A 122,391-nucleotide genomic window follows, 5' to 3' on the forward strand; every position below is an offset into this window, starting at 1 on the left:
TCGGCAGGGATGGTAGCCTCCGGTGTTCTTCACTTGCCTTTCCCAAACATGGGAACTCCACCCTACAAATGAACCAGAGTGAGGGTGGTCAGGCCAGGTGTTCTCAGCCTGCCTCGTCTGGGCTAAATCCTCCACTCCAAAAGCATGGCTCAGTGGAGACTGGGAGCCCCCAGCCTCCGGCCACACTAACCAGCAATTTAGTCTCTGCAGCTCAGTGTTAGAGGGGATGAGAAATACTGGTGACCTGCACTTACCAGTGAGATACCTTATCTCTGCTTGGAAGATGAGGGAAAAGCAAGCCACATCTTGTTTTCCATATCCACCTGAAGTGGAGTTTTGTCAAACTGAACTGGGAATGGGGAGAGAGTGTGTCCTGGCTCAAGTGCCATAGACTCTCAGCTTTTCTCACCAGAGTTGTAGGAGATCTTCCTGAATAAATGTTCCATTATTTGATGTGTGACTTTAGGACAACTTGCAGATATTTTTTTATTTTTTATTTTTTTAGAGAGAACACATGAGTGCATTCATGAATGCACAAGTGGGGGGTGGGGCAGAGGGAGAATCTCAAGCAGGCTCCATGCTCAGTGCAGCCCTCAATGCAGGGCTCCATCTCAGGACTACAAGATCATTACTTGAGCCAAAACCAAGAATCAGGCACTTAACTCACTGAGCCACCCAGGCATCCCACAGATATTTTAAGTAGTTCAAATTATTTGACAGAAGAATGTTTCTGAAAAAGAAATAAGTTAAATGATTTTAAAGTAGCTTTAATAATGATGAAGCTAAATGTTAAAAAGGGATGGGAAGAGTTTGAATAAAATCATTTTTTAAGTATGAGTAAGAAACAATATATTTGTATTACAAATACATGTGATATGGAATTTTAAATATGTGTAATGAAATTAACAAATAACTGCTTTACATAGGTATTTTACTCTTTTTTCTATACTTCAAAAAGTTTATATATTCAAATTGGCAAAAGTTTCTCTCATAGTTGAGGTCATTTTATATTTAGTCACATAATAGCCATTGAACTTCTACTCTGTGCCAAGCCCTATTGTAGGTGAATACATGAGTTACCTGCTTTTATGAACTTGAATTTCAGGCGGTCATAAGGGAAAAAAAATCAAGGTTATGTGATGGGAGATTGGCAAAGGGCTCACAGGAGACCAGTAGAATAGGAGGGGACCAATCTTGCCAAGATTAAGGATAAGAAAGTTTCAGATCTTCAAAATTGCTGCACCCGGACCGTTAAGGCAGGAAGTAACTGGGTATGTACCAACAACGGAAAGACCCAGAGAAATCATACTTTTCAAAACAAATTGAAATGCTACTTACTCAGAGACATTTGGAAAGATAATGCAAAAAGGGACAAGAAAAGAAAGTGTCCAGTTCTATTTGTTAAATTTCTCACACTGGCTTCTAGGTGTAGAGAAATATCTGGGATCAGCAGAGAACCTGGTAAACCTCTCCCTTTCTCCTCATTCCTTTCAGAAACAATGTGGAGGAGGAGGAAAAAGCAGAGTTTAAAGGTAAAAATAGTTTAAAATTTGATTCCCACACTTGTGACTTGCATAGTGAATATGGATAGGCATATTATTTACCCTCCCTCAAGCCTCCTTGTTTTCAGGGTAAGATGAAGACAATGTCACTTATTTAATCAGGAATGAGTTAGACAAGTAACACCCATAGAAAAAATTCAAGAGATAAAGCTGTTACTTCTATTGCTATTCACTCAGAAAACCTAGAAAGTAACTTAACAAGAGGGCTTGGGGACAAGGATGATTCAGTTCAGATTACTTACAGTGCTGTGATTTGGGTTAAGACATTCAACCTTTCAGTCAGTGTCTCAGTTTCTATAAAATCATGGGGAAATGTTAGCATGAGATATAAGTTATGAAACCTCTGTAAAGCAGTTCGCATAGAGCCTAGAGCACGTGTGCAATATATGGAGACCCTTCCTAACTGCCCACTGGGGATTAGTGCCAGATGCTGTGTGTTTGTGAGTGTGTGAGGCATGTCCTTTTCCTCACTTACTGTATGTATAAGTGAGAAGCCAGGTCCACTGTAAGTGTGTTCATTACTTAAGGAATAGACCTAAAAATTAACATGATTGCTTCCTCATTCTGGGTTTCTCAAACTGAACCCCAACTCTGAGATCCATTTCACTATATTTAAACATCTGATAGACATTTGTTTAAATCAGCAAATATTCTCTAAGATCTCTTTCAAAGAAATGTGAAGTTTCTGGTTGAGAAATTGTGTTAAGCCCCTCTACCCTCCCACTGGTTAGCTTGCAAAAATTCCTTTTGTGGTCATTGGGCTTATTGCTTTGTGTTCAGTGCTTTCATTTTCATGTTACTATAAAGTCTGTTACAGTGGTTGTTTCATTTCTGTTTTGTCTTTAAAGGAAATCTGGAAAGTCCAAAGACATTGGACAGGTGAAATAAAAGATCCACGATCCAGTGAAAGACAGAGAAATAACAGAAAACACTCCACCTAACAGAGGAGGAAAAAAAGAGGTAAGAACTCCACTTTCTCATCAAAGCAGCTTTCTCTTCAGCTTAAAGAAGCTCTGCTCTGGGAAAAGGAGCTCATGATAAGGTTGGGGCAGGAATGGGAAGGGATTTATAAGGGTCTGTTTTCTTAAGGAATGACCAGCATCAGGACAGGCTGCAGGTAAGCCTGCTATGGGACACCAGGTCAGATGATGAGATACTGCTGTTACCAGGTGGTAGCATGTTCCTACCTGTTCTGCACTGTGTTTGGGCAGAATTAGGCACCAGCAGACATGGGCCTAAATGAAGTTTGACATGCATTAGGATTGTCTTTCTCTTTGCTGACTGTGTTGACTGGGGACACAATTAAATTGCCATTGTCTTTGATGGAACTTGCTCAGTACCCATCTGACTGCAGCTAAGAAACTGAAAGGCAACTGAAATATGTTATATTCATGAGAAGGAAAGAGTAGTAAATGAGGTGCAGTGTAAACAGCCACTGACACTGTTAAAGACAGAGAAAGAAAAAACTGAAACCCGGAGTGAAAGATGAAGATTTATGAAAACACCATACTTTTTATTTATTTTTTTAATTAATTAATTTTTTAAAAGATTTTATTTATTTATATGAGAGAGAGAATGAGATAGAGAGCATGAGAGGGGGGAGGGTCAGAGGGAGAAGCAGGCTCCTCGCTGAGCAGGGAGCCCGATGCGGGACTCCAGGATCATGACCTGAGCCGAAGGCAGTCGCTTAACCAACTGAGCCACCCAGGCGCCCGAAAACACCATACTTTTTAATCACATACTTGAACTTTGTTTCAAAGTGTATTTCTTCCTGTAGAAATAGTCCACGTTCAGTAGATCCAATTTCTTAGTGCCAACTTATTCCTTACCCCTTACAAGTAGAATCTGCAGCCCTATTTTACTAAAAAGTTTCCTCTTTAAAGAATCTACTGTGATGCATCACTAAAGGCAACATCTTTGTTTGCCTTGACCTCTCTGTGCTCTCAAGCAGTTCCAATCTTGCCTTCTGGAAACTCCTGCCCTGAATTCCATGGCTTGGCACGAGCTTTATTCATCATCCCCTTGTCTAACGGCACTCTCTCCTTTTCAGTTTCTCTTCCTCCCTTCCCCTCATCTCTCATTCCTCTCCCCCTCCCCTTCCCCTTCTCTTCCTGCTTCTCCTTCTCTGCAAAATGGAAGAGCAAAACAAAACAGAAAACTTAGAAGTGTATGGCTGAAAATACAAATATTTTCTTTGCACAACTTCCCCTCTGCCTCTCCTGATCTGCCTCCTGATTTTTTTTTTTTTTTTTTAGTTTCAGGTGTACAATATAATGATTCAACAATTCTGTATGTTACTCAGTGCTCATCACAATAAGCAAACCCTTAATTCCCTTCACATATTTCACCCAAACCCCCACCCACCTCGCCTCTAGCAACCTCTAGTTTGTTCTCTATATTTAAGACTCTGTTTAATTTTAGGAGACAAACTGAGGGTTGCTGGAGTGGTGGGGGTGGGAGGGATGGGGTGGCTGGGTGATAGACACTGGGGAGGGTATGTGCTATGGTGAGTGCTGTGAATTGTGTAAGACTGTTGAATCACAGACCTGTACCTCTGAAAGAAATAATACATTATATGTTTAAAAAAAAAAAAAAGAAGAAGAAGATAGTAGGAAGGGAAAAATGAAGGGGGGGAAATCGGAGGGGGAGACAAACCATGAGACTATGGACTCTGAGAAACAAACCGAGGGTTCTAGAGGGGAGGGGGTTGGGGGGATGGGTTAGCCCGGTGATGGGTATTAAAGAGGGCATGTACTGCATGGACCACTGGGTGTTATACGCAAACAATGAATCATGGAACACTACATCAAAAACTAATGATGTAATGTATGGTGATTAACATAATAAAAAAACTTACTGTGAAACATAAAAAATAAAATAAGATAAAATGTGGAATTAAAAAAAAGAGTCTGGGGGCGCCTGGGTGGCTCAGTCGTTAAGCATCTGCCTTCGGCTCAGGTCATGATCCCAGGGTCCTGGGATCGAGCCCCGCATCGGGCTCCCTGCTCAGCGGGAAGCCTGCTTCTCCCTCCCCCACTCCCCCTGCTTGTGTTCCCTCTCTTGCTGTGTCTCTCTCTGTCAAATAAATAAAATCTTTAAAAAAAAAAAAAGAGTCTGTTTTTGGTTTGTTTTTCTCTTTTTTGCTTTGTTTATTTGCTTTGTTTCTTAAATTAATCCCACATATGGGTGAAATCATATAGTATTTGTCTTTCTCTAACTGATTTATTTCACTTAGTAATACTCTCTAGATCCACGCATGTTGTTGGAAATGGCAAGCTCTTATTCTTTTTATGGCTGAGTAGTATTCCATCATATTAAAGGCATAATGTATATTATATATAGTAATATATATAATATATATAATAAAGGCAATTATTACATATATGTGTATGTGTGTGTGTATATATATATATATATATACACATACATATATATACATATATATATATACCACTTCCTCTTTATCCACTTTATCTACACATCTACAGATGGACACTTGGGTTGCTTCCATATCTTGGCTATTGGAAAATATGCTGCAGTAAATATGAGACTGCATATATCTTTTTGAATTGGTGGTTTTGTTTTCTTTGCATAAATACCCAGTAGTGGAATTACTGGATCATATGGTAGTTCTATTTTTAATTTTTGAGGAACCTCCATACTGTTTTCCACAGTGGCTACATCAGTTTGCATTCCCACCAACAGTGCACCAGGAATACCTTTCTCCACATCCTCACCAACACTTGTTTCTTGAGTTTTTTATTTTAGTCATTCTGACAGGTATACGGTGATATCTCATTGTAGTTTTGATTTGCATTTCCCTGATGATGAGTGATGTTGATGAGCATCTTTTCATGTGTCTGTTGGCCATCTGTATGTCTTCTTTGGAAAAATGTCTGTTCATGTCTTCTGTGCATTTTTAATGGGATTACTGGTTTTTTGGTGTTGAGTTATATGTTTTTTTATATATTTTGGATACTAACTCCTTATCAGATATGTCATTTGCAAATATCTTCTCCAGTTCAGTAGGTTATCTTTTTGTTTTGTTGATGGTTTCCTTCACTGTGCAAAAGCTTCTTATTTTGATGCAGTCCCAATAGTTTATTTTTGCTTTTGTTTCACTTGCCTCTGGAGAAAAATGTTTCTACGGCTGAGGGCAAAGAAATTACTGCCTATGTTTTCTCCTAGGAATTTTGTGGTTTCACATCTCACATTTAGGTCTTTAATCCATTTGAGTTTATTTTTGTGTATGGTATAAGAAAATGGTCCAGTCTCATTCTTTTGCATGTACTGTCCTGTTTTCCCAACACCACTTCTAGAAGAATCTTTTTCCCATTGCATATTCTTTTTCTTTTAAATATGTATTTATTTATTTTAGAGAGAAAGAGAGAGAGTGCATGAGCGGGGGGAAGGGCGGAGGGAGAGGCAGAAAGAGAATCCCAAGTAGGCTCCATGCTGGGCATGCAAGGCTCAATCCCACAACCCCAAGATCACAACCTGAGCCGAAATCAAGAGCTGGACACTCAACTGACTGAGTCACCCAGGCACCCCTCCCATTGCATATTCTTGCCTCCTTTGTTGTAGATCAATTGACCATAAAAGCATGACTTTATTTCTGGACTCTCTATTCTGTTCTATTGATCTATGTGTTCCTTTTTGTGCCAGTACCATACTGTTTTGATTACTACAGCTTTATAGTATATCTTGAAATCCAAGATTCTGATACCTCCAGTTTTGTTCTTCTTTTTCAAAATTGCCTTGGCACGATGGACTCTGAAAAACAAACTGAGGGTTCTAGAGGGGAGGGGGGTGGGACGATGGGTTAGCCTGGTGATGGGTATTAAAGAGGGCACATTCTGCATGGAGCACTGGGTGTTATGCACAAACAATGAATCATGGAACACTACGTCTAAAACTAATGATGTAACGTATGGTGATTAACATAACAATAAAAAATTGAAAAATTCAAAATTGCCTTGGCAATTTGTAGTTCCATACAAATTTTAGGATTATTTGTTCTAGTTCTGTGAAAAATGCTGTTGGTGTTTTGATAGAAGCTAATGAAGCTTAAGTTTAAAGGCCCCTTGCTTACTTAAGCCCATACTAAGGCTTGGAAGGGTCTCTAGTCATGTGTCTCACATGGTCATATGTTTTTATAAAATTTGCAAAAGTAAGTTATATTGGTTTCACTTTGGGAACAGCAGTGTGAGAAGCTCTGTGGGCCATCATTCCAGCAAAATAAGCATAACTATGGGGGAAAAATACTTAAAATCTCTGGGAACTATTCAAAGGGTATACATGAAATGATGTATGAAAGTCTTTATTCATAGTAAGAATTAATGAATAAGTAAATCAACATTGAATTTTTTACATATAACCAAGATGTAAAATAAATCTCTCTAAATTCTATTCTATTTTCCATTTAAAGTTTACTCTAAATTTTTAAATGCAAATCCAAAAAGAAAGTTTTCCATGGTGAATTAAATGAACGATTTTGTTTATGAGAGAGGCTGAATGTTCCTAAAATACTGTCATGCCAATATTTTTTGAGTGGACCACTTTGACAATACTTCTGTAACTTTCCAAAATGATACAGATATTACCCTCATCTATCTCAATGCTGACACCAAACTTTTGGCCATTTTGGGGAAAGTGAGGACTCTAGCTTCTAAATGTAAAATAACCTGGTGAAATATCTGATCCACTTAGACTGGAAATTTTATTTCATCTCATCTCTTCCCTTGCAGACCAGGGAACACTCTGAACATGGCCTCAGAGATCCACATGCCAGCCCCAGTGTGCCTCATTGAGAATAATGGAGAACAACTGGTGGCTAATCAGGAAGTTTTGGAGATCCTGGCAGCCAATAAGAATCCTCTTGTTGTGGTGGCTATTGTGGGCCTCTATCGCACAGGCAAATCCTACCTAATGAACAAGCTGGCTGGAAAGAACAAGGGTGAGTGGCACCAACAAAGCTCTGCCAAGTCCTTTCTGTCCACCCACACTGCCAACATGGAGCACAGTGATGCAAGAAAGTTAGAGATGCAAGAGAATACCGAAAGGTATCTTTCAATCCACAGTTATGCTCTTATCTTCACTATGGTCTGAAAAAGACAGTTCATCTCTCTTTCCACTTTGCCTTAGTTTCCCCTTTATGCTTTTAAAGCATAAATTGTTCCTTTTAAAGCATAAATTGTTCCTTTCCTAGAAAGACTAATAATGCAGTAATACAAATAATTAGTGTACAAAATAATAAACTATCAGACATTTACTAAAATGTTCATGCAGTAAAAGCAAGTTTCCACTGATTATTAAGTGGAATGTTTAAGTCTGTATTGGCTTTTTTTTACTGTTGTAAAATATACATAACATAAAATTTGCCACTGTAACCATTTTTAAGTGTACATGCAGTTCTGTGGCATTAAGTAAATTCACACTATTTTTTTTAAAGATTTTATTTATTCATTTGAGACACAGAGATACAGAGAGAGAAAGAGCATGAGCAGTGGGAGAGGCAGAGGGAGAGGAAGAAGCAGACTCCCTGCTGAGTCAGGAGCCCGATGTGGGGCTCGATCCCAGGACCCTGGGATCATGACCTGAGCCGAAGGCAGACGCTTAACCATCTGAGCCACCCAGGCGCCCCATAAATTCACACTATTATGCAACCATCACCACCATCCATCACCATAACTTTTTCATCTTCCCCAACAGAAACTCTGTACCCATTAAACAATAACTCCCCAGCCCTTGGCAGTCACCATTCTATATTCTGTCTCTATGAATTTGACTGCTCTAGGAATCTTATTTAAGAGGAATCAAACAGGGGCGCCTGGGTGGCTCAGTTGGTTAAGCGGCTGCCTTCGGCTCCGGTCATGATTCCAGGGTCCTGGGATCGAGCCCCGCATCGGGCTCCCTGCTCAGCTGGGAGTCTGCTTCTCCCTCTGCCTCTGGCTCTTCCCCTGCTTGTGCTCTCTCTCTGTCAAATAAATAAATAAAATCTTAAAAAAAAAAAAAGAGGAATCAGACATTATTTGTCCTTTTGTGATTTGCTTATTTCACTTAGCATAATGTCTTCAAAATTCATCAATGTTGTACCATGTGTCAGAATTCTCCCTGTTTATGGCTGAACAACTTCTATGTGCATATCAATTTGTTTATCCATTCATTTGTTGAAGGGCCTTTGGGTTTCTTCCACCTTTTGGCTATTATGAATAATGCCGCTAAAAACATGAGGGTACAAATATCTGTTCAAGTACCTATTTTCACTTTTTTGGGGGTATAGACCCAGAAGTGGAATTGCTGAATCATATGGTAATTCTATGTTTAGTTTTTTAAGAACTCATCATATTGTTTTCCAAAGTAACTGCACCATTTTACATTCCCACCAGAAAAACCCAAGGTTTCTAATATCCCCACAACCTCCCCAATACTTAAGACTTTCTGTTTTTTTGATAGTGGCCATCCTAATGAGTGTGAAATTCATTGTGGTTTTGATTTGTTATTTCCCTAATGACTAGTGATGTTGAGCATCTTTTCATTTGTTTATTGGTCATTTGTATATTTTCTTTGGAGAAATGTCTATTCAAGTCCTGTGCTCATTTAAAAAAAATTTTTTTTTATCAGTCTCAGAGGTAGAATTTAGTGATTCATCAGTTGCATATAATACCCAGTGCTCATTACATCATGTGTCCTCCTTAGTGCCCATCACCCATTTCTCTTTTGCCCCCCACCACCTCCCCTCCAGCAACCCTCGGTTTGTTTCCTTGAGTTCAGCATCTCTTAGGATTATTCGTGACCAAGTGGGATTTATTCCTGGGCTTTGCTCATTCTTTAATCAGGTTATTTTTTGTGTTGCACTGTAGGATTTCTAGATCCATCTGCTATTAAAACTCCACCCCCTATTATCTCCATTCCCCCTCGCAGGCTTTTCTCTGGGCGCCACAGTACAGTCTCATACCAAAGGAATCTGGATGTGGTGTGTGCCTCATCCCAAGAAGCCAAACCACACCCTAGTTCTCCTGGACACTGAGGGCCTGGGAGATGTAGAGAAGGTAAGGATTAAGGATTCACTTTTGGAATTAGACCCTCATCCCTGAATATTCTCTACAGTATTTATTTTTTTAAATAAGAGCTTTCACTTAAATGTATGCTTTTTTCATATCTGCTTCTGTGCCCTGAGGCCAAGTTTAGCAATCAGGGGTCAGGAAAATATTCATAAAGCAGAATCCTAGAAGATCATGGTGGTCAGTAGGTAGTATTCTAATTATTAACAATAGGCTGCATGCCAAGCCAGTTAACCCAGATACATAAAAGTAGTACAAATAAAATCAATGTCATGAGTTCAATCCTGCAGAGAACTTTAGTTAAGAATTTAGGTTCTGGGGCGCCTGGGTGGCTCAGTTGGTTAAGCGACTGCCTTCGGCTCAGGTCATGATCCTGGGGTCCCGGGATCGAGTCCCGCATCGGGCTCCCTGCTCGGCAGGGAGTCTGCTTCTCCCTCTGACCCTCCTCCCTCTCATGCTCTCTGTCTCTCATTCTCTCTGTCTCAAATAAAAATAAAATAAAATAAAATAAATCTTAAAAAAAAAAAAAAGAATTTAGGTTCTGGAGTGCTTAGGTGGTTCAGTCAGTTAAGCGTCTGCCTTCAGCTCAGGTCATGATTCCGGGGTCCTGGGATAAAGTCCTGCATCGGGCTCCCTGCTCAGTAGCAAGTCTGCTTCTCCTTCTTCCTCTCCCTCTGTGCTCTTTCTCACTCTCAGCCTCTCTGAAATAAATAAGTAAAATCCTAAAAAGAAAAAGATTTTAGGTTCTGAAGTCCCATACCCTTGTGTTTAAATATAAGCCCTGACACTAACTCAGAGGCCTTGGCAAATTATTTGACCTCTTTTAACCTCAGCTTTCTAAATCTGTAAAACAGATGTAATAGATATATAATTGCCTCATAGTATTGTTTTGAATAAGGTAAGTAATGGAAAATGTTAGGTGTATAATAATTGCTCAGTAAAGTAGCTACACATATTATTACTCTTATATAAGTCAATTTTGCTGTAAAAAGGAAGAGGAATCTTTAAACTTAAATTATATTTAAGGCCTTAGAATGCCCACCAACCTTGATTATTGGTTTTGGAATTATCTGCCAATGATCATAAAAGGACCTAGTAAGAATCAATGTAAACTAAAAATACTAATTATAAAATGATCCAAAATTCAAGTCCCACTAACACTTTTGTTTGGATTTGGTTTTCTCATATAGGTCATTATTCTAATTAAATGAGCATCTTTTTACTGCTGCTGATCTGGAAAGTTCCAGGAGAATGAAACATAATCTCAGCCCGAATGTGTTCTGATTTCCAGGGTAACAACCAGAATGACTCCTGGATCTTTGCCCTAGCAATACTCCTGAGCAGCACCTTTGTGTACAATAGCATGGGAACCATCAACCAGCAGGCCATGGACCAACTGCAGTATCCTTTTTGTTGTTCAAAATAGCATCAAAGTAAGAGGGGAGACCTATATTTAAAAACCAGCTGCTTGGCAGTGAATCCTGGTGAATCAAGCACAGAAAGAGAAGACTTAAGAAATAATTCAAGGGTGGGATGCCTGGGTGGCTCAGTTGGTTGGGCGACTGCCTTCGGCTCAGGTCATGATCCTGGAGTCCCGGGATCGAGTCCCGCATCGGGCTCCCTGCTCCGGGGGGGGGGGGGGGGAGTCTGCCTCTCCCTCTGACCCTCCCCCCTCTCATGTGTGCACTCCCTCTCTCATTCTCTCTCTCTCAGATAAATAAATAAATAAAATCTTAAAAAAAAAAAAAAGAAAAGAAATAATTCAAGGGTAAGGGAACGATTCTATGTACCCACTGAAGAATTGACACTTGGGTTAAAAACAAAGGTGAAATGAAGGTTTTAAATATATGGAACTAATATGGGGTGGAGGACACTTCTTTTATGCCAGTTTTCCTCATTTTGCTACTCAGCTATGTGACAGAGCTGTCAGATCGAATCAGGGCGAAATCCTCCCCTGATGCCGATGGGATTGAAGATTCGGCTGACTTTGTGAGCTTCTTTCCAGATTTTGTGTGGACACTGAGGGATTTTTCCTTAGATTTGGAAGCAAATGGACTAGCCATCACAGCAGATGAGTACCTGGAGAATTCACTCAAGCTTAAACAAGGTAAAAGGAAGGGACTTAGAAATAAATGGAGATAACAAAACACAAGAAACTATAGTTTTAGTGTTCCATTTACAGTTTTCTTACATTTATAGTTTTCTACTTATTCTTAGCTAGCTATAACTAAGAATTAATGCTTGTTTGATATATGAATTAATAAATTTGATTTTAAATTATATTCTCCTCTCTTCTAAGAATAATTTCCTTTTCTTTCATCTTTTCCTGTGCTATTATTAGTTTGATTTTATTTCCCTGCTTTGGGCTTGCGATTAGCTAACGAATATGGAATAGAATAGACATTGATTGGAAGAAAAGAGATGAAGGCATGAACAGTGCTCTAGTCCAAGGGTTGGCAAATGATGGCCCACAGTTCAAATGATGGCCAATCCAGCACACCAGCTGTCTTTGTACATAAGGTTTTATTGGAATAATGCTATACCCATTCATTTATAGATTGTTTATGGCTGCTTTCATGCTGCAACAGCAGAACTGCGTCCTTGGAAAAGAGACCCCCTGGCTTGCAAAGCCTAAAATATTTACTGTTTGGCTCTTCACAGAAAAAGTTTGCAAGACCCTATATTTGGGACATTCCTTTTTTATCTTCCTGCAGGTACCACTCAAAGTGATCAAAATTTTAATCTGCCCCGTCTCTGTATCCGGAAGTTCTTCCCAAAGAAGAAATGCTTTATATTTGATCGACCTACTCACCGGAAGAAGCTAGGCCAGCTTGAGACATTGCATGATAATGAGCTGGATCCTGAATTTGTGCAACAAGCTGCAGTCTTCTGTTCCTACATCTTTAGCAATTCCAAAATTAAAACTCTTTCAGGAGGCATCAAAGTCAATGGACCTCGTGAGTCCTCTTCCCAGTCTTTTTCTTTAATTGTTAAGACTAAAGGAGGGTAGAATTATATCCACACAGTTTCAGATTTAAAAATGCAGATCCTACTGCTATTACCATTTAAATTCTAGATGACACCAACATTTTTAATAGATTTTACTAGCCAAACTCTCTTGGGTGAGAAAAGATAGGAGAGGCCAAAGGAAAAAAAGCTCTATTTCTTAAAATTGCCCTAGTTAATTGGACTTGCACTGCCCAATATGGTAGCCACTATACAAGTGTGGCTATTTAAATTTAAGTGTAAGTTAATTAAAATTAAATAAAATTTAAAATTCCAATTACACAGCTATATTTCAAGGCCCATACCTATATGGGGTTGGTAGCTGGACAACGTACTGCACAATACACATAGAACACTTCCAACATCACAGAAAGTTCTCTTGGACAACACTATGCTAGAATAAACAAAACTGAGAACTCTTTTTGATTTATTCTACAATATTGATCAAATGTTTACCACAGACCAGGGCTGCTAATAGAGACATACATGAGAGAGCTATGATTCCTGTCCTAATGATGCTTGGGGGTAAAGTAGATGCAAGCACTCAATAAACATAGGCCCATGCTATCTATAACAGAGATTCTTGACCTTTGATGTATATACATATCACCTGGGCATCTTGCCAGAGAGGAGGGTCTAATTAAGTTGATCTGGGGCAAAGGCTGAGAATCTGCATATCTAGCAAGCTGCCAGGTGATCCTGAGGACACTGATGCTGTGAGGCAAATGGGTAGTAATAAACATGATCAGAATTACACAGAATAGAATGTTTCCTCATCCCACCTACAATAAGCATCCTTATTTGTTCTCAATTTATAGGTCTAAAGAACCTGGTGCTGACCTATGTCAATGCCATCAGCAGTGGGGATCTGCCCTGCATGGAGAATGCTGTCCTGGCCTTGGCCCAGATCGAGAATGCAGCTGCAGTGCAAAAGGCCATTGCTCACTATGACCAGGAGATGAGCCAGAGGGTGCAGCTGCCCACTGAAACCCTCCAAGAGCTGCTGGACCTGCATAGGGCCTGTGAGAAAGAGGCCATCGAACTCTTCATGAGCAGTTCCTTCAGAGATGTAGACCATTTATTTCAAAAGGGCTTAGCGGTAATTTGTTCTCAAGTTTATATGGATTAGGGCCTTGGAAAGCCAAGTACTACCAGAAAATGAAATGAGCATTTATTTTGAGAGGGATTTCCTACTAGACTTTAAAGTGGTGATAACCACTATTTGTTATTATCATAAAAAGAACAAAGTTTATTTTGATCTTCCTCAAAATTTAACTAAATGCATATAAGTAACAATCAGAGTTTCTAAGCAAATGCCCACTGTTATCAGACTGATTTGATATCCTAGTCAAAAGCAAAGAAAATTGTACTCCTGATTATCATATGCAGGCTGATATTGAGCCACATTTATTCCATACGTAATCACTGGTCCAATTTGACAAGCAGAAATCTATCTCTTAAAGGTGTAACAAAAAAAAGTTAGCACTCTGCTCTGAACTTCACCTCCAAGGAAAAAGGGCCTTTAGTAATAGTCAGGAGCAGGAGGAAGGATATGGTCCTGTTGAGGTGCCTATAACTTTTTCTAGGGTCACAGACTTATTTTTGAGAAGACTTTCCAGAATCTCCAAGGTCAAGTTAACATCTTTTCCCTGTTATTCTTTTTACTTCTTATTTTTAAATTAAAGGCCCAACTAGAAAAAAAGCGAGATGACTTTTGTAAACAGAATCTGCAAGCATCAACAGATCTTTGCTCAGATTTACTTAAGGATATTTTCAGTCCTCTAGAAGAAGCTGTGAAGCATGGGATTTATTCTAAACCAGGAGGGTATCGTCTCTTCACCCAGAAGATGCAAGAGCTAAAGAGAAAGTACCTTCAGAAACCTAGGAAGGGGATACAGGTAACCAGGATTTATCTGCTGATTCTGGAAAGCTGCTGACATGCCTTCTTAGAAGACCAACATAACCAAGTGTAATCTCACACATTGCAAGAACAACAGCATTCATGCTTTCATTTGATAAACATGTATAGGGAGCCTATTATACCAGATATGTCCTCTGTGCTCATCCAAAACAGTGCACTCAATTAATAATTGAGTTATTAATTGGATTTTCAGATTAACCACCAAGTTGTTATTGTAATTCACTATTATAGCTGGATCTTTATGCTGTCAGGGACAGAAACCCAGTGATGGTCACTTAAACAAAAATGGTAATTCATCATTTTAGGCTACATATTCTCCCTCCACCTTTCCTTTGATCTGCTTTCTCCATGGTGGCTTCCTTTTTCAGCGACTCACCCCACAGGGGACCACAGCAACAACAACTCCAAAATTAGAGCCCTTAGTCTAAAAGAACAAAGAATCTCTTTTTCCCAGTGTCTCTATCAGTCTCCTATAAAGGATTCTGCTTAGTAGGGTGCCATGATTGGCCAGCCTGGAGCAAGCGCCCATACCTGTGGCAAGGAATCTTGACCACCAAGCACACCAGGGCCAAGAGGATCAAATCCTAGAGGAAAAGATGGTGGGAAGACAATCAGGAACAAGCATTTCTAGCCATTTCCTATAACTAACCATGTGTTCTCCGGGTCCTAAGGCTGAAGAGGTTCTTCAGGAATACTTGAAGTCCAAGGAGTCTATGACTGATGCCATTCTACAGACAGACCAGACTCTCACAGAAAAGGAAAAGGAGATTGAAGGTGAGGAGCCAGTCAAGAGACTAGATAGCCTCATGAGCTCTCGAAATTTAAATAATTTGGCTGGGCAAGCCTGCAATCCTTACACTAGGGCAAAAAGAACAAAGATGCCCCTTACTTGCCGAAGTCATTTCTGAGTAGGGCATATACAGTGAGCAGCAACAAGGACAGGTAAACGTGCAGGGAAGAAAGGGACAACATGCTTACTCACATACATTTTTCTTCTTCTTTTTCCTTCTCACAGTGGAACGTGTGAAAGCCGAATCTGCACAGTCTGCAACAAAAATAATGAAAGAAATGCAAATAAAGAATCAGCAGATGATGGAACAGAAAGAAAGGAGCTATCAGGAACATGTGAGACAATTAACTGAGAAGATGGAGAGGGATAGAGTCCAGTTGCTGAAAGAACAAGAGAGAACTCTAGCTTTAAAACTTCAGGTATTTAATTGCATTACCTTGAGATTTCTGTTTGTCTCTTTTCTCACCACTGTCCCTGATCATATCTTAGTGTAGCAGTGAGAACATAATGCCTAGAAAAAGGACCTTGCTTGCCACTTGTACTTTGCAGTTTCTGTCTGCCTTCCTGACCTGGCTCCTGCCTCTGTCTAGTTGTTAAAAGATTTTATTTGCAGTTAGGTCACATCCAGTCCTTTATCTGTACATCCTCCAATCAGTGGCTGTTATCTGCTAGGCATCCGGAAAAATCACTTATTTGTATCTCTTGCTTAATACTATATGAAGCATTGGGTTGCCTGGGTGGTTCAGTGGGTTAAGTGTCCACCTTCAGCTCAGGTCATGATCCCAGGGTGTGGGATCAAGTCCCACATTGGACTCCTTGCTCATTGGGAAGCCTGCTTCTCCCTCTGCCTGCAGCTCCCCCTGCTTGTGCTCGCTCTCTGTCTCTCTCTGATAAATAAATAAATAAATAAATAAATAAATAAATAAATAAATAAATAATGAAATCTTTAAAAAAAAATACTATATGAAGTAAGAACTGCTATGCCTCTATTACTTAGGAAAAGAAACAGAAGTTCAGAAAAGTTCCAATAACTTTTATAGGGTCACACATCTTGGTATGATATCTGAACTGTCTTCACCCCTTGGTGGAAATGTAATCACAGAGCTAGGATGCCCAAGAGAAATTAATGAAAATTAAGTGTAGAGAAAATGTCAAAAAGAAATTAAATATTTAAAAAATCTATGAATGTGGAAACTAGATATAAATGAGAGATTAACTTAGTACTACACTTTACTCAGTCTCCATTTTTCCCTTTTTTAGGAACAGGCCCATCTACTAAAGGAAGGATTCCAAAATGAGAGCAAACAACTTCATAATGAGATACAAAATCTCCAGAAGAACATGGAAAAGCCAAGGAGAATATGCCTCATAAGCTGAAGACCTAAAGAATAGAGCTTTTCTGGTCACTCTTACCCAAGGCATAACTTAAGTAATTTTTGAATTTGTAAAAATATCATTACATTTGAAAGTAATCAGGTCTTGCATTTTTATAACATTAGACATTTGCAAAGACATGCAGTACTATAATTAAAATCATGTCCATCTTCCTAAAAATATTGTAAGTTGTGTAACAAAGTTCAGTTTTACCTCTCTAACAACACAGAAGGTATCTGAGCTGTACCATTCAAGAGCAGTTTATTTCTCTGGGTGACCATTAGTTGACAAATGGATACTGAGCCAAGTCTTAGGTAAAACTTTAAGAACATAGTTGGGCATCAGTTTGGCCAAGTGTTCAATGGGTTTCAGTGTCAAGGACAACCATCCTAGCTTTTTAGTGAAGACTATGCAGTTTTCTATTGTATCCCAACTGCACAGTCTGAGCAGTTAAGTGATCACTAGGCCCTAGGAATGGACAACCCTCCTTGATGGATTCTGAGCTGAAGCAAACCACCTTAGATAGAGATCTAGAATCTCTACAGAATTTTCATACGAAGATGGAAGAAACCATTAGCATGAGTAGGGGTTGGGTCACAAACAAATGGGCTAAAAAACGAAACACTCCTTTCTTGCTCGATTTACCCAGATTATAACTTTAATGAGACACTTTAGAATTTTAGATAATTGCCACTGGGCTGAACATGGTAACATGATGGCAATTATGCATTGTGTATTTATAACAATGTATAATTCACAAAGATGGACTTTAAATGATGACAGATAATGTATTAGAAACTGAACCAAATTATTAGATCGTTTATAATCCTATAAATTAGGCAATATTTTCCCAATTCTTAACAGTCTATACTTGAAAGTTTACTGATTTTCCCCAAAGAAATTATAGTTTGTTTTTTATATTTTTTGACCAACAAAATAATGCTTTTGGTATTACTTAGTATATATAGGCTTTATCCTAATTTTCTAAAATCCTAGGTAATGGTTATTTCTTAAAAATGATTAAAAATTATTTTCAAGCTGAAAATAAAATGTGCTTCACTGGGCTTTTTATTTCTGATAGTTTTTTTTTTTTCAGTTTTCACCAAAAAATAAGGCTTTACTCTTCATAGCAATGTTGGCTAACTTTTCTGCAAAAGACCAGATGATAATTATTCATGGCACTGTGGGCCCTACAGTTTCTGTATCAACTGCTCAACTCTGCCATGTAGTGTGAAAACAGTCATAAACAATAGGTAAATGCATGGCCATGGCTGTGTTCCAGTAAACCTTTATTTTAAAAAATAGGTGGCACCCATAAGCCATAGTTTCCAGATTATTGCTCTATTAAACCATTGGTCAAATACTATGTATCTGCCTTATGTTGCTTACATTTCTAAGGGAACGTGCATTAAATTGTATGTTAGGATCTTGAAAATATTACACAATGTTTCAATATATTACAAGTTGAGAGAAATATAGGGAAGCAGCTAAATGCCATTAAATCCACATTAATAAGCCTGCTTTTTCTGATTGCATGGGGACATATTATTCCATTAAACCTCCTTGCGTCCCATCAAATGGTGAATGCCTCTTTCCACAGTTGAGAACATGCTACTAAGCAGTATTTCTTCACTTGCCTGCAACTTCATAGGAGACCAGGTGAGATGCACAGCATGTGTGTAAGTATACACACAGACCCACGGTGCTTATGTAAATATGCTTTATATTTTTCTTTTCCAAGCTGCATTGCAACAAAGGAGTAAATAAAATACATTTTTATAGACTAAAGAAACTTCATGGTAAAGAAACACTTATTCTTTCTTTTATTAATGTGGTGTATCATGTTGATTGATTTGGGAATATTGAACCAGCCCTGCAGCCCAGTAATAAATCGCACTTGATCGTGGTGAATAATTCTCTTAATGTACTGTTGGATTCGATTTGCTAGTATTTTATTGAAAATTTTTGCATCCGTGTTCATCAGGGATATTGGCCTGTAATTTTCTGTTTTAGTGGGGTCTTGTCTGGTTTTGGAATCAAAGTAATGCTGGCTTCATAGAATGAGTTTGGAAGTTTTCCTTCCATTTCTATATTTTTGAACAGTTTGAGAAGAAAAGGTATTAACTCTTCTTTAAATGTCTGGTAGAATTCCCCTGGGAAGCCATCTGGCCCAGGACTTTTGTTTGTCAGGATATTTTTGACTACTGATTCAATTTCTTTGCTGATTATGGGTCTGTTCAAATATTCTATTTCTTCCTGTTTCAGTTTTGGTAGTTTACAATTTTCTGGGAATTTTGTGTACCTTCTCACAATCCCATAGATCCATGCAGGCAGCTGAGAGTTCCTACCCCTTTTCTTTGCTCTTAGTAGCCCCAAGGCAAAGTTGCCTCAGTGCTCTTGAATGAGTTGAGATAGAAGTAGATCTTTTGGGCAGCATCCTGAAAAGTGAGGCTAATGTCAGACATTTGCTTTACTCATTTTTTGCCCCTGAGGGAAAAATTGTGAGCTGAGGGGATTTCTTTAGATGCTGAGCTGTTCCAACTTGTGGGAGGGACTGACACCAGTAAAGTGAAATAGCATTCTTTTATTGGTGTTTTCGGTTAGGGATGAGGGTTAGGACTTCCTCTTCCATTATCTTGCAGATTTCACTTCAGATTTTTTTTTTTTAACTACAATCTGTAACAATGTGGACAGAGGGAAAAATATAGGGCCAAATATGGTAGGACCTAATGAGTTTTTTAATGCATGTAAAAATGCAAAAACACGATGTGTCCTCATCACTTTGAGGAATCTGTCATACCTACTTCCTAAGCATCATGCTTAATTCTAACTTTGTTCTCCATAAGCAAAAGTTAATTATCCCATCAAAATCACCAGATGTCAGCAATTTTACCTAATAATTGGTCTCTCCTATAAGAAAATACAAATGGACTTAAGCAGTCTCTTTTAAGAAGGTGATATATAGAAAAAAGTATACATATGTGCATATACATTTTGCCTTTCAAAATCTGAATTTTTATGTCTGCTGTATAAAAATGTCATTATATATATTATATTATATTTATATATATATTTATATATAATTATATATATAAATGAATCATCAGAGCCAATCTTTGTGAAAGGAGAAGGGGGCATCTAGAAGATCACAAGAAAATGTGGCTGGGTGCCTCCGGCCTAAAGAACAAATTCGAACTATGTCTGTAGCCCTGTGGGCCTAGCTGCTTAGGTTGGCGCCTGCAAGGTTTGCAGAGCAGGAGTACCAGCTTGGTACTGCCTTCTTGGAGAGGGAGGGGGGACCCATTTAAACAAACATCCATCATGGTGTCTATGGAGCTGGTCTTCCTTAGGTTAGATGGTAAATGCCATATCCGACTGGAGTCGCATAGAGTCCCACGGGCAGAATGGGAAGCACAGGTCTATGGAAAGGGTAGGACGTTCCATATATGGATGCTGCTTGCAGGAGCGAGTTGATGGGAAAAGGGAGGCCGAAGCCAGAGGACAGCATAGGTTTTACAGCCATTTTCAGCTTTTCTAGTTCTGCCTCCTGCAGTCTTTTCGCCTTGGCCCTTCGGTTCTGAAACCAGATTTTGACCTGGGTCTCTGTGAGGTTCAGAGAGCTGGAGAACTCTGCACTCTCTACAGTGGAGAGGTACTGTTTCTGGCGGAACTTGTGCTCCAGAGCGAGGAGCTGGGACGTGTGTAAGGGGTTTGTGGCTTCTGATTGGTCCTGTGCTTCCGCAGGGTGCAGGTGGTGGGGCTCGTGTGTCTTGGCGGTGGCAAGTATCTGCTGTGTTCCTGCATGCACGTGGCCCCGTTTTGTGAGTTTTCCGACTTGACAAGGCGGCCTGGAAGGGCTTGACCAGCGGCCCAGGGCAGGGTGGCCCCAGCGCTGGCGCTTTCGGCTGGCTGGCAGTGGGGACGCCGCCTTGGGCGGCTTCTTGTCCGACGTGAGCTCTGAAGGGCAGGCTGGAGACCTTGACGCGGCGCTCCTCCACTCCCCCAGGCCCTGGGCCCGGCCCAGCCACCATAGCCCAGCCACCATCGCCTGGCCCTCCTCATCAGACGAAAACAAGTCCTTGCCTTTGGACGGAGGAGCCATGACTTCTCTGCCCTACGGAGCGCGCGACTCCCTGCCCAAATGATTTTTGATCTGTGGAGGACAGCTTTCACTGAGGGAGCTCTGCTATTTTGTCTGGATCTCAGTGTTCTGTGTGTTCCCTTTCTCTAGATCAGGGGATCTTATATATCCTTTCAATAAACCTACAGAGGGGAAAGTAACATCCTGACATTTAAACAAGAGAAAATATACTTCTCTAGGTTAAAAAGAATTTTGCCACAAGAACACCATAAGGGTCAGCAAATATAGGTCCTAACATGTGGTAGCTTTGGCACACTGAAAGCTTATAGCCTTGAATTGCCTTTTTCTTGTTACTGTATCACCCAATGACTTATCTCAGATCTACTGTATCAGAAAGTCAAGGGAAGGGTAGGGGCCAGGAATCTTTATTTTTAGGAACTTGGTTTTAATTCACAGCTGGATTGAGGATCACTGGTGAAAGCAACATGCCTCCCCGGAGAGAGAGCTTTATTTTGTTCCTGGACATAGTATAGAAAAAGCCTAAACCAGACATCAGATGGTTTGAAATCTGGTATAGACTCATGCTACCAAGCTAGGGAGGAAGTTATGTAATTTTGCTTAGTTTTCAATGTTCTTATTTTTAAATGGTTTTTAAGAGACCCCTATTTGGTTTTGAAGGCATAACGATAAGTGTTGCGGAAAAATAAAAATCAGACCGGCGAGAGACCAAGTGACACTCAGAGAAGTAGGAGAACTTGGATTTATTTTATGCTTGTGGACCCAGATGAGCTCATGCTCAAAGTTCTGGGCCCCAGGCAACGGGGTTATAGGGCTTTTATAGGGTACTGCAGGCAGTCAGGTTAAAGGGCTATGCTGACTGCTGGTAAGTGGCTTTAAACTGGGGGAGTGGGGGCTTCTTTAGGCGGGAACAGTAGAGCAGGGAGCCTGTGGTGGGAAGCCTGTTTATAGAAGCAGAAATGGCTGGTTATCTCTTGCTCCCAGTAGGGCTTCTGGTTATCTCTAGCTTATTGTTAGTAACTTTCCATTTTCTGGGGCCTCCTAGCCTGGGCCTGCTCTGGGTAATTTGCCAATAGATGCAAAAAAAGCATTTGACAAAATACAGCATCCTTTCTTGCTTAAAAAACAAAACACACACACACACACACACACACAAACCTCAATAAAGTAGGGATATTTGGAACATACCCCAACATCATAAAGGCCATATGTGAAAGACCCACAGCTAACATCATCCCTCAATGGGGAAAAACTGAGAGCCTTTCCCCTGTGGTCTGGAACAAGACAAGGATGTCCACTCTCACCATTACTATTTAACATAGTACTGGAAGTCTTAGCCTCAGCAATTAGACAACAAAAAGAAATAAAAGTTACCCAAATCAGCAAGGAAGAAGTCTAACTTTCACTATTTGCAGATGACATGATACTTTATGTAGAAAACCTGAAAGACTCCACCAAAAATTTTTTAGAACTAATTCATGAATTCAGCGAAGTTTCAGGATATAAAACCAATATGCAGAAAGCTGTTGCATTTCTATGCACCAATAATGAAGCAGCAGAAAAAGAAATCAAGGAATCCATCCATTTGCAATTGCACCAAAACTGATAAGACACCTAGGAATAAACCTAATCAAAGAGGTAAAAGATCTGTATTCTGAAAACTATAGAACGCTTATGAAAGAAATTGAAGAGGATACAAAGAAATGAAAAAGCATTCCATGCTAATGGATTGGAAGAACAAACATTGTTAAAATGTCTATACTACCCAAAGCAATCTATACATTTAATGCAATCCTTATTAAAATATCACCAGCATTTTTCACAGAGCTAGAACAAACAATACTAAGATTTGTATGGAACCACAAAAGACTCCAAATAGCCAAAGCAATTCTGAAAAAGAAAAACAAAACTGGAGGCATCACTATTCCAGATTTCAAGCTATATTACAAAGCTGTGATCATCAAGACAGTATGGTACTGGCACACAAACAGACACATAGATCAATGGAACAGAACAGAAAATCCAGAAATGGACCCCCAATTATATAGTCACCTATTCTTTGACAAAGCAAGAAAGAATATCCAATGAAAAAAAAAAAAAAAAGACAGTCTCTTCAACAAATGGCATTGGGAAAACTGGACAGCAACATGCGGAAGAATGAGACTGGATCACTTTTTTACACAATACACAAAATAAATTCCAAATGGATGAGAGACCTAAATGTGAGACAGGAAGCCATCAAAATTCTAGAGGAGAATACAGGCAGAAACCTCTTTGACCTTGTCCATAACAACTTCTTTCTAGACACCTAGCCAGAGGAAAGGGAAACAAAAGCAAAAATGAACCATTGGGACTTCATCAAGATAAAAAGTTTCTGCACAGTGAAGGAAACAATCAACAAAACTAAAAGGTAGCTTACTAAATGGGAGAAGATATTTGCAAATGACATATCTGATAAAGGTTGTTATCCAAAATCTATGAAGAATGCAATACCCAAAACCAAATAATCCAGTTAAGAAATGGGCAAAAGACATGAACAGATATTTCTCCAAAGAAGACATACAAATGGCCAATAGACACACGAAAAAGTGCTCAACATCACTCATCATCAGGGGAATACAAATCAAAACCATGATGAGATATCACCTCACACCTGTCAGGATGGCTAAAATTAACAACACAAGAAACAACAGGTATTGGTGAGGATGCAGAGAAAGGTAACCCTCTTGCACTGCTGGTGGGAATGCAAACTGGTGTAGCCACTCTGGAGAACAGTATGGCAGTTCCTCAAAAAGTTAAAAATAGAACTACCTTATGATCCAGCAATTGCACTACTAGGTATTTACTCAAAGGATACAAAAATACAGATTCGAAGGGGTACATGCACCCCAGTGTTTATAGCAGCATTATCAACAATAGCCAAACTATGGAGAGTGCCCAAATGTCCATCAATGATGAATGGATAAAGAAGATGTGGGATATAGATAGATAAATAATAGATAGATAGATAGATAGATAGATAGATAGATAGATAGATGATATAGATATATGTATAGATATATATTGGATATATATATATTGGATTAGATTCAAATATATATTGGAATATTACTCAGCCATCAAAAAGAATGAAATGTCATTTGCAACAACATGGATGGAGCTAGAGTATATTATGGTAAGTGAAATAGATCAGTCAGAGAAAGACAAATAGCATATGATTTCACTCATATGTGGAATTTAAGAAAGAAAACATGAACATATTGAAAGGGGGAAAAGAAAAAAAGGAGAGAGGGAAATAAACCATGAGACTCTTAATGATAGAGAAGAAACTGAGGGTTGATAGAGGGAGGTGAGTGGAGGATGGGCTAGATGGGTGATAGGCATTAAGGAAGACACTTGCTGCGATAAGTACCAGGTGTTGTATGTAAGTGATGAATCACTGAATTCTACTCCAAGAACCAATATTGCACTGTATGTTAATTAAATAAATTTAAATTAAAATAAAAAGAGAGAGAGAGAATGTAAACAATTGTAAGAGTTAGAGGAAGGGAGAGAAGTAGAGCTTGCACCCAGTGCCATTCCAGTACATCCTGGCATTTTAGTATATTGTCATAGAGAAAAATAGAGCAGGCAGCTCTCAACAGCTGACATGGCTCTGTGGGATAGGGAGAAAACACACAATCCAGAATCTTCTCAGAAGCAAGGGAGAAAAAATGGAGCTTGAATGGAACAACTTAGCATTTCAGTACTCTAACCTAGAAAAAAGTGGCAGGAGGTTTATCGTGGCCTGCAATACTCTTTGAGATTGGAAAAAGGTCCACAACCCTGAGACTTCTCCCCTGGAAGAGAGGGAAAAGACGAGTAGTTTTCCAGTATGCTGACCTATCAGTGCTACTGCTCTAGTGAAAGTGAAAGCAAGCTTACAGAAGCCAACATGGCTCTGTAAAATTGAAAGAAGATGTACAGGCCTGAAATCTCTTTTCCAGAAGGGAGGGAGAGGACTGGGAAGTGCATGACCACAGAAAACATTTGACAGGCCTCCAGAATCTCCAGCTGGGTTGACTGGTGAATGTCTTTTCCTAACAAAACCAGCCTGTAAGACTGGAAGAGGTGAATGCTTCATCAGATGCACAGATACAAATGCAAATTTATAAGGTAAATGAGAGTCAGGGGAATATGATGCAACCAAATGAACAGAATAAATCTTTGATAATCAACCCTAAAGAAATGGAAAACTATACATTGCCTGACAAAGCATTCAAAATAATCTTCTTGGGGAGCCTGGGTGGCTCAGTCATTAAGCGTCTGCCTTTGGCTCAGGTCATGATCCCGGGGTCCTGGGATCAAGCCCTGCATCAGGCTCTCTGCTCGGCGGGAAGCCTGCTTCTCCCTCTCCCACTCCCTCTGCTTGTGTTCCCTCTCTCGCTGTGTCTCTCTCTGTCAAATAAATAAATAAAATCTTTAGAAAAAAAATCTTCTTGTTAGTCTGGTGATGGATATTAAAGAGGGCACGTATTGAATGGAGCACTGGATGTTATACGCAAACAATGAATCATGGAACACTACATCAAAAACTAATGATGTAATGTATGGTGATTAACATAACATAATAAAATAAAATTTAAAAAAAATCTTAAAGCTCTGTGAACGACAAAAGAACACAGACAAATAAAAAAAAATCAAGAAACCAATACATGAACAAAATGAGAATGTCAAGAAAGGAATAGAAACCATAAAAATAATCAAACAGAAAATCTGGAGTTGAAGAATACAGTAGCAACTGATCCAAAAACTTCAATACAGTGCTTCAACAGCAGACTCAGTTATTCAGTAGAAAGAATCAATGGCCTTTTCATGGGAATGAAAGGAATAGCATAGGAAATAATAGTTGATGGCATTTTAACAGCATTGTATGGTGAGAGATGGTAGTTACACTTGTAGTGAGCACAGTATAACGCATACATTTGTTGAATCACTATGTTGTACACCTGAAACTAAGGCAACATTGGTGTCAACTATCCATCTATACATACATACATACATAAATTCTGTCAGGAGGTTGCCATTCAAAGAAGTTATGAGTGACATTTTACATAAAGTGAAAAACTAATGGCTCAATTTATCTGTGTTAAAATTTTGACTTTTGTGCTCACTTTGGCAGCACATCTACTAAAAATTAGAATGAAAATTTTGACTTTCATATTCTACACTTGTTTTTAAGAACCGGCATGGTTGTCCTTAATTTGCTTTGCCAAATTGAAAATTTTTTTTCTCTGCCCAGCTGTTTTACATAAACAGCATGAATTCCCCAAAGGCCCGATTAATATCCAAAAATGTTCTTTAAAATATTTACAAAGTCTGAGACAGGAAAATTAAGTGTTAAATATCTAAGAGATTAATTGGAATCTTAGCTTGAATTCTAACTGCAAATACTTATGAAAATGTTAATATTAACATGAAATAACTGGCAGTGTTTCTAATTAGTATAAATTGAATTAGGAAAAAAAAAAGAATCAATGGCCTTGAAGACAGGTCATTTGAAATTAGCCAATTAAAGGAATAAAAAGAAAAAGAGTGAGGAAAGCATATGAGACCTATGGGATATCATCAAGCAGAGAAATATATGCATTATGGGAATCCAAAAAGGAGATGAGAGAGAAAGGCAGAAACTTTATTTAAAGAAATAATGGCTGAAAATTCTCCAAATCTTGGTAGGGAAGTGGACATCAAGATTCATGAAACTAAAAGGACCCCTAGCAAAATCAACTAAAGAAGATTACCCCAAGAAACATTATAGCCAAAATCTCAAAATTCAAAGACAAGAGAACTTTGAATGCAGCAAGGGAAAAGTGTTTTGTCACAAGCAAGGACATACACAGAAGGCTATCATTGAATTTATTAACAGAACATTTGCAGGGAAATGATATATTCAAAATTCCAAGAGAAAAAAAATTGCCAACCAAGAATACTATGCCCAGCAAAACTGTCTTTCAGACATGAAGAAGAGATAAAGACATTCTCAGACAAGACTTCTTTACCACAAGACCTGCCTTACAAGAAATGCTACAGGTACTTTTACAAATTGAAACAAAAGAGTACTAAATAACAAAATGAAAACATATGAAAGTATTAAGCTTATTGGTGAAGGTAGATATATAATCAACTTCAGAATATTCTAATACTGTAATGATGGTGCATAAATCACTTTTAACTCTAGCATAAAAGTAAAATGATAAAATTATTTTTTTATTTTTTTTAAATTTATTTGAGAGAGAGAGACAGATAGTGACAGAGATAGAGAGAGAGAGCACAAGGAGGAGGAGAGGGAGAAGCAGGCTCCCCACTGAGCAGGGAGCCTGACATGGGGCTCAATCCCAGGACCCTGGGACCATGACCTGAGCCAAAGGCAGACGCTTAACCGATTGAGCCACCCAGGCACCCCTAAATGATAAAATTATTAAAATAACTGGAACAACAATAATTTGTTGATGGATACACAATATAGAAAGGTGTAAAGTGTGGCATAAAGAGCATAAAATGTGGGAGGGGCAATGTAAGAGTGTAGTTTTGGTATGTGATTGAAGTTAAGTTGTTACCAGCTTAAAATAGACTTAAATGTTTTATGTATACTTCATGTTAATCACAAAGAAAAAATCCTCTAGTAGATACATAATAGATAGAAAGAAAAGAATCAAAGCATACCACTACAAAAAATCAACAAATCACAAAGGAAGATAGCAAGAGAGGAAGAAAGGAGCAAAGAAACTACAAAACAGAAAACAATTAACAAAATGGTAGGTATAAGTCCTTACCTATCTATAATTATTTTAAAAGTAAATGAATTTTTTAAAAAGTAATGAATTAAATTCGCCAATTAAAAGACAGAATAGCTGAATAGATTTTAAAAACAGGAATTAAAATTTTTAAAAATTAAAAAAAAAAAGCAGGATTCAACAATATGCTGCCTGTTAAGAGATTCCATTTAGCTTTAAGGACAAATATAGACTAAACTTTATTAGTTCTAAGAATTTTTATGGAGTTTAAGGTTTTCTACATATAGGATCATGTTATCTGCAAACACAGATAATTTTATTCTTCCTTTCTGATTTGCATTTCTTTTATTTCTTTTTTCTTGTCTAATTGTTTTAGCTAGGACTCCAGTACTATGTTGAATAGAAGTGGTGAGAATGGGTATCCTTGTCTTGTTCCTGACCATCATTGAGTATGATATTAGCTGTGGGCTTGTCATATATGGTCTGTATTATGTTGAGATACATTCTTCCTATACCTAGTTTATGAGTGTTTTTGTCATCAAAAGATGTTGAATTTTGTCAAATGCTTTATGTGCATACATTGACATGATGATATGATTTTTATCCTTAATTCTGTTAATGTGGTGTATCATGTTTATTGATTTGTGTATGATGAACCATCCTTGCATCTCAAGGAAAAAGCAACTAATATTTGATAAGGATACCAAGAATACACAATGGAGAAATGATAGTCTCTTCCACAAATGGTGTTGGAGAAAAATGGATATCCATATGCAAAAAAAATTAAATTAGACCCTTCCTTTACACCATACACAAAAATCAACACAAAATGGATTAAAGACTTTAACATAAGACCTAAAATGGTAAAACTCTTAGGAAAAAACAGAGCAAATCTTTTTGACATTGGTTTTTGTGATGGTTTCTTAGATACGACACCAAAAATACAGGCCACAGAAGCAAAAATAGACCAAGTGAGACGACATCAAATCAAGCTTCTGCAGAGCAAAGGAAACAAGAGGATAAAAAGGCAACCTACAGAATGAGAGAAAATATTTACAAACCATATACCTGATTAGGTGTTAATTTTCAAAATATGTAAGGAATCTTATAACTTAAGAGCAAAAACAAACAAAACAAATAACCTAATCAAAAATGGGCAAAAGACTTTTTTTTTTTTAAGATTTTTATTTATTTATTTATTTATTTGAGAGAGAGAGAATGAGAGACAGAGAGCATGAGAGAGGGGAGGGTCAGAGGGAGAAGCAGACTCCCTGCCTAGCAGGGAGCCCGATGCGGGACTCGATCCCGGGACTCCAGGATCATGACCTGAGCCGAAGGCAGTCGCCCAACCAACTGAGCCACCCAGGCGCCCCTGGGCAAAGGACTTGAACAGACATTTCTCTAAAGACATACAAATGGCCAACAGGTATATAAAGATACTCAACATCACTAATCATCAGGAAATGCAAATCAATGAGATATCATTTCATACCTATTAGATGGCTATTATTAAAAAAAATAAAGAAGATAGTATTGGTGAGGTTGTAGAGAAATTGTATACTGTAAGTGTGAATGTAAAATGGTGAAGCAACTATAGAAAATAGTATGGTGTTTCCTCAAAAAATTAAAAATAGAACTACCATATGATCCAACCATCCCACTTCGGGGTATTTATCCAATAACTAAAATTGGGATCTTAAGGAGGTATCTGTACTCTCAGGTTCATTGCAACATTATTCACAATAGCCAAGATATGGATACAACCTAAGAGTCCATCGACAGATTAATAAAGAAAAAGTGATATATACATACCATAGAATATGATTTAGCCTCAAAAAAGAAGGAAATCTTGCTATTTGCAATATAGATGAATCTGGAGAACAGTATGTTAAGTGAAATAAGCTAGTTACAAAAGGAGAAACACTGCATGAGTTATATGAGTTATTTACTTATAGAAGTTATCTAAACTCATCAAACCCTCAGAAGCAGAGAATACCATTGTGATTGCCAGGGGTTTGGGGGTGGGGAATGGGGCAGGAACGGGGAGTTATTATCCAATGGGTATAAATTTTCAGTTATGCTGGATGAATAAGTTCTTGAGATCTTTTTGCTGTAAAATATGGTATTATGTACTTCAAAATGTGTTAAGAGGGTAGACCTCAGGTTTAGGATACTTACCACCAAAAAAAAAAAAAAAAAAAAAAAGGCAGGGGGGATTTGGGGAGGTGTTGGAAATGCCTGTTACCATGTATCATGGGTGTTTGCATATGTCCAAACTCAACAAATTGTACACATCAAACATGTGCAGGTCTTTGTACATCAACTATATCTTAATAAAGCTGTTAAAAAGAATTCTGGAAAACAATTACCCAGGGACACCTGGGTGGCTCAGTCGTTAAGCGTCTGCCTTCGGCTCAGGTCATGGTCCCAGGGTCCTGGAATCGAGTCCCACATCAGGCTCCTTGCTCAGCGAGGAACCTGCTTCTCTCTCTCCCTCTGCTGCTCCCCCTGCTTGTGCTCTCTCTCTCTGACAAATAAATAAATAAAAATCTTTAAAAAAAAAAAGAAAGAAAAGAATTACCCAGATCCATATGGTCCCTCCTGACTGGTGAATCTTACCAAGCTTTTAAAGAAGTAATACCAATCCACACAATTTCTTCCAGAAAATAGAAGAGGGAACATTTCCCAATTCCTTCTCCAAGGGCAGCATATCCTGAACCCATAATCAGACAAAAACAGTATAGAAAAAGAGAACTACAGACCATTTTCTCTCATGAATATAGATACAAAAATCCTCTACAAAATATTGGCAAGTTGAATCCAGCAATATATAAAAATAATGCACCTCAGTCATCTGGGGTTTATCAATTAATGTAATTCACCTTACTAAAAGTCTGAGGAAGAAAGACCACTTAATTATATAAATAGGTGCAGAAAACCTCAACAAAATAATATACCCACTCATGATAAAACTCAGCAAACTAGGAGTAAAAGTGAACTTCTTCAAGCTGATAAAAGGCATCTACAAAAACCCTACAGCTAACATCGTATTTAATGTTGAAAAGCTGACTGCTTTGCCCCTAACTCAGGAACAAAGCAAGTATGTCTACTCTCACCACTCCTGTTCAACATGATACTGAAAGTTATAGCACAGTGGGGCAAGCAAAGGAAAAAAGCATATAGATCAAAAAGGATAAAATAAAACTGTTTTTATTCTCAGCCATTATTGTCCTTACAGAAAATCCCAGGGAATCGACCAAAACAACCTCTTAGAACTAATAGGTGAGTTTAATAAGGTTGTAAGATACAAGGTCAACACACAGTCAATCTTCTGGGCTCTCTCCTGTTCCATTGATCTATGTGTCTATTGTTGTGCCAGTACCTTACTATTTTGATTAACTATAGTTTGTAATATATCTTGAAATCTGGGATTGTGATACTTTCAGGTTTGTTTTTCTTTCTCAAGATTGCTTTGGTTAGTCAAAGTTTTTTTGTGGTTCTATACAAATTTTAGGATTATTTGTTCTAGTTCTGTGAAAAATGCTACTGGTATTTTGATAAGGATTGCATTGATTTGCAACAACATGGATGGACCCTAGAGGGTATTATGCTAAGTGAAATAAGTCAAACAAAGACAAATACCACATGATTTCAGTTATATGTGGAATATAAAAAAAAACAAACAAACAGAAAACAGCTCTTAAATACAGAGAATAAACCGGTGGTTGCCAGAGGGGAAGTGGGTTGGGAGATGGACGAAATAGATGAAGGGGATTAAGAGGTACAAACTTCAGTTATAAAATAAATCACGGAGATGAAAAGTACAGCATAGGAGATAGAGTCAATAATATTGTAGTATGTTGTATAGTGACAGATGGTGACCATAATAGTTATGGTAAACACTGAGTAATGCATAGAATTGCCAAGTCAGTATGTCTGTAGGAGTGCTGACAGTATGTACTCCATCGTTGGCTACATGTTTGGGCCCCTTGGAGATTAATATACATACCTTAGAAATGCCTGTTAAGGTAGGGAAGGCGGCAGGCTTGCTTTGGCCTCCCAGGAATCCATTAGAGACATCTTTCCTTCCCCTTCTGACACATAGGTAGTACCACAAAATCTGATTGAAGGGCAGCTGTCAGGTGCCAACCCTTTGATCTCACTACAAGGCCCCTCACTATAAAATCTGTGGACTAAGGTCTGAATTTTGTGGAGAAAATACAGCTGTAATGGATCGTCCTCCACCAGATCGTCCCTGTCAGTAAGTTACCCTGAATAAAACTGTGTAAACTGTATGGAGTGTTGTGCTTCGTTTTCTGGTCTCAAAGTGCCTTCTCAGTTTGGGGGATACTTTCCTGTCTCTTCTCTACCTTCTAAAAATGTTACACACCTGAAATTAATATAACACTGTATATCAATTTTACTTCAATAATTTAAAAAAAACTTATATTCAGGGCGCCTGGGTGGCTCAGCGACTGCCTTCAGCTCAGGTCATGATCCTGGAGTCCCAGGATCGAGTCCCGCATCGGGCTCCCTGCTCGGCAGGGAGTCTGCTTCTCCCTCTGACCCTCCTCCCTCTCATGCTCTCTGTCTCTCATTCTCTCTCTCAAATAAATAAATAAAATCTTTAAAAAAAAAAAAAAGGAGCTAAAGTCTTTTAAAAAAACCCAAAAAAACAAAAAAAAACATATTCAACTGCATTTCTATATACAAACAATGAACAATTGGAAGCAAGTGTGTGCTCTCTCTCTCAAAAAAAAAAAAAAAAAAAAAAGAAAAATATGTGTGCATGTCTGTATGTGTGTGTGTCCATTTTGTGTGTTAGGCTTTCTCCAAGTAGAAAAAGGAAAAAATATGGCCACGAACTCAGAAAGCCACAAAGTATTTCTAACACACACACACACACACACACACACACACACACACTTCCCACCCACTGAGTGTTCTTTGACAGAGAGGAATTCATAGAACACAAGAGAGACAAACTCACCTAAGTTTTTATTATGGAGATTTTCCCCCAACCAAACATCAAAACAGCGTCCCTAGGGAGTTAGATGTGACCACATGGAAAACACCAATTACTTGAACTAAAGGGATTTATTCATTCAAAAAGTACTTGCTGAGTACCTACCAGGTACTCTGTCAAGGACTGGGAAGTATTCCTGTAGTCCCTCTCTCAAGGAGCTAATGGTCTAGTTGTGAATATGGATATTAAACAAATAAATACATAAAAGTAAATACCCAGGAAATTGAGGGGAGAGGATTTCTATGACTTAGGAAGGAGCTGATCTAATCCACCTACCCTAAGATATCTCGGTTGGCTCCGTAGTATGTCTTAACTATATTTCCCCCTTTCAGTTAGTAGAAAAAGAAAATCCAGACTAGGAGGAAGAGACAGGGAGAGAGAGAGAGAGACAGCCTATCACCTGACCCCAAAACACAACTTTAATAGTATGTCATGCACTCATCATCTCGCTCTTTAGGAGTGGCTCGGTAAGTGAAATGAAAAAGGCAATGAGCTCCATCTAGTGGCCAACATTTTAATTTTTCTTCACAGTATTTTATCACTGCCTTTTATCACTTGAGTTTGTCAGTATATATTGCCCGCCTCCCCCACTAGAATATAAGCTCCACGTGGGCAGGAACTGTTTTGTTCATCACTGGAATCAGCAGAGTCCAGAAGGGTGCCTGGCATAGTAAACACTTCCTACCATGAATATCTTTAAGCATACAAATGAATATCCTTATGCTGTTTATCATCACAACTCCATTCCTGATGTTTCTCCCTGAAAGGTTACCATTTGGTTATTTAACGTCATATTGAATATCGCAGGAATTGGATGGTTTATATTCTTGTACAATTTAGAGGAGAATCTTCTCCCTCTCCTTCCCCACATAGGATTTCATCATTATCTCTTCCTTACAGACCGAGAGAATATGGTGTTAATTTCCTACCGCGGCTCTGGAGAGCTCCCCCGCCCCCGCACTAAGGGTGTGGTACTGACTGGACAGGCAGCCGTGCCGAAGAGATATCGCATGCTATGATAAACTGAGGGATCAAAAGGCCGTCATAGAAACCCTTTAGGAGCTGAGAATCTGCATATGGCCTGTAAGAGAGAGGCCCCTGAAAGCTTGAGAGCTTCATCAGGAATGTGAACCATGAATTCCGGAGGCAAAGTAGAGAAAGAACACGTGGCACCACCCTGAGAAGAGCAATTTCTACTAGGTTCTAACACAGTGATACTCACTTGTGTACGGACATTTTCTCGCACTATTTAGCCAGAAGCCACACACCTAGCCTAGAAGGGTACAGTACTTGCCAAAGCTTTCACAAGGACAATTTTTATTTTATATATCTTACATATGGACCCCATGTTTTGAATGACTTTTTTCCTGCCAAATTGATTTGTAAAGTCAAAATTTATGCTCTCTTTTAAAAGATTGTTCAAAGACTATGAAGACTTTCTGCATGGCTTAAGTAACCAGGGCTAATAGCTAAACTGCTAAAAATCCAGCCAAATGTGTGTGTGGATAGACAGTTAGGTGGATAGACAGATAGATAAATAAATACATAGTTACCTTAGGCAGGCTTTCTATGGTTAAATGTATAATTTCTTTTACGGTTTTTGAAATACTTAAACTAATGTTTGTACAGCTATTACTTATCTGGCTGGAAAGCATTAATTTACTGTAATAATACACATAAAACATTGCATTTAAAATAGCTCCATGAGGGTGAAAACTGATCATAACTCTTTTTTTTTTTTTTTAAAGATTTTATTTATTTATTTGACAGAGAGAGAGATAGCGAGAGCAGGAACACAAGCAGGGGGAGTGGGAGAGGGAGAAGCAGGCTTCCCGCCGAGCAGGGAGCCCGATGCGGGGCTCGATCCCAGGACCCTGGGATCATGACCTGAGCCGAAGGCAGACGCTTAACGACTGAGCCACCCAGGCGCCCCATAACTCTTTTTTTGACATATATATGTGTACGTACACACACACACACACACATTGCCGAATGATTACCACGATCAATTTGATTACCATGTCCATCATCTCACATAGTTAACATAGTTAACTCTGTGTGTGTGTGTGCGTGTGGTAAGAATGCTGAAATGCTGAAGATCTATTCTCATCGGCTCTCAAGAACGTAACTCTTTACAGCAGGAATGTGTGGAAAAAGCTTTAGGAAGTTACAAACCCAGACTTAATTGTCTTTCTTTCCTAGAGCAGGTCCTTCTTAATACTGCCCTAGGGTTAGAGGTAAAAGAAGAATGTTGTTCTGCCTGCCTGCCTCTTAGTGCCTAGAAGTGACAGATACCTCTTGCGAAGCATTTCCAGGTAATGGAGCTTTGCTTCCACCTGTTCTCCACCCTGTCACTCCTCTATTGTCACCTGGGAGGTCATGTAAAAGTAAAGTAGAATGCCTCTGGTAAGCAAACTAGAAGAGTCAAGAACCCATCAACAGTCACAGTACAACAGCATGTCAGAAAATTCATATAAAAGAGTTAAACAAAACTAAAGTTGATTTCTCTTGCACTTAAATGTAGTAGGTGTGGGGCTGGAGCTGTGGCTCCCTGATGTCAGGGCTCAGGCTCCTTCTCTCTCACTCTATTGCTCTACCATCTTCAACTTGCAGATTCCATCTGCTGGTCCAAGAGACTGCAGCAATCATGTCTGCACACAAACTGTCAGGGGAACTGCAAAATAAGGGAGAATAAAGGCATGCTAGCTCTTTAAGATTTTCCTGGGTGAAGTGCATATAGTTTCCATTTATATCCCAGTGCCCAGAATTTAGTTTTATGTCCAACCCAGCTACAAAAGAGGGTGGAAACACAGTCGTTATACCAAATGCCCACAAACTCTGCTGAAATTTGTAAGTTCTGTCACCACCTAGACCCCAAGACTTGAACTTTACTGCTCACCTGCTTCTATCTACTGACCTTCATCCCACATGTTTCCCTAAGCTCTTTTTTCTCTTCACTCAGGCAAAAGACCCTATAGGCATAGCATCCCATTAAGGAAACCAAAATGGACCCTCAAGCAATAATGACTGCCCAGACCACCCAGACCAGTTTGAGATAAACCCCCCAACTCACACCTGCACAGATGGACCATGAAGTGACCTCTGGGATGACTGAAAATTACCTTTACCTCATTATAACACTAAAATCTCCCCCTAAGGAGGGCACAAGCCTCACTTATATAATATACAATGTTTATACAGGCATGTTTACTGGAGGCATGGCCTTATGCCCGCCTCTAGGTATGATGACAAGGCTTCCCTTTCTAAATATGCATCCTAACTCTAAGTAAAAGGAACCCATTCACCCTTGCCTTGGAAGTTATTCCCCGTGACCTCCTTATTTGCGGCAAATAAAGTTTCCTTTGTGCGACCACTCACCTGGTGGAGTTTCTATCTGTGACTCACCAAGGAGCTAACTCACATTAGTTCCATTACAGTTCTATTACTACAGAAGGAGAGAATATTAAATATTAGGGAATAATTAGCAGCCTCCTCCCGAAGATTCTCTTTCCTTTTTTCTTAAGGAACAATTTTATAGTACTTACTAAGAACCAAGTACTGTTCCAAGCTTTTTTGGGGTCTATAAAATCATCTAATCCTCACAGCAGCACTATAAGTAAGGTTCTATTACCCATATTTTACAAGTGAGAAAAGCAAAGTACAGAGAAAAACAGTAACTTGCCCAAGGTTGCAGATAATTGCAGAGCTAGGATTTGAACCAGACGGTTTGGCCTAGCTGCTGGGCTAAACTGCCTTCTCTCTGCTATATTTCAGAATATTTTTAGTCCTCGATATGAGGCAATGGAAAGGCTTTATTTACATAAGATACTGTCTTTATATTCACAAAACAAATGAACAGAAGCTATAAGGAAAAGACACCTATGAGCTATTAATTCCAGAGAATCACTTATATTTCTATATTTCTCTTTTAAACATCAACATGAGTATAAAGAATAACATGAGGCTTAATGTAGGAACAAAGCCCCTGAATGCCCAGCATTGGGTCATTCAGTCATTTAAAGAATATATATGTAAACCAATAACAACTACAGCAAAGATACTTATATTTTGACTCCCTATGTAAGACCCACTAAAATAACAGTAAGGAGATTCTTTTAAGAATAAACCCATGGGAACAAAAACAAGAGGAAAGAGAGTGGCAACAAAAATTATAGAAGTTAGAAAGCAAATGGGCAGGTAGTAGACAGCAGATTCAGATAAGCTGAGTCCTAGACTAGCCACGAAGAAAGTCAAAAAGGCAACTAGATTTACCCCCAGAGGACTCTCCAAAGGCTCAGGACTAAATACAGGAGGATCATTTAAAGGTCTCTCTAGGAAACGATTAGATCTCCAGACCCCCATTCCTGGTCCACATAGCCCTGCCAATCAGCCCCTCTTCATCTTAGCAAGAGATTAGCAGTTTATACTCTGAAGAGGGTGAGCAGAGTGTCTGAATTCAGAGGAACCAGGCACAGCTGAATGTGGAGAGACAGTGTTGAAATAGGAGCAGTAACAATGTCAGCAGAATGAATGTTGAGATTCTTAGTCCTCTTTCCCTCCCCTGCCACCACCTTAGTCCCAACCGATATCACTCCCCACTTTAGCAACCTCCTAACAGATCTTCCTGCTTCAACTCTTGCCTGCCCCCAAGTCTCTTCTCCAAAGCAGCTAGAGTATCTTTTAAAAAAAATGTAATTAAGATTACATTATTCCTCAGCTAAAGGTTTTCCAAGGGCTGCTTCAGAATAAAATCTAAACTCCTTTCTGGGGTCTACAAGGTTCTGCATGATACGGCCCCTGCTTTTTTCTCCATCCTAATCTGGAAGCACTTTCCCTCTGGATCGCTATGGTCTCTTTTATTCCTTGAGCATGCCAAGTTTGTTCTCCTCTCAGGGACTTTACCACTACTGTTTTCTTTTCCAGAATCAGTTTTTGCAAGGTTGCCTCTTCATCATTCAATTCAGGATTGAATGTCACCTCAAAAAACAAAACAAAACAAAAACAACCTTTTCCTGACCATCCTATTTAAACCATCTGCTGTCTCCACCCATCATTGCTTCTTTTATAGCACTTATCATCGTCTGAAGTCACTGTACATATTAACTCCTCTGTTGTGTGTTTCTCCCTCTGTAAGGTTTATGACACACACTTCCTCTGCCTCATTTTTTCAAGTAGCCTCAGCACCTATGTACTCAACTCTTATTTGTTAACTGTGAGAAAAAGAAAAGCAGCACCAGACATTGTGAACTGAACTGACACTTACTTTTAAGGCTTCAGTGTTGTTAAGCACTGGCTGCAGTTTTCCCCTATAGAATATAACAATCTGACAGAACACCAACATGAGACAAAATCACACTGTGGTCATGATGAAGTGAGACAACAGACAAGATCACTTAATAACCTTGCCTAAACACAGATTTAAAAACAAGGTCATTGTGAAAACTGCAAAGATACTAAATTTCCTCCTCTCCCATCTAGTAAAATTGTTGCCTCTTTACCAATTACGGATTTAGCCTTGCAATTTTCCTCCCTCCTTCTATATAAAATGTCATATGGTACCTCATATTACAGTTGCCTCTACTTCCTGACAGCGCCCAAAACAGAATGACTCTCCCTTTCCTTGAATCCTCCCCCCACATCATCTAATACATGCCCAAATTTTATAATAAGTCATTTCTAACGCCCTGTTATTGAAATGACCCCATGGTTCCCCAAGGTGTGTGTTCTCCCTCATTGCAACGAGTAATATAACCAATTTTCTGACTACAGGTGTGTTCTTGGTGGTCTTCTGGACTACCAATATTCTCCAGCAAATAGGTAGAGTATTGACAAATTGCTGGAAAATACTGACAACTGGATGGCCTTCACAATAGTTCACAATTTAGGGCTAGCGTCTCTGTTGCATCCAGTAATTTCTCCAGGCACCTAATTGTCTCCTAAACCTCCTTGTACCTAGTTGAAGAGTATATTCCTTCAACCACAGATTGTCTCTGTTCTTTCCTCTAGGCCTGAGTAACAATGCTACTGCCACTCTCACTTCATCTATCTTCTCACCTTCTTAAAATAGGAGAGGAAGAAAATCTAATTGTGAAATTTGATTCTTAACAAAACTGTGCTTTCCACCACCTCCCCTAACGGACAGGTGGTGTCCTTTTCTCTTTGGCGAGTTTTTCTTCTCTTTTAAGATGTCGTGCATTTTCCTCCAGGTCACACCCCTTTCCTTCTCAGTTCTCTAATCAAACTCTCTTTTTTCCTATTCAGAAATGTAAATTCCTGCTTTTTTTCTCACCCCCATCACAGGCGATGAATACATCTACAAATCCCTTTCCACATTCTCTTTAGGCTCGCCTTCTCTCAGGCACCCTCCAACATTATTCTATCTACAACTCTTCCCTGACCTAAGTGCAGTGCCCCAGTGTGCCCTTTCTTCCAGATCAGTCCTTGTCCTATAACCCACCCCAACCCAAATCAAGGACACACATCTAATTAGGGCCCTGGGCCTAATCTTCATCCCCAACCCCCGGCCATCTCCAGGTCCTCTCCCCGTCCCATCCCCTGGCCCAGACCCGCCTCTATCCTGCGGACCGAACGCGGCCCCGCACCTCCACCTACCCAGGGCAGCCTACGGACGATGCCCTTACTCCCAGCCCCGCATCCCGCGCCAACCAGTCCGCGCTCGCGGCCGACGCCTCAGCCAATGCGCGTTCTGCATCCCGACCCCGCCCCCAGCCGCGCCCAGGCTCCGCCTCCACGTCCGAGTCCCTCCCCACCCGGCCCAGGAGCGCAGGCGCGCCCGGAGCCCGGGGAGGCGAGGCTGTCGCGCGCTGGAGGTGAGTGCGGCGCCAGGCGGGCGCCCCGGGGCCCGGCGCGCGGAGTCGTGTGGAGCGAGGCCGGGAGGGAGGGAGGGGGGGCGGCCGCCGGAGCGGCGCGCCTGGCGAGACCGGGAGCCGGGCTGGATCTCCTTCAGCGCTCGGACTCGCGCTCGGGAGCCGGCGTCCGCGCTGGAACTACGTTTCCTCTGGGGAGGTGGCTGGCCTCGCGGCGCGCGGCGCCTGCACCCCGGTCGTCCAAAAGAGGCTTTGTGCCCCCTTTTGCTCTTGATTTGACAACTCTGGCATTGTGGAAACACCGACTCCAGTTCATCCATAGCCGGGATTCCCAATAAGAAAGCAAACGAAGGCTGTTCTCCTGCCGTGTAAGTGAAGTGCGGAATCTGAAATGTGTCGTTAAAAAGAGCAAAACAGCCCGATCTGCCGCTTTATGGGGGCGACCCCCGTTCCCTTCCGCCGCCTAGGCGAGAATTCAAGTGCTCGCTCACTTCCACGGCGGCCGCCGGCGGTGCCGAAAGTGTCACCTCGTGCTGGGCCGAAGCCTCATTCCTTCTCATGGAAACCGGGCAGCCCCACTTCTTACGCTGGGCACATTTATATTCCACGAACCCATTTTCAGCGGTTTCAGAATCCTCTCTCCTTTAGCTCGCGCTAACGATGGCTGATTTTTTCCATTCTTGCTCCAGTGACAGGACTTTGAGGCTTACTATTCCCGCCGTACTTCCCAGTACCTGGGCACCTTCTAGATGCCATCTGTTGCACCGGCGAACCTTATAAACATTCTAGAAGTGGAAAGGCAGGGAGAGAATAAAGGAGAAATAACCTTTGTTCAAACTTCACAGCGTGGGCTGTGCGTTGATTGGCATCAGCCTCTTTTGCAGTCGCTCACCTTACCGTTCCTTGAGCTTGCAGTTAATCTAAACGTTCTGAACTTTGTCAAATGACCTAAATCTCTTCCTGCCTCTCCTCCGCACATGCAAGGTGGTTCTATCTAAATTGATCACTTGGGTTTAACGCCCGAGTTTCAAACTTGATACAATTCATTTTGACCGCTTTGCTTACGTTGTAGCTGTGGATTCTGCCACCCCCCCAACAGGGCACCAGCCGTCTCAGCTTCTGCTGCACATACCTTCTGTATTTTCATTTTAGATAGTTTACTCCAATGATAAGAAATAACTTTAATTTTCTATTGATCATGCGTATTTGAATATGGAGGTGACTTTATTTACAATATGCCATAATCGGGTTTACCAGATCACCTTGATTCACAATTGCCTGGTTTTCTTCATAGAACATTGTTTTTAAGGAGAAACTACAAAAAAAAAAAAAAAAGAAAAGAAAAAAAAGAAAATATTGTTTAGAATTAAAAGCATATATATTTGGATTTTCTCCAGCTTTTCAATGACATCCAAATTTGTTAATCTATTTTTGTTATTTGTGAATATATGTATGGAACGTTAATTGCTTTAGAAAGTTCTGGTCAAAATGTGTTTATGTAAAGCGCAGAAGAAAAATAGTCTCGGAGGCTCAGAATCTGTATGTCAGCCTACTTAGATTTCTTTGGAGCCTTTTTTTTCACTGATGCCCCCACAGTTCCTCCCACAATCAGATTACTTAGTGAGAGATTAATGACTGAGAAGAGAGTCTGGATGTGGGTATTGAGAAATTCCATCATTTAATGGCGGATTGGAGGAGTGGTAGGAGGGAAGGGAGGGACTGTAGTATATCAAAAGCCAAGGGAACATGGTGTTTCTGGGGGGAGACAGGGCTTGACCAGCAGTATCTAAAACTTGCAGAGAGCTCAAGGAGAGTGAGAAAATTGCCAGATGTTCACTGGACTTAACAATATGAAGGTCAAAACTGACTTGAGCAAGAGCCGCCTCTGTGGAGTAATGGGTACAAAAGTCAGATTGCACCAGGTTGGAGAGCATAGATTGAGGAAAAGAAGACAACTGAGACATAACTTTTTAAAACCTTTGCTCTCAAGAGAAAGTAACAGGAAAGTTTTGATTTGAAGAGGAAATGAGCAACAGGGAGGTGTCAGGAGTTTTAGTTTTTGTTTATATTTTGTATTTATTGTTTTTTAACCAGAAGAGATGTGAGCAAGGAAAGTTGCATATACCAGAGAAAGGGGTAAAAATCAGTGGAGCAAGGTGTCCATAGAACTAGGAGTGAATGAGATCTTAGTCATGGGAGGAAGAATTATCCTTTTGTGGGAGGGTCAGTTTCTTTATTATAATAGAAAGGAAGAATAAAAGGATTTGGGGGGTTTGGTATTTTCAATTCAGGTAAATTGAAATGGTAAATCTGATAGCTTCTGTTTTCACTGTGATAGGAAACAAGGTCATCTACTTAGAATAAAGAGCTTTTGGGTTAGAGGAGTGTGGGAAAAATTAAAATAATCATTCTGGACTATGGGAGAGAACTATGGCCTGTCCTTTGAAGTTTTCCAGCTGGGCCTGAGAATTAAACTGCCATAAGGCAGATAACAGGAAAAGAGCACACACATTTAATGTAAGTTCTACGTGACACAGGAGTCCTCATAAGAAAATGAAGACCCGAAGAAGTGGCAAAAACAAATGCTTTTATACTAGGTTGAACATGGAGAAGCAATTGTGGAAAAGTAACCAAAATATTTGGGGAGGCTAAAGGAAGGTAAGAATTATTTTTAACAAGGTCTATGTTTACAGAATTCTCTCAGCTTCAACTTCCCATGTAAGAATGATTCTTTTCTCCTGTGCAGGGAGAGCACCTTTCACATGGGAATTTCTATCTCCTGTTTTCAGAAAGAAGGAGAGGAATCAGATTGCTCTTCTTGCATTTGCTGTTTCTCAAGTGCCTTTAGCTCAAAATAATTCTTATTCTAAAGTGGGATATTTTGGGGTGGCATATTCTGCCATCCTTCCCCTGTAAAATATAGTATAAATGCTGGAGAGTGTTGGGATTCAATTTGAGATTAATGACCATGAATTTATGGTGAAACCAAACATATCCTGTGTGACTTTCCCCAGCATTCCACAGCTTGAGAAAACCAGACTCTGTTCCAGAGTTCATCCAGTGCTAGAGTGCTGCAGACAGGTGAAAGGACAGACAAGGTGGGTAGGACATTGTCAAGAACATTATCAAAGTGGTGGAGCTGGTATCTAAATTGGAAAATAAAGGAAAGGGAAGGCTGACTGGGAAAAGGAGAGGAAGCCTCCTAGAGATCTTGATAATATTGAAGAACAGAATAATTAATTGAAAGGGATGGTAGTTTATGGTCAAAGAGCAGAATGTTTCAATTAGTTCTTTTGGAATTAGACCAGATTGAGGTAATGGCAAGGTGCAGGGTCAGGATATAATGATAGGAAAGTGACTACAGTGGAATGGAGCAGAAGACCAATGGACATGGGGTTGTCAGCTGTTGGGAGGATCATCTCTGAAGCCATTGAAATTATCTGGGATGATCACAGTACTTTGCGTTGAGTAGAAAACTGTATGCCTAATGACAAAATCTTTAACAATGACAGGAAGTTATCAGCAGGCCAGGAGATAACATTAGTGAGGCAGATGAGGGAACTAATAGTCTGGCACTGGTAAAAGGGACAACAGGAAAGACTTAGGTGCAGCATATAAGAACAAAAGCCAGCACTGAGGAACATAGAAGTGGTATCTTCAGGGAACAGTAAGATTTGCGTTAAAGCAAGGAAAACACTCTGAGAACGTAAAGATACATTGGAATTTGCTGATTTTGGTCCATCTGTTCCAAAAGACACAGTGGAAGGTATGGAAGGTGGAAGAGAAATGAAGAACTGGGTCACTTGCCAGGGAGTACATTGTATCATGGAGGTAATATACTGTTGAAGGTAGCTAGAGATGATGCGGGATTTAGGAGTTGGGATTTCCAGATGAAAACAGGTGGATTTAGTGTTAACTCCCTAAGGAGAATGGGCACTGAGACCTGGTGGGCAGAGGGCATGGATCAGCCAGTGTGGAGTGAAATCTCCTAAGAGTTGGTGTCTAAGCTCACACATGATCAGTCATTGACTTACCAGCACCTTCTGACTTTACCTTCAAATCAAGGGTTCGTGTATTCATCTGTTTTGAAAAATGAGGGAACTGAGGTTCAGCAAGAATCAGTGACTTGTCCAAGGATAGAAAACTTTTTTTAAATATCAGAATAAAGACTAGAATTGAGGTATCCTGGTTCCTAGTGCTGTTTTTTCACCTAGTTTATCTCAAGAAAATAGAAGAGGTTTCTCTCATTTGTCTGCTTGTAAGAAAGCATTTTGCTTATACTTGCTTAAATGCCTAAGAAATTAGGCTGAACTTAAATGGACATTTATTTGCTGGGAATTACAACTATATTATCCTAAATCAAATAACTCCATGATACTCAATAAAGATTTTTTGATGTTGTTCCTGTTGTTTGGTAATATCTTTCCTTAAAACAATCCCTATTGCCTAACCTAGTTAATATTTTATTCCTGAATGGAACAGGTAATGACACGAGAATAGGCATTTCTTGATTTAAGAAAACCTGTTCTTCAACTTGAAAGACTTACAACATAAGGGGTAATTATTTACTTTACAAAAAGAATCAGTATTTCATAAGAGGCATCATAAATAGTCCACTTAAATCATTAATTTATAGTGTGATTTTATGTATTTATTCAGTCATTTAATACTTTTACTTATCAAGTGTCTACTCTGTGCCAGCGAATGCAGTGGTAAACTAAACACACCAGGTCCCTGCTCATGAAGCATCAAATGAGTGAATGAGTGACCAACCAAACAACAGCAACAAAAGTGCTTTGCAGAGAATTTAAATAAGCTGATCTGGTGTCGAACGGCTAAGAGGCTGTCATTTTAAGCTGAGATTTTGTTGACAGCGTCAGGATTTTATATTTAACTTTTTAAGAAACATCCAATACATTATTTCTCACCTTTAGAGCTTTCTGTAGCCTTAACATTTTGGTAACTTAAAAAGATTCATAGCTAGCTGGCTTCAGTGGATTCCTTTGAATCCGTAGAGTATGTCTCTTTTTCTAAAGTTTAATTAACTACTAGAGATAGAGGAAGTGCCATCCACTACAACATTCTCAGAGTAAAACCTTACAAGAAGTTTCTTCTTATACAGTTGGATTTTTTTAGGAAACTTAGTTTTCTTATACTTGTAAGTGGCAGTATAATAATAGAATTTCATATTTCTTTGATAACAGTTTTCCTTATAGGTAGAGATGTAATTCAGAATGCATGCCTGTTATGTAACTGGAATCTATTGAAATAACTTGCTAGCTCTCTATGGGATTGTTGAGGAAAGTACCATCTATGAAAATAACCTAAGATTCATTCGTATATTCTTTATATTTGTCAAGGACTTGCTATAATCCTTCTCAAACAACTTATTAAATTCTGTTTGTAACCACTTTAATTGACTGTCAAAAATAGTGCTGTTTTACCAGTGACTACTATCCAGAAAATTAAGAAATTTGAATAGTTCCTAGATTGAAATATTCTGTTTTTTATAGCTGCTACAAATGAAACTTTTACTTATTGTAATTTTGTGCTCTTGACCAAATTAGAGACTTATTTTTTGAATTTACAATACCCTTACATACCTCTAGTTTAAAATGACATATGCATAAATTTTTTTAAGATAAGGAGGATTCTATTAGAATGATTCTAGTGATGACAGATTACATATAGAAAGAAAACAGCTATCAGCAATTTTTACTTATATTTTATAGACGCTTATGGTCTATTAGATAGCTGCAAGTGACTAATAGTGATGTAAGTATCATATATTTTCTTCCTTTTAAAGTTTTTTTTTTAATTCTGTAGCATGTTTTTGGCCCAGAGGAGACTCTGCTCCCTTGACAGTAGAGCAAAATTCCTGAAGACAATTTCTTCTTCAAAAATCCTTGGACTCCCTACTTCTGCTGTAGGTATTGCTTAATCACTTATACAGATAAATATTGTACATATCCTGCTATGTCAAAAAAAGATACAATTTTTCAGGTACTTTATAAGCCTTTTATTGGAATGAGTCTTTCTATGCTATGTGAACTGGAGGTATCTTTTGTCATTGTTAGAGCTGACATTCTCTGAGCTACTGCTTGTGTGTGTGCGTATCAGACACAGGGCTGGGCATTGCCTACTCATTATCTCATTTTATCTTTATAAAACTTTTCAAGTTATGAATTGTTATATTCCTGCTTTGTAAGTGAGAAAGTGGAGGTTTAGGTAGGTGTAGTAACTTGCCCAAGGTCACAGCTTTTAAGTGGCATGACCAAAATACCACACTCATGCCTGTCTAGCTCTAGCACTCTCAAGGAAGGGCATGCCTTGTTTACTCAAGATAGGATATTATAGTGACTATCAGTGCTGGCCCCGTAACTTCCAGTTGATAAAAAATATGGCAGATTGAGGAAATCATGGAAAAGCAAACAAATCCAAAATGTGGGCCATAACCACAGGATAGATAACTGACCCAATTTCTTCAATAAGCCAGTGGCATGGGAGAAAAGTGGGAGAGGGTAATTTCAGAAGGACTGCTGTAGGATGAAAAGAGGCTTGAGTACTTCATCCACCAAATACAGTGTGTGGACCTTGTTTAGGAACTTGATGCAATCAACTGAAATGTAAAAAAGATATATATATTTTTTAATTTTTTTGAGAGAGAAAGAGCATATATGCAGGAGCAGGGAGGAGAGACAGAGGGAGAGGGAAAGGGGAAGCAGACTCCCCGCTGAGCACGGAGCCCATCTTGGGGCTCCATCATCTCGTGACCCTGAGAGCATGACCTAAGCTGAAATCAAGAGTCAGACTCTTAACCGACTGAGCCACCCAGGCACCCCCATAAAAAAGATATTTTTAAAGGCAGTCAGAAAAATATGAATATGGATTTGGTACTAGATGATACTGTTAAAGAAACAAAACCCAACTGAGAAAATTTGAAGATCTACCTGGCTTTATTAAATGACTCATGAACAGGGCACCCATTCCATCCAGGAGCAGAGAAGAGCCCCAGGGAGTTGTACAACATGGAAGGTTTTTGTAGAAGGAGGGTGGGGAAAGAAAGTAATTAGCAAAGGAAAGTAATTAATTCCAGGCCAGGTGGCTTTCCCTTGGGGGTAGGAGGGAAGCAAGGGGTCTTAGCATGCAGATTACTTCATCTTTCTTTGGGGGATGTGAGGGGCCCATGTGGTAGACTCTTTGGTACTAATTGAAAAATTCCTGGTTGACTGGTTAAGACTACATTTCTGGGAGAGGTTGAAAGTGCAATTAGATTAAATATTAAACCCCAGTTTGGGAATTTGGTCTAAGTGACATCATTTTGGGCTTGTGGTTTTGTTTTTAACAATTCTCGATTCTCTAAGTAACTAAGAGATGTGATCAAAATTTAAGGCATTACAAGAATACTATATCCAGCTAGGCTGTCATTGAAAATTGAAGGAGAGATAAAAAGCTTCCAGGACAAACAAAAACTAAAAGAATTTGCAAACACCAAACCAGCCCTATAAGAAATATTGAAATGGGTGCTCTAAGCAAATAGAGAGCCCAAAAGTAACATAGACCAGAAAGGAATAGAGACAATATAAAGTAACAGCTTACAGGCAATACAATGGCACTAAATTCATATCTTTCAATAGTTACCATGAATGTAAATGGGCTAAATGCCCCAATCAAAAGACACAGGGTATCAGATTGGATAAAAAAACAAGACCCATCAATGTGCTGCCTGCAAGAGACTCATTTTAGACCCAAAGAACCCTCCAGATTGAAAGTGAGGGGATGGAAAGCCATTTACCATGCTAATGGACATCAAAAGAAAGCTGGGGTGGCAATCCTTATATCAGACAAATTAGATTTTAAAGCAAAAACTATAATAAGAGATGAGGAAGGACACTATATCCTACTTAAAGGGTCTATCCAACAACAGTACATTAAAAGGATTATTCACCACGACCAAGTGGGATTTATCCCTGGGCTACAAGGTTGGTTCAACATCCGCAAATCAATCAACGTGATACAATACATTAACAAAAGAAAGAACAAGAATCATATGATCCTCTCAATAGATGCAGAAAAATCATTTGACAAAGTACAGCATCCTTTCTTGATCAAAACTCTTCAGAGTATAGGGATAGAGGGTACATACCTCAATATCATAAAAGCCATCTATAAAAAACCTACAGCGAATATCATTCTCAATGGGGAAAAACTGAGAGCTTTCCCCCTAAGGTCAGGAACACGACAGGGATGTCCACTATCACCACTGCTATTCAACATAGTATTAGAAGTCCTAGCCACAGCAATCAGACAACAAAAAGAAATAAAAGGCATCCAAATCAGCAAAGAAGTCAAACTCTCACTCTTTGCAGATGATATGATACTTTGCGTGGAAAACCCCAAAGACTCCACCCCAAAACTGCTAGAACTCATACAGCAATTCAGTAAAGTGGCAGGATATAAAATCAATGCACAGAAATCAGTTGCATTTCTATACACCAACAACAAGACAGAAGAAAGAGAAATTAAGGAGTCGATCCCATTTACAATTGCACCCAAAACCATAAGATACCTGGGAATAAATCTAACCAAAGAGGCAAAGAATCTGTACTCAGAAAACTATAGAATACTCATGAAAGAAATTGAGGAAGACACAAAGAAATGGAAAAATAGAAAACCTGACCAGACCCATAACCACTATGTTCCAATCCAATGCTCATGGATTGGAAGAACAAATATTGTGGAAATGTCAATGCTACCTAGAGCAGTCTACACATTTAATGTAATCCCTATCAAAATACCATCCACTTTTTTCAAAGAAATGGAAAAAATAATCCTAAAATTTGTATGGAACCAGAAAAGACCCCAAATAGCCAGAGGAATGTTGAAAAAGAAAAGCAAAGCTGGTGGCATCACAATTCCGGACTTCAAGCTTTATTACAAAGCTGTCATCATCAAGACTCTTGATGATGGCACAAAAACAGACACATAATCAATGGAACAGAATAGAGAGCTCAGAAATGGACCCTCAAGTCTATGGTCAACTAATCTTCGACAAAGCAGGAAAGAATGTCCAAAGGAAAAAAGACAGTCTCTTTAACAAATGGTGTTGGGAAAATTGGACAGCCACATGCAAAGAATGAAACTGGACCATTTCCTTACACCACACACAAAAATAGACTCAAAATGGTTGAAAGACCTCAATGTGAGACAGGAGTCCATCAACATCCTAAAGGAGAACACAGGCAGCAAACTCTTTGACCTCAGCCACAGCAATTTCTTCCTAGAAACATCGTCAAAGGCAAGGGAAGCAAGGGCAAAAATGAACTCTTGGGACTTCATCAAGATAAAAAGCTTTTGCACAGCAAAAGAAACAGTCAACAAAACCAAAAGACATCCAACAGAATGGGAGAAGATATTTGCAAATGACATATCAGATAAAGGGCTAGTATCCAAAATCTATAAAGAACTATCAAACTCAACACCCAGAGAATAACTAATCCAATCAAGAAATGGGCAGAAGACACGAACAGACATTTCTGCAAAGAAGACATCCAAATGGCTAACAGGAACATGGAAGAGTGCTCAACATCGCTCGGCATCAGGGAAATCCAAATCAAAACCTCAGTGAGATACCACCTCACACCAGTCAGAATGGCTAAAATTAACAAGTCAGGAAACAACAGATGTTGGCAAGGATGCAGAGAAAGGGGAACCCTCGTACACTGTTGGTGGGAATGCAAGCTGGTGCAGCCACTCTGGAAAACAGTATGGAGGGTCCTCAAAAAGTTGAAAATAGAACTACCCTATGACCCAGCAATTGCACTACTGGATATTTACCCCACAGATACAAATGTAGTGATCTGAAGGGGTACATGCACCCCAATGTTTATAGCAGCAATGTCCGCAGTAGCCAAACTATGGAAAGAGCCTAGGCGTCCATCAACAGATGAATGGGTAGAGAAGAGGTGGTATGTATATATAATGGAATGTTATGCAGCCATCAAAAAAACCCCCCAAATCTTGCCATTTGCAACGACATGGATGGAATTAGAGGTTATTATGCTTAGTGAAATAAGTTAATCAGAGAAAGACAAGTATCATATGATCTCACTGATATGAGGAATTCTTAATCTCAGGAAACAAACTGAGGGTTGTTGGAGTGGTGGGGGTGGGAGGGATGGGGTGGCTGGGTGATAGACATGAGGGTATGTGCTATGGTGAGCACTGTGAATTGTGTAAGGCTGATGAATCACAGACCTGTACCTCTGAAACAAATAATACATTATATGTTAAAAGAAGATAGTAGGAAGGGAAAAATGAAGGGGGGGAGATTGGAGGGGGAGATGAACCATGAGAGACTATGGACTCTGAGAAACAAACTGAGGGTTTTAGAGGGGAGGGGGTTGGGGGGGATGGATTAGCCTGATGATGGATATTAAGGAAGGTCCGTATTGAATGGAGCCCTGGGTGTTATACGCAAACAATGAATCATGGAACACTGCATCAAAAACTAATGATGTAATGAATGGTGACTAACATAACATAAAAATAAAATTAAAAAAAAAAATTTAAGGCATTAGCACCACTCAACTACCAGTCTGAAATTCACAGTTTTCATTGTTTCTTTGTGTGGTACCTATAGGTTATGATATTCCTGCTTAACCTCTTGATATTCACAGGTCACAACTTTCAGTTTACATTCGTTAATTTGGTTATTTTCTTCATTCCTTAGATGGTCCACTCATTTGCTTGGTGGTTAGCAGCTGCAAACATGCATGCATTTAAAGCTTTTGAGAGAATAGAACACATCAGGGAGATTATTATGATTACTATAAGGAGGATAATTCCCAATGTTTGGAGTGCACTTCAAAGCCATGGTCCCAAGACCCAAACCAATCAAAATCAAATAAGTCAAAGAAAGACCCCATGGAAGGAGTCACTTCCTTCTGTGATCTCATGTAATTTAGTTTCAACTTCCCAGACATGCTAATCCAGACCCAACAGGTGGTGTTGGCCTCAGCACAGATGATGAAGTTTTAGAATATATGTGAGGTTTGATGGAGACCCCCATTTCCTTCTGCCTCAATTTCATGTAGGGGAGAGTGATGTTAAGGCTCCAGGAAACTGAATTACGGGTCTCTGGAAGTTAGGTTATTGATAAGAAAGCTTCTTCCTTATAAATCACTAGGACATTTGTAAACTGAGGGAGACTCCTGTCCTGCAGGACTGTGATCTTTATCAGTTAACCATTTGTTTTTCCTTTAGGGCAGTCAGGAGTGCCTGAGGAATGTAACATATATCCCATGTTGGGGGGGGTAGGGTGTCAGCTTCTGTTTTGTCCTCAGCTAGCCTTCTGCTCCCTCATCACAGACACCTCCTTGTTCAGCTAAAAGATAATCAAGAGCTGTTCTATTATCAAGGACAATTTTTGCCAGTGAGGCTCAAGATCTCTGTTGGGCACCAATGCCATTAGCAACAGATTCTGCATTTTCTTCAAAAGTGAGGGAGAGGTTTCTGATCACATCTTGTTTTCATTAACTCCTAACCAGGAAAGCATGGCCCTCCCAAAAAGAAGCAAATCCTGAATCCTGAATGCCTCCTGGTAGGTCTTTTTTATCTCAATGGTATAAATTCAGGGAAGTCAACCAATGAGATATCTTAGTTCGCTTGTGAAAAGCTGGAGGTACAATTAACTTAAGAGTCATTGCCCAACTGTGGGCCAACTAGGCATTCATAGGCCCAAGGAGAATGCTAACTGCCACAGACAAAGACACACAAACCATTCCCTTTAGGTGGTGCTATTAATGAATTCATTCACAGGAATTATTGCATTCACCCTCTCAAGCCTGGGGTCAGTTAGGTTTTCACCACCCACCAGAAGAAAATCTCCTAGCCTGAGAGAATGAGTTGTTCTAAATACCCTGCAAAGATGGATGTTGCTGGTGAGATGTCTTGGGGGGGGGGGGGGCCACATGTAAGCTAGATGATCACAAGAACATGAGGGTGCAGATGTACCAAGATTTACATAAGTAGTTGTGTCTCATTGGGTGTGTACACTCATCATTGAAGAAAGATAAAAACAAGGCATAGGTTGTTCTGGCTGTAAACGTTGAAATCAATGGGAGACTTCTGGGGGAGTCAGTTGTAGTTTGCAGTGACACTAGGAAAAGAAGAGAAATTAGTCACAGGGAGGACCAGGGGGTCTCTAGCATCATGGACAGATTGGAATCTTTGATGACAAACCTAGCAATCTGAAAGGTGACCCCCCCACCATCCCCAGCAATGGCCTGGGAGAGACGCATGAAGGTGTTATCTTTCCAGGCGAATGCCAAAGGAAAGAAAGAGGAGAAAAAAAGATTTCATGTTAAAGTATGAAGTCTTGATCTGGCATCTTGGGCAGAATCAGTTCACCTTGGCTTCCCTTTTCGATTTGACTTCGAGGTCTCCAGCATCTGTACAGGACCAGAGGTCAGGTGGGGCCGTCTTTAGCTGTGAGATGTGTATGCAAGGCTCAGTGCCCTCTAGTTTTGCAATATCAGTGGTCAGGAACATCCTTTCCAATGTGGCTTGAGAGCTGCTTTTTCCTCCCCTCCCCCCAATCATGCTTCCAAAATACCCAATCACCAGGCTCCAGACTGACCCAACAGGATCCTTTGAACTGGGGTCAGAGAAAGCTTCTTTAACCTGTTGATGGTAGGCTTTAGCATTAGACATTAAAAGCTTACAGTAGCTGGTCATACTGGCATGAGGGCAGAAGGGATCCTACTGGGAAGGGATCAGCAGAAAGTTGCATGCGAGCAGACTTTGGCCTACCAGTGACCATCTGGTATGGAGTAAGTTTATGTTTCCCAAGGGTGATACTGTGAATTATCAACAGAGCTAGCAGCAGCATCTTAGGCCAAGGGAGTCCAGGAGTTTCAGTAAGCTTAGAGATTTTAGGTTGGAAAATTCCATTAGTTCTTTCGACTTTGCCAATGATTGAGGGTAATAGGGACAGTGATGATTCCGAGGTGTTTGTAAGGCCTTTATTAAAACTTGTATGATTTTCTCAGTGAAGTGGGTACCTTGATCACTGGAAATTATGGAAGGTATACCCCAAGTGGGAAACATGTTTTCTAACAGTTTCTGTGCCACGGTGAGGGCATTAGCCTTGCAGCAGGGAAAAACTTTAGCCAGCTGGAAAACATACAAACAATAACAGGAACATATTGATAATCCGAGAATGGTGGCAAATGAGTGAAGTCCAGCAGCAGGTGTTCAAAAGGTCCAGAGGGAGGAGGTTTGAGGTGTCTGGGAACAAAAATAGGTTTTCCAGAACTATGGACCTGATAGGTTAGACACTAAACTGTTTTTTTGCAGTCTTGTAGAAGTCTCCCCTGTTGGGAGACTTTATTTATAATTTGAGTTATTTTAAACACACCATGGTGGGTGAAGGAATGTAAAAATCAAAAAATAGAATTTGCCAAGGGGTTGGGAAGAACCAAGGGGCCATCTTGGGCTTCCCATATCCCTGACTGTTCATTGAAATTACAGCCATTATTTGCCCATCCTAATTTTTCTGATTCAGGAGCAGACTGTTGCCACATCACAAGGACATTAAGATGGCAAGTCTGGCAACAAGAGGTCAGTTTTTGTAGAATCAGAATGGACTTTACCCACATGTGCCCCAACCTTTACAAATTCTCTTGCTGCTGCCTTTGCATGAAAGTCAGCTGGGACATTTCCCTGATAGTCAGGCTTAGTCTTTTTAGTGTGTGTCTATATTTGAGGACAGCAACTGCAGAAGACAGAAGAGCAGTGAGGTCATGTACTTGTCCATTTTTGATTGGGGTCCCAGTGGACATGAGAAAACCCCTTTGTTTCCATAACATTCCAAATTCATGGACGAACCCCATGGCGTATCGGTCAGCATATAAATATTACCAGTTTGCCCTTTTGATAGACAGCACAGTCTGGTGAGGGTGTGGAGCTCTGTTTGTTGGGCCATTTTAGCTTATGGGAGATTTCCCTTTCCAGGTAGTTCATATTGGGGGGTAACAGCAAAACCAGCCTGGAAATTCCCTTTTACATTTTTACAGTATGACCCATCCATAAACAAAATTAGATCAGAATTAGTCAAAGGGGTATGCCTTGGATCGGGGTGTGGTGTCATGAAGTGGGATGCTAGTCCCCCCCAGTCGTGGGGCTCACCTTCATTAGGCAGGGGTAATAATGTGGCAGGATTAAGAATGTTACAACAGATGAAGATGGGTGGCAAAGGCAGAAGGACTTCATGAAACTATTCTGCTTGCAGAAAAAGGTTAAGTTAATCCAGGGTTAAGGCGGCTTTGGACAGCGTGTGGAGTTTCTAAGTAGACATCACTTCCAAAAGGTTAGCTCTGCCGAGGCTTCTACCGACTAAAGCTGCAGCTGTAGGTGGGGATAGGTGGGAGCACCTGAAATCAAGTTGCATGGGATAATAGCACCGTTGTTTGTCATGTTCTCGCATGAGCATCCCCAGGGCTTGGTTATCTTTTTCATGTATAAATAAGGTAAAAGGTTTTGACTAGTTTGTTAACCCTAGGGCAGGTGGCTCTTCTAAAGTTTGTTTCAGTTTTAGAAGGCGTGTTCATGTGGGTCTTCCCAGGGAAAAGGGCTCAGGAACCCACATTTGAATAAGTCCATAAAGTGGGGAAGCCCATAAAAATTAGGAGCCTGTAGTCTGTGACAGCCAGCTAGACCCAGAAGTCCATGAGGATGTCACTTTATTGTAGGCCTTGGGAATTCCTGGATTGGTGTAATTCTTTTTGGAGATAGCTGGATCCCTTCAGCACATAGCTTATGACCTAAGGAATGAACAATGTCCAGAGATGATTGTAGTTCTCCTTCAGATACCTTATGTCCTTTTTCAGCTAACTCTTGTAGCAAATAAATGGAATCTTGTATGGATGCCTCATTAGTAACAGAGCATGGCAAGAGATCATCCACATGTTGTAAAAAGGTTGATTATCTGGGGAACTGGGGGGTACTTATATCTCGGTGGAGCAGGTAGGAAAAATAAGAAGGGGACTCTGTGGACCCTGGCCTCAGAATACAAGTTGTCCAGATGTATTGTTGATTATTCTAAGTCAGGGCAAATAGGTCTTGGCTGTCAGGATCTCCAGCGATGCTGAAAGAGGCTGAACAGAGGTCTGCCACAGTGAGCCATTTTGAGTCAGGTGGAACTTGGAACAAAAGGATATTTGGGAAAGGGGGGATAACTGTCTTGTTAATAGATTTGGACAAATTGCTATCCCCTCCCAATAGGTTTCCAGACTGGCAAGACCCTCAAGTATTAGAGGGGTAAGTACAGAAATAACTAACTCCTGGATGATTAGGTCTTCTCTTATTGGTTCAAGGCCTTGCGTGGATATTGAGACAATTTAGGAAGAAGTTTAGTTACATCTGTAGGAATTTTTATAGGCACTGCACTCTTTATCCTCCCAACGGCAATACTAGAAGTACCCCATCGAATTTCAGACACCTCGATTAAATTAAGGAACTTTTTTTTTTTTAAGATTTATTTATTTATTTATTTGACAGAGAGATAGCACAAGTAGGCAGAGCGGCAGGCAGAGGGAGAGGGAGAAGCAGGCTCTCTGCTAAGCAGGAAGCCCGATGTGGGGCTCGATCCCAGGACCCTGGGATCATGATCTGAGCCGAAGGCAGCCGCTTAACCAACTGAGCCACCTAGGTGCCCCAAATTAAGGAACTTTTGTTAGAAGTTTTCTGTTTCAAGAACAAATAGTAAAGAACATGAAAGATCATCATTAACATCGTTGGAAACTGTTTACATAAAAGTTACCTCTGAGAAAAGGACTATACTGGGGGCTGGGCTACACTTTATCTGTATCACTTGCTTGTTTTTACAATATTTTATTGCTTCTGTAATTTTAAATAAATAATACTTTAAAGGTTAAGAAAAGAATTACTGCTATACAGCAAGAAAAGAAAAAAGAGGAACTCAGGATGAAAATCACTATTTGTCCCCCATTTTAGCACGTAGATCTTAAAGGCTTAGAAACTGGGATATAAAGTTTATATTATTCCTTGGTGCCAGAAAGCCAAAGAAAAGAATTAGTAGATTGATGAGAGAAAGATGGAAGAGAAGAAGCAAGGAAGGAAGAAAGGAATCCTTGCTGGTGAGATGTCTCATGGAACACCCACTCCTGCTACCTCACCATGTGACCCTTGGTTAGACTAACCTTATTTTAGATTTAGTCATTCAGACTGCAGTTTTGTAGCCCACTGGTTTTCTGCTTTGCTTTCATTAATGATGTGGGGTCTGCTTCTCCTCAAAATAGCCTTCCTAAATAGGATTTCTTGAGGAAACTATTCCGTATGATGCCATAACAGACACATGTTAACACATTTGTCAAAACCCATGGAATTTACAACACTTAGAGGGAACCCTAAGATAAACTGGACCCTGTGTAATGTGTCAGTATTGGTTCATCAGTTGTAACAAATGTACCACTCTGATGGGGGATGTTATTGGTGGAGATAGCATGTGGGGGGCTATGGGAACCCTGTACTTTCTACTCAGTTTTGCTGTGAGCCTAAAACTACTCTAAAAAATAGGCCTGGGGCACCAGCATGGCTCAGTCGGTTAAGCCTCCAACTCTTGATTTCAGCTCGGGTCTTGATCTCAGGGTTGTGAGTTTGGGCCCCACATTGAGCTCCATGCTGGGTGTGGAGCCTCCTTAAAAAAAAAAATAGGTCTATTAATTTTTTTTTTTAAGCGTCTTCTAAAATTTACATGCCCATCAAAAAGCACAAAAACATTTCTTTTATAGCAGCTCAAACAAAAACTTTCCCTTCTCCTTCAGTCTGTCCTTCCCTAAAGAAACCACAGCTCTCTTTTTTTGATGTGAAAATACTATCGTACAGTTAGTACATACCCGTCTCTTTACCCTATTTGGTGTAAAGTTCACTCATCCTCTTTGTATCTAAGAGAATCTTTTCCATTTTCTAAGTGGACACTAGGTGTTAAATATATGGTGTGTTTTCCACTACGGATTTAACTTACTTAATCATCATGGTAATTGCATGGGGCACACATTCATTTTCCTTATTAACAAGTGAGGAAACTGAGTTTCAGAGAAGTCATGTAACCTGCTACTTCACACAGCTAGTAGTTTTGATGTTTAATTTCAAAGTAAGATCTACCTGGCTTGAAAGCTCTTTGTACTAAGCTTGGAAATTTTAATTGAATATAGCCATATACTACAGCTTGGCAGGGCCTCAGATCTAGCTTTATGTATCTTCCTGGTGCAAGTACACAATAGAAACCCAAGAGCTCTTGCTCAGTCTCAAATCCAAATTTCCAAGAGTTGTCCGGATTAGTTTAGCCTGACTCTGTCCATCCCTACTCTAATTAACTTTAGGGGCTTGGGGGATGGGATTATATAGTCTAGATAGGCAAAAGGGTTCACCCTTTTCAGTATAGGGGGGGTCAGTAAACTCACACAGGATCTTGGCTTGGACCTAATTTTCAAAGAGAATAAATCAGCCTTTTTTTTTTTTTTTGACCTGAGTCCCATTTTTTGGCATTCCAGCCATATATTTATTCTGTCAGCTCCCAGGTTTGAAGAAACCCTTGTTTACAAGAAACTTGTTTCTCTACAGGTATTGTTGGAAGGTAATTTTCAGAAAAGGGCAAAATCATGACTCATACAAATGTAAAAATGAATATGTATATAGGGGTGCCTGGGTGGCTCAGTCGTTAAGCGTCTGCCTTCGGCTCAGGTCATGATCCCAGGGTCCTGGGATCGAGCCCTGCATCGGGCTCCCACCTTAGCGGGAAGCCTGCTTCTCCCTCTCCTACTCGCCCTGCTTGTGTTCCCTCTCTCACGGTGTCTCTCTCTGTCAAATAAATAAATAAAATCTTTAAAAAAAATGAATATGTATTAAAGATTTTTTATTTTATTCATATGAGGGAACAAAACAAGTTATACCCAGTTCAAAGGAAAGTCAAAAAGCATAAATTTGTATGTAATAAAGGAATTGAGTTGCAAATGAAGGCAAAACCCATATTTCCACTGGATGGAGGGAAGTGAATCAAAATTCTAGAACCAGAGTTTGCATGTCTGTCAGTTACGTTCAGTCTGCAAAGGTGCAAAATATGTCAAAGACCAATTTTAGCTCTGCTAGAATTAGCCCTCTAAGGCTGTGCTGTAGCCACTGCGTATTCTCCACTAAAGAACCCATTTTTTCTGCAAAATACTGTTTCTCAGAAAGGATCGAGATTCCTTCCCTTTTACTTATTTGTTTAGTCAACAAATATCAAATAGCTACAGCATATCAGACACAAGTAATTATAAAATGAAACAACTATATACATTGCTTAAAAGTTCCGGTTAAATATGTGTGCCTTTGAGTTATAAGTTGGATTTTTATATAATTAGTTTTTCCCCTTGTATATCTTAAGTTATAGGTCCCTGCTCTATGTTTCCACTTCTGAGTTTTACTTTTGGTTCTTCTACCACTGCAGGAATATTCTGTGCCATCTAGTGGCAAAAGACTGATTTGCCTGGTTTTTTGGAATGTATGTATAGTCATAACTTGGAAGACATCAAAATCTATGAGATAACTGTTAATGTCTGCTTGCTTGAGGAGCATTTTGTCCAAAGGGAGAGAGAAGACATGATTTCAGAATGCTCTGGAACCTTTTTTTTTTAATTATTTTTTTTTCATTTTTTTAATAGATGTCTGGTTTTTAGAGCATTATAGGTAGATTCAGAGCAAAACTGAGCAGGAACTAGAGAATTCCCATATATCCCCTTCCCTCCCACACACATAGCCTCCCTTTGTATTGTATCCACCACCACAGTGATGCATTTGTTCCAGTCGATGAACCTGCATTGACACATCATTGTTACACAACGTCCATAGTTTATATTAGGGTTCACTCCTAGTATTGTACATTCTATGGATTTTTGATGATGTATAATGACACAAATGCGCCTTTATGGTATCTTGCAGAATAGTTTCACAGTCTTAAAAATCCTGTCTTCTGCCTGTTTATCCCTCTTTCCCCCTCCCAAACTCTGGAAACCATTGATCTTTTTACTGTCTTCATGATTTTACCTTTAAGGTTCCCCCATGTGTTGTCTCTTTACTGAATAGCTCATTTTTATTTTTTTTTAGCACTGAATAATATTCTGCTGTCTCGTTGTATCACAGTTTATCCATTCACTTAATGAAGGATATCTTGGTTGCTTCCAAGTTCTGGCAATTATAAATAAAGCTGCTATAGATATTCACGCACAGGATTTTTTATGAACATAATTTTTCAACTCCTTTGTGTAAATACCAAGGAGAGTGATTGCTGGATTATATAGAAAGTGTATTTTTAGTTTTATAAGAAACTACTCTGGCAGCTTTTTAAAATCAGCTTTATCAATACAATAAACAACATCCATTTAGAATGTAAAACTCACTGATTATTTAAAGATGCATGTATTATGAGACCATTGCTAAAATCAACATACAGAACATGCCCATCACCCCTAAAAGATCGCTAACGTTCTTTAGCAGTCCATCCTTCACTCTCTTGATTTGCTCTGGCTCCATAGATTAATTTGCTTTTTAAAAAATTATTATTTTAGGGTTACCTGGGTGGCTCAGTCAGTTAAGCCTCTGACTCTTGACTTTGGCTCGAATTATATCTCAGGGTTATGAAATCGAGTGCTGCGTCCAGCTATGCACTGAGCATGGAGCTTAAGACTCTCTCCCTCCCTCTGCCCCTCCCACACCCACTCACACACATGTTCTCTAAATAAATAAATAAATTTTAAAAATAAATAATCTATAAATTATTATTTTATATTAATTGGATTATATAGTATGTACTAATTTATCATTTTTTCACAGGCATAATGATTTTTAAATTTATGCATGTTGTGATGTATCAGTAGTTCATTCCTTTTTATTTCTAAACAATATGCCATTATATGGATGTACCATCATTTGTTTACCCCTTTACCTGTTAATGGACTTATAGATTATTTCCAGTTTTTTGCTATTGTGAATAAAACTATTATGAACATTTGTGTACAAGTCATTGTGTAGCCATATGTTTTCATTTCTCTTAAGTAAATACCTAACAGTGGAATGGTTAGGTTGTATGCTACATTTATGTTTAATTTTTAAGCTAAGCAGCTTTCCACAGTGGTTGTACCATTTCACATTCCCATTAGGGTTGTATGAGTTCTAGCTACTCCGCATCCTTACCAACACTCAGTATCTACAATTTTAGCCATTCTGATGGGTATCTAGTAGTACCTCATTGTGGTTTTATTTTGCATTTTCCTAATGACTAATGGCATTGAAGATCTCTTATGTGCTTTTGGCCATTCTTATATCTTCTACAAAGTGGCTGTCAAACCTTGTTTGCCTTCCTATTGAGTTGTAAAAGTTCTTTATGTATTCCAAATAATAGTCTTTGTAAGATATGTGTTGTAATACTTTCTCTCATTCTTTGGCTCACCTGGTAACTATTTAAGATTTTTGAGCCCACTGAATGATATTGTAAGGGAGGAAAAATATAACTCTATAATCCATCCTCCTAGGTTTTCTGACTGAGGCCCTGCAAATTAGATTTACAAAAGTCAGATCAACAAGAGTAAAACAAACATAATTAACATATGCATTGTACATACAGAAGAGTTCAGTGATGAATAACTAACTCAAAAGGGTGGTTAGAACTTGGGCTTGGATAGCATCTTGAGAAAGTATAGTAAATTTATAGAGAAGTGACAAGACAAAGGAAAAGAGGCTTAGGAATGGAAAATAAGGGTAGTTTTAATAAGAGTTCTTACACAGTTACTCCTCTGATGCTATTTCAGCTGATAAAAGTCTAGAATTGTCTCTGGTGATTGCCTTGCCTATCCTGGTAGAGAGGGGAGGGCAGAGAGTTTTTCTTGCATCTGCTTCTTCTCACTTACCTTTAGCCCAAAATGATCCTTATGTCAAAGTGGCATATTTCGGGGTGGCATACTCTGATTTTCTACAAAATCATAATAGATTTCATAGGTTTTTTTAAGTCAAGCAATAATAATAATAAATATTTTTTTGAGTGTTCACCATGTGCCTCTGCACTATGTGCTTTATATGATGTCTCATTTAATCCTTCTAGCTGTCCTATTTTGTAAATACTATTTTTATCTCCAATTTACAGCTAAGGAAATGTGGGTTTGGAAGGGTTTAGTAATTTTCTTTAATTACATTCTTAATGTCTTTAATCACCATCTATATGTTGTCAGGTAGATTATGTTTAATAGTTTCCTATGGCCACTACAGCCATAGGAAATTAAAATTACCACAAACTTGATGGCTTAATAATACAGAAATTTATTCTCAGTTTTGGAGATGAGAATTCAAGATCAGTATCACTGGGCCAAAATGAAGTTTCAGCAGGGCCACACTCCCTCCAGTAAGGAAATCTGTTCCTTACTTTGTCCAGCTTCTGGTGGCTGCTGGTACTCCTTGGCTTATGGTCATGTCAGCCTAATCTTCAAGGCCAGCATCTTCAGATTGCCCTCTGCTCTATCTTCACATGGCCTTTTCCTCTGTATGTGTATGAACCCCTGCTTCCTTTTAAAGATACCTGTGATTATATTTAGGGCCCACCTGGAAAACCCAAAAATAATCAAGACCAACTCAAGACCCTTAATTCAATCACATCTGCAAGGACATAAGGCAATAGTCACAATTTCCAAGGGTTAGGATGTGAACATCTTTTGGGAGGTCATTTCTGAGCCTACCACAGTGGGGATTATGGAGAAGATCACATCAAACAGGGGGAAAGAATTTGAATAAAAGCATGGGAAACAGGGGTGCCTGGGTGGCTCAGTTGGTTAAGCGTCTGACTCTTGATTTCGGCTCAGGTCATAATCTCAGGGTCATGGGATTAAGCCCTGTGTTGGGCTCTGCACACTGGGCATGGAGCCTGCTTAAGATTCTCTCTGGGACACCTGGGTAGCTCAGTTGGATAGGCATCCGACTCTTGATTTTGGCTCAGGTCGTGATCTCGTGGTCATGAGATCAAGCCCTTTATTGGGCTCTGTGCTCAGTATGGAGTCTGCGTGAGACTCTCTCCTCCATCTGTCCCTCCCCCTGCTCTCTCTCACATGCGTGTGCACTCTTTCTCCTTCTCTCTACTAAAATAAAAAATAAAAAAAATAAAAGCATGGGAAACAGAAATACCATGAGTGTAATTAGAGAATGGCAAGTGGCCCTGAGCTGTTGAATCACTGAATCACTGTATGTGAGGGGATAGCGTGGTGGGAGAGAAGGCTGAAAGTAGATTAAGGGCCTTGAGTGACAGGTTTGAATTTGAACCACATTCCATAGTTTGAGGAGAGTCACTGAAGATTTTAGAGAGAAGTGGTAGCCCATCATCTGTTTTAAGTGCATGGCTCTTTAGCACTGGGTGATAGGTTAGAGGGAGGATGCCCTTGAAATGGGCATTAAAAATGAGGATAGTTAAAAAGAGGGGGGATTTCATTCATGTGTTCAGAAAATACTTGTAAATACAACCTGCCAAACACCATTTTAGTTACCAGAGATACAGCACTGAGCAAGATAAGTCCTTGTTGTCTGAGGTTTTCATTTTAGTGAGCAAGATAGATAATTAAGAAATAATGACTTCAAATAGTGGTGAACGTCATAAGAAAATTAAATAGAGAAACATGCTAAAATTCTTGGTGGGGCTAGTAGGAGAGAGGCAGTGAGTAATATTAAGGCATATAGTTTTAGAAGCCCTCTCTGAGGAGGGTATATTTTGATATTTGTGTGTGTGTGTGTTTAACCATACAGATATTTATTTATATAGTAGGGAAAACTCATTTTCATCTCCTCCAAGGCACCATGAGGTCCGACCACATGTACACACACACACACACACACACACAGATTCCTTGCTACACACCAGTTTCCAAGTGGAGGAGGCAGCCATTGCTGCTCTAGCATTCACCCAAGGAAACAAAGGCAGGGCGAGGTGAGGTGGAGAGGAGAATCTGGGCCTAAAAGAAGGGCATTCCAGGCAGAGCACACAGCAATTGCAAAGGCTTTTATATCAGCAACTTTGCTGCAGTACCAAAACCCACAAAATCTTACCTTCTTAGGTCACTAAACCTTTTATTCTCACCCATATTATATGTAGGCTACAAATCAGTAGTGGCTTTGCTCCAGGTTGTAGCTCTATTCTGTGTCTTTTTATTCCAGGATTGAGGCTAAAGGAGTAGCCCCTCTCTGAGACATGGTCTTCTCATAGTAGAGAAGTGTGAGTATGAGCCGTAACCATGCAAAAACATTTGCAGCTACTTAGATATAGTAGGTCACATCCACTCACACTCCATTGACCAGAGCCAATCACATGGCCAATCTCAGAGTCACTCCTTCTGAAAAGGAGAGGTGAATAACTATATAGAGTAATATAATATATAATAGAAACAAGCCAGGTATGTTTAAGGTATAGAAAGAAGAAGGGCTCAATGAGAATAGAGAATCTTGGTTTGTTTTGCTCGCTGATCTATCCCACACCAAAGAATACCTTGTGCACAATACATATTCAATAAATATTCGTTGCATGAATGAATGAAAGCCAATGTAGTTAGAATGTAAAGGAGACATGAGATCGCAGTCACTAACAATGTATCAGTCGGCATATAAGAGGAAACTTAACTTCACCCCTGCCTTAGAATTTGGTTCTATAGCCAACTCTTTCCCCTGGCTCTCTGTTGCAGCAGTAGAAGCTTCAGCTCCGTATCTTTAGCTCTGCTACAGATTACGAGCTCCGTATCTTTAGCTCTGCTACAGATTCCCTATGAACTTCCCGTTTAGATGGACTGCCATAGCCTGAGACCCCTCCCTCCTTTCAAGAACATCATCAACTCCTATTTCTCCAGAAAATGCTCTTTTCCCCATTCCATCTATGTTTTTCAAAAGAAGCTAATGTCTTATAGAGGTACTCTCCAGGGGTATGACAGCTTCTGGCTCAGGGAGCACACCTGGAAGAACCAGGGGATTGTGGAGTCAGGTCTGTACCATTACTTGATTAGGTAGTGAGCACATTAAAAAGACATCATCCAAAAAAAGGGCATCAGTGTTCGACTGTGTCTCTACACCTCTCATGATCTTGCTCTACACTGCTTTTGCTAATGTTTTTTCATCATGATCTTAACAACCATACTTATATAGTACTTTTTAAATTGTTGGGGAAATGCTACAGTTTATTAGCCAAGGCTAGGCCATTCAGAGCCCTTCCCTAGAATTTTCAAAATTGGAGTAGAGAAAACAACTCTCAGTCCCTCTGGTGGTGAAACTGGGAGGTGTGACTGTGTTTTTGTCTCCTGTGGAGAAAAGCAGACTGAGATTGGGTAGAAATGTGGATGAAGCAGAGCCCTGGTGAGGTTCAGTTTTCTGGCTTCAGTTACCTGTAAGCCTGGCCACACTTCTTTCCTTATCATGGTGACACGAACTTTCTAATAAATTCCCCTTTTTGCTGAAACTGTTTTTGATTGGGTTTCTGTCTGTGCAGCTGAGAGAGCTGAGTAATATAGCTACTATGCACTGATCTGTTTCTCAGCCTCAAAGCTAGGAAAGAATATAACAAAGTTTCTTCTTAGTTTAGGGAACAATCAACTTTCTGGCAAACTCTCAAACTGGTAAAGTGTCAATAAATTATGCAATTTATTATGCAATAAATTATGCAGTTATGTTCAAAATTTCTTTTTATTTTTTTTAAAGATTTATTTATTTATTTGAGAGAGGGAGAGAAAGAGCACCAGAGAGCAAGAACGGGGAGGAGCAGAGGGAGAGGGAGAGAGAAACCTTAGCAGACTCCTCACGGAGCTTGGAGCCTGATGTGGGGCTTGCTCTCACAACCCCATACATCATGATCCAGCTGAAACCAAGAGTTGGACATCTAACTGACTGTACCACCCAGAGGCCTGCAAAATTTCTTTTAAAAATAGATCTGTATTAAAAAAAAAAAAAGACAGTGGTGCCTGGGTGACTCAGTTAAGCATCTGCCTTTGGCTCAGGTCATGATCTCAGGGTCCTGGGATCGAGCCCCACATCCAGCTCCCTGCTTGCAGGGAACCTGCCTATCCCTTTCCTCCGTACTGGTGCTCTCTCGCTATCTGTCTCTCTCTCTCTCTCTCTCCAATAAATAATATTTTAAAAATCTTTTAAAAAAAGACATTTAGGAAGTAAGTGCTAAGGAATGAAGGGAAATAATACTGTCATCACTGTTGTTGCTGGAACATCAAATTTTATACCTTACATTTTACATAAAAGTAAATCAAAAGTTGTGTGTTTCGTTAGTTTAGCTGGAACTAGATGACTATATATTGATGATATGTCATCTGTGTTATAGTAGGGCATTCCCCTCCACATCAAACTTTAAAACTGAAGGAAACAGAATAGGAACCCTATAATTAAATGCACAGTAGAAACACACTACCTATAATTGCAAAACATTGAGAATAACAAATGCCCAAACGATAGGGAATGAATGAGTAAAGAAACTGAAATAATATCTGCTAATCAAAAGTGAAAATTTTATGACTGAGAAAATTTATAAAATGTTTAAGATACTCTCTTAAAAGGCAAATGTTTAAAAAATTACATGTGATTGCAACATAGATCTGAAAGATAATGGATGTTTTGGCTGCCCCAGCAGCCAGACACCACATTAGAGGGGTCCCCATTATATTGTTACTTTCTGCTCCAGCCTAGTCTTGAAGTACTGGGGTCTGTCTGTTTCTCATGTCTGATTATTGTCTTCACCTCTCTCTAACCATTAGCTTTGTTATTTCTGTTTCTGACCTTTTCTTGCACTCTTTATCTTTTTATGCTTGACTCAGTGCACAGACTCATTGACTCAGCTTCATAGATACTAACAGCCTCAGCTTCCCCAGCTTTAACCCATCATTTGGGAAGACTTTTTCTATACCTATCCTATCTGACCTAAAAGCAGCAGCCTTACAGGCAGAGTCCCCAAAATATATACAGTTGAAACTTTAGTATGCTAGAGTCTTAGGATAATGGGTAATCTTTTTTCTTCTTTCCAAGTTTTCCTTTGTGCCAACACCATTGCAGTAACCATTTTAGGAGGAATTAGCAGTAAGCTTTTTCTCATCTCTGCCAAGAGTGGCACCTAGTGGTGATTCTGCAGAACTGCACTTTACAGCCTCAAGTGGACAAAAAAAGATGCTGCTGATTATTTCACTAGCATTTTTGTGTTTATAACATAGCAGTGCAATATTATGTATACCAGGCACTAATTTACTTGGGAGCAGAAACCAGCTCATGGAGTAGCTGGTCCAGAAATTATATAGGCCCTGTAGATTTCCCATCGTACACCTGAGGCTCATACTTAATTCCCCATGAGATTCCAGGTTTATTTTCATTTCATAAGACTGGATCTACTCTGGACAGTAATTCTTATGTAGTGAGCATTTGCATCTACTGCTGAATCGTGATGTTTTTAGACACTGTCGGGTATCTTGTAAATGTTCATCACTGTATTAATTTCCTCCGGCTGCCTTAACAGAGTGTGACAAACTGAGTGGCTAAAGCAACAAAACTGTGTTAGCTCGCAGTTTTGTAGGCTAAAAGCCCAAGAGCAAAGTGTACCAGGGTTGGTTTCTTCTGTATGATGTGAGAAAGAGTCTGTTCATGCTTTTCCCCTAGTTTCTGGTGGTTTGCTGTCAATCGCTAGCATTCCCTGACTTTCAAAAATACCACTTTCATTTTCATGTGACATTCTCCCTGTATACCAGACTGTCTCCAAATTCACCCTTTTTATAAGGACACTGTCATCAGATTATCCTCCCCACAACCCATGACCTTAATTTAGCAAATTACATCTGCAATGAACCTATTTCCAAATAAGGTCACATTCTGAGGTACTGGGTGGTAGGGCCTCAATATGAATTTGGCAGGGGGGTACATAATTCCACCCACAACAGTCATTGTACCTCCAGACTTCATTTCTGCCATGTTGGTATCAGCCATAGCGATGAATTGCCTTGTCCAATACAATTTGAGTAGAAGTGGTATATGCACATCTAAGCAGAAATTAAAATTTTTTTCCCTCTGCTGTGAAACTAACAGTATTCCAAAAAGAGGCTATTTCATCAGCTTATGTCTCAGAGTGACAGTGACATGGAACAAAGCAGACCTGACCTTCAGTGGGTATGTAGTATGAAGAAGAAACCTTTATGATTTTAAGCCACCAAGACTTTGGCGTCATCTGTTACTGAAGCATAAATTAATTTAAGCTGACTGATACAATAAGTACCTAACTTAAGCTGATACCATAAGTTCACTTCTAATGTGTAGATTTTTTCATTCATTCATCAGATATTTGTTGAAAAATTACTATGTTGAAAAATTACTATGCTAAGCATAGTTCTACATGTTGGACGCTGTGATAGTTAATTTTATGTCAACTTGGCTCGGCCAAGGAACCCACATATTTGTTCAAACATCAGTGTAGATGTCTCTGAAGGTGTTTTCCAAATGAGATTAACATTGAAATCAGTAGATTTTAAGTAAATTGCCCTCTATAGAATATGGGTGGACCTGATCCAATCAGTTGAAGGCCTTAAGAGAAAAAAACTAAGCCTCCCCCCAGGAAGAGGGAATTCGGCCTTCAAACTGCCAGACTGCTGTGCAGATCTCAAACTTGCTGACCCCCACAAGTCCCACGAGCCAATTCCTTGAATCACTATATATATATGCACATCCTGTATTGGTTCTGTTTCTGTGGAGAAACCTGATTAATACAGACACATACCAGTGAACAAGCTAGAACTAATCCTCAGGGTTTGCAGTCTAAGCAAGGATATAGATAAATAAACAGGAAAATTACAGTGTTATATATAGTAAATGCTGGAAAGTACTCCATGTAATAGGAGTACGTAGGAAGAACATATAACCTAGACCTAGGGAATCAGAAAACACTCTCTGGAGGAAATGAAGTCTAACTTGAGAACTGAAAGTGGCAAGTGGATTAGGAGTTAGCAAAGTGCAGAGACAGGGTGGTGAGGAGCAGGGATCGAATTGAATATAGAATATGCATTCTCAACAGGGCCATTATTGCTCTCAAGGGGAGAAAATTGGTGCTTGGCGGGTGAAACCAACCATAGCTATTACAATGTTTTGTGACCTTGTAAACCTCAGCCCTATCTGACAAAACTCCTTAATTTATGGGGCAGTAGGGGAGATGATTAGAAGAAATATCTAAAAGGTCTCCTTATGGGAGCAGTGATGAAAAAAAGGTTGGTAAACATTGGTGTAGAAAGACCACTAAGGCAGAGGAATGATCATATGTGAAGCTACAGAAGTAAAACGGAATATTTCAAATATTAAAATGGTTGAGGCATAGAGGTGGAAAGGAGCAGAGGCAGGGAGGTTGTGAGAGAGAGGCTGTTCTGGATACAGATTTTAAAATTAAATCTGGAAATAAAATTTAAAAAGCCTTCAATTATCTAAATATTTTAAGTAAAATGGGACTTTGTATCTAAATGACCTGCTGCAGACTTTTCTCAATTGTTTATATATGAATTTGTACTTTGTGTTTGCAGCTACATGCTAAATGAATCATTAAGTTTTAAACATTTTAATGGCAAAGGACAATTGTTAAAATATCTTTTCTGTCTATCATTCTGGGACTTTTTAGTTTTATAATTGTAGTTTCTAAAATAGCATCATGTTCAGGTGGGTGCTTAATCATAATGATATTCTGGAAGGCACCTTAACCTCTGGAGAATTTGCATGTGATTTACTTCACTGGAGTTTCAAAGATTAAAAAATATGAGAGTAAAAAGGTATTTTTCTTGGCTCCATTGTTGGAATAGAATGAGAACAATGGTTTATTTAATAACCATTATCATTATCTTCCTCCCAGACTGAATTAAAATTGCTTTAATATTCTATTAGGAAAATCTTTATAAAAATGCTGCCAATCATTTTTTTTTTCCCTAGCAGCTTGTTAACAGTGAACTCAACACTAATTTAGTGCTTTGGGGAGATAGTATAAACTTAATTTTAAAATCTAGAGAACTAAGAAATTGTATGCCGGACCATAATTTTAACTTTTAATATTTTTCTACCATAGCCCTAGCTTCCTTGATATAAGGAGACCTGATCTAAATGTCTAGTACACTTTTTTAGGAGGCAGCATTCTGGTAATATTTTTTATAAGGTCATGTTACATAAAAGACAGTATATAGAAATAAATCAGGGGGCACCTGGTTGGCTCAGTCGGTTAAGTGTCCAACACTTGATTTCAGCTTGGGTCCTGATCTCAGGGTTGTGGGATCAAGCCCTGCGTTGGGGTCTGCACTCAACATGGAGTCTCCTTGACATTCTCTCTCTCTCTCCCTCTCCCTCCCTCTGCCCCTTGCCCTGCTCATGCTCTTGCTCTAAAAATAAATAAAATCTAAAAAATGAAAAAAGGAAAGAAATCTGAGTATGTATTCTGGAGTCAAACTGACTGGGTTCAAATCCTGAGTTGAATCTGTTTGGGTTTAAATGTTACTAGCTTCTGTAAACTTGGGCAGATGTGTAAAGTTCTGTAACCTTATCCTCTGACCTCACTTTGCTCCTACATAAATTAGGGGTAATAAGAGAACCACTACATAGGGTTGTTGTGACTATGAAATGATTTAATTATGTACAACACTTAGAACAGTGCCTGTATGTGCTCAGGACTCAATAATGTGAGCTGTTATGATTTGGGGCTCTCTACTGCATAGTTTTAAAACCACTTGTTGAGTGCTTCTTTCCTGTATGCCATCCAAGGCACGTACTTGTGGAACTGTTGGTCCATCTTACCTAAAATGATCTTCAGAGAATGACTCAAGGAATTTTTTAAACTGACTTTTTTAAGTATCATTATTGTTCTCTTCAGTACATTTCAGGCCTTCAGATTGGTTTATTTTTTTAGGTGAGGGTGATATTTTTGTTCCTTTGTGAGAAGATAAACATCTAAGGATCATAAGAAAAAGCATTCCTTAGGGCAGTAGGTGGGAGATGATTGCACTTCAGAATTTTGTATTTTGGGGTCTGGCATTTGTCATTATGGTACTGCTTTTTTCCATGGCAACAGTAGGGAAAAGGTAGAGCTATCTGTGATTTTCTGGCTTTTTTGTTGATTAAAGAAATTTTAAAAACCTTTCAATATTTGTATCTTTCAGAAGATGTCTTTGAAAATCATCAATGCGAAACGAATTGAAGGCCTTGATAGTAATGTGTGGTGAGTACCTTGGAATAAAAAACAATAATTTGGTGACGCTTTTTTCCTACACATTTTGGTATTCTTAGTTGGGTATCAATAAATTGAGATTTGTAAGAAACTTCTAAGTTCATTAGTTCAGCCATCATTTAATTAGACAAAGTCATTTCGTAAGTGGTAAAGTTTTTGTTGGGAACTCATTTTTTTTTTATTTGTAAGACTAAACTAGGTCTTAGTTTTTCAGTTTTATGTTAAGATCATGAGGTATAAAACACTAACTTTGTAATTATGGTACTTATTAGTATTTTTTTTAATTTTAGGATTGAATTTACAAAGTTGGCTGCAGACCCCTCTGTTGTGAATCTTGGTCAAGGCCTTCCAGATATATCCCCTCCTATATATGTAAAGGAGAAATTATCGGAGATTGCAGCAATTGATAGCCTGAACCAGTATACACGAGGCTTTGTAAGTATATGAAGACCATGTGGGGCATGAACTTGTATTTTATATTGTATTTTGTGTGAATGTACTCCTGTCACTTCTGTGTACTTGGCTTTCTGGGACCAACTGTCCCAACCTAATAATCAGAGGGACCACCACCCTTGCCCTTACCTCCTAGAAGGAGCCGTCCCCAACTTCTAACCCCTCCACAGTCTTATCTTGGTTTTTCCTTTACTTATAGGGTCTGATGGCAACAAGGGAGGGAGAATCTTCTCTCTTTTTTTTCCAGGTTTTTTTTTTTTTAATTCCAGTATGGTTAACGTACAGTGTTATATTAGTTTCAGGTGTACAATATTGTGATTCAGCAATTCTACACATTACTCAGTGCTCATCACGATGTGTACTCTTAATCCCTGTCACCTATTTCACCCATCTCCCTGCCCACCTCCCCTCTGCTAACCACCCATTTGTTCTCTGTGTAGTTAAGAGTCTGTTTTTTGGTTTGTCTCTCTCTTTTTTCCTTTGTTTGTTTGTTTTGTTTCTTAGATTCCACATATGAGTGAAAGTGTATACTATATGTCTTTCTCTGACTTATTTCACTTAGCATTATACTCTCTAGCCTCATCCATGTTGTTGCAAATGGCAAGATTTCATTCTTTTGATGGCTGAGTAGTATTCCATTGTGTGTGTGTGTGTGTGTATGTATGTATATATATTGTGATACATATAGAGAGATATATATATCTCTCTCTATATATATCACATCTTCTTTATCTATTCACTTGAACTCTTTCCATGTTTTGGCTATTGTGGACATTGCTGCTATAAACATTGGGGTGCAGATACCCCTTTGAATCAGCACTTTTGTATCTTTTGGATAAATACCTAGTAGTGCAATTGCTGGATCACAGGGTAGTTCTTTTTTTTTTTTTTTTAAGATTTTTATTTATTTATTTGACAGAGAGAGCACAAGCAGGGGGAGCATCAGGCAGAGGGAGAGGTAAAATCAGGCTTCCCCGCTGAGCAGAGAGTCTGACGCAGGGCTCAATCCCAGGACTCCGGGATCATGACCTGAGCTGAAGACAGTGGTTTAACCGACTGAGCCACCCAGGCACCCTGGGTAGTTCTATTTTTAACTCTTTGAGGAACCTCCATACTGTTTTCCAGAGTGGCTGCCCCGGTTTGCAATCCCACCAACAGTGTAAGAGGGTTCCCCTTTCCACATCCTTGCCAACATCTGTCATTTCCTGACTTGTTAATTTTAGCCATTCTGACAGGTTTGAGGTGATATCAAACCTGTCAGAATGTGGTTTTGGTTTTGATTTGTATTTCCCTGATGAGGAGTGATGTTGAGGATTTTTTCATGTGTCTGTTGGCAATCTGTATGTCTTCTTTGGAGAAATGTCTGCTCATGCCGTATGCCCATTTCTTGACTGGATTTTTTGTTTTTTGTGTATTGAGTTTGATACATTCTTTATAGATTCTAGATACTAGCCCTTTATCTGATATGTCATTTGTGAATATCTTCTCCCATTCTGTAGATTGCCTTTTAGTTTTGTTGATTGTTTCCTTTGCTGTAACCTATGCCCATTATTTAAATATTTTCCACTTTTTGTAAATATATGTGAGTATATGTATATATGTGTTTTTATATTGGAATAAGCACAGGGGATGGTATTGCACTGTCATCAGGCTGTGGAAGACATTGGTCACCTCAGGGAGATGTGAAGGAAGTGTTGTTGAGGAGAGATCATAATTCTTTTTAATACAACTTTGCCTAATTTTAATTATTATATGAAGAATGCATTATTTTTGTAATTAAAAATTTTAAGAAAACACAGACCCTTATTATTCTGAGGAAACATGTGTAGTGTTTATGGTTGCTTTCAGATCACCCATTGCTAGAATTTGTTAGATCTGTTATTAAAATGAAATTCAGAGGAAATTTTGGATTTCCAGGAGTGGTGACAATCTTTTCTTGCTCTTTTCACAAATTATGTATATTTTTTGGAGCTTGAATTTAAGTAGTCTTTTTCCCTTGCTATTATTTTTTAGTTTACTGGCTGTGTTCTGTTACCCCCCCATTAGTAATTATACCCAATTTCTCTAATATTATAATATCTCCTAATTTCAAAATATGAAAAATAGGCTACAGCTTTGTTTTTGTTAATTTCAATTGGGTGAGGGCCTGTGACATACTAGCCAACATTCTGTCAAAGGTGACAACAAAAGTATCTTAAAAAAAAAAAAAGCCTCCTTTTCATGTGAGCTGGGATGGATAACTTAAAATGACCAAAGGCTATTTTACTTCATAAACCTGGGGTATATCCTACCAGCCTCCCTCTTGTCCTGTATCCTGACCCAGTTTATTACTCCAGAGTCCTAGGTGCCCTGCACTTGGACTCTCACTTGGCAACTGACAGAAAATCAAGGTGGTTCTCCAAAAGCAAAAAGAGGAGCTACATGCTAGGAAAAAATAAGCCATAAGAAATACTGACTTCAATACCAAATAAGACAAGGAGGGGAAAAGGGAAGGAAAAGAAAGAGAAGGAGGCAAGCGCAGAGAACACAGAAGAGAAGAATCGAGGAAGAGCGAATGAAGGAGTTAAGACTCCCTACAGGGATGCCTGGGTGGCTCAGTCAGTTAAGCGTCTGCCTTCAGGTCAGGTCATGATCCCAGGGTCCTGGGATCGAGTTCCACATCGGGCTCCCTGCTCAGTGCAGAGCCTGCTTCTCCCTCTGCCCCTCCCTGCGCTCGCTTTCTCTCTGACAAATAAATAACATCTTAAAAAAAAAAAAAAAGACTCCTTACATGTCTCCGAGTTTGTGCATTTACAGTCCCTTCATTCCTCTGGTGAACGTTGTTGTTTGCTTGGATGACTCCTCCCCTCTTGGCTCTCATGTGGTGAATGTCCTACTTCCTCCTAACATAACTCTCACATGAGCACTAATGTGTATTTCTTGGGGGAATTTGTTTTTGCCCTCTCTCCATAATCCATTGGTTGGCATAATAGCCTTCTCTTTGGTAACATGGAAGAACAGAATCAGGATGTATAGACAATGCAGGTTTTCTTTTTTTTACTGGGAAAAAAGTCCAACTCTATCCAATATAATTTAATTACTGTCAAAAATAATTGAATGTGATTTGATTGCTGTCAAAAATGTACTGTCAAAGATATATTTGGTACTGAAGCCAATCTTTATCAAAACATATACGTTGGAATTTTAAATTCCAAAACCAACTGTTTAATAGGGTTTTTTTTTTCTTAGTCATTAGCAAGTTTTCATGATCCTTCATGTAGGAATCCTCTGAAAGTAGTGAAAAATGTTTTTTATCTCCATTAAAAAATACAAATTTTCCTTGGATAATTACAAACATAAAACCTAAATTTTAAAAATTCTTTCATTTTAGATCCAGAGTACCTCCAAGAAGTAGATCCCATAATCAAATTCAAGATTTTTTTTTCTTCTTTTTTATTCAACAGGGTCATCCATCACTTGTGAAAGCTCTAGCCTGCTTATATGAAAAAATTTATCAAAATCAAATCAATCCAAATAAAGAAATCCTTGTGACAGTAGGAGCGTATGGCTCTCTTTTTAATGCCATTCAAGGATTAATTGATGAGGGAGATGAAGTAAGTATATTAACATTATCATCTTACCTATATCAATTATTATCATTTGTACTGCCTTTGAATCTTTTATTTATTCTACATTTTATTTTTAATAATTTTTGACATATAGTACACATGAGTAAAATTCACAAATCATAAGTATACAGCTTTATAAATTGTTTACAAATGTATATTTATATGTGTGTGTATATGTGTCCATGTAACCACAAACCAGGTGAAATATAGTACATTTCTAGCACCTAGAAGGCTCCCTTTTGCCCCTGTGTAGTTTATATTCTTCCAGAGGTAACTACTCTTCTGTCTTGTATCACCATAGGCTCATTTTACCTGCTCTTTAACCTGATATAAATGGAATCACACAGTATGTACTCTTGAACAGCTTCTTTTATTTATCATTATGTCTGTGAGATTCATCTATTTTGTTGCATGTGACTCATTCTTATTTTTACAGCCTGTTTAGGTAAGGGTAAGTGGAAGGGGCTAGCAATGATGGGGAAAATGAGTCTTTCATTTGCATGACTAAAATTACCCTTATCTGAACTCAGTCAGGGAGTATTTGGTCAGTGTGTTTTTGTGCCCAACATTGTTAACAGCACCATGTGTAACAAGGATGAGTGATTTCTGCTTTAGTACTGTGACCCACATGGCTCCAGACTCAGTCAGCTCTGCCCCTGTGTCCCCATCATCCTTCCAGTACCCCTGCTTCAGTATTTCCTGACCTCTTCACTCATTCAGAAATCACTGAGGATCTCCTATGCTAGGCACCACGGGAGATTTTTAAAAAGACAGTTTCTGTGTGGAAGGAGATCCCCGTTTAGTAGAGGAGATACTCGCAAACTAGTGAATGGGAATGCGTGTGACAGTCAGTGGTGGACAATGTGCAAGTTATGGTGGTGACGGCCTGGAAGACTCCAGAGAGGCATTGCTTAAGTCTGAAGAATGAATATTTACCGGGATCTATGTTGTTAATTCCTTTCTTTGAACTCTCATGGCACTTTCCCTGTACCTCTTGTATAAAAGATACTGCTCTTACTTTGTATTATGTTTTTCTGTTACATCTCTAACTCCCTCTCCTATGCCAGACAATAAGCTACTTAAGGAAACATCTGAAGGAAGTACAGGTATACTTTTATATATATAATCTCCTTTAATCCTATAAACTAGTTGAAAGTTTTATCTCATTCTTTGATGTTAATCCTTTGTTGCTTCCTCCTCCTGCATTCTGCTGGAACATCCCGAGGCTCAGCCCTTGACTTTCTTTTCTCTATTCTTTCTTCCCTGATCACTGTATCTGATATTTTGAAACCAAACACATGTCACTTTCTATCACATTGACCTGTTTTATTTCCTTTATAGCATTTATTACCATCTGAAATTATCTAATTTACTTCCGTGATTTCTTGTTTTTTTGTCTCTCTTGGTAGAATGTAAGTTCCAGGAGAACCAGTTTATTGCTGTACGGCCAGTCCTTAAAATACTGAGTACTCAAGAAATACTCTTCAGAAAGAGAGGGGAATTATTCCCATCATAAAAATAAAGAAATTGCAGCAAAGAGTGTCAAGCATATTCTTTCAATTTTACCTCCCTGCCTCCCCAATTTATTTTCCTTTATTGAGCTCTCACTTCAAAGCAGGCACCTGTGTTTCTCACTAGGGTTCAAAGATAGGTCGTCTTGGTCTCTGAGAATTTCACAGACTAATTAGGAACTTACAGTCTGCTTGAGGGAAAGATCCCTTCCCAAGGGAATGAACAAAGATTGATTTCTTTGCCCTTCACAGTAGCTAACACCTAACATAGTAGACTGTATAGTAGGTGTTCAGTGTGAATTGAATGACTAGCACAAACAAAGGGGCTTTAGAATGTAAGGCCCTTATATGAGAAAGGCGTTTGAGCAGGTATTTCACATCATAAGAAATACACAGTTAAAAGTGCAAATTTAGACCAATTAAGTATTACTAATCTAACCAACAAAAGTTAAGTGAGACAACTTAGTGTTGATTTGTGAAATTATAAATAGTTACTCAATTTTTCTAAAGCAATTTGGCTGTCTGTATAAGGTGCCATAAAAATTTTTATACCTTTTAGGGGCACCTGGGTGGCTCAGTCATTAAGCGTCTGCCTTCGGCTCAGGTCGTGATCCCAGGGTCCTGGGATCGAGCCCTGCATCGGGCTCCCTGCTCCGCAGGAAGCCTGCCTCTCCCTCTCCCACTCCCTCTGTTTGTGTTCCCTCTCTCACTGTGTCTCTCTCTATCAAATAAATAAATAAAATCTTAAAAAAAAAGTTTATACTTTTTAATCTAGCAATAGCAATCGTGTGAATTTATTCAGCTATTTAAAAGTAGAGAAACTACATATACTCACAAATAAACATAGCATTGCTATTTATTTATTTTTAAAGATTTATTTATTTTAGAGAGAGAGCGTGCGGACGCATGGGCACTAGTGGGGGGAGGGGCAGAGGGAGAGAGAATCTCAAGCCAACTCCTCCCTAAGGACGGAGCCCATCACGGGGCTCAGTTCCACGATCATAAGATCATGACCTGAGCTGAAATCAAGAGTCAGATGCTCAACCACCTGAGGCACCCAGGTGCCCCAGAATTGTTATTTATACAAGCAAATGATAAAAAAAAAAATCTATTCTAGAATTCAGAAGGCTCTCAAGTAGCCATTAAGATAATAAATACTAAAACTATAATAATAGGAAATTTTCATGAAATATTACTAGGTTTAAAAAGATAAAAAGAGGGGCACCTGGCTGGCTCAGTTGGTTGTCTGACTCTTGATTTCGGCTCAGGTCATGATCTGAGGGTTATAAGATTGAGCTCCGTGTCAGGCTGAACGTGGAGCCTGCTTAAGAGTCTCTCTCTCCCACCACCCCTCACCCCCCGCACTTGTGTGCTCTCTCTCTAAAATATATTTATATATTATATATATATATATATATATAAATATTGAATATATATGATGGGTATAAATTATGTGTTCAAACTTTCCTTATAGAAAAGTAAAAAGGATGCTAGATTTAGGCTGGTGGTTTGTGGGTGGAATACCACCTGGACAGGTTGACCCTCTGACTGACCTAAAAGCCAGCCCACAGGTGATTAAGAGAGAGCACGTAGAGGCCAAGGAACAAGGAATATATCTCGAGGGGCTAGGAAAAAAGACTGAATCTAGATATAAGTAGCATCTTAACTAGTCTCCCCACATCCAGTCTTTGTTTTGGAGTGCTTTTGAGCAGAGAGAAACATCTTTACTCTCAGGATAATACTTGTAAAGTAGTACCCCATAATGGAGAGCATTGCCATGTTATCTTCCCTTATAGTCTTTGGCTTCTGCCCCTCTCTGATATTTTATTTTGTAACTTAAAATTTAAAGAAATTCTTAATGTTTTGGCTGGAACATTCCTTTGAGGATGTGATGAGACCTATGGCTTCTTCCCCCAGGAAAACCTACCTAGGCACATGTAAAGCTTTGCATATAATTTCAAGCATCCCCACTGCAAGCCCTTCTGTAGATCTCATTAAGAGACCAAGGACTCCTGGACAAGTGTATCTCTAAGGTCTTTTCCACTTGGCTGTTAGCTCCAGGAAAGGAAAGCCAGCTTTTTCACTGCTGCATCTCAACATGTAGTATAGTGCCTTACACATAGTAGGTACACAGTATTTTTTTTTTTTTGCTAACCCATCCCCCCACCCCCCCTCCCCTCTAGAACCCTCAGTTTGTCTCTCAGAGTCCATAGTATCTCATGGTTCATCTCCCTCTCAGATTCCCCCCCCTTCATTTTTCCCTTCCTACTATGTTCTTTTTTTTTTTTTTTAAACATATATTATTTGTTTCAGAGGTACAAATCTGTGATTCAACAGTCTTACACAATTCACAGCACTCACCATAGCACATACCCTCCCCAATATTGATTACCCAGCCACCCCATCCCTCCCACCTCCCACCACTCCAGCAACCCTCAGTTTGTTTCCTGAGATTAAGAATTCCTCATATCAATGAGATCATATGATACAGTATTTTTTAATACTGTGCCTGGCTGAAGCTTCGTGTGATCATCAAAAACCTCTTGCCAGACTATGGCTTCCTTGTTTATAGTTGAAACAATACCCAAAAGCTTTTGAATATAGAAAGATTCTAGTCTTTTAAAATCTTTGCCAAAGCCTTTCCGCTTCATGAAATCTGTGACTTCTGGGTTGGACTCCCACGGTATTTTTTAAACAAATGAATAATTGATATGTTAAATTCTTACTTGGTTTCATTTTAGGTCATAATAATAATGCCTTTCTATGACTGTTACGAGCCTATGGTGAGAATGGCTGGAGCAACACCTGTTTTTATTCCCCTAAGATCTGTAAGTTTGCCAGCACCATTCACATGCTTTAAGATGTTTTGGAAATACACAGAATTGCTTTGTCCCTGATGAAGTTTCCACTTTGATTACTTTTTGGGATTTACTGTGTATCTCTACTATGGCTGAAGGTAACCAACATCTTGAAGAGGACAACTTTTATTACTTTATTCTGTTTTTGCCATGTATCTCTGTTGTATCAGCATTCACATATGTCATGTTATCTTTTGTATGTGTCTCCCCATCAACATGAGCACCACTAGCTCAGAGACCATTTCTAACTCACTTTCATAGCACTGCTCCCCAGTGACTAACTGTGTAGGGTATGTATGCTGGGTGCTTCATAAATGCTTATTGAATTCTGAATAAAGTGAATTTTTTAAATTTTGCTTTTATTTTTAGGAATTTAATAAAGTGTACTACCATTGTCTTTTTAAAAACCTTACTAAAATAAGTAATACACTAAGGTGAATCACAGAATCTTATATTAGCCCTAAAGTACCAGACGTGTTAACCATCGTTATAGCTGGCTCCTTTGAAGGAACATAGACACTTTAACAGCTGTTTATGTCGACAAGAGTTTATTTTCCCATTTAATAGGTGTGAGCATGAGACTCAAGTCCTCTTGGGCTCTTAAGGCTTAGTGATTTCTGCTTATTTTCTTTGTTAGTCATTTGTTCAGTTACCTTTGCCTTACCTTTCTCTATTTTTTTTTCCCAGTAAGGTATTTATTTGTAAGACAGCAAACGTGAATTAATTGAATTAAATCACATTTTGATTCTTCATACTTAGAAACCTGTCGATGGGAAAAAATGGTCTAGTTCTGACTGGACATTGGATCCTCAAGAACTGGCAAGTAAATTTAATTCTAAAACCAAAGCTATTATACTGAATACTCCACATAACCCCATTGGCAAGGTGAGTCTTTGATCTCTTTATACAGTCTTCTGACCTATCATTTACTCACGTGATGAATCATAATTGGCTCTGCTCTTTTGTTTTCTTTAACACATATAGGTATATACCAAAGAGGAACTCCAAGTAATTGCTGACCTTTGCATCAAATATGACACACTCTGCATCAGTGATGAGGTTTATGAATGGCTTGTATATACTGGAAATAAGCATTTAAAAATAGGTACTGATTATTACATAGAGTCACAAATCTAAATGTGTTTGGGCACATGTGGAACAACTGATTGGAAAGGATCCCAGAACAGCTTTAAAATAGTCCTTGCAATGGGTATCTGTCCGGATGAGCACTTAAATGGGATTTGAATAAATGATGCTTGACTGAATAAATAAACAAATTGAAGGACAAGCAGTACAAACTAAGGGGAAGGGATTTTTGGATCATACTATAAAGCTATGAAACCAGAGAAGTCCTACTTTTGCCTATACCCTTGGCTTTTTATCAAGAATCTATTATTACTTGGTACATAAGATACAGGGAGCTTACTTGTTCCCAAGCTGGACTGTCTGTGCTGAGTAAGTTGCCAAAATGCCAAGTCAGCAGGAGAAAAGTGCAGGGCCAGTAAGTTATTGCTGCTTGATCTTTGCCTGGGATTTCTTCATTACTACTGGGCTGTCTCACAAGTGTCTCAGTGTCTTCTGGAGTTATTCAAACTGATATCAGCTATAAGATTATATGCTGGGCTGCAGACTTTGGGTCTTTGCACTTCTCCTTCCAATGCCCTGGAAACTCTTTTCCCGCTAGATATCCATATGGCTCAGTCTCTCACCTCCCCCAGAGCTTTATTCAGATACCACTTTTGGTGGCCACATTTAAGACAGTTACAAGCTTTCCTTCCAGCATTTGCTTTGCTTTTTTTTTTTTCCTGTTCTGTTTTGTTTTTTCCTTTGTAATAAATATCAAGACCTATATTGTTTACTTCTAATCTGCTAGAATGTAGGGACTTTTGTTTGTTTTAGGGTCTTCTGAATCCCTAGTTGCCAGGATGGATCTTGCACATGCTAGATGATCAGAATGTAATTGATAAGTAAATGAATAGAAGGTATGAAAAGGATAAGGGAAGGAAAACTAAAATCATTGTGGCAGAAATTAATAAATAAAAAATTAGGGCCCTTACATATAAATAGTTGTTGTATATATCATAATTATCCCTATGGTACATTATAAATTGTAGAACTACAGAGGACGAAGCAACTGCTTGAGGGGATCAACAGAGGAGTGGGCAAAAGATCGAATTTGCTAAGCAGAGAGGTAGAAGGAAAATTCATACCAGATAAACTAAGAGGACTGAGGCAAGGAGGCATAACAGATCAAGATATACTTAAGATTAGGGCAAGTGGTTTATAAGGATATAACAGGCAACGATGATAATGGAAAAGTAGGGTAATTCTGACAGCCTTGAATATGAGAACAGAATTTAAACTTGTTGAGGAAGTCAGTGGTTCTGAAACTCAAAGCCTTACTATAGAGCACCTCAAAGCCACAAAGTTCACATCATGAAATAGGGATACATTGCCTTCCATCCTGAAACAAGAAACAGTTTTCCTAACAGAAATTTAATAATTAGAAGAAGTCATTAGGGGTGCCTGGGTGGCTCAATGGGTTGAGCATCCAACTTTTAGTTTTGGCTCAGGTCATGATCTCAGGGTTGTGAGATGGAGCCCTGCATGGGGCTCCATGCTCAGTGGGAAGTCCCCTGCTTGAAGAGTCTCTCCCTCTGCCCCTGACACCCCCCCGCTCGTGCACACACACACACACACACCCCCTCTCTTTCTCTCTAAAATAAGGAAATAAATCTTTAAAAAAAGAGAAGTCAATATAAAAATCATAGTTCTGTGCATATTTGTCACAAAGAGCCATTGAAATAAGCCCATCAGAGTTTTTTTTTTATTTTGCCATTAGTATTCACTTACTAAATGTTCATTTGCTTCACCGTTGGTAGCATACACTCTCAGATAAACAGTAGTACTTATTTTAAGTGCATAAGAAAATTTCATGGAAGGAAACTTAAAATTGATTTCTAAAGAAATTCTACACATTACTTTGATCACCAAAGTTCCAATGAGCATACTTTGAGAACTACTGCAAGAGGTGTGCCATGGCAAGGGAATTAGTTACATGATTGGATTTGTGTTTTTTTTTTTTTTAAAGATTTTATTTATTTATTTGACAGAGAGAGACAGCGAGAGAGGGAACACAAGCAGAGGGAGTAGGAGGGGGAGAAGCAGGCCTCCCACCGAGCAGGGAGCCCGACGCGGGGCCCGATCCCAGGACCCTGAGATCATGACCTGAGCTGAAGGCAGACGCTTAACGACTGAGCCATCCAGGCGCCCCTGGATTTGTTTTATAAAGCTAAGAACCAGCTATAGGTGAGGATCTGAATTGAGTCAGATAGGCTAGCAGTAGAGTTGACACATGTGGGCTATTTAGAAGTCAAAACAATGTGGGGGGGAGTATAGCATTTGAAGATGGAAAGAGAGCAAGCAAGTATGCTTCTGAGATCTCTGACTCAGCCCCATCAGCAGTGATGAGGCTCTTCAGCAGAGGTGGAGATGTGCTGGGGAGGAGCAGATCTGTGGGGAGGAAGGAATATTCCTGCCTCTCATGCTTTATAGTCTTGCTGAGTTTCAGTGTCTGTGAGACAGAGGAGAAGATTCTGGAGACAAGCCTGATAGTCAGGATCAAATTATGAGGGGAAACAGTTTGGCCAGTCATCAAAATTTTGTTGATGGTGGAACCCATGGAAGAGAATGTTCTCAGGGAGAACAGATAAAAGAAGAAGACAGCCAGAGATTTGCAAGGTGTGGTGTTGCCTTGACACAGCAAACTGCTATTACATGTCAAAATTGCATTAGGGTTCATCTTCACCCTTCTTGTTGATGATCTCTGTTTCAGGTCACTTGAACTATTTCCAGTCAAAAATCAGATCACTATGGACACGTAATTATTTTTTGTAATTTTTAATAATTAAGCAGAGAGAGGAAGAGGCATCTTTCTAATGAATGTAATTCTGTACTTAACATAAAATATATGTTCATGTCTATGCAATAATGCCTCAAATCTTTAGAGTTTTAGTTAACTCAGTTTAGCAATATTTATCCAATACATAACTTTAAATGATCTTGAGATTTGTTGTTTGAACCTTTATTATATTGTTTAAACCATGTTATATGATAAGCCCCTCATAGTAAAAATGTAGCAGATATTACTTGCTAAAGATATCAAGACATATATTTTTAAGTTAGATTTTTAGTTGTTATAACAGCCCATAAACAAGAAAAAAATGAATTCACTATTTCATTATTTACAGAGTACAGTTTGGTTCCATGAAAACTTAGCTATTCTATCAAATACAGTGGCCTTTGTTATGCGAAAGATGCAAAATGGCTATTTCATCACACTATTGCAGAGTGAGAGTAGCTCTTTAATATAACACAATAAGGCTTTCTAGCCATACATCATGAATTAGCATCATCCTCATGCTTTCACTGAGATGGTTTTCCCTGGGGTAGCACCCTTCCTCATGTTTCTCATGTTTATCTGACTTCTACTGAAGCCTAAACCACCTGTGAATAACTCATAGAACTGCTGTGGCTGATTTAAGGATCATGGGTCATAAATGAGAAGTGCAAAGGCCAGTTGCCTTTCAGATATAAATGCAAGCTTAACTTACCAATATTGGGTTGTTTTTGTTTTTTTAGTTTTTATTTATTTATCCATTTAAGTAATCTCTACACCCATTGTGAGGCTCAAACTCACAACCCCGAGACCAAGAGTTGCATGCTTTTCCAACTGAGCCAGCTGGGTGACCCTAGGTTTTTTTATTTTTATTTTTGTTTTTGTTTTTGTCTTTAAATAATCTCTACACCCAACATGGAGCTTGAACTCCTAACTCCGAGATCAAGAGTTGCATGCTCTACCAACTGAGCCAGCCAGGCACCCCTAGATACTGTTTTTTTTAAATGATCAGACCTGCAAAGATTGGAAGTTTTTTTGGGTTTTTTGGGGTTTTTTTCTGTAGATTCACACACAGTGCTGTGGTCTTCTGACTATCTGTTTACTTTAACTTCTGCGGCTCTGAGTTGGAGAGGACATGAACATCCAGATGTTTTTAAAATTCCTTAGGGCCCTTTTTATTGAAGTAATAGAATTTGTTCTTAGATCAGATTCTTGATTCAAATGATGTCTCCAGATTTCTGTAAAATGACATTTCAGTCAACAAAAGAAACCTCTCTTTCTAGAAAAAAGATAAATTAATACATTGATATTGATATACGAATCTTTCAGTATTTAGATAATTAGTATAAAATTCCTTGTAAGTTATTCAGCTGATCAGTTTACTGTTGGAAAAAAAAAAAGACATCTACTTTTAAATGGCTAAAATAGTCATCAAAATTACTTAGCTCTTTTTAAAACATATTATACCTATAACTATTACATTGATATTTTCTGAAAAAACCTACTTTTGACATGTGAGTAGTTTTGATTCCCTTTGTATATAACTTATCATGAAAACATGTTAAGGTTGTATTCATTTCTCTGGATGATTCTGATTTTCAAAGAATTTATTTCTAAGTATTGTTCTTACTAATAGACCTTCCTGGTTTGGGATATATATTAACTTTATTTATTTATTTATTTATTTATTTATTTATTTATTGAGAAAGAATGTGTGTGCATGTGCACATGGGGTGGGGGGGGCAGAGGGAGAGGGAGAGAGAATCTTAAGCAGGCTCCACATCCAGTGTGGAACCCCATGAAGGGCTCTATTTCACCACCCTGGGATCATGACCTGAGCCAAAATCAAGAGTCAGATGCTTAACTGACTGGGCCACCCAGGCACCCCTATATTATTACTTTAAAGGAGGTGATACTCTGCATTATACAAATGTTTAGATTTTCTCTGGTCAAATAGGAAAGTGGGACATGTGTCATGGTATTCTTTTGGATTACTTTGGAAGACTACAGATGTCTCAAAACTTGAAAGGATATGATATATTAAATGTTAGCATATTCTTTCTTCTAATGGACCCTCTAAATATTTTCTTCATTTATCTTTTTGTTATACTCCGCAGAGAATACACTTGTAGCTTTTCCGGTTTATGTAGTCTTCCTGCCTTTACAAATATTGCCAGGTGTTTCACAATGGACTAAGATTATGTATGAATTCATTTTGGAAATTTTGTTAGCTACTTTACTTGAGTACGAGAAGATTAAGAAAACAGTAGCTTAGACCCCACAGAAATGGCTGTTTTTTTTCTCTTTGTGTATACCAACACTCTTAGAACAATAGAAGAGTATCTACTGTACCTCTACAAAACAAGTGAAAAACTCATGGGATTGCATGTGAAGAACTTCACGACTAAATTACTTGAGGAATCCAAAGAACAGTGTAGGTAGCATTCTCAGGAGATTCACAAGGGAATCGTTTACCAATGTCCAGCAAAATTCACAAGCTTTTACATTCTATATACCCATGACTTTGTTAGCTCCATTCCCTTCACCCCAAATACCTTTCTTCGCCTTCTCTGACTGGCAAAGACCTATGTGGTCTTCTGAGTCTCAGCTCAAGCATTACTGGCTGCAGAAAGCTACCCTCAACCTTCTTCTGTCCTTGCATGATACTCCATGCCTGTTGAGATTACAGCACTTACCACACTGTATTATGGTTGTTGTTTTACTTTTCTCCTACCCCCACTAGCCATTAAACTCCTTGAAGACAGAAACTGCTTCTTTCTCATCTTTGTTTCCTCTAGACCTAGCATAATCCCTGGCACCTGGTCATTGCTAATAAATGTTTGATAAATAAATAAGCATAAGAATGAATGATTTTATTAAAGATATCAACTTGAGAACATTTATGCAGTCGTTTCTCATTATTTGTGGAATCCATATTTGTGAATCACCTACTCACTGAAATAGATTTAACCCCAAAGTCAATACTCTTGGCACTTCACATTCATAAACATGCAGAAAGGGGCAAAAAATTGGAGTCACCTGATACATGTGTTCTCAGTTGAGGTCAATAAGGCAACACTCTGCCTTCTTATTTCAGCTCATACTATAAACAAGTGTCCTTTTCATGGTGATTGCATAGTGCTGAAGTGCTGGCTAATATTTCTAAATGCAGGAAGGCCATGGCGTGCATTATGGAGGGACTAGGTATGCTAGATGAGCTCCATTCAGGCCCAAGTTCTAATGCTCCTGGCCATGGCTCTTGGCCATGGAGATTATATTAAGGGGCGATACCCAAAAAGTATGGGCTTCTCTTGGGGTGAAAAAATGTTCTAAAACTGGTTACACAGCTTTGCAGATATACTAAAAACCATTGAATTGGACAGTTTAAAGAAGTGAATTTTATGGTGTGGGATTTTTATCTCAAAATTTTTAGCAAAACACACACACACGCACATGCATGCACACCCAGATTGCAGGACCCTACCCCCAGAGTTTGTGATTCAGTAGCTCTGGGATGCAGTCCAATAATTTGCCTTCCTGACTAGTTCCCCACTGAGACTGCTATGTTGGTGTGGGGACCACATTTTAAGAACCATTGCCTTAGGAAGCCTGGAGAAATAGACTCGCAAAATGGGCAGAGAAGATATGAGTAAACACTAGCCAGACCACAACCAAAGGGTGCCACAGGAAGAGAATATTGAATGTTCAGCTACCACTGACACTGAGCGCTGGGTACCATGCTTGTACAACCCCTGCCTAGAACCCTGCCTACTGACACTCCTGCCCCTGGAAGTAATTTTGCTCCTTAAAATTACTTAATCTATCACATATGACAGTGTTTCCAAGCACTGTAACATTTTCAGTTGTGTTTGGGTTAGAGTTACATTGTATTTAAAAACCTACTGAAATACACTGATCACTACCTTTATGTTTTTAGATTATACTAAATACAGATTGGTTGGAAAGCAATTTCTTAACCTTTTTCTTTTCTCTTTCCTATTTAGCTACTTTTCCAGGTATGTGGGAGAGAACAATAACAATAGGAAGTGCTGGAAAGACTTTCAGTGTAACTGGCTGGAAGGTAAGGTGCAGAAGAATGAAATTGCTTAAAAATGAGCATGTATTTTATTTCTCGTAGAGTTTCTGTATATGTGTGTTTTAAATGCATATATATTCAGTTTACACAGGTTTTTATACTAACTGATCTTTTCTTTATTTTTACTCATTCAGCTTTCATGTTGGCCTTTATCCTTTTTGAGACCTGATTGTTTCTTTATTATTTTAAAGTCTTTATTTAAATTCCAGTTAGTTAACATAAAGTGTATTATTGGTTTCAGGTGTACAGTGCAGTTATTCAGCACAAATCCAGTGCTCCTCACAAGTGCCCACCTTAATCCTCACCTATTTCCCTCATTCCTCCACCCGCCTCCCCTCTGGTAACCATCCGTTTGTTCTCTATATATACTTAAGAGTCTGTTTCTTGGTTTGCCTCCCTCTCTCTCTTTTTTTTCCTTTGCTCATTTGTTTTGTTTCTTAAGTTCCACAGATGAGTGAAATCGTATGGTATTTGTCTTTCTCTGACTAACTTATTTCGCTTAGCATAATGCTGTCTGGCTCCATCCATGTCATTGTAAATGGCAGAAAAAATAGGTAATTTTTCATTTTATAAGTCATGAACTAATGGCACTCTTTTTTTTTTTTGCAAAAAATGTTCAGATTATTGTATATTAATATAAAAGGAGGAAGAAAACAATATAATAACTAATATTTTGGCACTTACCATGTGCCAGGTTCTAAGTGCTTTACACATCCTCATTCTCATAATGGCATTATGAGATGAGTATAATTTATCATCCCCATTCTACAGGCAATAAAACTAGTGCAGAGAAGTAAGTTGCCTGAGGTTATACTGCTAATAAAGTCAAGCCAGTGCAGGCAGTCTAGCTTCAGAATCCACGTACTTAAGCACTGCACTATGTAATACAACAGCGATTTACCCAGTTGAAATTTGGTCATCTTCTAACTGGCCTCTCCTGAACATGGCCAAGAAGCAGGGAGTATCAAAAATGGGGCCTGCAGAACCAGCTTATGGAAGAGTCCCTTAGGCCCTCATTCAGAGTTACTTTTACCTAATTCAGATAACCTTTGTTACCAGTTTTTAGACCTTCAGAATATCAGAAGTAGCAAATTAGAAAAGGATAATAGCGACTAAGGGTACTGTTTACCTTCTGAAGGCAGTTTAGTGACCCCAGTGGGAAACTTTCTCACAAAAGAACAGTGTTGAAATGATGAGTAAATACTAATACTGCACTACTTTCATAGTATGAACATTTTAGAGTTGCATATATTTAATAATTACATTAAGCTGAGCTACTCTATCGGATTTGGTACATACAATTAGATTTGCTTTTTGAAATCTGCTTTTTATCTTTTCCTTTTCCAGCTTGGCTGGTCCATTGGTCCTCATCATTTGATAAAACATTTACAGACAGTTCAACAAAACACCATTTATACTTGTGCAACTCCTTTACAGGTAGGTATTAATAGTAAATTGGGGTTGAAGTCTTTTGGTAAAGGTGTTATTTTTAGGCTGTGTATTCGGATTGGCTTAGTTCTACCTGTGATGCCCTTTTTGAGCCAGGCCTCTAGTAGTGTTTGAGAATTCAGGAGCAGACAGATACTCATTACTGTCAAGAACAGCTTTCTTCTGTTTATTTAAATACATCAAGTTTTAACTCTGAATACTCATATGTTGCTGGAGGGATTGCAAAGTACTGCAGACTCTGTGAAGGACAGTGACAACACCAAGCAAAATTATAGATGTGCGTGCATTACAAAGCAGCAATCTGTCTTCTGGGGATTTACCCTATAGTTATTATCTGTACACATAAGAAGCTCTGTATGTGTATGGCCATTTATTGCAGAAGATAGGGGATAGTCATTATCCATCTTTAGAATTAATTAAACAAACTATGGTTTATCCAAACATTTAAATATTATATGAGTTTTGTATTAGTTTCCTATTTCTCTGTAACAAATGGCCACAAACTTGGTGGCTTAAAACAACACAGATTTTTTTATCTTACAGTTCTGGAGGTCAACAATCTGAAATGGGTCTTATGGCTAAAAACAGGGTGTCTGCATTCTGGTATTCCTTCTGAAGGCTGTAAGGGAGACTTCGTTCCTTGTCTTTTCCATCTTCTAGGGACTGCTCACATTCCTTGGCTTATGGTCACATCACTCTAACATGACTCTGACTCTCCTGTTACCTTCTTTCCCTTATAAGGATCTTTATGATTGTGTTAGGCCCACAGAAAATCCAAGATAATCTCTTCATCTCAAGATCATTAATTTAAACCACATTTGCAAAGTTCATTTTACCATGCAAGGTAACATGTTTACAGGTTCTGGGTTTGTTTGGGTTTTTTTAAGATTTTTTAATTTATTCATCTGAGAGAGAGAGATAGAACAAGAGCACAATCAGGCGGTAGGTTCAAAGGGTGGGGAGCCTGATGCAGGGTTTCATCCCAGGACCCTGTGATCATGACCTGAGCTGAAGGACTGAGCCACCCAGGTGCCCCTACAAGTTCTGGGTTTTAAGATCTGGACACCTTTGGGGGCCACCCTGACTGTCACCATGGCTATTTAAAAATGAAAAGAAAGGAAAAGAATGAGGAAGTTCTATAATGAACAATATGGAAAAGTTTCCAGAATATACTGTAAAGTAAAAAAAGCAAGATGCAGGGCAGTGTATATTTATGCTGTATCCTGTATAAGACAGGGGGAAACCATTCGCTTGTATTTTCTTAAAGGATCTCTGGAAGGATCCATAAGGAACTAGTAAAAGTGGCCAATTGCAGGGGCGCCTGGGTGGCTCAGTCGTTAAGCATCTGCCTTTGGCTCAGGTTGTGATCCCAGGGTCCTGGGATCGAGCCCTGCGCCCTGCATCGGGGCTCCCTGCTCCGCGGGAAGCCTGCTTCTCCCTCTCCCACTCTCCCTGCTTGTGCCCCTGCTCTCGCTATCTGTCTGTCAAATAAATAAATAAAATCTTAAAAAAAAAAGGTGCCAATTGTAGGGGTATGAGGAATAGGTGAAATGAATAGATAGGGATGGGGTGAGTGCAAGGCTTTTTAATGTATATCTTTTTATATTGTTTCTGTTTTATTTTTAAATATATATTTATAAAACAGGAATCTATGTATCATCATTCTGTGAATCAGAACACTGAAAAATTTTCTTTATCTGGAAGGCAGTTAAAAAGCCAAAAGAGTGAAATATATTGGCTACAGTAAATTTACTTTTTTGCTTCCTGTCAAAAAGATCTACTGAATGAGAAAAAAATTTTATTTTAAAATTCTTTCTCCAATGACTCTCTAAAGCAGTGTCATAATAAAGACTAGTTTTGACTTTTGGTTTTATATAATATTAAATTCATTTTATCCACTCAAAATAAATCCATTCACTTATTCAACAAATATTTACTGAGTATTGGAGATACAGCAGGAATTTCTTTCTGAAAAGCTCTTTTTGAGCTTACGGCCTAGTGGGGGCACAGATAATAAAGAAGTAAATATTTTAATAATATGTCAGGTGTTCATAGATGCAATAGAGAAAAATAAAGCAGGGAAGACGAAAGATATAAAGTGCTAAGAGGGAGAACATACAATGTTAAGTGGAGTAATCTTTGAAAGCCTCCCTGAGAAAATGACATTTGAGCTATGAATTGAAGCTTAAGTAGTCACATGGGTTACCTAGAGAAGAACCTTCCAGACTTTGAGAAAAACAAGTGCAAAGGCCCTGGGGTAGGCAGTCTGGCTGTCATGTTTGTATCCGTGAAAAGCACGAGAGTGGGATGGGATGATCAAAGGACAAGAGTAGGAAGAAATAAATCAAGGGGTAGCCGGGAGCCAGATCAAATAAGGCCATGTTCATCACTGTAAAAGCTGAGTGAGATAGGAAGCCACTGAAGAGTTTGAGCACAAGGGTGACATGATCTAACTTATATTATCAAAGGGACCTGGCTGCTTTATTGAGTCAAAAGACTGTTGAAGTGATCCAGGAGAGAGACAGCAGTTGAATGAACCAATATAGGGATGGTAAAATGGTGGAATATGATTGGGTTCTGAATATATTTTGAAGGCAGAGCTGACAGCATTTGCCATTGGGTCATGTGTGGGGCATGAAAAAAAGAGAGAAGTCCGGTATAAGACTACAGTTAGGAGAGATGATTATGTCTCTTGAGCTTTGACTTTTCTAGGGCATATCTCCTGCTATGGGGAGTGAATAAGTTGCTGAGAACAAGAAAGATGCAGCTAAGAATCTGGAACATCTTTTCCTGACTCCTCTGGTCCTCCATTTCAACCAAGTGCCTGGATTTTTCCATGCACTCAGACAACCATGTTTGGAAACTGGCCCATGCTTCCAGGGGAACCCCAGATTCCTAGGCTGATGCAGCTTGATCCTTATTTATCCAAGATTTTGTTAGTATTGGGAAATTATGATTAATTCTTTTTTCCTGCTGGTTTCTTTTGGCATGCAGTCTTCTCAGTGATCTTACCCTTCTCTGTCTCTCCATGTCATCTCTTGCCATGCTCTCTTGCTACTCTTGAGCCACACCAGACTCAGTTCTTCCAACAGAACAAACTATATCTTGCCTTTTTCGTGTATTTGTTTCCTCATCCCTCCCACGTACCCCCTCCAGTACACACCAACTGGAACCTCCATAAAGGCAAGGACCATGTTTATCTTATTTACCATTATACCCCCAGTGTTTTATCACAATGCCAATATTTAACATTAGTATTCAGTATATGTTTACTGAATGAATGTTTATCCTTTAATTCTTAATACCTCTTGGTTCTGATTAATTTCCTTAAAATTTGGCCACTTTGCCCTGCTATCTCAACTATTCCAGGTTCTTGATTATTTGCTTACCTTTCCTTCTTTGCTCTGAGAAACCGGTATTTTTAAGTTGTTTCAGTTCACACTGACCTACCAATCTTCTGCCCTCCTGCTTGTACAGATCCTTGCTCTTTCTGTGTGTCCTGATTCAGACTTGTTTATCTTTTCCTGACCTATTGCCTCCTGAAACATCTATATGACCTTTAACAACATTGGTTTTTTTCCCTTCTCCCAGTTTCTCTCCTGTCACTTCTGGCTTTCTTGAGGAATGGTACAGAAGTGACTCCACATACCCCGGACACTCTTTTCTAATCCCTGTGGCACTTAGACACTTCTGGGATACAAATGATTAGAACAGGGATTAGAATTCAGATTAGAATGATTGCATATCTATGGGGAGTGACACAGTGGGTCAGCTTTCATTTCCACTACATCCTCCAAGGTAATGGAAAAAGGCTGGCTAGTTCATTATTTCTCTGGTCATTTTTCAGACTTAGATCTAGCAAGTCATTCTACCGCTCCCCTCAATGGAAAATGTCTTTTCATTCCCAAGTAAGCCATCTTTATACAATACCTCTTCTTTAATTTGGATCTTCATGGCTCATTCTCAGTTCTTCACATAAGATTTAATCATTTACATGTAACTGATTCCTCCATTAATTGATACAGTCTAATATAAGTTCACAGGAATTCAACTGTAACTCCCTGAATAACTTTTTTTTTTGCCAATAATGTGACTCAGGCAATTTTTATTATACCAATAAATTCAGCAATAAATAACATTACTGTATTTCCTTTCCACATGTTTCAATCTTAACATGCAGGAAGCCTTGGCTCAAGCTTTTTGGATTGACATCAAGCGCATGGATGACCCAGAGTGTTACTTTAATTCTTTGCCAAAGGAGTTAGAAGTAAAAAGAGATCGGATGGTACATTTACTTGAAAGTCTTGGCCTAAAACCCATAGTTCCTGATGGGGGATACTTCATAATTGCTGATGTGTCTTTGCTAGGTTTGTAAGGGTTTTTACTATTTCAAATATATGGAAACTTATGTGTGAAATTGTATTAGAATTAGGGAGTAAAGATTGATGTCAAAACTATGTCAGCATTTTGTCTATGGAAAAATGGCTTTTCGGAATGTCATTGCTTTTTTGTTTTGTTTTGTTTTGTTTTTTCAATAATCATCTTGAGTTTTAGATCCCTGAATCTTAAATGTGACTGTTAACATGGTTGTAGAGTCAGTTCTTTTAGGTATCCCATTAAACACAGAATTTCCTATCATCTTGTTCTAGTGTGGAATTTAAAACACAAGTACATGAAATAATATATGAACCCAGTGTTCCTCTGAGTAAAATTTTAGTTTCCTTTTTACTTAAGAAAAATAAGATTTCTAGAACGTTGGTGCTATCAGGGAATGTTTGCTATTTTAGAATATACTGAAATGAAGTAAAGAAGGAAAATAATATTTATTGGGAGTCTGCTACATGCCTAGCACTTTCAAATACCCTTTTGAAGAAAGCGTTGTTAGCTCCACTTTTAAAGATGTGAAGACTTAGAAAATTTTAAATAACTTGCCTAAAATCACATAGCTAGATTCCAAATAGTTTGGTCTCCCAAAAGCGATGGTCTTTATATTACAAGCTGTTTTATGTACTTCTGACATGCCATACTAGTCTAAAATTAGAAGCATGATAACATTTTATATATAACCGATTTTCTTAAAAAAAAAAAAACTATAATGTTAACAATAGTACATTTAAAAGCATAATTTATTCTGACAGAAGTTGGCCGAATAGTTTGTTTTAAGGTTCTATTACAATAAAGTTATATTCCACTGAACTTGCAAAGCCTTTTATATATACCAAATTTTATAAGGCTGGAAACTTTTGATTTTATAACCAAACGGTGACTGTTATTTCTTCATTTGTTGTGAGAGAAGCAGAAGCCATGATGCCGAGATTTTTGCTGTCCTAGTGCCTGAAAGCTGTATATGTTTGGCTCTCCTAAGCTCCATTCTTATATAAAATCCCTTAAGATGTCCTATACTCTGAGGTTTAGAAATCACTTTTCCTATGTTACGTCTAAATGTATAGCTCATTTCATGAAATGATACAAAGAAATAGCTGTTTTCATCACCTTTAGTTTTGCCTTTGAATTGGAAATCTCTAATATTTTCAATGTGAATTTTTTAATTTATTATTTATTTTATACATATATTTTTAAGATTTTATTTATTTATTTTGACACAGAGAGAGACACACAGTGAGAGAGGGAACACAAGCAGGGGGAGTGGGAGAGGGAGAAGCAGGCTTCCCCCTGAGCAGGGAGCCTGATGCGGGGCTCGATCCCAGGACCCCGGGATCATGACCTGAGCTGAAGGCAGATGCTTAACGACAGAGCCACCCAGGCGCCCCTATTTTATATATTTTTATTTATTATTTTAAAAAATATTTTATTTATTTATTTGTCAGAGAGAGAGAGCACAAGCAGGGGGAGTAGCAGGCAGTGGGAGAAGCAGGCTCCCTGCTGAGCAGGGATCCTGATGCAGGACTCGATCCCAAGGAACCCGGGATCATGACCTAAGCCGAAGGCAGATGCTTAACCAACTGAGCCACCCAGGCATCCCTCAACATGAATTATTTTTATTTTTTTTATTTTTTAAAATTCATTATTTATTCATTTTTTAATTATTATTATGGTTTTTTTTTGGTGGGCAGCAGAGCAAGGTTTATCGAGGGATAGCTAAGTGACAGTACAAAGCGCCCAAGGAGGGAGGGGAACCGAGGGGACTGCCCAACATGAATTATTTTTAAAATAATTGATTTATATACTTGATCTGCTTCTAAAAAGCATTTAAACTAACTTATATTAAAAAGTTTTCTATGTAATAACATATATAAATAGAAATGTATATAATAAAGAATCAATATCACATAGGAGGGGAAGGAAACAAATTTTTCATATAGGTTCATATACTATAGTGATTAGCATTAACTTGGGACTGAACTCTGTGGCTGCAAGGGCAAATAGAAAATGTAATTAATTACATAATTCTTGGAAATAACTATTCTTAAAAAAAAAAAACAACCTATCTGTGAATTTTTCACTTCCCAACCCACCATATAGTATGAGACTTTAGTAGTTTCTGAGAATATTTTGAACCTTGACAGATTTAAATGAAATACATCTTGCCTTCAGATATAATAGGCCATCTAATTTTCATTGTTGTTTTAGATGCAGACCTCTCTGATATGAAGGACAGCAATGAACCTTATGACTATAAATTTGTGAAATGGATGACTAAAAATAAGGTAGTATTTATTGGCCTTTGAGATACTGTGCTGTATTGTATACAAAGGATACTTGCTGACATGTTTTGAACAATGTTAACTACAATTTTGTTATATGATATTCTGTTTATGGCTATGTGGAGGATTTTAAAAACATTTTTAAAAACATTTTTGTTTTGTTATATGATATTCCGTTTATGGCGATGTGGAGGATTTTAAAAACATTTTTTTCTTGTCGGAGGTTGTTGTGGATATTTAGAAGTATCTGTTTGTTTTTAACATTTATCTATCCTAAAATTAAATTTGAATTAGAAGTAGTTTTCCTATTTTATTTTTCTATTTATTTTTCAGAAACTGTCAGCCATTCCAGTTTCAGCATTCTGTAATGCAGAGACCAAATTACAGTTTGAGAAGTTTGTGCGATTTTGCTTCATAAAAGTAAGTCCCCTGTTCTATTCAAAACTACATTTATGACATCCTTCCTTCTGATTTATAAAGCACCTTTTTTTCTCTTGCTAGGAATGACGTGTTCGTATGCAGTTGTTTTTTTTTTTTTAATTTTGGCTTGCTGCCATGAAATTAACTTTGAAGTGTTGAGTTTACTGTATTAAGCATAATTGGACTCCTTACCATGTGACAATACAATGTGCAACATGTAATAAAAAATTACTAGACATGTGAAGACAAAAGAAAATGTGGCCCTTGGGGTGCCTGAGTGGCTCAGTCAGTTAAGCATCTGCCTTTGGCTCAGGTCATGATCCCAGGGTCCTGGGATCGAGCCCTGCATTGGGCCCATTGCTCAGTGGAGAGTCTGCTTCTCCCTCTCCCTTTGCCCCTCCCCCTGTGTGTGCTCTCTCTCTCTTACTCTCTCTCAAATAAATAAATAAAATCTTTAAAAAAAAGAAAAAAAGAACCTTTAAGAAAGAAAAAAAGCAGTCAGTAGAAACAGATCACAAGGTGACCCAGATACAGGAATTAGCAGACAAGGACTTTAAAGTATGTTCAAGAAATTAAAGGAAAATATTGTCATAATGAGTGAACAAATTAAAATTATAAAAAAATCAAGTGGAAATTCAGGAACTTAAAAGTGTAATATCTGATATGAAAAATGTATGGGGCTTAACACACAGAGGATTGAGGATATCAGGAATAAAGGACCCACTTGAATTGCAGATTCATAGAATTATCCAATCTGAAAAATAGAGGGAAAAATTATTTTTGAGAAATGAACAAAGAGTCTTAGATCTATGAGACAATATCAAGTGATAATACATGTAATTAGAGTACCAAAAAAAGAATGTGGCAGAAAAAGTATTTTAAGAAGTAATGGCCAAAATTTCCTCATATTTTGTGAAAAGCAACTTACTTAGAGATCTAAAAGTTCAGTGAATGACAACAGGATATAAAGAAAACCACCCCAAGACACTTTACATTCGAACTGCTGAAAACCAAGGGTAATGGTAAGATCTTGAAAACAGCCAGAGAAAAACTATACTTCACATGTATATTAATTTAGCAACTTCTTATCAGAAAAAATGAAGACCAGAATACAATGAAATGACATCCTCAAAGTGCTGAAATAAAAAAATATATCAGCCCAGAATTCTTTAACCAGGAAAATAGCCTTTAAAACTGAAAATGAAGTGTATATTCCTGACAAATATGAATTGCTTACCATCAGATCTAAACTAAAAAAAAAATCTGAGGGGCACCTGGGTGGCTCAGTCGGTTAAGCAGCTGCTTTCAGCTCAGGTCATGGTCTCAGGGTCCTGGAATCGAGCCCTGAATCAGGCTCCCTGCTCCCTGCCTTCTTCTCCTTCTCCCTCTGCCACTCCCCCTGCTTGTGCTCCCTCACTCTCTCTCTCTCTCAAGTAAATAAATAAAATCTTTTAAAAAAAATCTAATATATATATCATTGCTATTTTTAAGATGTTATTGCTACTGAAGACGGGCTTAATAAGATCCAGAAACTCTTTTTACCAATTCATCTATAAACCTAGTCAGAATGATGTAAACATTGTTTTCAACTTTGAGAGACAATCTACAAACTCTGGAAGATTCATTCAGAAGAGAATAAAAATGTTAACAACCTAAATTTAATTGACTAAAATGTAGAAGAGAGATTAAGGCCATTAATATTCTCATCTTACAGTGGATCCTAGATATAGAGGTGTATCTTTTGAAGTTATAAGCAGAACTAATAAAAGAAAAAAAGTAACTTAAGACTTCCTATTTTAAAATCATAAACACTGTGCTTCCCCATTTTCTTCTTGGACATTATCAGAAACAACTAGGAGAAAGGAAAACAGACTCACAAATTCCCCAGTAAATGATGAAGAGTTGCCAAATACAGTGAAGGTAAACGGAAGACACCTAGAAAGTCTCTTGTGTCTACATCTCAAGTTATAAACAGTGCCAGCAGGCAACCTACTCATCTAGAACAATAGGACAATAAGTACACTGGCAGTTGGAGCCTCTCCAGACTCATTAAGAATCATGCAAGGCAGGTTAGAAACATACAGCTATATCATCTAGAACCTAGGCGGGGCAGGGTGGAAAAGGGATTCTTGTTGGGTTATAGATTTTCTCATTGACTCCTGTCATTTTTGCTCCAGTCTTTGTTGGACAATGTGGAGGAGACAGATTAAATTGGAGGTAGCCACTTAAATTAGGTGGGAGGAAAAAAACCCAACAAAACTCCTCCCCACCACTGAAGTCCACATCAATCATATTAAACTTTACTGTAAACCAGGGAGAATTTCTACTGTCTCCTAGTGCTACCCTGGCTCTTCACTTACACCAGTCTGCAGACACATCTTCAAATCATAGACAGTCAGTAGGTAGCATATTCATTACCCAGAACAATAGGAACAGTAGGTGTGCCAGCAGTAGGGGATTACAAAGGTAATTCAATCAAAAATGACTAATGAAAAGGAATCAACTACGAATCTATAAAAATATACTATTAGGGAAAAAGGAGAAAGGTACAGGGAAAACCAAGTGTTCAGAAAGAGAATATTCAACCAGAAAAATGTTGCTATAGAGCAAATAAAATTTGATAGTTCAAATCCAAAACCTTGAGATTAAAGCAGAGATTTAAAAAGTTCAGGGAAGATAATGTCATAATATAAGAAGATGAAATGGCAGCTTGTCAGAGCTCAGGTACAAAATTGAAGGGAAAAAAAATCAAGCTATTGGTCATTGGTAGTGACATTGGAAACAGCACAGAGAACACTGAATACTTACTTCTGTAAGCATTTTAAGAATTGAGAAAAGTGAGCAAAGAAGAGTGGAGAGGAACAAAGATTTTTAAAATATTAGAAAAATTATAGATGTGGAAGACAAGTGAAATATGTAGAATCCTGTGGTGGGGGGAACAAATAGAACCTGAAAAGAATTTTATAGCTTTATTTAAAGAATGCTTTCCATTAAAAACAGAACAAAACAAAACAGATAAATCTAGCAATTGAAAGGGAATGTCTTGCCTCAGGAAAGATTGTCACAGAATGATTAACATGGAGATATATTGGACTTAAGAAGATAAAGAAACAGTCCTTTGGCATCTACACAAAAAGGCCAAAGCCTTCGTGGGGGCAGGGAAAGTGGATGTGTGGATACACCCCCTTTCCATAAATAGTCAATCTTGGAAGATAGGGGAGCAATACCGAGAAGTCTCTAGGGAAAGTTACCATAGATGACTCAACCTCTTGGAAAGTCTAAAAATAAAAGGATGGCAAAACATGCCAAGAAAATGGAAATTGAAAGAAAGCAGGAAGCAGGTGAAATTTAAGGCAAAAACAGGCCAAAAAGCAGCACTTTACAATGGTTATGGGTAACATTCTCAGTAGCTCTCAAACATATGAAAGGATGTCCCACTTTAGTCATATTACAAGAAATGAAAATTAAAACTGCAACAGAATTTCATTTTATCTATTAATTTGGAAACAAGTGAACAACTAAAAATTTCCATAAGACACTCTTACAGAGAATGGGGGTTTAATTTGTAAAATCTCTTAACAGTGGTTAGTTTGACCATTTCCATCCAAATGTAAATGCGCATACCTCTTAATGCAGAATTCTACTTCTGGGATCTTTTTCCTGTGGATTTACTTGCACATTTTGAATGACTTGTGCTCAAGGATTTTCCATATTCATAACTCCCCTCTTTGACAGTGAAAAAAAAAACCAAAAACCCTCGCTCTCATCGTGGAATCACTTCTGTAATCAGTCCCTCTGTATGTGCCACAGCCCCTCCAGCCACCACCCCTGAGGCTTTGACACTTTGTACCAGGCTTCCACTGCTGTCACCCCTTGCAGAGATGCCCTCCTCCAGCTCTCCAACATTGCACACCAGGCTGCCACTGTCACCCACGGCATGGAATCCTCCACCCCTCATATGCTCGGACACCCCATGCCAGTCTACCTTAGCAGATGCCTGCCCCATCCCGTCTAGGTTCTAACACCCAGCACGGAGCCACCCTGACATACAGATGCTGGCTTACCCTGCTTGGACTCTGACATCCTGTTCCAGTCAACGCTGCCACTGCCATCACCAGCACCTCATGCCACCCACATCAGAAACCATCCTCACTCCACTCGGGCTGCAACATCGTGCACCAGGCCGCCCAGGCTCCCCCTGCCTCCATATGTGGACACCTGCTTCACTCAGCCCCACCTAATGGCTTTTTGATTAAATCATTCTGTAGAGAGGGAAGAGAAAAGAAGTAGAAAAAGCAGAAGAGAAAAACTAGAGCTTGGTTTTTACTGTTTATCTGTCAATTTAATTTTATACTATGTGCTGGTATTACCTATTTTGAAAAGCAAATGAATTTTATTAGTAATTATAACTGAAACATTAAAGGGAATGGGCATAGTAGTGTGAATGAACAATTTTTCCTCATTCAGAGCAGAGAATTGTGAATTTTGTCTGAAGTTGATAAATAAAGAAATAGAACCAAATGCATTATTTAGATCTTGGAGGTAACCACTAGAACTAAAATGAGAAATTGCCATAAAAGGTTGTCTTGGAGGATGGTGGGCATAGTAGGAAGGAGTAGGGAGAGGAAGAGCAGATGATTCTTTTCTGTGTAAGCCCTTCTATACCTTCTGATTTGTTTCCATAACTATATATTAATTTGATTGTATTCCTTTTGTAGGTCTGCCTTTTCATTCTTACTTTGAAAAATTCTCTTCACTTGAGATCATTCACATAAATCTTCATTTAGTGCTATTATGTTTTATTTTTTTCCTACTTTACCAAAATCTGTCTTTATTTTATTTTTTTTTTTATTTTTATTTATTTTTTTTTAAAGATTTTATTTATTTATTTGAGAGAGAGAGAATGAGAGACAGAGAGCACGAGAGGGAAGAGGGCAGAGGGAGAAGCAGACCCCCCGCTGAGCAGGGAGCCCGATGTGGGACTCGATCCCGGGACTCCAGGATCATGACCTGAGCCGAAGGCAGTCGCCCAACCAACTGAGCCACCCAGGCACCCAAAATCTGTCTTTATTTTAAAGTGAACAAATCATTAGAGTACTATCCAAAACTTAATGAATGATGGCTGTAACTTGCTCAACTTGCTTATTTTCAATTAGGCAAATGCCAGCTAGTAGTACCATTCACCATGATTGTGTGTCAGAAAGAATCATCTTCATATGTAAATGTCATTTTAGAGACTGCATATTGTAATGCTTTTAGTAAACCGGTATTTTCAGTAAACTTTTCTGAGCAGCAAGGAAAAAGAATTTTTTCAGAAATCTTAGCTTTGGGTATAAATGTTGGCAGTAAACATAATAAATACCATGCAATTTCTCAAGTGGAAAGGATTTCCCCTTTATGAATTCCCTTCCTAAAGATATTCAAATACCCCAAGTGGAGATTGAGTCTCAGTCCTTTAATCTCCCAAACTTATAGGTGGACATCCTGAGGGGTGTCAGGTCATGCACAAAAGGGGGTGGGGTGAGAGGCAAGAAAGCAAAAATAATAACTATTGATCCCAGGAGCACATCCTTCTGATTTGCTGCTGGCATCAGTGTCCCTTGTGAGTCTGGGTCTTCTTTGGCACCGCAGGCTGCTTAGGCTGCTCCAGTGGTTATAAATAGTGAGAGTGTCCCCACTGGTGGATGTGGTTTTGGCTGGGATCAGGTTAAGCTGTTCTCAGTCTGAACTGCATTTAACAGTTTGTCGATCATTTTCTTGGTGATGCTTTTTGGCCCCATGCCAGTTGTACGTTTCTTTAGTGTCAGGATAGTAGCAATAAATTGGTAGCCAGTATCACAAAACAGTATAATGTAATGATCAGTGTCACACTTCTCTACTCTTCTAATACTGAATTCTTATGAGGTTCATTCACTTTTCCAGCCAGGCAGTAATGGGATAGAACATTATAAATAATTGGCTTGTTTGATTTGCTGCTGGGCTCCTTAAAGAGCTTGGGACCTGTGTACTAGACCACCAAAGTGAGGGAAGATGCTACAGATGACATTTTCCAGTTTCTGCCCATGCTCCTCCCAGAGTTGCGGCTTTATACAGGCCAGGCTTCCAATGACTCATCTCCTGAGAAGGCATGATCCCCAAATGAACACCAGGGATGGGCTAGAGCCCAACTAGGCCCGCTCAAGTTATCAGTGGTTGAAGAGCACTTGGTTCCCAAATCACTATGTGATTTTCCTGATCCATCGACTTTGGTATATTTTTTATATTTAAATATTTACTTCATCTTGAATTTATTTAATATGTAATGAGATTATTTCATTTATTTACAGAAAGATAGTACACTGGATGCTGCTGAAGAAATCATTAAGGCATGGACTAGACAGAAGTCTTGATACAAGCGGACTGTTTCTATTAGATGACCTAATATAGAATTATTATTTAGTGCTGCCATCTGCTGGATTTTGAAAACAAGTATTTTGGTACCAATGAAATTTGAAGAAATATTTCCATTGTTTTCCAAAATGTTAATCCCACCGGGGTTTTTTTGTTTTGTTGTTTTTCAGTTGAAATATATGAAAACACCTACCACTACCATTTTACATCAGGCAGTGTATCATTGTGGATAAGAATTGTGAGATCCTGGTTTATGCTTAACCTCTCAGTGCTTCAGTTCCCTCATCGGAAATAAAATATAGCACCTACTTTACGACACCTGGCTGGCTCAGTGAGTAGAGCATGCAACTCTTGATCTTGGAGTCATGAATTCGAGCCCCACGTTAGGCATGGAACCTGCTTTAAAAAAATAGCATCTACTTTAGATAAAGTTTATGAGGATAAAATGGGTTGATAAAGCCTTAATAAACACTCAGCTAGGGTTAGCCAGTTCTATTTCTCCACCACTGTGTAAAACTCTTCGCCAGTTACACCCCTTCAACTCCAAGTCCTTGCTTTGTCTACCCACGTGTAATTCCCTCCCCTTCGTTTACCAGTGGCTTTGAACTTTGCTCACAGTTTTGCTTCTCTGTCCCAAATACTGCCATCACCCAGAGAGGCTCCAAGGTCCACATGGATTACCTAGGCTTTCAGTACTTTGACCTCACCTTTGGCAGTGTTCACCTCCACTCCACTCTCCACTAAAGCCACCCACCCCCTTGGGTACACCCTGAACCTTTCATCCTTTAAGGCTGTGCCACCTATGAGATAATAAATTAGTCATCTCACACTGTACCCACCTATCCTTATAGTACTCTCTCGGTGTGTCTCATCTGCTCTCAAAATATCACTTCTTTAAACTCACTATAATTTCAAATACACTATTTCTCAAAAAAATGATCTATGGCCCTCTTACAGCAGAATCAGAATCAATCTATGAGAATAGATTCTGGTCTTCACCCTAGACCTGCTGGAAATAATTTCAGGATCTGGCTCTTCCAAGGTGATTTTTATACCAACTGCATTTTGATAATCACATGGAACCTTCTATTTTATTTCCATTGGTCCCCTTATATTTTACCTACCCAGCTTTGATTGCATCATCTATCACTTAGCCAAGATACTTTTGCTACCCTGAATAATTTGCCCATTGTTCTGTCTCACCTAACTGGTCAAAAAAACCCCAAAACTCCACCCTGGGATTAAAATGCCATGCTTATACTGGGCCGCTGAGCACGGCTGCCACAAAATACACAATTGTGCAGATACCAACAACCATGAATGCATGTCATTAACCTTAACTAGGTTTAATCCTTCCATGATATCCTCAGAGATTTCTCTACCTTTTACCACAGCAGCGATTCTTAATACTCTCCTGTTCACCATAAAAATATCCAACCTCCTGGGGAGATGAACCATGAGAGACTTTGGACTCTGAGAAACAAACTGAGGGTTCTAGAGGGGAGAGGGGTGGGGGGATGGGTTTGCCTGGTGATGGGTATTAAAGAGGGCACATATTGAATGGAGCACTGGGTGTTATACGCAAACAATGAATCATGGAACACTACATCAAAAACTAATGATGTGGGGCGCCTGGGTGGCTCAGTTGGTTAAGCGACTGCCTTCGGCTCAGGTCATGATCCTGGAGTCCCGGGATCGAGTCCTGCATCGGGCTCCCTGCTCCTCAGGGAGCCTGCTTCTCCCTCTGACCCTCCCCCCTCTCATGTGCTCTCTCTCTCTCATTCTCTCTGTCTCAAATAAATAAAATAAAATCTTAAAAAAAAAAACAACTAATGATGTAATGTATGGTGACTAACATAACATAATAAAATAAATTGAAAAAAAATAAGATTTAAAAAGATATATCCAACCTCCTTTCTCTCTACACCTCAAAGCCCACCATGACCAGCATAATTAAATCACAGCTAATGACCTCATCTCCCACTTCTATGAAAAACAAAATGTAAAAGCAGATGCAACCAGACCAGCACTGCCAACTGAGATCCTACCAAAAGGCCTATGACCTATCTGCACCAGCATTCATCCTTAATTCATTTCATCCAGGGTTGTGGGGCAGAGTGGGAAGGATTGGTAGGAAGGCAGAACCAGGTCCAGTCATGCAGAAGGAAACTCAGGACCTAAGAGCCAACTACTGCATAGCAGTAGAAATCCCATGTATAATTTTTAGCCTGTCCACTCCTGCTGGGGACTTGATACAGTTTTTACCAGGCTTTAAATCTGCTCTTTGCAGTCCTAGACTTGTCTGGTGCTAATCCTACCACCATTTCTTCTCACATTCTCACTTGGTTTAGTCCATTCTCTTGTATCTTCAGCCTCTACTGGCTCCTTTCCTCAGCAGTGAGACATGTCCAAATTTCCTTGTATTAGAAAATCCTTTCCTTAATGCTATCTACTACTCTATTATTTCTTCCTCTCTAGGGCAAAATTTCTTCCTTCTTTCCTCCTTCCCTCCCTCCCCTCTTCCTTCCTTTGTTCCTTCCTTTAATGAATATTCATTGAACTCATACGCTGTGCCAGATACTATTGTGAGTCTGTTTCTTGGTTTGTCTCTCTCCCTCTCTTTTCCCTTTCTCATTTGTTTTGTTTCTTAAATTCTGCATATGAGTGAAATCATATGGTATTTGTCTTTCTCTGACTTATTTTGCTTAGCAGTATACTCTGGCTCATCCATGTCATTGCAAATGACAAGATTTCATTCTTTTTTTATGGCTGAGTCATATTCCATCTTCTTTATTCAATCACCTATCAGTGGACACTTGGGCTGCTTCCATAGTTTGGCTATTGTAAATAATGCTGCAGTAAACATATCCAATAAACATATATCCTTTCAGATTAGCGTTTTTGTATTCTTTGGGTAAATGCCCAGTAGTGTGGTTACTGGGTGATAGGGTAGTTCTATTTTTAATTTTTTTGAGAAACCTCCATACTATTTTCCAGAGTGGCTGCACCAGTCTGCATTCCCACCAACAGTGCACAAGCGTTCCTTTTTCTCCACTGACACTTGTTGTATTTTTTATTTTAGCCATTCTGACAGGTGTGAGGTGGTATCTCATTGTGGTTTTGATTTGCATTTCCCTGAGATGAGTGATATCGAGCATCTTTTCATGTGTTTATTGGCCATCTGGATGTCTTCTTTGGAAAAATGTCTGTTCATGTATTTTGCCCATTTTTTAATTGAATTATTCATTTTTGGGGTGTTGAGTTGTATCAGTTTGTTATTGTTTGGATGCTAACCCTTTATCAGATATGTTATTTGCAAATATCTTCTCCCATTCAGCAGCTTGTCTTTTAGTTTAGTTGATTGTTTCCTTTGTTGTGCAGAAGCTTTTTATTTTGGTGTAATCCTAGTAGTTTATTTTTGCTTTTGCTTCCTTTGTCTCAGGAGACCTGCCTCAAAAAATGTTGCTATGGCCCATATCAGAGAAATTACTGCCTGTGCTCTCTTCTAGGGTTTTTATGGTTTCAGGTCTCACATTGAGGTCTTTAATCCAATTTGAGTTTATTTTTATGTATGGTGTGGAAAGTGGTCCAGTTTCATTCTCTTGCATATAGGTGTCCAGTTTTCCCAGCACCATTTGTTGAAGAGACTTTCTTTTTCCCATTGCATATTCGTGCCTCTCTTGTTGAAGATTAATTGACCATATAATCATGGATTTGTTTCTGGGCTTTCTATCCTGTTCCATAGATCTGTGTGTCTGTTTTTGTGCCAGTACCATAATGTTTTGATTACTATAGATTTATAGTATAACTTGAAATATGAAATTATGATACCTCCAATTTTGTTTTCCTTTTTCAAGATTGTTTTGGCTATTTGGAGTCTTTTGTGGTTCCATACAAATTTTAGAATTATTTGTTCTAGTACTGTGAAAAATGTTGTTGGTATTTCGATACAGATTGCATTAAATCTTTAGATTGCTTTGGGCAGTATGGACAATTTAATGATATTTGTTCTTCCAATCCATGAGCATGGACTATCTTTCCATTTGTTTGTATCATCTTCAGTTTCTTTCATCAGTGTTTTATAGTTTTCAGAGTACAGGTCTTTCTCCTCCTTGTTTAATTTTATTCCTAGATTTTTTTATCCTTTTTGGTGCAGTTGCAAATGGGGTTGCTTTCTTAATTTCTCTTTCTATTGCTTCATTAGTAGTGTATAGAAATGCAACAGATTTCTGTGCATTGACTTTGTATCCTGTGATCTTACTGAATGTTAAACTTATACATGGAAATTGTATGAAGAAAAGAAGTAGAGCAGGATAGAGGAGAATGAAAGTGTTAGGGAAGAAATTTGGAATGTTAAACACTTGGTCAGGTAGGTCTCATGGAGGGGGCATGGAGGCAGACTTAGAGCAGAGGAGGGAGGGAGCCTTGTGGAGATCTTGAGGAGGAACATTCTAGCCAGAAGGAATATCCAGTGCAAAGATTCTGTGAAGGAGGGTGTACTCAGCATGTTTAATGTGTACCAAGAGTCTGGTATGGCTGGATGTAATAACCAAGGCACAAAGTAGCAAGTGTGAGGTCAAAGAAGTAACACAGTGTAAGGATAGTGTTAGGATAATGGCTTAATCCAGAGAACCAGGGTGCTACCTTATACTTAATTTTTAACATGTTTATCATTAAATTAATGTTTATTGCAGCATTGTTTGTAATTATGCCAAACTGAGAACAACCAAAGTGTTCATCAACAGTCAATATTTGGGGGGTATATTAATAAAATGGAATAGCATGCAGCAATGAAAATTCACAACCTACAGCTGAACACATGAATGAATTTCATCAACACTGTTTTCATAGGGTTTGTTCATGGGATCTTCAAAGAATAAGCTGGAGTTCTCAGTAGACAGAGTGTTCTATAATACTAGAATCTGGTACTATGATCATTGAAGCCTCAAATGCCTGCCCCAACATTTGGGGTTCTACAATTTCTGTGGCCCCTGGAGGGCTTCCATGTTTTGGTCCAATAGTCAGGCCTAGGATTGGTCCATAGCAAACTCCTTGTCTCAGTGAACCAAGGGATAGAGGTTACCATCCTTTCCACTTGGCTGGGATGAGGAGATTGGCTTGGGGAGGAGGGAGGCATGGATTTTAAACATGGGGTTTGTGCGTGAATAGTGCAGTATTGGACCAAGGAAAATTTTAAAGTCTGGCCTAACATCTCCAGGAATTTAGAAGCCAAGGCCAGACCTGAGGCTTCCAGATGCGTAATTAGATATCCAGGTCTAACTGTGGTTAGAGACACACTGCTGCAGTGTGAAACCCAAAAGAGGTTGGACAGAAGGGTCTGCAAGGACCTAAGACTGACAGAACAAGAGCAGCGGGATCGGCTTTGGTTCGTTTGCCCTGCTCACAGCTAGCACCTAGCTCTATGTCTTTGACTGGTTCCTGGTGATCACTATTGCAGCTGCTGCTCAAAGTAGTTGGTCCCTAACTTTAAATCACACCTGCCTTGCACTCCTTTAAGTTGGAATTCCCAGCCTCTTCCTCCTTCATTGAAGAATGGGTGCTTGGTCTTCTCAGAGACTTCAGCCTTTTATTCCTCTTTCCTGCTGTTAGGAATATATTCCTCATAATTTGTTCTTGAGGGTACTCCAGGTTCTTGAGGTCCTTACATCTCTTCAAAGTATCACTCTGGCTGCTATCTTGAGAATAGACCATAGGGTCAGCAAAAGTTGAGATAAGGAGACCTATTATAGTAATTCACATAAAAGATTACCGTGGTGGCAGTGGAAGGGGAGAAATGGTCAGATTCTGGATATATTTTTTAAGGCAGGACCAAGAGGATTTGCTAACGGAGTTTATAAGAGACGTGAGACAAAGTAAAGAATCAAGAATGAGTCCGTGGGGGTGCCTGGGTGGCTCAATTGAGCATCTGCTTTTGGTTTAGGTCATGGTCCTGGGGTCCTGGGATCGAGCCCCATGTCAGGGCGTCAGGCTTCCTGCTCCTCTCTTCTCCCTCTTCCCCTCCTCCCTGCTCATGCTCTCTCACTCTCTCACTTGCTCTCTCTCACTCACTCACTCTATCAAATGAATAAATAAATAAATAAAATCTTAAAAAATAAAAAAAGAATGAGTCCATGGAGTGTATCAATTGCCAACAATAGAATTTGTTTCATCGACTTTTTGTCAGTACTCTTGATGGTATAATCTCTTCTCCCATTTTCCACCCCTCTTTATTTTGTATTTTCTTATGCTTCCTTTTTGCCATTAAGAGAGCTCCATGTTTTACATCTCCTATATCCTTTTCCTCTACAGTAGAGACTTCTAAATCTTAAAAGACATATCAAGAAATAAAGACATAAGTTAAATAAGAAAACCTTATGTATTTAATCCTAACCTTAAAGTTGTGTATACTTTTGTTTTCTTTGGAAACTTCTGAAGGTTCTTTTTTAATGTTGTCTTTCTGAGCCATTTACTTTACTTTCCCTCTGGGAGTTAGGTATTCTGCATCTTCAGGGGTACCTCTCTTCCTCTTCCCTGTGCTGAAAGAAGGTAAGCTGGATACTTCAGCTCTTACCCCCCCTTTTTCTTTCTTTTCTTTTCCTTTGAGGTGGCTTTTGGGATTTCATAATCTCTACTTCAGGGCCTCAGATGTGGTCCTGGATCTTCTCATTTTACATATGTTCCCCACGCTTGTGCCCACAGTTGACTCTTTGGTCTGGCTATTGTCTTTTTTTTTTTTTTTTTTTAATATTATTATGTTATGTTAGTCACCATACAATACATCATTGGTTTTTGATGTGGTGGTCCACGATCCATTGTTTTCATATAACACCCAGGGCTCCATGCAGTACGTGCCCTCCTTAATACCCATCACTGGGCTAACCAATCCTCCCTCCCCCCCTCCCCTCTAAAACCCTGTTTGTTTCTCAGAGTCCATAGTCTCTCATGGTTCATCTCTCCCTCCAACTCCCCCCCCCCATTTTTCCCTTCCTTCTCCTAATGTCCTCCATGCTATTCCTTATGTTCCACAAATAAGTGAAACCATATGATAATTGACTTTCTCTGCTCGACATTTCACTTAGCATAATCTCCTCCAGTCCCATCCATGTTGATGTAAAAGTTGGGTATTCATCCTTTCTGATGGCTGAGTAATATTCCATTGTATATGTGGACCACATCTTCTTTATCCATTAATCTGTTGAAGGGCATCTTGGCTCTTTCCAGTTTGGCTATTGCGGACATTGCTGCTATGAACATTGGGGTGCATATGGCCCTTCTTTTCACTACATCTGTGTCTTTGGGGTAAATACCCAGTACTGCAATTGCTGGGTCATAGGGTAGCTCTATTTTTAAATTTTTGAGGCACCTCCACACTGTTTTCCAAAGTGGCTGTACCAACTTGCATTCCCACCAACAGTGTAAGAGGGTTCCCCTTTCTCCACAACCTCTCCAACATTTGTTGTTTCTTTCCCTGTCCATTTTTGCCATTCTAACTGGTGTAAGGTGGTATCTCAATGTGGTTTTGATTTGGATTTCCCTGATGCCTAATGATGATGAACATTTTTTCATGTGTCTGTTAGCCATTTGTATGTCTTCTTCAGAGAAGTTTCGTTTCATGTCTTCTGCCCACTTTTTGACTTCTTTGTTTTTTGGGTGTTGAATTTGAGATTTTCTTTATAGGTCTTGGATACCAGCCCTTTATGTGTAGTGTCATTTGCAAATATCTTCTCCCATTCTGTGGTTTGCCTCTTTGTTTTGTTGACTGTTTCCTTTGCTGTGCAGAAGCTTTTTATCTTGATGAAGTCCCAAAAGTTCATTTTTGCTTTTGTTTCACTAGCTTTTGGAGATGTGTCTTGAAAGAAGTTGCTGTGGCCGATGTCAAAGAGGTTACTGCCTATGTTCTCCTCTAGGATTTTGATGGATTCCTGTCTCACATTGAGGTCTTTCAACCACTTTGAGTTTATCTTTGTGAATGGTGTTAGAGAATGGTCGAGTTTCATTCTTTTGCATGTGGCTGTCCAATTTTCCCAGCACCATTTATTGAAGAGACTGTCTTTTTTCCATTGCATGTTTTTTCCTGCTTTGTCAAAGATTATTTGACCATAGAGTTGAGGGTCCATATCTGGGTTCTCTATTCTGTTCCATTGGTCTATGTGTCTGTTTTTGTGCCAGTACCATGCTGTCTTGGTGATCACAGCTTGTAATATAGCTTGAAATCGGGCAATGTGATGCCCCCAGCTTTGTTTTTCTTTTTCAACATTTCCTTGGCAATTGGGGGTCTTTTCTGATTCCATACAAATTTTAGGATTGTTTGTTCCAGCACTTTGAAAAATGTCATTGGAGTCTTGATCGGGAAGGCATTGAAGGTACAGATTGCTCTGGGTAGCATAGACATTTTAACACTGTTTATTCTTTCGATCCATGAGCATGGAATATTTTTCCTTTTTTTTTTTTTTTTTGCCTTCTTCAATTTCTTTCATGAGTGTTTTGTAGTTCCTAGAGTATAGATCCTTTACCTCTTTGGTTAGGTTTATTCCAAGGTATCTTATGGTTTTTGGTGCTATTGTAAATGGAATCGTTTCTCTAATTTCTCTTTCTACAGTTGCATTGTTAGTGTATAAGAAAGCAACTGATTTCTGTGCATTGATTTTGTATCCTGCCACATTACTGAATTGCTGTATGAGTTCTAGTAATTTGGGGGTGGAGTCTTTTGGATTTTCCACATAAAGTATCATGTCGTCTGTGAAAAGAGAGAGTTTGACTTCTTCTTTGCCAATTTGAATACCTTTTATTTCTTTTTGTTGTGATTGCTGTTGCTAGGACTTCTAGTACTATGTTGAAAAATAGTGATGAGAGTGGGCATCCTTGACTTGTTCCTGATCTTAAGGGAAAGGCTCTCAGCTTTTCCCCATTGAGGATGATATTCACTATGGGTTTTTCATAGATGAACTTTATGAACTTGAGGAATGTTCCCTCTATCCCTATACTCTGAAGAGTTTTAATCAGGAAAGGATGTTGTATTTTGTCAAATGCTTTTTCTGCATCAATTGAGAGGACAGTATGGTTCTTCTCCCTCCTCTTATTAATGTGTTCTATCACATTGATTGATTTGCGAATGTTGAACCACCCTTGCATCCCTGGGATAAATCCCACTTGGTCGTGGTGGATGATCCTTTTAATGTATTGTTGGATCCTATTAGCTAGGATTTTGTTGAGGATTTTGGAATCCATATTCATCAGGGATATCAGTCTCAAATTCTCCTTTTTGATGGGGTCTTTGCCTGGTTTGGGAATTAAGGTAATGCTGGCCTCATAGAATGAGTTTGGAAGTTTTCCTTCTGTTTCTATTTTTTGAAACAGCTTCAGTAGAATAGGTATTATTTCTTCTTTGAATGTTTGGTAGAATTCCCCAGGGAATCCATCAGGCCCTGGACTCTTGTTTTTTGGGAGGTTTTTGATCACTGCTTCAATCTCGTTACTGGTTATTAGCCTATTCAGGTTGTCAATTTCTTCCTGTTTCAGTCTTGGCAGCTTATAGGTTTCCAGGAAGGCCTCCATTTCATCCAGATTGCTCAGTTTATTGGCATATAGTTGTTGATAATAATTTCTAATAATTGTTTCTATTTCCTTGGTGTTAGTCGTGATCTCTCCCCTTTCATTCATAATTTTATTAATTTGGGTCCTTTCTCTTTTCTTTAGGATAAGTCTGGCCAGTGGTTTATCGATCTTATTAATTCTTTCAAAGAACCAACTTCTAGTTTCGTTGATCTGATCTACTGTGTTTCTGGTTTCTAATTCATTGATTTCTGCTCTAATTTTAATGATTTCTCTTCTAATGCATGGCTTAGACATCGTTTGTTGCTTTATCTCTAGTTCTTTAAGGTGTGGAGTTAGTTGGTGAATTCGGGATTTTTCTATTTTTTTGAGTGAGGCTTGGATGGCTATGTATTTCCCCCTTAGGACCGCCTTTGCAGTATCCCATAGGTTTTGGACCGATGTGCTTTCATTCTCATTGATTTCCATGAATTGTTTAAGTTCTTCTTTGATTTCCTGGTTGACGCAAACATTCTTGAGCAGAGTGGTCCTTAGCTTCCAAGTGTTTGAATTTCTGCCAAATTTTTTCTTGTGATTGAGTTCCAGTTTTAGAGCATTGTGGTCTGAGAATATGCAGGGAAAAATCTCAATCTTTTGTTATTGGTTGAGACCTGATTTGTGATCCAGTATGTGGTCTATTCTGGAGAAAGTTCCATGTGCGCTCGAGAAGAATGAGTATTCTGTTGTTTTAGGGTGAAATGTTCTGTAAATATCTATGAGGTCCATCTGGCCCAATGTATCATTCAAAGCCCTTGTTTCCTTGTTGATTTTCTGCTTAGATGATCTGTCCATTGCTGAGAGTGGAGTATTGAGGTCTCCTACAATTAATGTATTGTTATTAATATGACTCTTTATTTTGGTTAACAGTTTGCTTATGTAGATGGCTGCTCCCATGTTGGGGGCATAGATATTTACAATTGTTAGATCTTCTTGTTGGATAGACCCTTTAAGAATGATATAGTGTCCTTCTGTGTCTCTTATTACGGACTTTAGTTTAAAATCGAATTTGCCTGATAGAAGAATTGCTACCCCAGCTTTCTTTTGAGGTCTGCTGGCATGGAAGATGGATCTCCATCCCTTCACTTTCAGTCTGGATATATCTTTAGGTTCAAAATGGGTCTCTTGTAGACAGCATATGGATGGGTCCTGTCTTTTTATCCAATCTGCAACCCTGTGCCATTTTATGGGAGTGTTTAGGCCATTCATATTGAGAGTGATTATTGAAAGATATGAATTAATTGTCATCATGTTGCCTGTGAAGATGTTGTTTTTATAGATTGAGCTGTAAATTTCTGTTGTATATCACTCTTGGGGTCTTTCTCCTTTTATAGAACCCCCCTTAATATTTCTTGCAGGGCTGGCTTAGTGGTCACATATTCTTTCAGTTTCTGCCAGTCGTGGAAGCTCTGCATCTCTCCATCCATTCTAAATGAAAGCCTTGCCGGATAAAGTATTCTTGGCTGCATGTTCTTCTCATTTAGTACCCTGAATATGTCTTGCCAGGCCTTTCTGGCTTGCCAGGTCTCTGTGGATAGGTCTGATGTTATTCTGATGTTCCTCCCTCTGTACGTAAGGAATCTCTTCCCCCTAACTGCCCTTAAGATGGTTTCCTTGGTTCTAAGATTTGCAAGTTTTACTATTACGTGCTGGGGTGTTGGCCTGTTTTCCTTGATCTTTGGAGGGGTCCTCTCTGCCTCTAGGACTCGAATGTTTGTTTCATTCCCCAGATTAGGGAAGTTCTCAGCTATGATTTGCTCAAATACGTCTTCTAGTCCTCTCTCTCTCTCCACTCCCTCTGGGATTCCAATTATTCTGACATTGGAACACTTCATGGTGTCACTTATTTCTCTGATTCTATTTTCATGGATTCCGAGTTGTTTTTCCCTGGCCTCCTCTTTTCCCTTTTAATCTGTTATATTGTCTTTCAGGTCACTTATTCGCTCTTCTGCCTCAGTTACCCTAGCTGTTAGATTATCTAGATTGGATTGGATCTCATTGATAGCATTTTTAAGTTCTGCCAATTCACCTTTTATTTCCGCCCTTAGAGACTCTATGTTGCCATTAATTGATTTCTCCATTCTAGCCATTGTCTTCACAATTGCTAGCCTGAATTCCATCTCCGATATCTTGGTTATATTTGCATCCATTTGTAAATCTACAGCATAAGTCATAATCTCTGAGTCTTTTCTATTTTGGGGGCTCCTCCTCCTAGTCATTCTGTTGATGGGTGTTTGAGGGAATGTATAGAGTCCAAATTATTGACCAGAACCCAAGCAAGATGCACCTGTTTTCTTGGGACCTTAGGGTTGCTGGCCTCCTGTTTTCCCAGCCTGTCTTCTGGGGGAGGGGCCTGCCGCGCTGTTTCTCAGGCAACCCTGTTCGGGCGGAGTTGCCCTGCGCCCCTGTGGTGGGGGATGGGCTCAGCGGGAATCAGTTTTTGGGGCTTTTGTTCTCTGGTGGCTTTCCCTGGTGGCTTCCTGCGTCTCCTCCGCGAGTCAGAGCAGAAGAGACCGTTTCCAACCCTCTGCCTCAGAGCAGAGAGATCGCAGTCTGTTCTTCAGTGAGCTCTCCAGGCCACACTGTCTCCATTTCTGTCTGTGCTGCTATAAACTGCAGCGTCCTGGGTTGTGCGCCCCTCCGCAGCGCTCCCAGTCCTGCCTCCAGGTCGGGGCCGTCTCTACCCTTTGTGCTTCTAAAACCACCAGCCGCTCCCAGTTCCTGTGCGCGACCCCGCTGCTCTGAGATTCTGCCCCAGGGCCTGCAGTTTGCAGGCGCGACCTCGCCACTCTGGCTTTCTGCCCTGGGGTTGCCCTAAAGTCCTTTCCCCACCGCTACCGGTCTGCGAGTCTGTGCCCCGTCCGCAGGGCGCAAGGCTGTCACTCACCGGCGGTGTAGGATCCCCATGGCCAGGCACCCTCCCGCTGCCATTTATCCTCTGATATCTGCCCGCAGAATCACGGCTCTCCGCTTCGCACCTCAAAACCAACCACCTGTGATATTCTGTTTGTAGAGATCCAGATCTTCTTACATCTCAGGCTGGTTTCGTGGGTGCTCAGAGTGGTCTGGTAGGTATCCAGCTCAATTCCAGGGACCAGTTGAAATAGGGTCCCCTACTCCTCTGCCATCTTTCCCCCTCTGGATATTGTCTTCCTGCTTCATTCAGCCTTTCTTCTTTGTCTTTTTTCTGTAACAATGCTACCATTAGTTTTTACTTTACTTCAACTATATCTACTTAAATATTAATATTAAATAATGTGCCAACTATTCTAAGGGCATGAAGGAGCTTATTTTTTTACTGTCTTAGGAAATAAACCAGATTGGTGCTTCTTCTGGTGGGTTGTTAAAAAACTGAAATAAAATCAGTAAAAAAAAGTTTTGTTACTATTTAAAACACTTCCTAATTTTCACTGCTTTTTTTTAAATAGGTTCTGGACCTACCTCAATAGCTTTTGTGGCTGTTCTTTTGTTTCAAATTCCATAAAGGCAGATCCCTTTGAATCTCCAGTAGATTTATAACATAGCAGACTTATATAAACAGCATTGCCACATTTTCCAAATACTTCAATCCAGCTGTGACTAACATTTTGGGAAATAACTCCTATACGCTAAACTAGGAGCATTTTAAATATGTAGGGATTCTTACTCAGAAGGTCAATAAATTTTTCCTTGGACTATTAAAAAAAAAAAAAAGAAGAGTCCAACTTTTGGTTTGAACAACTGGAAGGACTGAGTGTTCTCGCTGTGGTCAAGAAGGCTCCAGGAGGAACAGGATTGAGGGAAAATCAGGAGGTCAGTTTTGAACACATTTGAGTTTGAGATGCTCATTCATTTTCAGATGGAGATGTTGGGTAGGCAGCTAGAGAGTCAGCTTGGAGTTTAGGGAAAAGGCTAGAGATATACACCTCTGAGAATCTGTGACTTATTGATGATATTTAGACATGAGAGTGAATAGGAGCACCAAATATGTCAGTATTAGCAACAAGAAGAAGAACTGATGACTTAGCCCAGAAGTTTTGCAAAATTTTACTGCCAAGTGGAATAACTCCTGAAAGAGTTTTTTCATTTGATAACTCCACCTTCACACACGCACACACACACACACACACACACCTACAAACACACACCCCTCTGCAATCTAGATTCCTTGCCCGATATTGTGCTAAGTTCTCTAAAGATCTCCATCCATGCTTGGATTTGAAGGAAACATCCTACCTAGTCCCATCTGGCTTTAGCTCTTAGTATTCACCACTGCAGACCACTCTGGTCCTCTTAAACCTTATCCTTTCTTGTTCCTGAGACACTGCACATGCATGAATAGCCTCCCACCTCCCTAGCTGCTCCTTCTCAGTCTCCTTTGCCTGTTCCTTAAATATTGGTATTTCATCTTTCTCACTAAATCACTTCATTTACTCTCTATGTGCTAGAGACTCCCAAATTTGTATCTCCAGCCTAGTCCTTTCTGTTGAATTTCAGACCCATATACCCAACACTCCATTTGTCATCTTCTATTGATGTTTCGCAGGCAAACCCTATACCCAGTCTGGTCTCCTCACTCAATTAATGGTGCCACCAATCCAGTTGCTCAAGTCAGAAAACCTAGAAGTCATTCTTAACTTTTCTCCTCACATCCAACTCCTGTATATATTATCCTAACTATCTCTTAAATCCATCACCTCTCTGCCCCCAAGTGCTACCACTTTGGTACAGGCCAATATCATCTCTCAAGTAGACTACCAGTCAGATTTCTAACATTTCTCCCTCCCTTGCCCCTTGCAATCCATCAGCCTTATAGACCGAATATGAGCTTTCTAAAATGCAAGTGTGATCATGTTACATTTATTAATTAAGCATAGTAAGCATATTCATGTTGCAAATCAAACAAAAAGGAATTTCCTGTCTTAGCTGAACATTTTAGGAGTAGTCTAGTTTCAGTTATAGCTTGATCCAGGATGCAGATTATAATCTGTTACCAAGCTCTGTCCTGTAGTTCTGTCCTCTCTAAGTCAGCTTTATCTTCAGGTTGCCAGGTTCTATGATAGTAAGTTGGTTGCAGCAGTTTCTAAGTGTCATATGGTCACACTAGCAAATCTAGCAAAAAAAGGACACTTTCTCTCTCTTAAGCTCCAGCACTGGTCATGCTGTGTTATACTGGTCTATCCCTGAGCTGCCTGCTGTGCCAAGGGGATTGGGTATGCTAAATATCTTGAGCCAATCCAAGGTCAACTCAATACAAACTACATTGGTTGTCAGAAGGGAAATGAAAAAGACGGAAGATGAATGAGCAAACATCTTAAGTGACTTAAAACCCTTTAATGACTCTTCATCACTCTTAATGTAAGGGCTGCTCTCCTCATCAGGGCCTGTGATGCCCTGCAAGATATGGTCTCTCCTGCTCCCTTAGTCTCATCTTTCCTGTCATTTTTTCCAACTCCCAGGTCTGGTAATACTGAGTTCATTTCAATTTCCAAATGAGTTTTTTTTTTTCTCTCTACCTTTTAGCACATGTCATTTTTTTGACATTCATGCTTAATTTGGGTGGTATAATACTTAATTTTATGTATCAACTTGGCTGCACCGTGGTTTCCAGATATGTGACCAAACATTATTCTGGATGTTTCTGTAAGGGTGCTTTTAGATGAGATCAACATTTTATTTTATTTTATTTATTTTTAAAAGATTTTATTTATTTGACAGAGAGAGAGAAAGTGAGAGAGGGAACACAAGCAGGGGGAGTGGGAGAGGGAGAAGCAGGCTTCCCGTGGAGCAGGGAGCCCGATGCGGGGCTCGATTCCAGGACCCTGGGATCATGACCTGAGCTGAAGGCAGACGCTTTTAACGACTGAGCCACCCAGGCACCCAAGATCAACATTTTAATCAGTGAACTTTGAGTAAAGCAAACTGCCCTCCAAGGCATGGGTGGGCCTCATCCAATCAGTTGAGGGCCTTAGAACAAAAAACTAACCTCCCCTGAGCAAGAGGGAAATCTGCCAGCAGACAGACTGCAGACCTGAACTATAACATTGTCTTTTGGGGTCTCCAGACTGCAGGCCCACCCTGCAGATTTTGGACTTGCCAGCATCCATAATCACATGAGCCAATTTTTAAAAATAAATCTCTTTCTATATCTATCTATCTATCCATCTATCTATCTCTCTATCTATACACACACACACGTCCATTGGTTCTGTTTTTCTGGAGAATTCTGACTAATACAGGTGGGTTAGCAAAAATAAGTTGTCTATAAATTCCCAAAGTTAGGTGAGAAGTCATACAGTCACATCATGCCATATAACAGTGAGAGATACAGACTTTGCATAGTAAGCAATGATGAATTTCAGCAGATTTTTATGGAAGAGAGGGAGGGAGTATGGAAAAATTATGGTTTGGCTAATTAAGAGCCAATTATAATCTCCTTCTCCTTTGACCACTTCTACATAGAGGTTAAAAAGCTAAGCTTTCCAGCTTCTCTTACAACTAATCGAAAGTGCCTGAGAAGAGCTTCCGTTCATGGAAAAAGATAAAAGGCAAAGTCATCCTGAGACTTTTTGTCTTTTTTGTCCTCTTCACCTTTCTAACTTCTTCCCGCCTGGAATGTAGAAGTAAGGTCTGGAGATACTGCAGCCATACTGCATTCATGCAGCAACTGGCGAGAGAGTGAAGGCCTACAGGATAAGGATGGCAGAGCAGAAAGGTGAGAAGAGACTGGGACCCGAGCAGAAATTTGGAGCTACAGTACCTACCCCCAGACTTTGTAATGCACGAAACAAATAAACCTCTATTTGTTTAAGTCACTATAGTAGGGTTTTCTCTTAGCTACAGGTGAATGTACTACTACTTGATAGAGAATATGGTACAAAGATCAAATTTTCCTTCTGGAAGATAAACTGACCTGATAAAAATTCCTTTAGGCAGAAAGAGATGCCAATCAGAAGTCTCCTGCTCTGAAGATTCACCAAACAAGCTCTACGCACTGGTTACCTATGTACCTGTCACCACTTTCAAAAATATACAGACAGTTAATGTGGATGAGAACTAATCGCTGATTGGCAAATAAAGGTATAAAACCACACACAAAAAATCTCCTGCTCCTGCAGGAAAAGATGGTGAGGGCCTGAAGGATTTAGTATGAGAGAAAGGCAAACAATCACAAATCTTTGTCAAATTTGTGAATTTTTCCCAACATTCTTATGATGAAAACAATTATATAACTACATAATTACCAAATATTTAAATCAAAAATTATTCCCAAATAAAGCAAGAATTCTCCTTGGTCTCAGTTGGATAAACTCAAGGGTGAAACAAAACAAAACAAAAACCTCAACCATGTTCTTGAGACATGAGAATTTCATTTTATTGCTGCTCTGAGAATACATCTAATTACTCAATCATGCCAATTAAATAGGAAGTTCACCTGCTGACAAACAGCTATCTTGGGATATAACAGAATAAATTGTAGAAATAATTGGATTTTCTAATCAATATTAACTTCATCATATTACACAGCTGCTACTTTCCTTTACATTTAGATAAAGCATTTTTTTTCTTATAATATGTAAAACTTCATTTGTAGCAAAATCTCATGGATAAAAAGATGAATAATTTTGTCCTTTTGTCGGTGAGAGTGGTTATCCTGTCTGAAGCATTATTTTCACAAACTCTTTTATCCCTCTCATTAGTTAGCCATTAAAAGTATAAATATCATATTTTAGCTGAAACCATAGAGCTGTATCTTCTAGAACAACAACTCCATTTTGTGTATAAATTTCTGAGATGATTTATTATAACATCACTTTTATAATTATTCTTAGAGCATTCTGTTGACCAATATATGCGTGAAAGAATACAAAACTCATGAAAACTGTTCAGTTTTCTAGATATTTGCAAATGTCTTATCAAGTAAAGGGCTAGTATCCCAAATCTATAAAGAACTTATCAAACTCAACACCCAAAAAACAAATAACCCAGTCAAGAAATGGGCAGAAGACATGAACAGATATTTCTTGAAAGAAGATAGAGATGGTCAACAGACACATGAAAAAATGCTCACTATCACTCATCATCAGGGAAATACAAATCAAAACCACAAGAAGATATCACCTCACACCTGTCTGAATGGCTAAAATTAAAAGGAAATGACAGATGTTGGGGAGGATGTGGAGAAACAGGAACCCTCTTACACTGTTGGTAGAAATGCAGGCTGGTGCAGCCACTCTGGAAAACAGTATGGAGGTTCCTCAAAAGGTTGAAAATAGAGCTACCCTACGATGCAGCAATTGCACTACTAGGTATTTATCCTAAGGTTACAAAAGTGCTGATTCAAAGGGGCCCATGCACCCTGATGTTTATAGCAGCACTATCAACAATAGCCAAATTATGGAAAGAGCCCAAATGTCCACTGACTGATGAATGGATAAAGAAGATGTGACATATATATTCGATTGAATATTACTCAGCCATCAAAAAGAATGAAATATTGCCATTTGCAACAATGTGGATGGAACTAGAGGGTATGATGCTAAGTGAAATAGTCAGAAAGACAAATATCATATGATTTCACTTATATGTGGAATTTAAGAAACAAGACAGATGAACACAGGGGAAAGGAAGGAAAAATAAGATAAAAACTGGGGTGATTGAGTGGCTCTGTCGGTTAAGCATCTGCCTTCAGCTTAGGTCATGATCTCAGGGTCCTGGGATTGAGCCCCACATTGGGCTCTCCATTCAGTGGGGAGCCTGCTTCTCCCTCTCCCTCTGCCTCTCCTCCCCACCACTTGTTCTCTCCCCTCTCTCTCAAATAAATGAATAAAATCTTTAAAAAAAAATAAGATAAAAACAGAGAGGGAGGCAAACCATAAGAGACTCTATAGCTAAGAGAACAATCTGAGGGTTCCTGGCAGGGGGGGCAGGAGGAGGATGGGCTAAATGGGTGACAGGCATTAAGGAGGGCACTTGTTAGGATGAGCACTGGGTGTTATATGTAAGTGACAAATCACTAAATTCTATTCCTGAAACCAACACTACACTATATGTTAACTAACTTGAATTTAAATTTAAAAAATATTAACAGAAAAAAAAGAACATAAATACCTACCAATAGAATCAGGGCATCAAAAGGCATGGTCGAAACATTTTGATAGGTATTGTGAAATTGCCTTCCAGAAATGTTGCATTGATTTAGTGCTTATTTTCCCATGCTTGGAGAGCAGGGGTGGAGCTATCCTTTCAATATCATTTTAGACAGAAAAGCAGACCCTGATTAGAAATATTTAATTGCCCAAAAGGGAGATGGATGTCATTTCAAGCTTTTGTGTGTGTGTGCGCATGTGTGTGTATTTGCATGTGTATATATGCACTACCTGACTTAAAAATGTTTGCAGACCACTAATTATCTTGGGGCCAGGAGCCAATTGCAACTTTGAGTTCTGTATCTTGGGACTGGGCTTCCAGAGATCAGACAGAGTCTGTTATTGATTAGCTGGATCCCTCAGCACAGAAGATTCAGAAGCCCGGAAGAAGACTCTGAGACATGCTAGTCATATCTGCAGTTTTAGAAACAATCTTTGATACTTCAAGAAATCATTCCTAAGTGAAGGACGTGGGCCAAGGAGAGAGCCAGTGGTTAAAGACAAAACAACAACAAAGAACCAGTGGTGTTCTGAGGGCCAAATTCCATTTGCAGAAATACAAATTTTTGTTGAGTGCCTACTATATGCAAGATTCTGCTTTAGGTGCTGGAGATATAGCAGTGAACAGAACATTAAAAATCCCTGGCCTCATGGAATGTATATTTTGGGAGGATATAGATGATAAATAAGAGAAAGAGAGAGAGAGTAAACACAAGCAGGGGGGGTGGCAGGCAGAGGGAGAGGGAGAAGCAGGTTTCCCGCTGAGCGAGGAGCCCGACATGGGGCTCGATCCCAGGACCCTGGGATCATGACCTGAGCAGAAGGCAAACACTCAACCGACTGAGCCACTCAGGCTCCCCTTATCAGAGTACTGTAGAAGTTTAAAAGAAAACTACTACTCACTGAACATTGAATTAAAAACTGAATTAATTTCTATCAAGCTTCCTCCCTGATCCTGTAAGGAGATAACTGACAGTTAATATTTTCTATTTATATATTATTAATGTTTTAAGCCTCAATTCTACTTCCTAGCATGTGGAGAAACTACTGGCTTTTCTCAGTGAAAGGCTAGCTTTATTCTCAAGTGGAGGACAAACTAGCTGCCAATACTGGGTAATAAAAGATGTCACATAAATCAACAAACAAATGGAAAAGTTAAATTCAGGATCACATATGTAAGTACATTTAGCAGTGGGAGATGAGCCAGGCACATTTCTGTGTAGGCAGCACATAGTCTGACAAACACGAGTATCCTTATGCAGACAGCTGATCAGAATATTTTGGAGTACAGCTGCCCCATAAAATCAAGCCCACATGACTGCTCCAGGTACACTGCTTGTTGAATCCACTCCTTGGTCCTAAAGTCTGTAAACTGAATTTCCGTACATTGAGTTTCTATCAGGAACCATACGGCGTGGACTCTGATGCCAAATCGCCAGGGTTCAAATTCCAGCTCTGCCATTTACTAGCTGTGTGATTACAGGCTATTCTTAAACATCCTGTGCCTCAATTTCCCTACCTATTAGATGGGGACAAGAATAGTAACCAGCTCATAGAGTTGTTGGAAAGATTAAATGAGTTAATACATGCAAAGCCTTAAAATAGTACCTGGCACATAGCAAGCACTCTATGGGCGTATGTTGCTATTATTAATTTCACGATTATTAATTTTTATTACTACCTCTATCTGAATTTAAAGAAAAATTTATGTCTTTATTAAAGAGTCAAAATGATAGTGAACGCCTCTACAAATATAATCTATATTTCCCAGGGCGCAGGACTTTGGGTCCCCGAATACAGTCCTGCGGTATCAGTTACACAGTCGGCTTGCACAGAGGGGGGAAAGGTTTAGAGTCAGGCGTTTCTGGGTTTGAATTCTACCTCCACCACTAACTTATCGTGCGACTCTGGGCGCTTTAACTACTCAACCTCTCTAAGCCTTTAGAAGGAGAAGAATAATATCTTGCCTGATGTGATAACCAAGAAGGAGATAACTTAAGCGGAATGTGAGGTACCTAAGAGATGGCCTGAAGCATAAGGACCTCAGTTCTTGCAGTTGCATATGGGGCCCTCCGTTTACCTCTCTGGCTCCCTGCCGCCTTCAGCAAAGTCTTACTGTTCAGCCTGGTGAAACCAAACCACCACAAAGCAGGCCCAGGACAATCACCAATGGAAAACTCAGTGTGTAAAGATATCATTGGTAATATAGGAAGTATTATAATGTTATATTAAAAAAGGTTTACAAGTCCATATCTTTTGGACAGGCACACTAAAATATGTATGAGTCAAAATATGTATGATAGATGGGATTTGTTTTTCAAATGCTTTAGGGGCGCCTGGCTGGCTCAGTTAGTGGAGCATGCAACTCTTGATCTCCGGGTCGTAAGCTCAAGCTTGACATTGGGCATGGAGCCTACTTAAAAATAAATAAAATAAAATAAAATAAAATAAAATAAAATAAAATAAAATGCTTTAGCAAGGGGAGACGTAAAGAAAAGGATACATGATACAAATGTGGCAAAATCTTGGTAATTGTTTAATCAGGAAGAGAGGTAATGAAGATTCATTACATTATACCCTCTAAT

At 39.1% G+C, this 122,391-nt stretch overlaps 2 protein-coding genes and 1 pseudogene across 10 annotated transcripts; 2 read left to right on the forward strand and 1 right to left on the reverse strand.

Annotated features, from left to right (window-relative positions):
* The first annotated feature begins 2,351 nt into the window (after window positions 1-2,351).
* Window positions 2,352-16,869, forward strand: LOC123859420 (guanylate-binding protein 1-like). 2 transcript variants are annotated; one of them, XM_045897254.3, is made up of 11 exons: window positions 2,352-2,522; window positions 7,310-7,518; window positions 9,486-9,613; window positions 10,917-11,026; window positions 11,536-11,732; window positions 12,340-12,582; window positions 13,450-13,730; window positions 14,317-14,529; window positions 15,224-15,326; window positions 15,568-15,761; window positions 16,603-16,869. In XM_045897254.3, exons 2-11 carry the CDS (start codon window positions 7,329-7,331, stop codon window positions 16,717-16,719), a joined length of 1,776 nt encoding a protein of 591 aa, XP_045753210.1. In that variant the 5' UTR covers window positions 2,352-2,522; window positions 7,310-7,328; the 3' UTR covers window positions 16,720-16,869. The 2 variants fall into 2 exon arrangements, with proteins under 2 accessions (XP_045753210.1, XP_045753211.1); XM_045897255.3 differs by lacking the exon at window positions 2,352-2,522 and having other exon boundaries at window positions 7,515-7,624.
* Window positions 16,870-20,062: 3,193 nt separating this feature from the next.
* LOC123858316 (homeobox protein MSX-2-like) lies at window positions 20,063-20,818 on the reverse strand (annotated as a pseudogene).
* Window positions 20,819-39,372: 18,554 nt separating this feature from the next.
* Window positions 39,373-101,406, forward strand: KYAT3 (kynurenine aminotransferase 3). Of its 8 annotated transcripts, none has more exons than XM_045897261.3 (15): window positions 39,394-39,444; window positions 42,456-42,539; window positions 45,268-45,367; window positions 69,675-69,733; window positions 70,033-70,177; window positions 73,639-73,788; window positions 78,056-78,142; window positions 78,932-79,057; window positions 79,157-79,277; window positions 86,075-86,151; window positions 87,514-87,603; window positions 91,796-91,982; window positions 94,207-94,283; window positions 94,614-94,700; window positions 101,027-101,406. In XM_045897261.3, exons 3-15 carry the CDS (start codon window positions 45,269-45,271, stop codon window positions 101,087-101,089), a joined length of 1,368 nt encoding a protein of 455 aa, XP_045753217.1. In that variant the 5' UTR covers window positions 39,394-39,444; window positions 42,456-42,539; window position 45,268; the 3' UTR covers window positions 101,090-101,406. The 8 variants fall into 8 exon arrangements, with proteins under 8 accessions (XP_045753221.1, XP_045753219.1, XP_045753217.1 ...); XM_064588877.1 differs by lacking the exon at window positions 39,394-39,444 and adding an exon at window positions 39,510-39,809 and having other exon boundaries at window positions 101,261-101,406; XM_054512759.1 differs by lacking the exon at window positions 39,394-39,444 and adding an exon at window positions 39,511-39,809.
* The last annotated feature ends 20,985 nt before the right edge of the window (window positions 101,407-122,391 follow it).

This window comes from Mirounga angustirostris, unplaced genomic scaffold (assembly GCF_029215605.1).
Source record: "Mirounga angustirostris isolate CCGP_5_RB_7025 unplaced genomic scaffold, mMirAng1.0.hap1 SCAF_4, whole genome shotgun sequence".
In the NCBI taxonomy this organism is placed as follows: domain Eukaryota; kingdom Metazoa; phylum Chordata; class Mammalia; order Carnivora; family Phocidae; genus Mirounga; species Mirounga angustirostris.

Excerpts from the sequence above, each read along its gene's own strand:
- KYAT3 (XM_045897263.3), top strand. The coding sequence starts at position 45,269 with ATGTTTTTGGCCCAGAGGAGACTCTGCTCCCTTGACAGTAGAGCAAAA. Across the intron at positions 69,734-70,032 it reads GGCCTTGATAGTAATGTGTG|GATTGAATTTACAAAGTTGG; the intron begins GTGAGTACCTTG and ends TTTTAATTTTAG. Across the intron at positions 79,278-86,074 it reads AAATAAGCATTTAAAAATAG|CTACTTTTCCAGGTATGTGG; the intron begins GTACTGATTATT and ends TTTCCTATTTAG.
- LOC123859420 (XM_045897254.3), top strand. The coding sequence starts at position 7,329 with ATGGCCTCAGAGATCCACATGCCAGCCCCAGTGTGCCTCATTGAGAAT. Across the intron at positions 12,583-13,449 it reads CATCAAAGTCAATGGACCTC|GTCTAAAGAACCTGGTGCTG; the intron begins GTGAGTCCTCTT and ends CTCAATTTATAG. Across the intron at positions 13,731-14,316 it reads TATTTCAAAAGGGCTTAGCG|GCCCAACTAGAAAAAAAGCG; the intron begins GTAATTTGTTCT and ends TTTAAATTAAAG.